General features: G+C 45.0%; 1 protein-coding gene across 20 annotated transcripts; it reads right to left on the minus strand.

Moving 5' to 3' along the window:
- Positions 1-20,257: 20,257 nt before the first annotated feature.
- Positions 20,258-70,694, minus strand: PAX6 (paired box 6). Of its 20 annotated transcripts, none has more exons than XM_069223497.1 (14): positions 70,553-70,694; positions 60,734-60,840; positions 58,168-58,273; positions 57,644-57,720; positions 57,280-57,334; positions 49,403-49,533; positions 48,440-48,655; positions 46,648-46,813; positions 36,557-36,715; positions 34,942-35,024; positions 33,791-33,941; positions 33,424-33,536; positions 23,709-23,859; positions 20,258-21,392 (listed from the first exon to the last, which is right to left on the minus strand). In XM_069223497.1, the coding sequence occupies exons 5-14, from the start codon at positions 57,287-57,289 to the stop codon at positions 21,307-21,309; spliced, it is 1,266 nt and encodes a 421-aa protein (XP_069079598.1). In that variant the 5' UTR covers positions 57,290-57,334; positions 57,644-57,720; positions 58,168-58,273; positions 60,734-60,840; positions 70,553-70,694; the 3' UTR covers positions 20,258-21,306. The 20 variants fall into 20 exon arrangements, with proteins under 20 accessions (XP_069079598.1, XP_069079596.1, XP_069079593.1 ...); XM_069223495.1 differs by lacking the exon at positions 70,553-70,694 and adding an exon at positions 64,629-65,111; XM_069223492.1 differs by lacking the exon at positions 70,553-70,694 and adding an exon at positions 48,748-48,789 and having other exon boundaries at positions 60,734-61,335.
- Positions 70,695-144,179: the final 73,485 nt, after the last annotated feature.

The following is a 144,179-nucleotide window of genomic DNA, read 5'->3' on the forward strand; positions in this document are numbered from 1 at the left end:
CGATGGTTCCCGCCCTGGAACTGACGGCAGTCTAGTGCTTCATTATTTGATGCTCGGTAGGGCCTTTACGTCGGCCTGTGGGCTGGCTCTGCCGTCGCTGTCGCCACTCCTCTGCTGGGGTGAGTGGTTTTCAGGATGTCTGTGTTTCAGGTGGTTCTTTATTTGGCAGTCCGGAACCGCACGTCTGTTGGCGGTTTTGACCGTCGCCGCCTGCGGTGTGGTGTTTACCGCTGTGTTCATAATGAGGGCCTAGGTCTCTAGATAAAACTTAAATTTGATAATAATATGTTATGTTGTTTGTGAGTTGTGAACTCTCTAGCATACTCTGGAGTAAGCCTTCTCTTATTGCTATGGCTATATTCAGCAAGTAAAGAAAGGAAGTAACTTGATTATTGAATTGGAAAGTAATAGAACTATAGGCTTCACAATTTCCCCATACCTTCAGTCTCTTATCTGCAGGCATTAGGAGTGCTTGGAAACACACTGAATTAAGGTAGCAAGCGCTATCAAAAATTGTTCCCACCCGTCCCCCCCCGCCAGCAAGCTCTGCAATTTGCTGAGGAGGGCAGACACAAACACCCAACCTGGTACAGTGGTACAGTGAGAAAGTTTTAGTCATTGCAGTGGGAGACTTCATGTTTAATCCTGACTTTACTATATTAACAAAATATGCTGGTTATGGACTTTACCTGAAAAGTCTAGACAGATTCCACAACACAGTATCATTTCTTTGGTGACAGTAGTCCCTGAGTCTCACAATTGGAACCATGTACATTTCAGTTTTTGTGTAGTGAGTGAGATGGAAACTATGGAACCAGAAGGCATGTTTTTATGAACCCCAACTTGTAAGAAATTGGGTTAGTGAAGGTGGAGAGAACCCACTAAAAGAAATAATCAAAATCCTTGTCAGGGTGAACAACAAACGTCACTAAATAAAAGTCTGTTAAACCCTCTAGTAGCTTGTCACAAAGCAGTGAAGCTTAAATTAGAGGCAATGTTTAAAGTACTTTTGTGACACTCAAACAGTAATAAAATGCTACACAACACAAGTACATTCCCAAACCAATTTAGAAAAATAGGGATTATTTAAATATAGAAAACGACAACACAACAAGAGATACCCAATCAGCAGAACCAGAGTTATGAGGGTTTAAAGTTATAAGCTGAGAATAGCGCCAAGAAGTGCGAAGTGCAAACTGCGAGTATCTGGTCATACTGGATGATGGCAAAGTCACAAGTTCAGGCTGGCCACAATGGAGCGAAGGACGGATACAGGACTACATTTGTCCCACTTGGGATTTGGCCTTCTGACTTTGGTGCAGGGTCTGTGCAGGGTTGCTTTGTAAAGCTCTGCATCTGCATCACTCGGCAATGGCTTCAGTGAAACTTTCAGTCAGAAGGTGTGTGGCATGGTTCTACCTCATTTGGTGTTGGCTTGATGAAGCCTTCGGGTTGGAGCAGCACAGCTCTGCAAGGCTCTGCATCAAAGACAGTGACATTTTCAGTTAGTCAGGGAGACATACACTGACTCCAGCTAATGGTCCAGGAACTTGAGTACAGAAACCAGGGGGCAGGACACACTTCCACAGAGGCCTGCAGCAGAGAACAGGTCAGGCCCAGTTGTTAATGGTCAGCAGGAAATGCCTCTTGAAGCTATTTGTAGCTCAAACTGGCCCTTGGAGTCACAGCTGGGGTCCTGGGTTTAAGGCAAGTAGGTCCAGTCTTTCTTGTTCTGACAGCAGGACTGTCCTTCTTTCAAATCTTCTTGGGTCCAGGAGTGTTCTGATTTCATTTTCTGAGGACGTCATTTTATACCCAGTGCCAGCCTGTGGTGGGGGACAATCCTTTGTCTACCCTTAAGGTTAGCTCTAGTCAGGTCTCCCCTCTTCGCTGGATTTGGCTCCAGTCTGGCTAGTGAAACAAAAGTGAGGGGCAGGCTAGGAGTCAGGTTCCTCTGAGTGTGGTGAGGCAGATCACTTTGAAGTATTATCAGGGCAGGGCACAGCTCCTTTACAACCATCTTGTAAGGAAGACCCATTCCCCTATGCACCCAGGCCCCTTTTCCACTGTCTCTGACACTTCAAAGAAGAAGAGCCATGAACAGGCCAGAGATGCAGAACACTCATAATATGGCAAAAAAACTTTAGGCAGGGAAATTCCAACTTTCTAAAAGTGGTATTTCCAAAACAGTAATTTAAAATCTGACTTTATCATTAAAGAGGGCTTTAAATTACAATTACAATGGGAATAAGTTTGTTTCTAACTGTTCCTAAACTGAATTTAGCACTTATTAAATGCAATGAGGTAAACCAATGTTAGTCTACTGGATGTCAGTCTTTTCAGAAACAGCTTGGGAATATTTTCACTGCCAGGACATGTAAAACATTAAATATACATGCCCTACTTTTTGAATACCGTGCACCCTGCCCTGTGAGCACTTAGGGCCTGCTTTAGGGGTGACCTAAAGGTATTTAACAAGGAAAGTTAAGGCCTGGCAAAAGGTTTACTTTGTAGGTTGAAATTACAGTTTTACACTGCTCTACAGGCTGCAATAGCTGGCCTGAGACATGTTTTCAAGCTACTTTAGTTGGTTGCACAATGAATACTGCAGCATGCATGTTGTGTTTAATTTACAGGCCTTAGGTACATTGAGTACCATATACCAGAGACTAATAAGAAAACTAAATGGGCCAATTAGCTGCATGTCAATTTTGCCATGTTGAAAAGGGAGAGCACAAACACTTTACTACTGGTCAGTAGTGGTAAAGTGCACAGAGTTCTAAGGCCAACAGAAACAGGTTTAGCAAAAAGAATGCAAAAGTCTGGAGTGACCCTGCAGAAAGGCCAATGTCCAACAAAGCTTCTACTCATCACAAATTAGGTGCTAGTGGAAAATCACCTTTTGAGTGTATTTCGCTGCTCCTTTTTTACTGCAATAGGAAGAACTTAAATCAAGCTAAATATTTCTGGTACCTACATAATAGGAAAACAGGGCTACAACCCAGGAATCATTTATTTGTATTCATGGGTGAGAGAACACCCTGTGTCATAGGCCACTCACTAAAATGTAGTGTAGTGAGAAAGTTATGGACTTTGGAACAAGGAGCCCTGTATTGCATTGTCCAATGCTTCACCTAATTGTTTGGTTGTGTTAAAATCATAGTGTTCTTCTGCCTTTGTCCTCCTAGTTGCCTTTAGTTGATGGAAGTGGGCGAGTGGCTGAAAGCTCGAACCAAGCTCGAGTCCTGTCCCAGGCTTAGCTCCAGGTTCTCTTGAATCCTCAACCCTGACATGATCTGAGCCTTGACATGACTTCTGTCTGCTACCCAAGCTCCCTCCTCATGCTCCAAGAATTAAAGACAAATGCAAGGAAATGGCTCCCTGTTGCAGTTACCCCCCACTTTATGCCTGATACTGATGCTGAATTGACTGAGAAGTGTGCTGGGACCCTGCTAACCAGGCCCCAGCACCAGTGTTCTTTCAGCTAAAATGTACCATTGTTTCCACAATTGGTACACCCCTGGCACACAGATAAGTCCCTTGTAAAAGGTACCAATGGTACCAAGGGCCCTGTGACCAGGAAAGGTCCCTAAGGGCTGCAGCATATGTTGTGCCACCCTAAGGGACCCCTCACCTAACACATGCACACTGCCATTGCAGATTGTGTGTGTTGGTGGGGAGAAAAAGGCAAAGTCAACATGGCATCCCTCTCAGGATGCCATGCACACAAAATACTGCCTGTGGCATAGGTAAGTCACCCCTCTAGAAGGCCTTACAGCCCTAAGGCAGGGTGCACTATACCACAGGTGAGGGCGTAGCTGCATGAGCAATATGCCCCTACAGTGTCTAAGTCTATTCTTAGACATTGTAAGTACAGTTGTGGCCATATTAAGTATATGGTCAGGGAGTTTGTCAAAAACGAACTCCACAGGTCCATAATGGCTACACTGAATACTGGGAAGTTTGGTATCAAACTTCTCAGAATAATAAACCAACACTGATGCCAGTGTTGGATTTATTAAAAAATGCACACAGAGGGCATCTTAGAGATGCCCCCTGTATTTTACCCAATCCCTCAGTGCAGGACTGACTGGTCTGTGACAGCCTGCTGCTGAGAGACGAGTTTCTGACTCCCTGGGGTGAGGGCCTTTGTGCTCTCTGAGGCCAGAAACAAAGCCTGCTCTGGGTGGATATGCTTCACACCTCCCCCCTGTAGGAACTGTAACACCTAGCAGTGAGCCTTAAAGACTCAGGATTCGTGTTACAATGCCCCAGGGCATTCCAGCTAGTGGAGATGCCTGCCCCCTGGACACAGCCCCTACTTTTGGCGGCAAGTCCAGGGGAGATAATGAGAAAAACAAGGAGGAGTCACCCACAAGTCAGGACAGCCCCTAAGGTGTCCTGAGCTGAGGTGACCCCTGCCTTTAGAAATCCTCCATCTTGGTTTGGATGGAGGTGGATGGTACAGACACAGATTACCCTGCATGCCAACAACTAGCATCCTTAGTATCTTTTTATGTGCTCTATAGGGAACTTAGGACAGCCTTCCCTAGCATGTTTACCTTGGTTACAAAGGTAGATATGCTCACTCAGTTTGAGAAATCCAGGCCCGAGGCATCCTCTGGCACCCCGCAAGGTACATTCACAAACTGGAAAAAGCTGGATTTAGCACAAATGTGCTAAAGGGGCATGAAAGACATGGCTTCCTGAACCCCATGTGGCTCTCATGAGAGCCGTTAGTAAAGATTCACTTGGCATGTGTTCAGTATCACTCAGAATGTCTAGGGAGGCAGACAGGTGATGAAGTAAAAACTTAGTCCATGTGTCCCTTAATTTGTGATGTTGTGAAACTTGTTGAGGCACCAACCAACACATGTCTGTCCATATGAGTGTAGAGGTTTTCTTGTGGTGTGTTTGTATGCAAGTTGGTTAATGATTTGGTGAGAGGTAGTTTGATTTGTGATTCTTTCCTGTGATGTATGAATGTGATGAGCCCTTGAATGAAGGTGGTATGTTGATGTGAGTGTACTGCTATGTTGGATTGGGCCTGTGGCTGGTGGTATGAAAGTCCTTCTGTCTGGTGCCTGAAAGCCAAGTGAAAAGTGGTGGTGCCTTGGTGTGGGTTTACTATTCATCTTCGGTAGTCTTGAGTTCAATATTCTTATACTATTATTAGTTAAAAGCTATCTCCACTGAAGGGGCCAAAACCAACCTGTGTAAGGGGTGGTTTCACTGTGAAAAAACATTAACAACCCCTCACATGTTTGAGATCTGAACACCAGAAGGTGTCTATGGAGGAGCACAAGGGTTCTCTATTCACAGGCACTTGTAAACCTGAACCCTTCTTTAAAAAAAACATTTTTCTTACATTTCGGTGAGATAATGTTCTGGAATCTGTGGGGAGCAACAAATTTCCTACTACCCAGCATTTTCTGAAATCTCCCGATAACTATGGTACCATACATATGTGGGTGGGCCAAGAGACTGCAACACAAAAGGCCCTAAAACAATATAGAGAGATCGGCAATAGGGGTAGCTATGGCACTTGGGGCAGTGGTTGGCCACCACCCATGGAAACCTACCAACAATAGACATTTTTGAAAATTAGGCATCCAGGGGATTCCTTACAGCTTTGCGATTGAAACATCCTGATCCAGCACAAATCCACAAAATTCCTGCTACCCAGCGTTACCCAACTCGCCCCGATAAATACGCCCCACTTGTGTAGCTTTGCCTAGTGTGACAGGTACAATCAAACCAATGTCATTGAGTCTAAGTATGCTCACCCAGACATTCCTGCTTTTACTAGTTCCAAATTTTTTAAAGCAGATGCGCACACATTTTCGAAAACTGGTGGAATTTGTTTTTGTCTGTATTCAACCACCTGGCAGTTTATTCTAAGTCAGAAACTCCTGTACTAGTCCTGTTTAACTTTTATCACATTGCTACTTCCAAAGACATTAAAACAAATAGAAGGGGAGATGTTTAATTTAGGTTACAACATAGTGTTGTGGTATATTAAATATGACTTAGAGGTGTCACCCAAACTTTCTGATATGTAGATGGGATGAGTGTTTTATAGGGATACTGTGTAATATTTGCAATGGTTATATTGAGGCACATTTAGAAATGATGTTAAATGCCTATTTTTCCTTTAATGACCTGTGAGAAACGATATATTCCATATCGGTGGTTTAACTGACAGCCATTTTACTAGTCTAGGCGTGTTTGTTGTTGATTGGAGACAGACGACATAGCAAAGAAACCGGCACATAACTTCGCTGTAAAATATGATATGATAAACAAAAAATATGAAAGTATACTTCAACAGGAACCTGTTATGTCCTTGACAACATAATACAGAGGGAACGGTGGATGGGTGAAGACCAAAGGCTGTGACACAATCGTAAATTGTCTGAATTGCCCACCACGATGGATTTGCCGGCAGTTTAACCTCAACATAGTGCCAGTATTTTGAAATTGGAAAGGAGATTGTGAAAGGGACTGTGTTTCCCCCATTGACGAGGAGGCAATTTTATGTGGGGGGGGGGGCTACTAAAATGGAGACATTTTCTTAACAGTACGGACGTTTCCCGCTTGGAGCGGGTCCGGAGGCAGGTATGCTTCTACTGCAACTAGTAGCTGAAGGTTACGCGCAGACCAGCGCAGCTGTGATGGCTGCAGGTGCCGCACTGGAAGTGCCACAAGCTCGAGGCTAAACTTGGGGGCAAGAGCCCATTAATGTCCTTTTCGTGTGAGCAGGCCTGGTTCCAGGGGAGGGCCAGGTGGGCCGGGCCCTCACAAGGCCTATTTAAATTAGAAAAACAGCGTTTGTGCTTTTTCTCAGAGTCACCTGGGGAGTCTGGAGCCTCACTTTCTTAGTTTAATTGTTTAACTTTCACCAGTAGCACCACTGCCCTGAGAAACCTGAACAGCAAGGGAACCTGTGACCCCTGTTATTCACACATGCACGATAACAGCCATTGGCACACAATTGCCATAACATCGTGGTTAACCTTCAGCGCATATTTAAAAAAAAAAAGCTGCCAATGTCACACGTTTTGATTTTCCTGTTGTGAAAAGACTTTAGCCAGGCTTCTCTGACATTGAACTGAAGTGGTGGCTCGCTTGTGGCCAGACTGGAAACATGTGCTGCTGTTGTCCTGCCTACTCCCAATATCCTTGGCCTGCTAATATTATCAAAAGAAACTTAAGACCCATATAGCACACTTGTGACTGTACATTTATTCACTCCCAAAACATTCTCTTTTGGCTGTATCAGTGGCTGGAAATGGATCATAGCACTGCTGTAACAGGTCCTAAACTGATAAGATAATTTAGGGGGCTAATGCACTTGCTACGGAGATGTGCCTATAATCTGTGGATTCACAAGTTTAAATATTGCTACTCAATAGTGGAAAAGTAAGCACTGTAAATAACATTTATATCCAGTCAACGATAAAAGAAATCTGAGCTGCCAGGTGTCCCTGAACTCGATAAACACAATTATTTGTGCTTCACTTAATAGTGATGTTTTGGGACATATTGAAAAGTAGAGTGCATACTTTACTTAGATCTTTAAATGTTATTAGCTGTTGAGTAACTAGCAGCTCTGGAAGTGGCAGTGCCCATTCATTAGACGTTTTGAAAAACACAGGGACACAGTTTTCACAGCTGAGATGCTAAAGGGTTGAGAGCATGATCAAATGATAAAGAATCTGATCAAAAGGAAAAGGTGAAGGGGCACAGAGATGAGAGAGGGGGCGGGAGGGGTGTGATTAGAGGGGGAGCCGGAAGATAGAAAAGACTAGAGTAAGGGAAAGGTAGTATATGAGACAAAGGAATGGCAAGGAAAGAGCTGGGTGAAATAAAAGGAAAAGAGTAAGTAGAAGGGAGGAGAAAAAATATTATTGTGACAGAGAAGAGTGCTTAATTTGTGCTGGTGTTTGCCATTGCTCGGCATTGGCACTTATTTATGTAGTCGACTGCGTGGTGGTTCTGTCAGCACAGGAGCTGACTGTTTAACAACCCAATATTTGTAATAATAACACGAGGGTGCACAGGCCATGTTTATACCTTTAGGTCACCTGGTAAAGCCCAAATTGTCACATTTGTAGGATGGTAAGTGGGTGACATTAGTTTTGATATTTGGCAGCTTTGGAAGGGCCTATATGTGGTGCAAGCTGCAGTGGCCTCTTAAGTAATAGTTTGGGATGTGGCACTCGTCTTTTGATAAATTAAGCACCAACAGGTTTGATTAGAGAAGCAAAGGTGATACAGATGCTGTGAGAGGTTGTTGAAGGAGGATGGAAGAGGTGTCTGATGAAGTAGGGTGAAGGAGTGGGGCAAGACGGAGCAGGAGAATGATGAGCAAAGTGTTTGATGGGAATTTGGCAATGGGTATGCATTTACTGAGAGGGGACCAATAAGAGGTGAGTAGAGGGAGAGCAGGATGAAGGAGTGAAAGCAAGAGATGACACTGTTGAAGGATGAGTATGACGAGAAAGAAATGTGGTCAGAAAGAAGGATGATGAGTAAATGATCAGTGGTGAGGGAGGGACCTGAAAAGGAGGATTAAGAGACTAGAAGAGATAGAACAAAAGGGGCAAGTGGGAAGAGTGATGGAGAAAGAAAGAGAGGATAGTGAGACTAGTGGGAAAGAGGAAAAGAACATGAAAGAGGCAGCAACTTGCAGGTCACAATTTATGAGAAACAGTTAAGATTTGAGGCAATCACATTACCTGTAATTTCCTCCTAGCTCCCCTTAATATATGTTTTTCCCCCGAAGAAACTGACAACCGAATTTTCTTTGAGAAAATAGCCACTCAATGTGAAGTCCAGTACTCTACCTCAGAAGCTCTATTCGGTGGGTAGCTAAGGGTAGAAACAGGCACACATTTGATGTGTGGTTGTTTCTCCTCAGGTTGCTAACTTTGTCTGGTCTTCCAATTATTATCACAACTTTTTGAGTAAATGTGCAGCAGTAGCCACTATCCAGGACTTTAAAAGTTGCACTTCTCCTTACTATCATTTTGAAATGTAAATGGCACCCAGATCTTTGTAGATCTTGTGCATGCTTATGAGAATGACTGATATAATACATGCCTCGCTGCTGCTACTGTTCAAATGTTGAGAGCTACCAGTGAAAGCACATCCAGGGAAGCAGGAGAGTAAGGTCTGATTACGCTCACCTGCACACCAACACATGTACAGTCACACATGCTTGTACAGTAGTAGATAAAGCTCCCTTCCTTTCAATTTTTACCCCATATGGAGCAACAGTGAAGTGATGCTGACAGAAGACAGTGAAGTGAAGGGAGAGGACTGTGAGGTGGAGGGACGGAAAGGTGAAGCAAAGTAAGGAAAGGCTGATGAGTAGGAGTTAGGGGGATAGAGAGGTGTGTGAGTCAGAGGAAGGATATTGAGGAGGGGGGGGGGAAGATGGTGGTTTGGAAAGATAGAGGAGGATGGGGCAGAGATTGGGAGGAGGGGAGGCCAAGCGAGAAAGGTAAGCTAGATAGAGAATGGTGAGGTGGAGAAAGAGGAGGTTGATGTGCAGTAAGAGGATGGAAAGATGGAGTGAAAGCGGAAGGTTAGGTGGAAAGAGAAGGGCGAGGTGGAGGGAGGGTAAGGCAGACAGAAAGGATTCCATGGCAAGGAGAAAGGAGGATGCGGTGGGGAGAAAGGGTGAGGCAGAGAAAGAGGAGGAAGTGATGGGAGGAAATAGAGGATGAGATGGGCTAGAAAGCATGGGCTGCAAGACAAAGGGGGCAGAAGATCACATAGGTACAAAGCCTCAGAAATACAGAATAAAATTAGTTGGCACAACCAGTACAGTAGGTACCGTATGTTCCTCATCCCCCTACAAAACTACCCTGCATGTCCACAGCGAGCAAGCAAACACCTGTTAAATGCTAGGTAACCCTATTCATCTTCCTGCCCTACCCATGCTTCTTCAGGGCCCTCTCAGATCCTGAATCATGGAACCGGGCCTGCTTGTGAGTCTCCTTTGAGACACATTCGGCTGCTGCTGGTACAATAGGGCTAGGTTTTCCAAGTTGGGACTATGTCAGACCACGAAACTCCATGTAGGCTGTCATTTTGTGGGCAAAAACAACTTTTTAGTCTGCCTTGTGTGTGTGTTTTTAAAAAAATGAAAAGTGCTAATGTGGTTTAGCTGTGTGGTGCTTAAATCTGCACTTGAAAGATCACCTACATCCTCTCCTCTCCTGATTGCTTAATTTTTGATTGCTTCCTTCAAAAAAAGACAGAAATTCAGAAGTGCAATTTTATTTTGCTTCTTACAAGATTGGCAAATGGCTCATCTAATGCCTTCAGGCAGGACTGGCTTTTCAGCCTAGTTAATAGTGAATTCTAGCGCTTGCAGTTTGAGTTTGAAAAGTGTTGATTAAAAGCATAAAAAGATAAACATGACACCTACATAACATATCAATCAACAGAAAGAAAACGCAGAAAATTAACACATGATGTGTTCCCCAGAAAAAGCACCTCTGTTTATTACCTTGTTGATTTGAACACTCAAGATAAAGAGTAAAATAACGTGTGCAATGTACAGTGCATGTAGAGCCCAAGGGTGGAGGAACTAGGTAAAGTACATCAGTCCACAAGGATAAACACTTCTTTAAAAACTCTTTTGGGATCTTGCGGTCTACTGTCCCCAGCCTATGCACTTCAGGGGAGATTCCCAACTAAGTGGATAGACGTGACAAATACTGCATTCTGTACCGCACCCTATAGTAGCCGAACTAATTGCCCACAATTGTGTCAGTCATCTGTAATTAGAATTTAGACTAATGTACTATAAAAAGCTTAACAATAGCCCAAGCCCCCTCCGCCTGTGTGAAAATAGGTTTTTTTCCCCGATGTTACATCTTAAGCTTAGGAGGATGGCAGAATGTTGCAGTTATCCCCAGAGAACTAAATCATATTCATGTGGTCTCTCTTTCTACTCATTGTTTCTATACTTATGCCAATGAACAGCAAAAAAGTACCCAAATTACCACTTCCATTTTAATTGCCTTGCTCAGAACACTGTCCAAGACCTCCACTGAGTCCAGAAGCATCATCAACATGCCACCCCTGTCAAATTAAGTGTCCATCTTACTTGCAGATAGTCCATAGGCCTGCCAGCCCAGAGGATCTGCAAATTCCCCTTCTTCAGGGTCCAGTGAATGTAGCACAGGCTTCAAACCTTCCCAAACCCTGTTTAGATAGGCAGGCAAAATGAACTCGCAGCGCAATTACTTGAAGACCTCTATGTGAATTGTCCAACACCTCAACATGAGCGCCTAGGTCCACAATAGCCTCAACTTCTCACTTTTTAAACTCTCCCATTGCCTCAGGGGTAACATCTTTGCTAGCCCTTTGACTTTCAAAAGCTTGGAGACTCACTTTGCTGTGGCCAAGCTTTTGTTCCATAATAGCTATTTTTCTGACAAGCTCTCCAGTTTCCCCTACACTGCTTTGACCGCTGTGGTAGTGCTCCTTACTGTGTGCTGAGATATTCATGAATGGTCTGCATAGATTTAAAAAGGGCCTTCTTATCCCCTGTAAGCACAACTTCCTTCACAGGTTCAACTGCAGCCCCTCTTTAATTCCTTTTTATGAGGCATGGTGCTAGGGTCCTTGAAGAATTCTTATCCAGGCTCTCTTCTTTTCCACCATAAGGACAGACTGCAGCTCAAGATGGCCAACTCCTTTAACTCAGTGCAATGCAGGCTTAAAAGGGCTATACAGTCATTGTGGCTCTGTGTGGCTTTCATCACTGCATCCATTGTCTTCTATTTCTCCGCATGTGATGTGGGAGTGTCAGCAATACGAGGGGGCGCAAAAATCATCGCCTGCCCCTCTGTATGGCTTCCAGTTATTGCCATAGTTGCCTTTTAAAGCTCACCAGATTTTCGGACTAAACTCAGGTATTTTAAAAGAAAACAGTAGTTTCCACTGGTATCATTAAGTGCTAATTTTGGATGGACAGTGACGTCACTGTACACATTCAATGCATATACAACTAGTGCAACATGCAACCAACACATTTCCTCAGAAGAGATGTTAAGCAAAATTCATCAAGTAAGTACTGTTCTCCAAAACATAAAAGTACATGCATGCAATGTGTCCCCAATGCAAGACAACCACAAAGAACCAGAAGTGAGAACCATAAGTGCCAACAAGCAACTCTATGCAGTATGAACAGTTCCAATTGACAAATTATAGTTTGTTGTTTGGTAGTCAATGACATTTTGACTCTCAACTGGGTAAAGGGGTCTCATCAGCACAGTTACAGCATAGGTACGAGGCACAAGTCCTAAAAAAGAAGTGGGAAGGCTAACCAAATGAGACAGTATGCAAGTGATATTATGGTGTGTGACATCACAGTGTGTCACATCACGAGACGTGACATCGCATTTGACATCACAGGAAGAGGCAGTACAACCCATGACCTCACAGGAAGTGACAGCACAAGAAGTGACATCAGATCTTAAGATCTCACACATCTGTTTAGCAGGTCTATAATGAGCAGATTACGAGATTTAACAAATAAGATTTTGCATTGGGTGCCAAAAAGGGACGCAACCCTGACTCAAAGTCTGGGACTCAATTTATACATTTTTTTAAACTCTGCTGCAAAGAAATTGGCAACAAGGAGCAACATTGCAGTAAATCTATTTTTTTAATGGCCTGTTTGGCTTATCACCCAATACAACGTATGTTTTCAAAAATGAATGTATAAGTTTGGATATTAAAAATATTGTTTTGAATTGCATCATTGATTTGTCATTAAAACTGAATAATTGGGTCTCCAAAGAGACCTCTGTTGTTTTTATAATAACACTAAGACCAGGGGCCATATGTACAAACACATTTTCCCATAGACACAAAATGGGTAAAACCCCTTGCTACATCTGGCCCCTGGTCCCTTTGAAACCCAGGGTTCCCCATGTCCCTTAAAACACTATTTCCACACACTCAGCACATATACATTTAAGGCAGCGGTTCCCAACCTGTGGTCCGCGGACCTCCAGGGGTCGTGACACATTCCCAGGGGTCCGCAGGCATGGACTGGGAGGAAGGCACTTGTCCAGCAAGGACCTCTGACAAACATGTATGTTTTTATATTTATTACTTCCATTGTACAGCAGTTTTAAAAGCACTGCAAAGTTCCTTGTACATCCAGCAGCTTTCGGGCAAAAATAAAAGCATCAAGGTATCTCTAGTGATTAATACACTTGCTGGAGAGAGATGGGAGTTTTGTCTAATGGCAGTTTTGACTCAAAGGTAGCCCAGATGGTTAATATGTCTGCTTCAAAGAATTTGTATCATGCAAAGAACAGTATTTTATGTGCATTGCACAGTGGGTTACTGCTTTTGTCAAAGAGATTCTTCTGTTGCTGTGCAGTTCATAAGTTACAGTCGTAATCTAGCACAGTTAGCTATGACCTGCCATTAAACAGCTGCATGCAAACTGCATGGCATAAAATAGAAAGTTGTTTTTCCCCAGTCTTTCATTTTCCCCTATGCTGCTAAAAAAGGTTTGCTTGCTTAGAAATTCATTCTTATTATTAAAGTCACTGCTAACCACTGTGTTGTGTCCTGAATTCTGAGTTTGTGCTTCTCCAGACCAAGCACTCTAGAAAATGCCTACCAATGTAGATGACATGTGAATCCTACACCTTGGAGTCCCCTGTAAAGTGCTCTGACATCCTACACTAAGAGGTGCTACAAAACAAATTAATTACATGTGGCAGAGAGGCTATGGAGAGATGAGAGGCCCTTATGGTATTACTTCCTTTCCCTTTCTCAGATCTTATGTACCTAAAATATAAAACCAGAAATTGCTTGGGAAAGTTATAATCTGACCTGAGGATTCAACTTTTTTAAATAAAACCAAACATTAAAAAGTTAGCCGCGGAGATGCAGCACCAACCTTCCCATTAAATTGTTTTGCTTTTGCATATTTTTGCAATATAAATTAATTATATCTTTAGTAATTCGAGTAGTTGTTTGGTGTGTACTTGATTGTGTATTTTTGTGAATTACTGTTTGGGGGTCCCCGGCTTCCAGTAATGATTCATTGGGGGTCCTCAGGAGTCAAAAGGTTGGGAACCACTCATCTAAGGTATAAGTGACATAAATTACATACAGATCTCTAGAGAAGGTGAGTTATCTACTGAGATGACTGGGAATGTGTGTGGGTGAGGGAGTAATAAGTAATATGCTAGTACTGCCACCGCTCAGTCTGTTGTCACTCGCTGTCATCACATTTGCTGTTGATTTGTTCACATCTCCTTCAATCATTCATGATGATGTTTGTGATGTTCTGTTATGTCTTGAAAGGCTTGCTGTGGTCCCTCTGAGTCCTGCTATCACTCGGGTAACTCCTGCTTTGTCCTATCCTGTGTTCTTGCTGCAGTCACTCAGCCCTGCTGTCAGTGCTTGTAACAAACACACAAAAGGTGATTGGAGGGATGCCTGGAGCTCCTGTTGCTGTCATTTCTGCCAGCCCTGCTACTATCACTTCTTTCTCTCACAAGCCCCTCTTACTTGCCCTTCTCTGTAGCCCACTTCCTCTCTCCTCACATACCTCAACCAGTCTTCCTTCTCTCTGCCACACTCGGAGACTTTCTAAGGCGTGGACAACGTGACCAATTGCCCAGGGTCCCCACCTTCCGAGGGGGCCCTGTGAAAGTAAACTTTCTCTCTAGTTCACTTCAGTGTATTTTTGTATCTTAATCTTTAACCTATAAATCACTGTTGTTGACCAACAAAGGGTGTGAATTAGCATAAAAAGGGTAATAAAGTCCAAATTTGTTTCAAATGGGCCTCCCCGAAATATTTGTTGCTCAGGCACTCCAAAATCCTTAAGATGTCACCGGTCACACTCCTGTCTTTAACACATGCTGTTTCTCGCATGCACTTTCACATTTGTGCTGTTTCTAACTCGCACAGAAACACACACGTCAAAGATGATTGTGCTTGATTTCTCTATATCCAGTGCAAGCGCTTTATTGTGTTAAGATTATTTGTCTAATTACATGACATGTATATACTGTCTCTTCAGAAACATAGAACGGTGGAGTGGTGCGTTCCACATGAATCATTCGTTTTGAAAAAGAAGCAAGTTAACGTTTGGGGAACTGCTGGGCCTTCTGTTGATTCTTTGGCTTTTAGTGACAGTGGTGTCGATGTAAGGGATGTGTGGTTTGGAGCGGCCCGGCCACCCCCTACGTAATCCCCTCACGCCACCGACGCACCTGCTACTGCGTCCTGGACGCAGAGCTCCACCTGTCCAGATTATTGAGGGACGCAACTGCCCAGTGTCTTCAGGGAGATGGGACATTACACAAACTCCGGGACGTATAGTTAGGCAAGAAGGACACTTTAAAAATCTTTTTTTCGGTGTAGCCAGTCCATTCATCAAAAGTCTGACAAAAAGGGGGCAGCACAATGAGACACTGACATAGTTTATGAGAGTGAGTGTGAATGTGGCGTGGGTACTCACTGGTGATTCTCATGGGCTACATGCAATCGGGCTTTCACCACGTACACAAATAATAGGCGTACATTGAGTCCAACGTAATTTTAATTGGTGGGATCGTGGCAGTCTCCAAGTGGTGCTCCAATAGAAATTAATTGAAACGTCTAATGAACTTAGTGTTTGTCATTTGAAAGATGATGGGAATATAGTATACCTTAAAGCACAAGCTTAGCTGGAAGAGAAAACGGAAGAAAAGTGCATGTTTTCCTTGAAGTTACTAAATCAAGTTATGCATACTTGTACCAGTGGCATACTTGTACCAGTGACTGAAGGGTTCTATCCATTTTCTGAGTATGCTTAACTATCTATGTCTTTAGAATTAGTAGGTTCGTGTATTTTTCTGCCTAGGATGTCATCTTTCGCACATAGGCACATTTTGTATGCTTAAAAAGTCAGCATTTCTAAAATGGATGATCACAAGAAAATGGCCTATTGGGATAATAGACGTGGGATGGGAGCTGGGGGCACCCAAAGAAAAGTTCTTCCTTTGTGCGGTTAAATTCGAAACAAGGTTTATTTTTCTTAACTTTTAATTGTTTTTGTCACAAATTTGGTTTGAGGGTTACTCTTTTTTTGTTTGTGATTTTATGATAGATTGGACACCAATCTTAGTTCCTAGTAGTGATGCTGAACTTCTCAGTTCGGGGGCAGGGCGGCTGGTGAAAGGCATCTGGTATGTCTGTCAGCACTGCCAGTGTTCTCCTGGTCCAAGGAGGAGAGGAAACCTGAGAACTGGTCCGGGCAGTAACACACCATAGTGACTGGCCGTCCAGGTGCACCTGGCATGAGGCTTGGGAACTCATTATCGAATTCAGATAGGACATTTTCAATTGGATGCATGCTAAATATATATATGAGCAAGGTTGTTGGTAAACAGTTTTACTTTGTTTTAATTATGCAGTTGTACCTTTGTGTTTAAGGACTGATGCATATCTGTTTTCTACATTTCCCAGACATTGAGTGGGAGTTGCTGCAGGTGGACCTTTACCTATGAGTTGGACAATATGTTAATATTCGCATTCAAATATATATTGCTTAGCACTTCAACTAACATGAAAAATCAATGCATGTGCAATATTTGAATAATTAGGTAAAATTATTCAGGGACTAATGCAAGTAGCTCATTAAAGCGGTTTCCACTAAAACACACATTTTCCAGTTTTAGGTATCACATAGATATATCTAAGTATCACCAACATTTAAGCTTTTAGAATTTTCTTTGGTTGCTGACAACTAGTTAGTTGTCAGACTGATAATGGCATCATTCATTAGATGGCCCATTTATGTATGCAGTATTAAAGTTGAATAATGAATTTAATAACCATATTATATATTAACTTTTTAAGACACATAACCCTTCACCCAAAATGGTGTCTTTTCCAATTTAACTGCCTGTGCATCATTTACTGCATGATATTCAATTTGTGTGATCCACTTTTCTTCTTAGTATAACAGTATTTCTTAGCTGTTGGAAATGATGCTTCTTTCAACAAGACCAAAGGAAAGCAAAAAAAGGTCAATTATTTTTTTATATGAAAGAAATAGAGTGTGGATTTCTATTTTGCAGGCCTCAAACCCATGCATGTCAGTTTCAGGGGTGACTTGAGAATTGCCTCATTTCAGATTTGTTAGTTTCTCAAAATGTAAAACAGAAAAAAAAAACATTGTTAAAATTAACAAGAGCACCTCTGCTTCTTGACTTCATTAAGGATGCAAGGTTTAATTGGCCCCTTTTTAATTCGAGTTAAAGATGTGGGAATTTTCTACGCTTCCCCTTTCGCCTCTGCCTCTGTTAGATTTCACTTCTGCATCTGTTAAATATTTTCATCGCTAATCCAATTGGCTTCCATTTGTGTTTATTGCCCATTGATAGAACTACCTCAATAAAAATTTGATAGAACTAATTCAATAAAAAATATATACACACATGCTGGAGAAAATTCCACTTTTTTTCCAGTGACAGAGTATAGTTTTTTGGACATTGTAATATATTAGTTTTTTTCTGAAAATCGAAAAAAATGTTAGTTCCATAGAAATGCCAACTGACATCAATATATACTGTTAGATAACAAAAACACAGTTTCAAGATGCAGCTGCCAGCATTAGATACCACAAAATCATAGTGCACCGAGGACACCCGCTGTTAAGTGGTCAGCTGGAGTTTGAAGAAGGGAAGTTACCAACGGCGAGTATTTCTTTGAAGAAAATTACCTTTAGTTGAATATGTAAATTTATGATTTTATAAACGTTTGCGATTGACTCAAAAGTTAACTAAGATACTTAGGAGAATTTTCTAGGGGGTTACTTCTTTAAAGCTGAGTAATATATGACAGCACAGTATAAAAAAGATTCCTTGGGATAGCCTACACACTCCTCACAGCTTTGATTGTTGGATTCCATCCCCAAATTAAAGCAGACATAAAAGTGGCAAGTATGTATATTCTCATTGGGAAACACCCACTTTGCTACTGTGCGGGCTCCATTTGACAGTGTTAGAGGACGGGGCCCTTAAGGACTGCATGCATGAAGGTAAATGAGAATAATCAGAACGCTGGTTACAGGAAGCGCAAACTCCCTCTGCTGCTGCCTCATCGGGTGAAAAGTTGTCTGATTGTTGGGCAACATATGTCTTAGCAATTATTTGTGAGTCCCTCTTTCACATGCACCCTGCCATATGATTTCATATTTGTGGCATACTGGTATAGTACTACAGAGAAAGATGGGCCCTACTATTTACATCCTCCAAAGATAAAAGTAGTGTGTGGAAACACATATTGAAAAAAATAGGCAACAAAAAAAGCTAACATAATATTTACTTACAAAACATGGACATGCACCTTATCCCATTCTCAAGTTAGGAAGAAGTTAGAACAGCGAATTAACCACAATCGGTCTCAAGTGACTTTGGCCACATTTAGGAATTTGAAACAGATCAAACTTTTGTAGCAGTGTTTATGAAATTACCACGATTTTGGGGATTATTGTTTTTGAATTGACGATTTGCATTTTTTTAGGTCTTATTTTAGATGTCTGTTTTCACATGGTTCGAAGGCAAAGCACCACCTGTTTGTGTGTGTACATATATATATATATATATATATCGTATATAATATATATATGATTATATTGCACCTGATATATATAAAATAAAAACACAAGTATATATTTTCAGGGAGCTGTCAGACACTCTATTTTGCTTTTTGGATCTAAACCCTCCACGTTAGTTAGCAGATCATGTGGGACGTCGGGTATATGTTCTACCCACAGCCTTGCACAATACTACTTCGGCCATTCCACCCACTTTGTGTGTATTTTTCATGACCGTTTTGTTTTGTTGAATAATGAGTTGCGCTTTTTCTTGGCCAGTTTTGTTGCTTGGGTCCAATACTGTGTCAATACTTGGTGTCTAACGATTTGCCCATGCTCCATTCTTTCTTGACTCACTACAACCACTCCACATACCAACACAATACAAATAATAATATAAGTTTATCAGATGTCCACGGTCAGCTAGGCATACCTACAGATATACAAAATACTTAAGCTCTCATAACTAGTTGGCTTTTATCGGATGTGATTATTATCGCGTCCGATTAAAACTGACACCTAGGTGTTAGAATTTCCTGGGTGCAATAATTAGATCCTATGAGTTTTTGGGGGGGGGGTGGGGAATAACATGGAGATTTTCCTAAAAAATATGCATGTTGCAGTAAATACCGGCACATGTGGCCTGCTGATATTTCTCACAAAACTCTTAAATCAGATATGTGCAGTAACAGGATTTAGCAGACGTGCGCATACCGGCCCAGTCATAGAAGGGACTTTGAGCACATGGTTATCAAAGTGGTACGGTTATATTTCTCCGTTAACAAATAGGGGTTAAATCATAATTCATAAAAAGCTATGATTCAAACTATCAGTTACCTGAAAAATAATGAGAAGGTACCCCAGCGAAGAAGTATAGGGGTGCAAGTGCTTATTGGAAGTTGGGACCACTCTATAAATGTACCCTTAGTTATGTTTCTGTGACTGTTGTGCTAATAGTGCATGCTGGCTATATATTGTGCATGCAATGAGTTGGGAAAATTGTCTAAATGTGTGCATATTTATTTGAATTAATTCTCATGTCATTGAGTTATGTTATATCTACATAACACAATTTCCTACATATATGAAGAAAACATAGTTCAGGTCTGTCCTTTTGCGCACCTCAAGGGATTGAAAAAAATGGATGTAAGTTAGATACTCAGATAATTGTGGGAAATACATCCCTGCGTGGTCCCGGATACCCACATATTTTTACTTCAATGGGCTAATTTAATTTACGGTGCATTATTTTTTCTCTTTTCCTTGACAGACTCACTTTTCCAAATCAAACTTGCACACGTAAGTTCCACTTAGGTCCATAAAAAAGCTCTTCCATATTGCAAAACATGCATAATGTAGTAAAGCGTAGATTACAACTCCTTCTAGACAAGACTCTACTTTGTGCTTTGAAAATATCTGTCAGCTGGTCTCAAAATGTCTTGATATACTGTGTACTCCAATCAAACTAACATTTGGTACCTAAAAGCCCGGTAGAAGATATTGAAATCGATATGTCTATTGAAGCATTGTTTCACCATATTCGAAATTATATGGAGAAGAGAGCAGTGTCTAATGGCCATCGAACGTAGTAACAAAAGGTTCACGACCACACTATGAGGTTAAAAAGAAAATAGTATAATAAAGGAAATACAAAGGCTTTGGCATGGTTTTTACAATCAACAATGGTTACGTTTGATATGTCGCTGTGAACAACTTCAAAACACTTAAATTGAAAACTCTTGCAAGCACTTTTAATTGATTAGGAATGAGTTCTAGATGCACAAAGATGATCTGACTTGTGAACATGTAGTACAGCTACAGGTAGGAACAATAAACTCTTCGCTGAACTCCCCCTCCCCCCCAAAAGAAAGAAACGCAAGATGCATGGAAAATGTGTATAAAACATCTATAGAATATTCTTGTCAAATATAAATGAAATTAACTTTATTATAGAAATCATTCCGGGAGATTTCTAGGGAAGACAAATACTTACATTTCGACATAAAACAAATCGGATTATATCGAAGACACAATCTACCTTATTTTTTAAATGTTATCTACCAAACTTGTTTCTTCCTTCTCGAAGTTTTCTCTTTACCCGGTCTGTAGACATAAACATCATCTGGATTGCTTTTCGCCTTTGGAATTTCCATTGGCTTCATTGTCTTTACCTACACCTTCCAGTTTCAGTTTATATGCAGTGGAATGATAGAAAAAAACATGGAACGCCAGTCTGCTTATGCACAACGCGGTAGACCTGTCCGGTATTTGTCGACGAAAACTCTGGAAATCGTGGCAAAGGCTGGTCCATCATGGCTTCCATTTTTTTTTTTGTTAAAAAAAAAACGTAATGATCAGCTTAGGCCAAATACCGTCCGTCCAGTCAGTTTGGGTTGTTCTTGTCTTATAACATACAAATGCCCATTTACAAGTAGCACACAAAATGAGTAAAGGGTTGTATACCAAAATGAAGATTTGTTCCAACTGATATAACGCCTTCAAATTGTGCAAAGGTCCCTTGAAAAAGTCTTTCCGAAGCCTCCCAACTCAGGGCAGAGTTGCAGCGGAGGGATACTTTTTTGCCAGCCGTGTCCCTCCTCTATAGAATACTGCTGAACATCCAACTGTTCTCCACAAAGTCATTGGCTATGTTAGCCCGGTTTTTACTGTAATCTTGGCCAGTATTGAGACAGGTCAGGTTCACTGCCGGGAACTTGTACTGGGACTGACACTCCAGGGGAAATGAGACCTGAATTAGAAAAAAAAAGAATAGGTTGTAAGTTCAAGGAATTTGATAGATTGTGTTGTACAACGACATAACATTTATTTTTCCAGGAATTTAGTTGGGTCGTTTAACACGTGTTTTGAAACTTCATCAGTAAACCTGCAAGACCCCTCCACCCTCCACAAAAATAAACAAAATAATAATAGTTGTAGCCTGTGCCTTACTTTTTCTCCCCACTCATTCTCTGTTTAATCTAAAGTTGGGCTATTTCATGTACAATCCTAGTCACTGATCTATTGAATCATTGTTTTTATTGGTGGTAAGTGATCTGCGGTTTATTTTGTAATTAAATAATGTGTCTTTTATTCTGGTCATAGCTGTTCCATTTAGATAGTGATTGTGCTGAGGTGTTTTTAAATTGATGGTTTTACTGATAAGCAACCTCAGCTTTTGTGCTTTTCAAGGAAAAGTAGTTGTAGGCTAGGTACTTTTGGAACCAATTAAAGCTATTATATAATAATTAGGACAAAATAAATATGGCCAACTTTTCAGCTTTGGGGGACAGCACTGATAGTACTGCTGGTTTAATTCACAAGGGGGGTTGTTTTGAGCTTTAACTGATCTTAAAGTGTAATGATTATTCCGTGGAGAGAGACTGAATGGAAGGTGATCTTCCATCTCACCTTTGGGAATGTTTTTGACTTACATCGATTTATTTGTGTTAAACGATCATTTTTAGCCATATTGCCCTGGGTGTTAGTATCACGTTGTTAGCAACACTTACAAATGTTACAATTGTACTGTTATCCTCTTTAAGCTCTCTTTGGGTGGTATTACTCATATGCACAGGACATGAAGCTGTGTAACCGCACCACTATTTTGAACATCCAGGCAACTTTTTTTTTTTTTATCTTCGCCATTACTTCAGGTTCCTCCCTACTTGTCTCTCTTTTCATCTGCATCATTCTCCTGACTCTTTTTTTCCTTTCACTCTTCAGCTCTTTCTCTCTCTTTCACCTTTCCCCCATCACCTCCAGTCTTCTATCTCTTCTACACCTCATAATTCATTTTTAGTCTAAGAAGACTTAACTGTTCACTTGCTAGGCTTTTGTTTCTTATATTTCTCTGTCACTCAACCTCTCTCTTGCTCATCAATTTCTCCCTTTAACAGTCTGCTTTTTGTGCCCCCTGCATCTTCCTTCTTGACTTTACAAGCCTTTCTGTAGGAAGCATAGCCTCACGTGATCTGCCCCTTTCAATGCAAACTTCTCTCTTCGTTAGCTCATGGAAGAGGGGCCTCTTTTGTGTGTGCCAGTGGGAGGGCATGGCTCTACCTTCACTTGGTGCAGTTGCAAGGATAAGGTGCTGTGAATTGGTTGAGCAGTAGCAATGGAACAATTTTTAGAGCGCAGGTGTTGACCGGTAACTTCACCTCATTAAGGCAAACGGGACATGTGGCAGTCTGTCTTTGAAAAACAACGTTTGCCACCAAAAGACAGCCATTTCAATGGCCCCATTATTGATCATTCTGCATCTAAACAATTTTAAGTTTTATGTGGGTGCTGCAGCACCTCTTGCAGCCTAGTTTCAGGACCTCTGTGTGGTGAAGGGCGGTGTTGTGGCAGGCCCTTCTCATGTGGGCATTTTGGGGGACCAACTTCTGTTTGTGTCTGTCGGTGTTTTTTGGGGTGCATGTGGCCGATTGTGTTTTTGGGAAGGTGGAGATGACACATTCCAGAGTTTGGTATTGTACCCAAAATAGTAGTCCACCACAGGCTTTTTCCAGTGCCTCCGAGATTGTTGTATAATAAATCCCCCAATGCCATCTTTAAACATTCACTTACCAACTACCCTCCCTCTGTTCCTCTTGGGCTTCATGATGGTCCCTACTTTCAATGACACAGGGGGCACCAATTCATTGTGTTGGCCAAGCTTAGAAAGCAAACAGAGCAGGCAGCAGAATCATCTACCCACAATGTTTCCTCCTAACCAGGGCAGCTACTGTTGCACACAGCAGTCAACAAGCAATCAAGAGTGGCTGTGATTTGATATAGAAGCCAATAGACAATAGTCTGCTGCCAGGCCCAAGTAAACTATTTGGTCCTTCAGTGCTTTTCACATTTTACCAGTCCTCCTCTGCAGTAATTTGGTGGACATTTGTTTGTGACAATCCGCAAGAATTCAAAATGTTATAAGAGAACTGAGCATTGTCAATTGGGTAGTAGAGGAGTGGGATGCTTCCTGCACCATATATTGAGGATGTGTGGTATGAGATCGATGAAATCAAAGATTAACACTTCCATGAGGTTTACCAGGGTGGAAAAATGAATGGACGCCTACCTGTCGAAGTGGCGCCAGCTGTGCCCATGGACTGGCTGTTCATGTGTGCCTGCATGTGAGGAGGTGTGTATGTATCATAGCTCCGCCCATTCACTGACGGACTAGAGGGCAGCATGCAAGAGTAGGAGGAGGCCTGGCTGGGAACTGGGGGCTGTAAGAAGAAAGAAAAGTAATGTTACTAACAAGTGGAATGCACAGATTTGTGATATTAAACACAAACACTGTACTTCCTAATTTCCACTTCCTGTCTAGACAGATAGATAAACAAAGGGGGAACAGAAGAGAGGTTGGGAAGGACAGTGAGAGAGAGAGCAGAGAGATTTACCTATAACACCAGTAATGTGTGTGTGTATACAATGCCACAACTTGTGGTCAATTGCCCCCTGTCTTGAAGGGCACCTCAACCAGTCCAGGCTTTTTAATCAGCAGCTCTTTACAAGATTGTATGTATGAAGAAAAAAGCAAGCCTGTAGGTCCCATGATACCAAGTGCTCAGTTGGCTAGGAATCCAGGACTGGGTCAAGATGTTCTTCATGTGATGGGGACAATTGTCAGCAGTGGATGTAGGTATGTTTATTTATGTGTGTACTGATGACAAATATATTTCCAGATAAGCTGAAAGGGTGCCCGGTTAGAAGTTCTAAAGGTTTGCCATGATACTATCTCAAAAACCTCACTGCAGCTTTTATGCATATTTAGTAATTTGACAACTAGCGGCTGCTTTAGCATTGCTTCTTCTTCAGTTAGCATATGATCTATATCGACAGAAGAGCAGGGTACTGAGACAGATGAACTATACAAAAGGATAGATTGATGAATGAATGGGTGGAGGGATGGATGGATGAATGAATAGACAGTTTGATTCGAAAACAAATGAGTGGATTGAAGGAAGGTTGAGTGGATGAATGACTGAGTGAGGAGGGCTGTTCCGCAAACAGATATGATCTCATGCTGTAACTTTTTACCAGGTGTATCAATCAAGAGACAACTGACTTGTGATCCATGAACAAAATCAACAACGTAGCTCCAGACCTGGGTAGAGTGGCTTGTTTCTTGCATTGATTATTACTAATGAATATGGCTTTTGATCTTTTCCAGTGTCGGCCCAGACCTTTGGGGCCAAGGACAATGACTTTAGCCTAGTTGAGACTAGGGGCTGTTGCCGTGCCAGTCCCCAGCATCCTTTAATCACTGGAGTTAGCCTTTTGCGAGGCCTGCGAGCCTTCCTGCCATGAAGGAACTCTAGCAGGCCTTCCTTCATGGCATCCTGCTGTCAGCTGCTCTTGAGTTACTGTCCGACCAGAGGAGTGGGTGTCTCCACCCCTCAAAGTGTCAGGCACTGCAGGTTGAGGTCACACATGTACAAGGAAGGATAAGAGTCACTACAATATCTCTCCCAGCTGCCTGCCCAAGAATACCCTGTGTGTGGGGTTCCCACAGCCCGTTGCCCCTACAGTCCCAGGCCATAGCTGCAGAAGCATGAACTTGGGCCGCCATCTGGGCATCAAGCTATGTTCTGGAAGGTAAGGGGGCAGCAGCAAGCGGCTGACAAAGGGAGATTGGACAGGTGATATTCCAAATTTGATCATTAACAGTGCTGTTGAATAACTGACTATGCACTTAGGGTTACTGACTGATGGTGCAGTTATAAGCTGACATGCACTAATGAGTGAATTATAGTGTGCATTCAGGCAGTGAATGAATGTGCAAATCTGGACATGCACTGAAGATTATTGATGGATGATGTAAATCAGAAGTAATCATTTTTGATAATTTGAAGGCAATTAAACAATTTATTAGCATTAACATTCATTTGGAAAAAAAGTTTTAAAATGTTATATTTTGGGTATTTTACTAGGTGCAAGTGCTATTAAAATGTCGCTTTGGCCTTTGCTTATCAAATGTTCTGGTGCCTCTAGAGCAGACCTCCCGGTAGAGCTGGTTCTAAAAATGTGCATATTATGACATTAAAAAAAGACCAAAGAGCTTTAAACTTGAAGTCTGTACAGGGGCGGCTCCTCCATAAGGGTGAAGGAGCTTTGCCCCCATCCCCGCCATCAGCAACCGCTGCAATCCTTTCACAAGGACGGGTTAATAAACGGTGTTTATTAACCCTTCCTTGTGGAAGGGGCGGGGCATTGGGGGTGACGAGCAGAGGGGAGTGAACTGTGCACTCCCCCTAGAGCGCATGTATGTTTGGCCAGCCGTCTCAGACCGGCCAAACACACATGCGCACAGGGCTCTCTCCAGCCCAGCAACTCAGTTGCTGGGCTGGAGAGAGCCTGCACAGGCTCCCAGTCTGCCTGGGAGCACCCTGCATGGGGGCTCCCAACCAATCCTGATGCTGCTTTGACCAGCATCAGTGTTGGCTGCTGGGCAGGCTGGGAGCCTGTGCCTGCGTGCAGCAGAGGAGTGAGGAGTGACGCGAGAGGAGATACGTTTTTTTTCATTTTATTTTTTTAAATGGTAATTATTACCCCCCACACACGCGCCACCCCACCCCCAGGAATCCCCCCGAGCCGCGACTGAGACTGTACCCCATTCAAGAAAGGACTGGCAACAAACCTCATTCCCCTCCTAACTAACACTGAGATCTGACTACTGAGTGCTGAATAATCCCAGAAATGCCATAAAATGAACATTATTTATTTAACCCTCTTTCCAAAAAAGTTTCACACAGTGAGAAACTCAAAGTGAGGGAGAGTCAGACGCTATGTTGTTTTTTAGGGGTGGGGGGCATCAGCGATAGGGAAGGGTTAGAGAAACTGCGGAGCAGCAGTTCCCTAGGATCGACTGTGGTATCACAAGTGCATTTAATCACTATCACAGGCACCACAAGGGGCGCAGCTGAACAGCCTCAGAGTTACAAATGAGCATCAAGCAGGCACAACCGAACAGCATCACAGGAACCACTCAACGAGCCAACCTAGTAAATTAAAGAAACTCCCCAAAAGCAACTGAACTGCTCCAAATTTATTGCTGAAATATTAATGTAAAAAGTTGCAAACTATGTTAACTGACAACTTCCCAACCTTCGAAAGTGCAAAGCTTAAAGAAACAGAGAGGCAGCTCCAGCAGCCCTCTGAGGCAGTGGAAAGAGGTGGGTTGGTTCTACTTGGCAGTTGTGCCCATTTCTGGTCCCAGCCCCGTCATGATTCTCGACAAACTAGCTCTCCCCACTCTGTGCCCATCAAGGCCCCTGTGGGCCAACCTGTGTGGACCAAACTGAAGTTCAAGCACTCACACACCACTTGCATTATCCCAAAGTTTTCATCCCCTGCCAGTCCCCATCCTGTCTCTGGCCTCAGTGTATGATCCACAACAAATTTTCATGTGCAGAGAGTCCCATTCTTTATAGGCAAAAACCTCATGAAAATGAAAAACAACTCACGCCGCATGAAGACAAAAATCAAAGATATTTGTATACGTTTGTTGAAATGGAAGCAATATTAATGACTTTAAGGTTATTTCACAATGGTATAAATTATGACTAATTAAGGTATTGATGGAATATCACAAACGTCTTTTCAGACAGAGCAATTAAAGATGTTTCATATGGCATTACCACTCGCATAATGAATGCTACAAATCGATATCTGGTAATAACCCAGCTCATTTCATATAAATTAAATATTTAATGTTCATAAATGTATGTAAAAAGATAAGACATAGCTTTTATTTTGACTCACTCTTTCAAATCCTAATGGAAATGGTGTTAGTATAAGATATTGTCAAATAGAATGAGTGTAATTCCTTGCAGATTGTTCTGTTTGTGAAATAGAGATCTAAAATCTAATGTAGGGCTCGGATTTTGTCAAATCAGCCTTAATCATTTGGAGATTTGAATGCTGGAAAAATTTGTTAGGCATCATGAGTGTATTAAATTCAAATATATATATTTAAAAAATAAACTGCATAGCCATCGCAATTCCTCCATTTTGACATGGATTTTGGTTTACTAGCAACGCCTTTAGCAGGCCTATAACATGTGAATTTTGTTTGTGTCAACAGAAACTCGGGTCATGTCTTTTCAGTTCCCAAAACGGATTTAGTATTAGAGATCCAACTTAGAAACAAACTCAAAATTTGTTTGAGATTTGGAACAGGGAGAGATATCTATCAAAAATACGCATTTTCCAGAAACTTGTTAATTTGCGATCATTTGAAGTCATTCCCATTGCAAGATAAGGAATTAGCTCCAAATTGGCAAAATCTGCACTAACGTACTTGAAATTTGCAGTTTGCTTTTTTATCACCAGTAATAAGTATGTTAAATTTATAAATATGATCTAACATCAGTCAAAGTTATAGACCATATAAATATTATTGTGTACCTCAACGTATGCCAGTAAAAATATAGTTACTAATTTCCTATCAACACCATTGTTAAATTTGTGAGATCATCTTCGAATATTCCTTTGTACTATTAAGCAACTCCACCCGTGTGTTTTGAAATGTAAGACTTTGTACTCATATTGCTACAAAAACATGAGAGAGGTGCGCATAATTCTTAATCAGCCTTCAATGAGCCGTATAACATTACTTGTACTGCATAAATGGGCAACATGAGGGCACCTTGCATTTTAACATTTTATATGATATTTCAGCAATTAACATGTATTCCAAATTTGAAATGGATTAGTTTAATTCGAACAAGCTGCAAGTTGTGTATATGAATTATAAGTGCAATTATAACCAAATGGTGATTTTATATCAATATATGTTGGCTCCTTATACAAGTTTGGGTAAAAAGACTAAATTAAAAGAAGGAGTATTCATTGTGAGACACAAGAAATAGAAGTTAAAGCAAATGTAGACAAATTCATTTCCAACAATGGTGTAAAACTAACATCCACAAAAGTGGTCCAGAATGCGCACCTGACTGTGCTCATAAACAGTGAATCCTTTGTTGCCCTCTGAGTGGTGCCTATGCACTCACAGCGCTTAAAGCATCTTTTAACCCCAGGGCAAGTGTGTGGGTCTAATGTAAAACCAAAACTTAGAGCCTGATTAACAAACTGCAGAAAGTAGTACTACAGCATTACTACTCATGTACTACAAAGTGCAATTCATAAACCTGTGGCTGGAACCTCTGCCTCTCCTATCTTGTCTGGCGGTGGAGATCTCCGTATACACACGTATATGATTTTGTATTAATTATGGGACAGACCGGGGGGGTGGTGGGATAATGGGGAATAGTTACTATTAAATTGGAGGGATTTAGGGAAATTTAAAAGATGTTTGGGAGAGACATGTTAACACAAAACACACCTACAAAAGATTATGAAAATACTAGTTCATAGCATACACTTCTAAAATTACTACAGCTCTAGGGTGTCAAAATAAGCTCAAATGTACTACAGTCGAGCCTTGGAATAAGTCAAGCACCACACATGGCCAAGAACTGGTACTGCACACAATCCTATCTAAATATAACACTCCATGGGAACTAAAGTTACATACTTTAAATTAGTTCAACATTTAAAATTATATGAACAGATATTAAAGTGATAAAATGTACATTTATGTATTTGTAGAGTTATTAAATGAAACCTTCAAACTTTTTGTTTTACTTCTTTATCAAATACTAAATTAAAATAAAATGTTAGTGCAGATGTGTATTTGTATTATTGATTCGCAAATAATATTTATACATATTTTGTATTATTTAATACACATTCAAGTAATGAGTTAATGGGCTGTAAGCATTTACTTTATTATTTAAGGTTAAAAACAAATACTCCAAGTTAATCTACATTGTTACTATGCATTTAAACATTTATTTTTATATATATTATTTAAATTACGCTCTATCACATTTCTGACAGAATGATCTCTACCAAACTGTGAAATGTTCCTAGTCATAATTTTATACTCGTAAATATTTCTGTTTGTTTTGCACAAAGTATAACACTGTAGTTTATGTAGCTTCCTGCTTTGGCAGAACTGGCTGGACAGTCTTATTTGCATTTCACTGTACTCCAAATAATATGTGGCCCAATCCAATTTTCGAATTGATTCATGCATATATATATATACAAGCGCCAAGCCAGGGAAGTCCGCACTTGTTTTTTAAAAAAACAAAATTGCCGGGAATATCGGGAACTCGTGGACAAATTTTTTTTTTTTTTAATGTTTTTTGATTTGGGGTGTCCCTCTGGGACGTCCCCACCAGTGGTAAGGGGTCAGGGTATCCCTACCCTGGACCCTTTTATTTTATTTGTACTGTTTTTTCTGGGACTGGCTGAAGCTGAGTCCCCAGATGGCTGCCAACACTTCCTGGTTTGAAGTGTTGACAGCCAATGAGAGCTATGCATTTCCCTGCATGAGCTCATCTTTGTTTGCAAATACTTTGCGGACAGAGATATACAAATTTCAATTTCCCTAAATTTCTCAAAAACTACAGAACTGTTCACACCAAATTAGCGAAAGCATAATCTGTGGACTGACAGCTAACTTTCTGCCAAATTTGGTGTAATTCTGTCCAGTGGTTCAGCCTGTAGTCATGTCCAAAGAGTCCTATGGAAATTAACATGGGAAACTGGACCTTTTTTTTAGCCCCCTTTTTCTCTGCCCTTGCTTGACGGATCACCCCGAAACCTTCCATGTGCAACACGAATCACCGTGACACTTTTTGGGGGGAAATGTTGTGAAGATTTGTCAAACGGTGCCAAAGATATAGGCAAGTCAAAAAACGATTTTCCTATGGAAACATGGTCCTAACTCTAACTACCTACTGGCGACCACCAGTAGGTTATATATAAATATATATCTCATAAATGAAGTACCATCCACCATGTCTGTAATAAAGGTAGGGCTGGCTTATAGCAGAGGAGAGGTGTGAGATGACATGAGACTTTGTCATGTGCTCACAGCGAGTAGTCTGAAAATTACATCCTAAGTGGGAGGATTTTACTATTTTTCTTTACAATTCTGTTGACGAACTGAAGTAATATAAGTTACAAAGGAAAAAGCATAGTGAGGCTGTCTGTACTATGGCCCTTGCTGCTGTACCATCTCAGCATATAAATGAACAGGAACACTCTTTGAAAATATATGACCAGGACCACATGTAAATATAGATAGTTACGCGCAATCTCAAAAATGTTGTTCAGGTGAGGGGGCTGGTAATTTCATAGTTTATTGCCAGACACTTTTTATGCACTATGGTCCTGAGCATTTATAAGGCTATCTCTCTCTCTCTCGTCTCACACACACACACACACACACATATATATATTTCTATGTATCTCTATATATATATATATATATATAAATATATATATATATATATATATATATATCCCAACAACGTGTGTTACTTACAGCAGCCACACAACCAATTAAAGCATGGTTATTATTTAGCATTCTGTCTTTTATTAAGAACACTTGGACATTCAGCTCCCTACTCCCTCTCTGGTCCTCACCTGGCATGGAGAGCTGGCAATGCTACAAGCCAATGTTGGGCACAAGAATGAATGTGGGAAACACTCTCCTGACTCCAGCCTAACATACTACCGCCTGCACCCAGATTAACACTCAACTCCACCTGAAACCACAGTGGTAACTGATGGCCGCTGTGCCAGATATTGCAGTTAGTTAATCAAGACAAAAGGGAGGGAGGTGGCTATAAGGAGCTGTGCCATTTAGGTGTGTTTGAGAATGGCTTTTGGGCTTTTTCTTAGACCTCTAGATAGGTAGAAATGTTCTAACAGTGAGAAAATCTGTATTAATTCTGTCTCTTCTGAGACGATTGGTAGATGGTGGTCTTGGAACCCCCTTTGTGCTTGCTCCCAGTTATATTCTCGTTGCAGAACCCAGATTTGTTTGGTTCTAACAGTAAATATTGCAGAATGCTGTGTACGCTACTTATTGTCCAATTTTTTTTTTGTCAACCATCATGTGGACTGTGATCACCAAATCCCAAGATGCACATCGCCTGATGAAAGGGTTTTTGATTTGACTGCTCACATCTGGCGGAAGGTGTATCATACAGGAGTGTATTTGTTTACTTGTGAGCGGGTGAGTGAATAACAAAGGGAGTAAGCGAAAGGTGAATGAGGAAGGGAGTGACTGCAATAGAGGCACTGCATGAGGATTTCTCCATGACTGCACCATGGCGACCCTTCTGAGCCCCAAAACAACGAGAATCCTATTTACCAGGTGATGGGTCAGACCATTTGAGCCTGATTAAGCTGTGTTGCTTTCTCACACAAATGTTGGGCAAAGTGTCTGTTTTCGAAAGATGCTTTAAGGTTCAATGTCAAGACCAGGTGCAAATGGAATGGTATTCCTATTTCTGTCAGCGAACAAAAAACAAATGGTTTCAAAACAACAGGAGTCACTTTTCCCTTTCCAAGTTAACAGGGGCATCGAAAACGGATCCGACTTCCCCCAGCCTCCGCTCATGCACACCGGTAACTCATCCCCAAGGCACACCCGTGAAACAAAGCAGCAGCAAACCATCTTTTTCTTCCTTGTACAGCATGCTTACGCCTATTTATTTACCCCTGTAGCACTCAAGGGCCTTTTTAATGTGGTAAGTACATAGGACATCTTATTTTTGCTAACTTGACCCCTTCGAGATTGTCAGTGCATACAGTCTATTAGTCCAGTTTGTATTTTATACAACTCTTGGTGTTAAAAAAAATGCAACTTTAGTAACACTAAGCCATATACCTGCAGCTGTGCTGTGCAAATCCTGTTGGTGACTCTTACGTCTTTCTGAGGCATCTTAATGCCATTAAAGTGCTTCTTAGCAAACGACTGAACTGAACCGCAAAGTTCTAGTTCTTGCTAAACACCCAATATTTTTGCGAAGTCCTTGGTGACTCATGTAAACGCCCCGCTGAACCACTGATATTGGTCTTCCAGATCGATTGACAGATGTGCTTGAGCCGAAAGTAGTTACCAAATGTAAAAACTAAAATATATCTTCTGTACCATGGCATAAGGCCCAAAGCAGCTTAGATTTCGGACCAAATCACACCCCTCTTTATTCACCCTATTTGAATGTAATGCGCTCTTTTCTCCAATCCAAAGGACGTTGCTTTTGTGTCTTGCCCCATCGCTGGCGCTCTGGCTACAGAGCTACTGAGAAAACACTACCATGAAAAGGCTAACAACATTGACTAAGAGTGTCCCAAAATAAGGGATCGACCTAAAACTCCAATGACAAGGTGACACCAAGGTTGCCTAAAAAAAAATCAAAGATGACTAAATATGGCCGGTCGAGGTCACAACAAGCTGCTGCCTTGCCAAGGAGGTGTGGTATGTGGATAAATATAGTTTGTTTACTAAGATGCCCCCTCACTCACAACTTCTCCAAAGCTGCCTAAAACCTTGTACATCTCTGTTGTTTCATAGGTTACCGCTCTGCAGTCATCTACTCTCTGTCTGATGCACATCTAATCCTTAAACAGTGTGGCAGTGTGCATGTGATCCGACGTTGTGCCTTTAATTAAGGGCATGTGTTGTATGGAAGAATTGCCTTGGGGCTCTGCCTGTCTCCTCTCATCCATCATGTATAGTCCTAAATATGTCATTGGACATTCATTCCCCCTGACAGTCCCATCATCGCCCTATTCATTAGATGCCCTCGCTATTTGTAACCACCATGAGGTGCGCATTGGGCCCTGTGCGCCAGATACACAAGTACACACACAAGTCAACACTTCTCAATATGGCTGCCGTGGTTAACATTGCTGTTACTCACTTGCATAGGCAGGTTGTTGCCCATTGTGAAGCTGGGCATGGGTGGTAGGCCGCCGTATGTGTTTGTCAGGGATGTGTCTGTTCTGCCCAACATGGACCCGGATGTAAATGAAACTACAAAGTCAATGACATAAGAAAACATGTTAGATGTTGGTTGTTGTCAGCAGCACACACACTTTAACAGGTAGAGGTCTTAAATTGTTTCATGTCGGGGTGAATGCTTCATCTAGTCCCCATTTTTTGCTTACATTCTGGTGAGTGTGCTCTGCACAGATCACTGTAACTAAAGGACATGAGACAAGCCGAGAGCTCTGTTGATGCTGGATTTCAGAAAAAGGCTCTGCGTTTGTGCTCTTGCACTACTTTACCGGGTGTTGTGGGCTGGGGGATGGGCTGGTACACACTAGTGCTGAAGCTGCTGCTGATGGGGATATGGCTGGGAGTGTTGCTTGCTTGCCTCCTCTGGTTCCGCAGTTTCTCTTCCCTTCGCCACTTTGCCCTCCTGTTTGAAAACCAGACCTAAAACCAGCACCAATTAACACAAGTCAGTCTTCTCAAAATGGTGGCAGAAATAGAAAAGGCACAAAATGGCACTCTCAGCTACTCCCTCTTCTGGGACAGTGCTCCTATAAGCTGGTGTGGGTGCAGTCCACACTGTCCCCAAGGCCTTTAGAACAGTCACCAAAATGGACGCGCTGGATGTGGTATGTGGACATGGACGTCAATTAGAGGTCACCAGGGGTCAGAGCTGCGACCCCCAGCTTGCGCCTTGAGGCTCCTGGCACTGCCTCTGCGACCCATGGCCTCAGAGGTCGCAAAATCAGTGCCTGGAACACAGGGGCAGCGCGTCCTTATGGGTGTTGGTTGGAGCCCCACTTCCTTGCTTTCAATCAGTTTTTTTATCACAGTAATAGTGAATAATATATTATTATGTATTAGTGTAATAAAAAATTGAATAAAGTTCGGTGGAATATGAACCTCCTTGGTAGCTGAGGTAAGTAAAAAACACTTAAATTTATGTTGTGTGCGTGCTTATAGCTGAGAGTGTGTTTATGTGAGAGTGTGTATGAGTGAATATGGGTCTGTATGTGTAAGCATGTGTGTGTGAGTGAAAGTAAAGATGGAATGTGTGATGTCACTTTCGCTACCCCTGGCATTTTGGTGAACTGACGCCCATGTATGTGAACATGTGTATAAAAAGATTAAAGATATCCAGTGGAACAAAGGGAATAAACATGGCAATTAAAATGACAAAGATGAAACTGAAGTCAATTAACATTAGCAGCAAGGATAGAAAAGCTAAGAAATAAAAGAAATGAATAAAATAAAATGTTGCAATTTCACATGGAATTAAATAATCTGGAGCACAAAAACGCTTTAAGACTAGTTGAAAAAGCTGCCCCTTTCTGCTTCCCAGGATCCGCGTCTGCCCACATGCCTGACAGTAATTAGTATGTTAGTGGCTCAAACAGCTCGACATCCAAGACACAAGACATTTAATTACACAAGCGCTAGGTACCTGTATTCGTGCTTCAGGTAGGTCTATTTTGGCAGCTAGTCTCTCTCTTGCAAACACGTCAGGGTAATGTGTTCGTTCAAACTCTGCAAGAATAAATGTTATTACCACGTTAGTTCAGAGGAGATCAGCGTCAGCTAATAGCACTGGCGAGGGAACCATAAAACCAAGCCCCCTCAGGGGACACAGTCTCACCTCGTCCTAATAATGCTAGGCGCTGTTTTTATCAGAGTGGAGGTAAATGGGAATATGAGTACCAACTGGCACCCTTGGATAGATGGCTAATGATGTGTTTATCTTCTGACCTTTGGGTGGTAAAGAAACATCCTCTCAAGGGGTTTTATCTCCAGAAAAGCATCAGAGAATCAACCTTAAGCCTCCTGTCCCTGGTGGAAATGACATTTGCTCAACCCTGAAAGGTTTCTGCCATATCCAGTCCCTGGTACATGGATTATGGCCATCTTCTGGACTACAGTGGGCAAAATTCCAGTTGATTCAAGTATTTTGTGACTTTAGCCTATATGTTTCAGTTATTATTCTTTGAATTTTGAATGCCCCTTGTTTGGTTTTGTACCATAAATTGTCCTGTGCCCAAGAACCCCAGGTAACAATCATGGCATTCCCGCCAAGATCAACCCTGGCAGCAATGGCTTGCACTTTAAACATCACCAACGCTCCTTCCAATGCCCTCTGGTGTGTTCTTATGATGTCTAAGCACTCCCAGTAGTACAGATCCCTTCCTATACCCGGCTCCCCACTAACAACTCCCAAAAGGCAACACATCCTGACACATTCCAACAAACACATAAGGTACTTTGTTAGTGATGGCGGATGCTTGTGGTGGGTATCTGCTCTTATTTTTGGGGGCCTAGGGCTCATTTTTCATCACCAGACTTCAAACCATAGAACAAGGGAGAAAGGCAAATGGGGAGAAAGAAGGGGGAAGAGAATGATAGGACAACAGTGGCAAAAAAACAGGGATGAGAAAGAAATTGTAAGAGTGAGATCAAGAAACAAGAAGGAATGAAAGAGGCAAGAGATGGAATCAAGACTATTCCGCCTTGGGGTTTGGCAAAGGGCAGCAGTTTGCATCCCTGCACACGTATTTATTTATTACAAATTAAGCACGGGCCACATACCATAAGTATGGCCCCCTTGCCCGTAAAATTAGGGGACTAACAGCTATGGTAATAGTTATGGAGATGTGTTTACATAAAGCAGCTGTTATCCCTCATGGAAGCTCTGATTGCCTCAGCTATAAATAGTTTCCATTGGAACAAATTGCTCATTTTCACGTTCACACATTGGACTGTATATGGGCAGTGAACAACCATTGGCAAAATCTATTGTTTAACTGAAACTAGTTTCATCACTAACCACCAAAAAACAGTTCCAGAGAGTACAAGAAACAATTGTTTTCAGAGCCAATCTACAGATGTCAAGAAGTCTACATGCCAGCCAGTGGATCCAACAGGAACCCTTTGTTACCACTCACCTAGAAATTCCGCAAGAGTACGTGCTTGAACCCACCCCCGGAGTACCTGCACCGTTCAATGCGAAGCATGCACATTGGGCTCTTTGCGCAGGATTAAGGCAGGGACCTGGATTCTGGTTTTACCTTTCTCCAGAGCCTCGATCTGCTCCTGAGTGAAAGACGTCCTGTTCCTTTGCAGTTTGCGTTTCAGCTGCAGCCTCATCTGGGCCTCGTCGGAGTCTTCTCCGTTCGAGCTGATGGAGTTGGTGTTCTCGCCTCCCCCTTCCTGTTGTTGGCAGCCATCTTGGATGGGATGGAGATAACAAGGTAAAAGGTCAACAAAAGTTCTCCACGTTCCCCAGAGAGGTGCGAAGGCGCTGCTAGGCTTGAGCAGTAACTAGGGGTGAAACATTGGTCCCATGATATATTTGGTGTCAAATGTAAATGTTTAATTACTGTGACAGCAGCACCTGTTAGCTAAATGTTAAAGCCTGTAATAAAATGCTGCAGCTACTGGTAACATCGCTGAACAGGTAAGAATGCAAATAGACAAAAATAGCGTTGTGTACTTCATAAGAAGGGCCAGGAAGCGTCTTTCAGTGACAAATGTAGTTACCTATTCTATTTTAATGCCGATTTCCTTAAATTCACATTATCTGTAATAAGGGATTCCCATATGATCAAATTAGATCTTGAAAGGTTTGCAGTACATTTTATTAGGAAACTAAACCAAGCTTGTAATCTTTTAAAGAAATATTGATGCCTTTTTTATTTGAATTCTGCACAGTCAATTTCATTTTAAAGGTTGTGAATTTGGAAGGGGCGCCATTGTTCTGCAGTTTTATTCAACTATTGTATGAGTGTGCATTGCCTGACACCTATTACTGAGCACAGCTGTAATTATAGCATCACCAGGAGCAGCCTATAATTGCTGAAAATGGAATTTTATATTTAGATAAAGGGACTGTCCATTCTTTGTAATGCAAGGCACTCGAGAAAAGTAAGATTTTTTTTCTATAAAATTTTAACATGTAATTTGAAAAGAAATGGGAGCGAGTTCACTAAACTAGCTAAATATGCCGCTCTGCAGCTGAACACTTGGCATGTCGTTTAAAGAGTACATTTTTAATTAGTGGATTTAGCAGACTTTTTGTTAATTTCTATCATTAAGCAGGGTAAAGTTTGCTTTGGGTTTGGCGTTTTGCTGGGGGTCTCCGGCGCGTCTGGCAGCGCTGGTTTCGTTGTACAACCTGAGAAGGCCCTTAATTCTGAGTTTTTCTTTTTAAATATAGGTAATAAAGGCTGTTTGCAGGTCTCGCTCCCTTTCAGCTGTTTTACAATCGGTGCATTAATGCGTCCTGTTGCGTTGCTGCTGGTGGCGCCGGCGCCTGCGTGGCTTATGTGACAACATTTCAAGTACCTTTATTCCACGCGTGGGACACACGCATGACAATTACCCATAATGCCTCAGCTGTGGAACCACGTTTCATACAACCTCAAACACTACAGTTCAAAAAACGCACGAGCATAGTTTATAAGGCAAGAACATTTAACAGGCAGTGCATTTAAAGTCGAGTGTATGAAGAGCTTTGAAAGGACTCCCAGTATGCACTTTAAATATTGTGGGAATCCACTTTACAATTTCCTTTTATGGCGATGTGGACAATAGCCAAAGCCCTCAAAGGGTTAAAGAGAAACGAGGCAGGGACCTGGTGGCATCTTTTCTAAACGCCTGAAATGTGCAGAAACCCCCTACACTTTCTCTGCCCCCCTCCTTCGCCCTTTAAAAGAGGTGGATTCATCTGCCGCGACCACCATATGGGCGCTCGCAGGCCCATTGACGTGGCCCCGGGACCTGAATGGGGAAGGGCCCGCTTTTCAGGCGCACACAATGCCCGCTGAGTTGGGGGAACTATTAAACTCTCGGGCGCAGGAGGGTTGGCAAACTTTTTTTGGTGGGCAGAGTTTACGAGGACACAATCGGGGGAGGGGACAAAGGGGGTCTTCTGGAGGCGTGCAGCGGGCGCATTGTGCCCCGGCCCCAGTCAACAGAGCTTTCAGGGCGGTGTGTTAACCTTTCCAGGGAGCTATCATTAATCACTGTCCCCCGGCCGGCCGCTCAATACTGTTCAGGATCGCATTTGGGGGGAGGCCTGCCCGAGGCCGGTGAATGAGGGCATCCCTGGGCCTGTTTACTCAGCCCCAGAGGGAGCAAGTGCTCCTCGGCGCGATTAAAGCGGCCACAGGGCCCAGATTCCAGCACAAGGGTCTGTTTTTTTGTTTACTAACCGGCGCTCCTGGTTGACTTCTTGAGTGTTGACAGAGGCAAGACTCGAGTGTGTGTTTTTGTGCACTTGCTGTTTTTGTTTATCTTGGGCGTGCGCGCAAGGCGCGCCTGAAGCGCCTAGGTCTGTTGGATGCTCCACCTGTTGCTTGTGAGAAACGGCGCGTCTCAGAGGCGGTATACCTAGTGAAAGGGCTGCACAGGGGCTTGGCGCTATCATGACATAACCACGTTTGATTTTTATTTCTGGTGCGCCTATCACACCAGCGAATATCATAGGCCCGGGTTGAAAGACTTAGAAAAAAAGGCACTCCAGCGACACACTTCCAACTTATCGACCTTACATAAACTCCTCCTCACATGAGTGTGGACCTTTAATGCCTAAATCCAGTCGACTTAATGCCTAAAAATCTTAGGACTTGTTAATATACTAATCTAATTCCATGTTAATCTTATTTGGGTAGTTGTGGCTGATGGTGAGACTCATCGATTTTTTTTTATGTGAGAACTGATGTAAGGTACACATTTTGGCACAGGCTTCTCCAACACCTAGTTCGTGAGCTACTGGTAGCTCTCCAGCCACCTGTAAGTAGCACTCCTGAGACCAGCCCAGCCTACTAAATTAGAAGCTTTCCTTGGTTGAATAAGTATTCCTGGACTACAGACAAAAAAGTGGGTATGTCAGGACCCATTAGCTAATTTTGGAGAATATTGTCTGAGTATTAAAAATAGTTTTAAAGCTGATATTTCAGCTACAAATAATGAGGGGTGACCTTACTTATATTATTATCTTAGTACAGGGGCATTGTAGCTATGGCTGTTAAGCAGGACCAACAAAGAGGCATTTCACATTAACAAAGTATTTTTTACATTCTTTTTTGGACCGTTGATGTCTGATGTTGTACCTATTACAACGGTAATAATATTAGTAACTCGGAATTATTTCCTTTGATTGTAAGTAGCTCTTATTACCGAAAAGGTTGAAGACCCCTGTTTCAGCTGTTTTTTCTCCCGAGGCAACTAAATGGTTTTGTTCCCCCAAACACACACTTTATGTGCCCGATGCAGCTCTGTAGTGTGTTGTAGTAATATCACCAAGCGCACTTCCTGCCACCGGCCGCGAAGCCCTTGAACCGAAAACTTTATTTTTTGTATCTGTTTGAGATACTTGCTGGCGCGTGATCTGCCCCGGGAGCGCTGAGTGCGCCTCGGAGCACATTTTGTCGGCATGAGGAGAGCTCGGGCCCTGTGTGCAGGCCCTGGCCACTGAAGCCACAATGTTGGGGCAGAGGGGGCGGTGAGGTGGCGCTAGGATGGCATGCGCTCGTGTCCTCTTAGCAGTGCTCTGGGCGGGTTGTTTTTACATATTAGTAATATTTCAGCAGGTCTAATCTACTGCTACAGTGTTACTTTTTTTTATTTTTTATTTTTTAGAAATGTTGTATCCAGATTTACGCTACTTTTATGGTCAACTGCAGACGCCAGGCCTAGAGATCAGGGGCTCAGTTCTGAATCAGAAGTTTAGCCACTAGCCCCCCCGCCCATTCTAAGTATGTAAAAAATTCCGATAAATTATTGTTACCGTCATCAACATTTCATGCTGTTCATTCTCAAAATAGTTTGCATTTGATCATTAATTTCTCATTCCCACCTTTAAAAGGGCTATTAAAAAAAAAATGATATGTACTTTTTTGCCTTTCTACTTTGGGTACTGTTGAAGTAGAAGATTCCTTTGATTTTTTTAAAGCGCCCAATGCTGACGCAATCCCCTCTAGGCCCTCGTGCTAGACGTCTCACGCTCCAGAGAGGTAGAATATAACGGTTGCTCGCCCTCGACCACCCCCTCCATACAGCCTGGACTCTGGTACTTGTGAACCATGCGGGTAGTGATGAAATGCCATATCCGAATGAATGGTCCCAGTAAAACGCGGGCTATTTTGCCTTCATCCCTCTGCGCAATAAAGCAAAAGTGCGCAACTACGGTACTAGGTTCACAAATGCTCAGCAGCGGGAGAGTAAATTCAAAAGCCACTTTTTCGTCAGTCCTTGTGGCTGCTCGGTTGCATACTTTTTTAACATTCGCCGTTTGCAGATAGATTAAACTTCAGCGTGAGCCCTGAAAACACCTCCCCCCCAAAAAAAAGTTCGATATAGAGTTTCAGATATGACGAGAGGCAATTAAGACATCTCCCTTCGAGGCCGCCACAGAAGCCGTGGGAGGGGTTCTGCTCAATGGCTAGTCCCACCTTCCAGTCCTAATCCTCATAAAGCGCCCTGAATGTGCTCCCCTTTATCCGCAGGCGCCCATCTGACGCCGGCCGAGGGATTTGTGTCCGGGAGAAGGGCGCTGGGGAATCCAGCCATTCGGGGCTGTCTGAACCGGTGAGGCGGAAAACAAGCACAAAATATAGCCGTGCCACCGCGGCACCTTTCAGAGACAGGGCTGGGATGAAAACATTGTAGCATCTGCTGAAAGGGAAAGTGTCTAAATCCCAGAGAAGCTTTAGCCTTAAAAAGAAGTGGGGGTGTAAGCCTCTGTGCTTCTTAAACCGCCCTAAATCGCCAGAGAATGTCTCCCGGATAGAGATGTCTCTTTGTCCTGACAGGCCCCATGCGCCCATTATTGTGTGGCGCTTCTCAGATGGGTACCATATTTGCCCCCCTCCGGGACCTAACCTCGCCTTATGCTTCTGCGGTAATGGACTCTTAAGATCCAGGGGATGCTCGGGAATGGGAGTAGTGAACAAAGAGCGAACATTACGCTGGAAACCCAGGCCTCCCGGGCTTCATTTGGCGATATAACCCCAAAACTAGCGCAATTTCCACCCCTGAGCCCAAGTGGGGTTTCTCGGGTTGGTGGTGGAAGTTGTTCTTTGGATGATACCATTATTATGGGATGGGGGTGCTGAACTGCACGCGGAGTTATCGGTTAAGTGGACTGTCTGGGACGACTGCCGGCCTCGGTGGTAGGAGCATTCCCCGGCCCTCTTCACAAGACGCGAGAATAAAAACGAATAATTCCGCAAGTACACGTCTAATCGCCGGTGCCATCAGCGAATCGAATAACGGGGGCGCCAGTCAGACTGGGGGTATTCGGGTCCTATACACCTCAGTGTTGTGGGCAAAAATGTCTCATTGGGCTGACCGGATGAGTGCAAAGTGGGGTCGCTAAAAAGGGGTTGATCCTTTTGAATAAGAACGCTCGGAATTAAGGATGTTTGTTTCAGTAAATCACTCGCCGCCTGGAGGTGTTTAATCTCTGTCAAGGTTGGCCTGGGGTTGCAACTGGAAGATGTGTGCTCAGGGCGTTGATCCGGAAGCACAAGTCTGGCGCAGGCCTGTGCAGAGGCCACGGGAGACACGCCCCCTGAAAGCGTATCTGAACCGACAGCTTGTTTTTATTTCGTACTTGAGCGGCTTCGATGATGTAAAAAAAGCATCCCCTCGTACATCAAGTGGGTTATTTTTTCGTGAAGCAACTTGTGATGTCATGGAGTGACGCGCTCACCCCAGGTGCTAATGTCATACTGCCGCGTTATTACGCAAAGAAGTGATGTCAGAGGGTGTGGATAAACCAGCTGCTGATGCCAATACCTAGTAAGGACGCACTGGCTGCTGCCGCCCTATTGTACGCTAGGGACACACCACCGTTTTAAGGGAGCGCGGATAGACGTTTTACCGTGGCCACAGTATTACAAGCATACGCAACTAGTGAGGTCATAGGGCGTGACTAAGTGTACCACTGCTTAGTTTGGATACACCCGGTGCTGATGTCATAGCGGGGCCTAGGCATAGAAGCCGCCGATTCCACAGAATGTTGGGGTACACCAGCTCCTAAAGTCACCGTCTGGTGAGCTACACCAAACGTTGGTCCTTTTGAGCTGTAGATGTTAGAATGTGGTTCGGATACACAATTGATGATGTCATAAGGTGTTATGCCTGTACTAGCTGCCAAGGCCACCCCATGGCGCCGTCCCTCCAGCTGATGGACATGGTGTCCTGCAGATATCCATCTGCTGATCTGACCTGTTGGTGCAGTCACCTGAGCTGACGTCCTCATGGTGTGCAGCATAGCTGATAATGTCCCAGTGGATACATCCAAGTATCACATCGATACAGCAAATGGATGATGTCAAAAGATAAACCTGCTGCAGACGTCATAGAACGGTGCGGATATTATGGCTGGTGATGAACTAGTGTGCTGATAGTAAATCTGGAAATGTTACGGTGTGTGTGGGATGCGGTTGATGAAGTCATCCTGTACTGTGGGGACCACCGCTTGTGAGGTCATACTCTGCTATGACTTCCACACCTGGTGTGTGATAGTGTGGGGCGGATACTCCTGCTCGTGACGCATGCTGTGATAACATACATAACTGATGACGTCATACTAAGATGCGGCTAGCTCACCTGGTAATGTGAAAGTCTGGTGCACAGTACCATAAAATGTCATGCAGAGATAGCAAACTCCTGCTGATGACGTCATACTAAGATGCGGGCACCCTACTGGTGAAATCACAGGGCAATGTGAACTCTAACTAGTAATGTGCTACTATGATGCAGATATCTCATGTGGTGTGGGGGCCACGGGGTATCCGCATCACATTGCGGACACAATGGAGCCTGGAAAACGACCCCCGGACTTCAGCTGCTGGGAGACAGAAGGGTCTGTTTATGTGGCTGTATGTTGCAAGGGTGTATCAGCAATGTTTTTAAATTAACTGTTCTACACAACAGTAGAATTACTATTTGATGACTACAGAGCGCCAGCTATTAATCGAATATACAATAATTCGCTTAAAAAGGTCTCGACCGTGAAATGCCCTTCTGAGTCCAGTGCCCTCAGGCCATACACACCAGGAATCACGCTTAACTTGGACTATTTAGTGCAACTTTCTTCCACCCACAAAATGCAGGCACGTTCTTTGAAAAGACACCCATCCTCAGGCGACCTCCTCTCCCAAAATCACTCCGGAGCACCCCCAATCTAATGTCAAAGGTGGACAACCTGGTCATCTGAAGCGACACCCCATGGGGGATGTACACTTGTGGTCAAACTGCAACACCCCGCGCCCCCAGTTCGCCACACTCGTAGATCCTGGACAAACGCCCGCACCCCTGATTCCTCAACTGCAAAACATCTCAAATGCGAAAGTCAATACTAAACGCCTTTGTATGAAAAAAAAACTAGGTGGCCGTTTATTACACAAGTTAACTCCCAAACCAATTTATAATTAAAATGCGGAGCCCCTTTTCTATTTTTTAAACAATGGTAAGGGGTCGGAGGTGTAATTAAAAATAAACGAAACCTTCTTTCCTGCTTTCTACACTATCACAAAACAGCGAACAGGTAAGTTTAACCGTTAAGGGGCGGCCCCGAGGCCTGCGCCCTTCCGAGCTCTGCACAGTGCGTGAGAGTCGGGCGCAGAGAAGCCCCCTGGAGCTGTTCCACTAAGGGGGGTGGTGAGGGCACCGCGCAGCTTCATTACTCGGACCAATAACAGAGAAATACACAATAGGCTTGACGATGGACTTCTTCTACGGTTCCCCTCGCTCTAAACAAACGCCATGTCTAATTGGCAAGCGGAGCCATCTCGTGTCCGGGACTCTCCGGCGGAACCTTCTACAGATGTCTCGTTCAGCTAGACGCTTATTCACGGCGCCCTAATGAGCAACAAAGCGTTCTCTAATGAGCAATTACACAGCGACAGGACTGTTCCCATAACAAATTCTTGCGTGTGACAGAAACATGCTTTGTACCAGATATTCTGCATACTGTTACGGATTTTTCCGCTGGACAGGGGAGGGGGCATGACAAAGAATATATTTTTTTTTTAGCTGAGCACCACTTTCAAAAACTGACCGTTGCTAAGACAAAGTCTGGTCCAAGGCCGGTGACATTGCCAACATGCATTAAATCCACGCTCTTGTATATTTCAACCAGCAACCCTTCTCTCTGGTTTAATCTTTATTCCAGCTCTCTGTAGCCCGCTTATAGCTTGCACAGACTCTGCCCTGGAGTGTTTTCGCATTTTATTTCAAACCTCCTGTAACCTTTCAACATTTGCAATATTCAGGGCACCAAATGTGCGTTAATAGGCAAAGGCCCGTTGTCCCAGTGCCCTGCCAATCTACAGTATGTGTACTACAAGGGGACATGCCACTTTATTCACAGTATACACGCCACCCTTCCCTAATCCTAGACTTATTGGCCTGCGGAAAAGCGACGCCCGGGGCCGTCTGGATCTGGAAAACATGAAATACGCCAGTTCCAGGAAAACACCAGAGTCAGAAAAAGAATCTGCCAATGCGTTAAGCTTCAGTACCTCACAGGCGCGCCGGGCCTTTCTGTGACTCGCCTCGCAGGCGGATAATTCCCCACTTGTAGTGAACAGGCGTATGATACAATGGTGTTTACCCAGCAATCTGTCAGCTTCCTAACCTGTCACACACCCCTCCGAGAAGGTGTCCCTGCGCGCATTAATGCGCGCCCGCGCGCCACGACTGCGCGCTCCTTTATTTAAAGAAGAGAATGCGCCGTCGCACCTTGGTGACTCCCCCCAGCACCCTAGACTCAAACATGGCATACTCCAAAGGTATGTGTATATATATATATATAATCATACTAAACAGGTTCAACAAAAACACAGTTTTATAACATATTAGCATATTTAACATATTATCATAACGCCCCACAAGGGGTAGTAAGCGCTCTATGAATGCAACTTAATAGCCATATGGCTACGTACAGCCGACTGATCGCGCGCGGACTCGTACAAACCAGGGGCTGCCATTGTGGAAGTAAAGGGGAGGCCTTTAGATCACGGCCTGCTGGTATGTGGGGTGTGTGAGAACACTGCTCTTCCTATGTGCGCTCATGTGCCGGAGGTGCTGTGCATGTGCAGCCGTGTGTTACTGCAGGTGCAGTGCCCGCTCGGACTGTCGCGCTGCTACATTTTATAACAGCCGGAAAGCCAACCTGTCATCTCCAGCTGATCCCCCGGTATGGGGTCGCAGTCGCGTGTGTTCGTACTCAGGAGAGGATCTCAAATCACACGCTGAGTGTGCGGCGTGCGAGCAGCGCCGAGAATGTGACCAGCAGCCATGCTGGCAGCGGCGCTGACAAGGGTAACGAGGATGGATTTAGGAGGGGACCCGAGAGTCAGCCCCGCGGTGCTCGGAGAAGAGACGCCCCGTGGAGGTGGCGCCGGCGGAAGTAACACGGAGAGGCCACAGACACGGTTGTATGTTGTGTCATCTGGTCTCATAAACTGCATCATCTCGTCACAATCCTTTCTACATACAGTAAACACGTGTGTCACACTCAATGAACATGCTGCGTCTGCGTGTACAGGGCCGGAGCCCAGCGCGACGGGAGCTCCCCTGGTCCTGATGCGGCATTCATGACCGTCCCTCCTAGTGACCGCTCGTACTCTTGGCATAACCAATACTGGCTGTACCGCTGCTATCCTCGGCGTCCCATCCTCATTACTCTAATGTAGCGCCACCAAATGACAATCCTTCTTAGCGTTCCTACCACTGCCGTGTCTGCTGCCGCTGCGATCACTCCCACCTTATGCCTGTAGTTTGGAATTACACTAGTATTGTTGGTGCTATTGTTAATTCTACTACTACTATTAATTGCTATTATTATTTGGTATCTTTGTGGTTATTAATAGTGATAGCATCACTGGCATCACTAATGCCACTGCTATCAGAATTATTATTATTATTTCTGTGGTTACTGCTCGCCCTGGGCTCCCTGTTACACCAGCCCCGCCCCTCACCGTGTGTGACCCCCTGTGGTGTTGTGACCCTGGTGAGTATCACTACTGCTCTCAGTATTGTTACAGTTGTGGTGTTTTCTGTGGTTACTGTCACCCCGCGCTCACTGCTCTCCACCCCTCGCGCGCCCATCCCGCGAGTCTCGCGCCCCCGGCCGGGGCCTTACCTGGTGTGGGCTGCCCCGGCACCGAGGTCCCCGGGTACCAGCCCGGCCGCGTGCCCCAGGTGCCCGTCTGTCCGTTCAGCATCCGCAGCTTGTCGTACATTCCGTCTGCGCCCATTTGTTGCTTTTCGCTAGCCAGGTTGCGGAGCACTCGGTTTATCGATGACACCTGCAAGAGAGGGCGGATTAGAGGGGGCACGGATCAGCGACAGGTGACGGGGTAGGGCAGGCCCGAGGCCTGGGGCACGTCTGCCACCAGAGTGTCACACATTCAAACATACAAGTGCAGGTCACGAGACTCCGCGACGTGCGTCGGCCTCCGCGAAGCCACCCCTATAGGTCTGAGCCAGAGGGACAGATGCCACCGTGACTGGATGGCCTCATTCCACAACAGTGCCCTTTTATAGGGTGAATGTAGCCAGTTCAAACACGCCGAGCCACGGGGCTCTTCAAACGCCTTCCTTCGTAAAAATCTAAATAGCAGACTTATTGCCTATGTATATCTGTCTGCAAGTCAAGTCACACACGCTTATTTAAACATAAAGAAATGCAGGAAATGTGCGACACCAGCTATTCAAACACCAGCATCGGATATATATATATATATATATATATATATATATATATATATATATATATATATATATATATATATAATATCGTAAATGCGCATGCATACACATCCATATATACGTACATATATATACCAATCAATATATATTATGAAAACAGTACAACTAAAATGATATAAGAATGGCAGACTTACTACCTCGTAGATAGTATGCGTCAAGTGAAAATCAGCAGATAGCTTATAGCTGTATACATATAACTGTGTGCGATTTATTACAATTATTGAACGAGGGGAGGGGCCATGACGTTAGTAAATTGAAGCATTAGGTGGGCCATGACGACTCTTCTCCTCCGCGAAAAATGTAATAAATAGGATATAACACTAGGCACATCTATAGAAATGGCGCACCTATGCTAGATTTGTTTGTGAAATTGGAAAGCTATATAACGAAAATGAGGATGTAGTGGGTTGAGTTGTTAACTACCTGTAACATAAAAAATAAACTCCATGAGGGAGTAAAAAGTACTTATTGTTAATATCACTCCACTCTCCTTAAAAGATGGAACTGACCTTTGCTCTGTAGCAGTAAAGTAATATGTTTTGGAATGCTGGATATATATTTAGATAGATATATAAATATATCTATATATATATATACATATATTTATAGATATATATATAATTTTCAGAACATCACAACCTAATGAATACGAGAATAACACTCATAGATTGCATGTTACATTGGCTTCACAAAGTGGAACAGACCACTGCCAATGTGATTTTTAGAGAGTGCACACATTTAACCCTTGCGTTATGCTTTTGGTTAAATGCATTTATTAAATCACATGGTTGAACCATATATGCAGATGCACAGTAGTATCCTTCTCGGTACTAATATTGAGGGAAAGAAGGAATCATGACGCACTCAAGGCTGTGACTCTTCTGAGACATTGCCCACAGTCAACAATGGTAAATATATATATATATATATATATATGCACATACACAGGCATTTGTCTACAGAAAAACAACCCTCATCGGCCTATGGAATCGATAAATTGGAGGCTCTCTCTGCTTCGGAAGCCAGGTCAGGGGCCGCGCGCATTTTCTCTATTTTTACATAAACGAGGATACACTCTGGGCCAGTTCGAGTGGCTGACGAAGTGAGAGGCTCTTCGCTGTCCCACACACACACACACGGAGACACACAAACGCCGGACTCACGCTGGGGATGTTGTCGTTGGTGCAGACCCCCTCAGACAGCAGCCGGTCGCGGATCTCCCAGGCGAAGATGGACGGGCACTCCCGCTTGTACTGCGCGATCTTGCTGACCACCTCGGGGGTCGCCACCCTGGGCTTGCTGCCTCCGATGGCGCGCGGCCGGATGGAACCCGTCTCGTAATACCTGCCCAGAATCTTACTCACACAACCATTGGACACCTGATCAGGGGAAGGGACAGAAAATCACATTATTAATAATTTCAAGACAATGGTAAAATGTTTTAAGTAGGCATAAACAATGACAGGCTTACGTTTTGACTGTCCAGCACTTGGACTTTTGCATCTGCATGGGTCTATAATACAAAAATATACCTTAAATGGTATGAGAACTTACTTAAAAGTTTTCTTAAATGTACATTTGTGGCCCTACAGCTATGTATAGATATAGATATGTGTGATGCGTTAAACACATTACAGGGCGCTACTCTGTCAATATTATTGTAGCATTATACCTGTACAGTAAATATGCAAAACTAGACATATATTTGGTTTTGCCATATAAAAATACTGAAATACTAAATGTAGAAAACAGCTCTAAAATAAGCCAAAATGTTTAAATTTACAATATGTCCCTACAAATAAAATCGGCTTAAAAAACAGCTGGACTTAAGTGTGCATAAATCATAGGCGAGACTGCCATTTCTACTTGACAGGCCATGACAATTAATGTGTATACAATATATATTTACATAGTATATGTTTAAATAACTAAAAAAAGTGATTTTTTAAAATAAACTACAAGCATAACAAGCACAAAGCCGCAAGCAGATGAAATTGGCCTTTAAATTAAGCAGGTGAAATGCGTCTTTAAAGGAGCTGGACCGAGCGGTGCGCGAGTTCGTGTGCTAAAGTGCATCACCGCGGGAGCGCTCCGGGAGCGGCCGGGAGGCTGGCCCGCCTGTTCACCTGCAGGATGCGGGAGATGTCGCAGGGCCGGGCTCCGCTGTGGGCGAGCTCCACGATCTTCTGGCGGGTGGAGTCGGGCAGGGGTCTGCCGTTCACGAACACTCCCCCGAGCTGGTTGACTCCGCTATGACCTGCAGGAGGGGCGAGAAACAGACAGACAGACAGACTCAGTTACACCTCCCATGTGAGGGCACCACACGACGGCCGCAGCGGACACCCATGTGCGACAGCGCTGCAGCGAATAATGAACACGTCCGATTTAAAATAAATACTGGCCAGCAGAGTATCAGCATTTTACCCTGCGACGGCTTGTCGAAATATATAGAAAAGTGATATTAAATTATAAAGAAATATTCCTTCCTTAGCAAACAGAATTATCCCACACTAAACAACAGAGAAAAGATGCAACGAATTATCCAACACAAATCAAACATAGCAAGCTATTACATTTAAATACGTCCTCACTTTCTAAAAAATAAAGGCAAATAAAGTAAACTCATGTAAACCCGAAATAAGCCATTTTCCAAATTAAATACACGAAATAAAAGTACCGTCCGGATGTAGTTCTTCTGCGCGCATCACCCATAAAACACACCAAAACGCACGCAATATTTTAGCAAAAGAAAAGTACAGAAAGCAGGACTAAGGTATATTCAGTCTCCCCCAGAGGTGGGTCCCTGCTGTAGAGGGGGATCGCCTGCCTGATGGCTAAAGTCCGGGTACAGAAGTGAAAGTGAGGCAGCTGCCCGCGCGCGCCCTCAGAGGGGGCCCCGGCCGCCCCACTGCTCCCCAGTCGCGCCGCAGCCACTGCCCCCAACCTGCGCCCGTCCGCCTCTCGCCGCAGAGCCCTGCTGCCTCCTCCGGAGCCCGCTGACAAATTGACTCCTGGAGCCCGGGCTCTCTTGCAATAAATAAGCGCCAAATATAGAAGAGGGGGAAAATATGATGAGCCTGCCTGACATTTGTCTTTAAAATAAAGCTCGCTGCACGTCAACTTTGAGGCTAATTTCTGGGAATGGGCGGAAGTCGCCCCGGATCATGCATGGGAGGCTAATTGAGGCGATCAGCCGGAGCACTTGTGGCAGGCTTGTCACTTTCTGACACTGCTCCGCTTTCGGAAAGCGCATCGTCAGGACAAATGGGAGCCGGCTCGGAACGAGCCCTTCCGTCCGCATCGGGGTATCACTCAGGCGAGACGGGCCCTGCGCTGCCCTCCGAGGGGCGGCTTTTCGGGTAGCCCCGGGCGCTGCGCGGACACGTCCGAGGGCTGCGCGCTGGCGCAAGCGATGCGAACTGACAGCGCCTCTTTTTTTTTTTTTTAACTAATTTATCGTCGAGGCGCGCAGGGGCTGCGTAATAATGTCTGCTCGGGATGCGCGCCGCTCCCCGTCCGCGCAGGCAGCATCCCCAGCAGCGCGCTCCGAGTCTGTGCTGCTGATAATGAGCTAGAAAAGGGGCCGCTCCGCGCACCTAGAACTGTGCTGCATGGAATCATGTTCCCCTCTCAGCGCCTCTCCCCGGCGCCCTCTCGCTTTTGTGTCAGTCTCTCCCTCCCTCCCTTTCTGCTACTTCCTCTCCCAGGCTCTGCCTCTTCTCCCTCGCCCTCCATCTCTCTCCTACTTTCTCTCTCTCTCTCTTCTCCCTCAGTCTCTTCCTCTGTGTTTCCCCTCTCAGCGCGGTCCTTCTCTCACCTTAATCCTCACACGCCCCCTCCTCACGGGCCTCTCCTCATTTCTCTGTTTACCTCCCTCGTCCTTGCCAGGTGTCTCACCTTCACTCCACAGTTTTCATTCTTCCCCACCCTCTTGTTTCTCCCTCTCCCCCCCCCCCCCCCCCCAACTCTATTTTTTTTTTTTTGGCTCTCGTCATTTTCTCTGCATTTGTAGCTCTCTCCATATCTTTCGCACCCTCTTCCTTAATCCCTCCTTCCACGTTATCTTTCTTGCTGTTACCTTCCCCGCCTCTTTCTGTCCTGCACCCCCTCTTGTTTTCTTTAACTCTTCCACTTTCTCTCCCTTCTGTGCTCCCCTAGTCTTTTGCCCCTCCACACTTTGTTTTACATTCTCCGTGTATCTCGCCACCTGCAGCCCTCCACCCGAGGCCTGCTCCCCCCTCTCAGTCCCTTCCTCCTCCACATATTTACACAACCTCTGTTTTCAAATGTTTGCCCAAAGTTAAGCCCCCCTCTTGCGCCCACCTCTCCCCTTTCCCTTCCCGCTACATTTCATCGCCTGTTCTGATTATCTACCTGAATCTTTTTTGCTTCCCTTCTCCACACGTGCTCCCTCCCCCCCCCCGCATACCGTACACCCCCTCCCCTCCCTCCATCTAACCCTGACAGCCCCTTCTCTGAGCCCATTTACCTCTATTGCCCCCATGAAGGTACCCTCTCCACCCCGGCCCCTCCCCAATCCTCGACCACCCCCCATTTACCCCGTGAATCGCTCTTTCCGCTTCCTTCTCTCTCCCTGTTCACCAATTACCCCTGCATACCTATAGAGCGCAGAGAGGCGGCCTCGCTTTACAGGCACATTTGTCAACATGAAAGCGACAGGCCGGGCACCGCCTGGAAGTTTCACTTAGGAGGTTAAGCCTCAATCATGGCCGCGGTCCCCGGAGAGGGCCCGGCTCCGTCCGCGGCGGTGATTATGCCTCGTGTGCTCTGTTGCTCGCTCTCTAATAGGACAACATATGGTGTCAATTTGGACGCCCTGCACCATATACACTCAGGAGTTATTAGCGCGAAGCCTTCAGAGCCGGCAGCGGCCCCGGAGCCACCCGGGCTGCACCCTCAAGAGGTGTGCGCCGCAGACTCGGAGGCTTGAGGGGCCCTGTGCAGGAATTCACGTGTGCACATGGTTCGCCCAGGCCGTGTGCAGAAACACACGTGTGCATGAGGCGCACGCCTCATCCGGACCGTGGAAAGGAGCACAGATGTATTTACGTGTGTGTGTGCAAAGTCACTCCGGTCCCCTGCACGGGCATAGATGTCCAGATGACAGAGGGGGTTTTCGGATCATGTGCACGTGATACAGAGGGGTCGCTGTGTATGAAATAGACACGCACACATTCCACGTTATTACCTGCGCCGTGCGCATCAATTCACCTGCACGCAGCGTAGTGGGTCAACAAACAGTGTGCAGGAATACACATACACAAATTGCAAAAGGATCACATGAACATTGTGTACACGGTGCCATTCTAGAAATCACATGCATGTACAGAGGGGTAACTCGACATGTGATCAGGAATTCAAGCGCACACATCGCACAAAGTGATGAGCAAGGCCTGTATGTGATTGGACGAGTGCATTTTGGACAGAGCTGCTTATAAAGACATTCTCGTTTACAGCAACTAGTGGGGCTGCACATGCATGATGCACAGGGGGATCCAAGGCATCTGTGCTTGAACTTGCATGGGGACATAAACATAGTAGAAGGAGCTCAGAAACCACCCTGTGCGCTAGGCAGGTATGTAGGCAACAGAGGCACGCCAGGCCGCCGCCTGCAGAAGGAACTTTAGCAGGCACACACGGGGGAAACAGCACACTGGACGGGTAACACGGCGCCCGGCCTGCAGTCTCCTCTCTCTCACATACGTACATGAACCCACAGTGTAACCTCACATGCCCGAGTACATGCTATGAAAGCGGGAAAAGAACAAGTTCACCTGGCGGCCGACCTAGAGTCTGTTCTCTTTTACATACATGAACTCACAGTTCAACTTTATATGTCCGCCTACATACAAGGAAAGCGAGACACGACCATCTCCAGAATGCGCCCGGCCTTTATTCGTTTCATTATCCTTTAACACAAACGTCCTTACATGTGTAAGTTTCATATGCGTGCCTACATACAGGTAACACCACGAAGGACCGCGTTCACACAGGAACGGCCTTTATTCTGTTTTTCTTTAACATGCAACTATTCACATGTGTGATGCATACAAAAACACTAGGAGCTACTGAACCACTGAAGCTGCGTGTTCGCCTAAAGTGCTCTCTCTCTCTCTCTCTCTCTCTATATATATATATATAGCTCTATCTTTCTAGCTATCTATAGAGGGAGAGAGACATAGAGAGAGAGAGAGTTAGCCCAAACTTCTCTCTCTCTCTATATATATATATGTATATATATATATATAAATATATATATAGAGAGAGAGAGAGAGCGAGAGAGTTAGGCTAACACAAACACCAGTAGCTCCTTGAGTTTTTGTATATATATATATATATATATATATATATATATATATATATACACACACACACACACACACACACGCGCACACACACAAATAATGTATGAATGTGTGTATACACAAAAACACGGGAATATGAGTCGTCGCCATGAGTTAATAGCATGTGTTAGAAGTAAAAGAACTCCTTGACACCGGGACCAGGCTGATACACCTTCGTGTCGGCAGCTCGCGTTCTGTTTTCATTTTCTATCTGACTTCGTTAGTCTGGGCATATATATTTATACAATTTTATACTAACATATACGGCAGGATACACCAAGCTACTTCAATCAACTCACACACATCTGATAAGGGATGTTATTTTGTGAGTAGTTTATATATTTCCCAATACAGAGATAACCTATTTTGGCCTCAAACAAATGTATGTACCTCTCTCTGTCTTTCTGCGTAAATAACTCACTGTCGACCTGCTTTAAGAGCTATCTGTCTATATAAATTATGAAAATGCCGTCATTTTATGTACGCTATAATGGACTTAATTATGGACATATTCAAGATATAAATACAGGTATATGTGCACATCCATGTGTACTATGCACTCATGCACATCTATAAAGGTATACACGCACACCCGTGTATTTTTCTACAATTGTATACACACACAAACACACACACATTGTTAACTGCGTAAAGTGGTCATCATTTTCATAAATTCACTGGAGGCGAAGCTTAGAGTGGATTACGAAGGCTGACACCTGCCCCCAAAAATGATAATAAAAACTATATATACATAATTTACACACCTGTATATAAAGTTCATGCTATTATATTTTTTCATGTGCGCATTTGTTTTAACAAACGGTATTTAAACAGGATGCATATAATACTGTATTCTGTGGTTCTGTATAAATGGTTCATGACTTAGTATTTTTTTTAATGTTTTAACAAAAGGTATTTAGCAAATACGAGGATGCAAGGGGTTGAAGTATCAATAGAGTGGTTTACCTGTATAAAGTTAGTCTTATATGCAATCTATGAATCAGTAAAACGTGCATCCTTCTCAGTGTTGCTGTGGTACTAAACTCATCTTGACCATTGCTCTGTAGAAATAAATGTTTATTAGTACCTGCTCTAAATGAAGTGTGGGCCACATTTATTTTCACTGCCACGCTGGTGTGTGTGCCTTTGTGTGTGTATATATGTCTATATCTATAAATATCTATCTATAGCTATATATATATATATATCTGTGTGTGTGTACGTATATATATATATATATATATATATATATATATATATATATATACTGACCAAGACATTCATTCGGAAACTCGGTACATGTGTGAATACCCCAGGAAGCATCCATAAGAGCATGTGCTGAGATATGATTGGTCTCTATCACATCAGCGTGCAACATTCTGCTTCTGTTTTTAATTAATTCGTGTTACAGACGCAATGTCGTTGTCAAAAGACAGCCCGCTCACAACTGCGAGGGTGTTCTAAGGCACACAAGACGCACTATCGAGACAACACAGCCTTAGGGACCAGACTCCTTTCTGCCCGGGTCTGCGGGTCCTCGGTGCTGTCATTTTGTGCGCATGATGTCATGCACTCTAAGCCCCTGTGCACACTGGGCGTAAACAGAGAGGACGGACTACAGCTGCCTCTCACACACACAGTAACCTTCCTTACAACTCCTGCTGCTGGGGTCGTAGTTCCAGTGCTTAATTTGAGCTGGGGGGCAACAAATAGTCATTTCTGGGGACCAGCACTTGTTTTTCCTCATCTGACTTGAGCCAAAGCAAGAAAGAGACAGACACAAAAGGAGGAACGGAAGCGAAAGACAGCCGAGAAACAGTGGCAAATAAAGTGAGAATGTAAGAGAGCTTCAAAGAGTGAGATAAAGAGGCTGGGGGTCTAATGATGAATGCAGGGGACGTGAGGTGCAATCAAGACCACACTGCCTTGGTATTCGCACCCCGACATTGGGGCCCGTGAGCAAAACTTTGGCACTGACACTTATTATTTTACAAGTTAGGCACCGCAAGTCCTCTGCCTCGTGTTCTGGCGGACCGGGCCTAGGTGCACAGGAAGTGTGCACACAGAGAGGGCCACCGTGCTGCTCCGCACACCTGCAGGCCCCGGCAGCGCCCCCTGTAAGGAGATCCCCCGCCCAGTTATTTTGTTTGCTTCAGCTCTGCAACGCGATATCCTTATTTTTTACCGTGCAGAGCGCAGTCCGCCAAGGAAGGGGCCCTTGAAACCCCACACGAAGTGACGCCCGGAGCAGCAGGCAGCGCAGGGAGGCAGGAAAGCCCTTGTCTGACCTTTACAGCGTCCCTCGACCCACATAACACAGTGTCAACTTGTGCACACACAAACGGCCAGCAATTGTACGTAGTCAGGGCAGCACATTTTATTGTTCACGTCAGCTTTATTTTTGAAAATGCATTTTAAAAGTCCCTTTCTTGGAGGCTAAAACACTACTTGAGCGAAAAGGATCGCAGGTTCGAGTCCTGTGTGTGTGTGGGGTGCCATGTTGCTACTATTTCACCACACAAGCAGTACTTCCACTTGTAGTGAGGAGGCGCCCTTCTAATAACTCCGTAGTGTGTATTTCTCCAGTTCAAACTATACTTAATTACAAGACATCTCACAGATGCAGATTTCACAGTGCCACAGAATCTCGTCCTGGGCGTTCCCACCGCCATGCGGCCCCAGACCGACTTTGCCACGGAAAGATGAGGCAATAAACATGGATTCTGAAGCAGGGACATTTTTGAGGCACAAAAACTTTTAGGCCAGTAAACATTTCCGCCGGTACACCTCGAGCCCAGTAAACATTAAAGCCAGAAAAGGTTAACACCAGCAAAATTAGAGGCCTCTAATCATTGTAGTCAGTATACATTCAGGTCAGTAAACTTTGCAGAACGTTAACCTTCAGGTTTGTAAACTTTGAGGGATATAAACATTCAGGTCTGTAAACATTGAGGCCTACAAACTCTGACTTTCCAGTACGGTAGAATTCGAGTTAGGGGGAGGCCTCTCCACCCCTGCAGCACCCACTCTGTTGTTGGATACTTATATAACCTTGTTTACAACTCTGCACTGCCAAAATCAATTCACGCAGCGCCCCTCCACCCCCAAAGGCCGCCGCCTCAGCCCTGTGAGACATGCGCTCTCTGCAGAGCAAGCCGCACGCCATACCGGGCTCGTGAACTTTTCACCTCACAACACTTTGAAGGGAAAAAAAAACACAACCGCCCAAACAAAGACAACCTGTGCTGGGAACATAGCTAGGCCACTGAGTCAGGCATAATTGCAACGACTTCAGATTAGGGAGCGCCCTCTTGCAAATCGTCTACGCACCTCCACGTGTAAACCTCAAAATGCCCGGAAGACAACACGCCAAGAGCCTCAATTAAACAACATGTAGGGCAAAACGTCACTCCGCGGCTACGTCTGTTTTTATTCTGTTTGCACAGACATATCTGTCCATATTAGACAGCATTGCAAGTCAACTGGAAAATCCTTAAACACACACGCCCTTCCCGAAATACTCAATGCATTTTGTGAAAAGTAATTCAACAAAATACTTTTAGCCAAGGATGAATGCTTTGTTTTAGACATTTTAACTTTTTGATAACTCATCATGAAATACAAAATGGATAACTTACTGTTCTGCATGTTGAACTGCTCCAGCGCAATCCCTTGTGTCTCCCTTATGTAGTCCTATCAGTGAGAAAATTAACATTTTTTAATTTTGGTAAATGCCATGTTCCAGCTACAAAGCGCATCTCAAGTGTGAGCATTTGATTTATTTTTCAAACTAATATTATTTTTCGTGTAGGCAGTCGTTGTTCATCTAGGGTTAATAAAATTGTATCTTTAGTGTTTTAAAGACAGTTGAGCTTGCAGCGCTTAGCAGGTGCAGTTCAGTCTCCAGGCCCAGTTTGCGCCCTCGCTTCCCTTCCCATGGCCTGATTGTACGAGTAGCTGAAACAACAAGGTAGCGCAGCGATGCTTTCCTTTTGCACTTGCCTGAAATGTGGGGTGGCTGTCTTGTCATGCAATTAAAGGGCTCACACATCTGCTTGCCTCTACTTAAAGTCTTCCCTCTAGGACAAAACAAAAAAAATGGTATTAAAATAAAAATACCTTCCCTCTGGGCCAAATTAAAAAAAAAAATCACGCAGCGTAAAGTCCTGGAACTTCGGAGAGCGCGCTACAATGGGAGCGGGACGAGGCTGGGCATCTTTAAAAAGTTACTTAAATTGATTTAGAGAAAAATACCTATATGTGTGAAAGGGCCTTGGTGGAAAACTCGTGAGGTTCTCATTTATTTTAACCACGGTGAGGCTTGACTCGAAGGGTAGGGAGTGTGTTTGGGGCGGTGGGGGTCTCGCGCGCGTGTGTGGGGTTCACTGGTGCTGACGGTGCAGTGCTGCCCACTCTGTGGGGTGGGCACTGCAGAGCAGCGGGCTGGCGCAGGCTGTCTCGTGCACGGCCGCCCAGCTCCTGGCCCTTCATGCATGCCTCAAGGCGCCCCCTCCTTCCCTCCTCACCCTCATGGCTGCCGGTCTGCGGTGCTCAGATTCGGCCCCCTCTCCGCTGCCGGTCGTTAGCTCCTCGCTGTGCAATGACACACGCTGGCTACCTCGCCTCAGTGCTCTAAAAAGTAGAAACAGGAGGGGGTGAGAACCGCCCCACAAAGGCGACAGAAAGCGAACAATAGCCCCCTTTCTGCCTCCCCTGCCCAGACCCCAGAGAGCACCAACCCCGTCTCCCCGACCAGCAACACGGCCCCCAAAAAGCGCCCGGGACCGGGCCCCCCTCCTCAGGCCACAAAGAGGGCCCTGCCCGGGCCCACAGAGCCTCAGGTTACCCCACCCTCCCCCCATTTCTCGCAGATAGAAAAGTAATTTCTCGTTATAAATATCTGGGGGTAATTGTGTTACTGGTGCGCGTTGTTAGGGGTTGTAAAAAAGATACAACAGCCCAGCGGGGCGCTCAATTGGGAAGAGACAATCGCAAGAAAGGGGCCCATTCAGACGGGTTGCGGAGAAGAAGGGGAGGCGGTGAAGTCATGGTATCGTCCCAGCCTTCATTTTCTCCTCTCTTTTAGAGAGAGGAATAGGAGAATACCCCTTCCCGTTTCCTTTGCGCTCTATAATGAATATTAATTTTTTTTGCTTTCTGCTTTCTGACGGGCCTGGCGGCTAACACATTCAGCCGCATGCAACCTTTGTGCCGCAAGTAGTTTGTAGCCGTCTGAAGACGAAATAAACATCAGGCGGCGCTTCCTTCCCTGCCCGCCGAGTGACAAACATTTACAGCTCTGACAGCCACCTGAATATCAACAGAGCTGTGCCTGGCAAATCTGCCCCTCTAAAGTCAAGCCCAGCTCCTCTCGCGGTTTAATATACCAGCCACGTCCTGGGAAGATGCACACACCCCGAGAGCCCGTCCAGCCGCGCCAAGAGCGTTTCCATGCTTTGTCTCCCACCACAAACGAAAAGTTTTAATACAGCCACATAACTTTGCCAAACTCTCCCCCACCGGCACATGGTTTCTTTGGAATATGAGGATGTCATTTACTTTATCTGGACCACTCTCGTTTTTCAAGCCTGGAGTTTTGCTTTCTGTTGTGAAACTTTTCTAGTAAAACTTTCCCGGGGAACTGAAAGGGCAAAGAAACACGCGAGGGGACCACCGTTGAAGTCAGGGAAACCCGCAAATGTTTCCGCACAATGGCTCCAGACACCGCCTGCGGGTTTCTGCGCCGTGTTCTATTTTGTTTGTGCCCGGTGAACACTTCTCCGAGTTTTCGTCTAGCCGCGAACAAGCAAAGTGTGTGTGAACTCAAACGCCGTTGGCAAGGCAAAATCACGTATTTCTTTGGCGAATCGAAGCAATTCTTGCTATTATTCTGGCAATTAACTGGAATTTCGCTTTCTTCATCTTTACAGTGAAGGGCGAAGGCAATGTTTTTTTTTTATGTGACATTTAATATCTGACTAAACGAGTTCTTTAGTGTCTCAAGAAACATGGGAGCTGACCAGCAATTTATTTATCTCTCAATCTGAAATGGTAGATAAACATTTTTGAACATATTGTTATATTTAAATACACTGCCCGCTTGCCTTGTTTTCTAAATCTGAATTTTGAGTTTTCAATGGCTGGAAAGAGAGTAATTAAGGAAAGTAAACCCCCCCTTCCTTTGAGTGTGTTAGTAAAAGCTGGTTCTCATAATATTAGCTGCTGCTCGTGGGAGAAAGCTGCCCACCAACCTGTTATCAGTGAGCCTTGAGGCATAGACTCGGGCACAAAATAACACTCACGCTGTGACCAAATGCACTTCCATGGTGAATACACCACAGGAAATTCATCAGAAGCGTCAGCGACAAAAGTGCACGGGGCCTTGTTTTTAATTACCTTCAGCACTTTTCTAGAACGGAAAATTATAGACTGGAAATATTGATATTAAAATGTCCAGAGGAGAACGAGGTCAGTTTTTCTCCCAAGTGCACATTGAGACAGTTTGACCCACACTTTCTGCAAGTGTATTTGTTTTTGATTTTTTTTTAATCGAGAAGGTCTTGTTCGTGTGTTGACAGGTTCAGCTAGATTGTCAGTTTCACCCCCCCCTTCCCCCCCCCACGCAGACCCCCTCTCCACCCGACAGGCCACAATCTACAGCCCATCCCGCAGACCACCCTCGTGGCCTAACAAGATTCTTCCCACCTCTGCAGTTTTGTGGACACAGGTAAGTGATGAGTGACACCTGCGCGTGACACCCTTCTACAGCAGACTGTGCCCGGGGGCCACTTTCACTCCACAAGCCAACACATCAACTCGATCATAAGAAAGGTACCGAACATGAAAAAGAGGGGGGGGGGGGTGACAACTAAAGCCAGGCCGCTGACCAACATGTAACGCCGTCTGCGCCCCCTTCCCGGAGACCTTTCTACCACGTTCACCCCAATAGCCTGGTCTGCCGCCAACCCCTGCGTGGCCACCTGTCTCCGTGGAGGGGCCAGCGGAGTAGCTAAGATTGGGAACCTCTGAGCCACCCTTCCCTCCCCAAGGCCCTCAGTACACATTGCAGAGTGTGCACGGAGACGCACTCACCTTTACGAGGCATGCTGTCCCGGGCTGCACTGGCAGCTGGGCACGGGAGGCTGGTGCCCGCCGGTGGGTACAAGAGGCTGTGCTGGGGCGCAGAGGAGGCTGGGTTCCTGGGAAGGAGACAGAGATTGACAGTGAAGAGTGCGGGGGTGCGGTGTGTGTGCTGTGCGCGCACCTTTGCTGACGGCCGATGGCTCCAGTGCCTCAGTGGCTGGGCGCCCCCGCTCGCCTCCCCCCGCGCCTCCCCCTGCGCTTCCAGCGGCCCATCAGCCTCTGCCACCGTCCGCAGGAGCGCACTTCCTCCTGCGCCTCAGCCGGAGCGGGAGAGGGCCGGCCCGGGGCTCGCTGTTCAAACCCGCTAATCACTCCACACATGCAAATCCTCTGCTCCAGCTCACACACGAAATAGTGCTTTATGCAAAGCGCTGCCAGCGCTTCCTGGGCGCCCATTGGCCGCCCGGCTCCTCCGCCTGCCTCAATTGGCTCCTCCGCCTGAATGTGGCTACGGTTCGACCTGTCCCCCCCTCGGTAGTCGCCGAGCTGCACGGCCCCGTGCCTTGTACAACAGAGTGCCGCGGCGCGACCCTCAAGGGTAGGGCCACCCCAGAGTGTTTTTTTTTTTTTTTTTTATAAACGCACCAGCTTCCCACAAGCTGCCAAAGCTTCGTCTGGTTATCCAAACGCCATCCGCTGTTTTGTAAGAAAAATGTTATCTTAATACTGCTTAAAAAGGGCTCTGGTGGGTAATAAAGTCCCCCACCACAGTATGCATGTGGCTGTGTTGCTGCTGTAGGGAAAGTTTGTGTGGGGGCGATGGATTTGCATTCAAACAGCAAGCCCCCTGGCCCTGACAATAGAGATAAACAAAACAACATTCACATGTAAAAGGCGTAAATATGTGTAAGACAGGCGCTTTGTAAACTGTGAATCGCCCTCAGCCATCCAAGCATGGCGTGTAACCCCCTCCGCTGCCCATGGGGGGAGAGAGGCGGGGCTTGAGGGGGGGAGATGGTGGTGGTGGTTGGGGGGGCGGGGGCGGGAGCGCAGCCACTAGAAAGTGCAAAGTAAATACACACTCCACTCTGTGTATTGAGAGCTCTTGCCGGGGCTCTGGAGTGTCCTTGAAAACTTTCCCACAAACTTTCCCCACGTGCCGTTTGTTGACCAAGAGCTTGTCTACCCTCTTCACAGCTTCCATGTTCTGCAAACGATGACTTTCTCTATTTAGGCGCGAGGAGCCACGATTTTGTTTTTTGTTTTCATAAAGGGAGCCTGACTCCGACTCAAGTGAGCGGGCACGCACAGTCCGCCTCCTGCTCTGCTGGTCCCCCACATTTTACCACCACGGGTAACGGGGAGCCGCGGACGCCCAGGGGTGTCTGGGCCCTCGGCCCGCCTGCTTTGTTGCTGGTCTCCTGAGCCAGGGCCGCCGAGGACCCGTGGAAAGTTAGTCAATGACTCTCTTGTGCTGACCACACACCACAGCGTCATTTGTTGAATGGCCGACTATTAGGGCACACCTCAGTGCACCCCAAAGCCTCCCCTCGGCTCACGCACTCTGGGTTACACAGGGAGCACCAGGCCGAGCTGAGGGTGTCCCATTCGCCGCTTCCCAAAGGCTGCCCGCGGGGTGCTCGGAGGCGAACCCGGACAGGCGTGCGGACAGACAGCCAGAAGCGGACTTTGAAGGCGGAGAGGGTAGAATGGAGCCGTTGGAGGATACACTTGACTTCTCGTGACATGTGAAAAGTGCTAAAAGTCAGAGCTCATCAATAAAGTATCCTGGGGGTGAATGAGGGGCCCTGACAGGCGTTGCATTCTGCAGCTCACTACAATGAGGAGACAAACGACTCTGCCAGGCAGCGTGGCCGCCACTGAAAGGGCCTCTCAATGGGAGACGGATAATGAGCCCCGGGACCGTCACGCGCTGTCATCCCGGCACTGGAGAGGGCTGGAGCGGCGGCCCCCACCAGGATCACCGGGAGATGCCGCTGCCCCCCCTCCCCAGAAACACAATGAGACCGCCAGAGCTCCCCCTAATAACACTCGCGAGATGGCCCTCATAGCCCCCCCCCACCAAAACCCCCATCCTGAAATGATGCTCCAGAGACGGACTAATGCCATGTGGGAGATGCCCCCCAGGCCCCCCTACATAACACCAAGATGCCCCCAATAACACCAAGGTGCCCACAGAGCGCCCTTTCATAACAATCGCGAGATGACCCTCATACCCCCTCCCAACAACACCACAAGAACCCCCATCCTGAAATGATGCTCCAGAGACGGAGTAATACCATCTGGGAGATGCCCCCCCCCCCCGAAATTCCTCCCCCGCAAACCCTCAAGGTGCCCCCAATAGCATCTACATGCCCCCCAACGCTTCCTCTAGTAACACTTGCGAGATGCCCCTCAGTAACACAGGAACCCCATCCTGACCAATATGCCCCCAGAGACGGGCCATTGACACAGGGGAGATGCCCCCAAGGTCCCCCTACACCCCTAAATAACAAGATGACCGCACAAATCCCTCTAAAAACACCCGCGAGATGCCCCTCACAGCGCCCCAATACGCACCAATAACCCCCACCCAGAAGAACTCCGGGAGCTCCAGTGACGACTCCCTCCAGTAGGAGCGGGACATGCCCCTCAGAGCGTCCTCCCACAACACACTGCAGCTCCCCCATACCCTCCTGGGGTTGCCCGGGTCATCCCCTTTGGGTGGTGTATTTGGTGTTTGTCAGTACATTTAGAAAGCTGGTAGGGCTGGGTACCAGCCAGCCAAATATGACCGACTCTTCCCCAGCCCCCGCGGCTCTGTAGAAGCCCCTGCCTAGCGCCTTCCGGCTCTCTCCGCTCCCAGACATCACCGACAACCTGGATGTTGTAAAACTAGCTCTGTGCGGCAGAGGGTAGGAATACTCGGGTCCTGGTAATGCAGTGTGGGACACCGGCTAGAGCGAGGTACCCACAAAAGTACTCTCACTCCAAGAACTACCAGATATCCTCCAAAAATATTCACTCATCCGAAACATTCTCCAGTATTCAGCCCCCCCGCAACACCGACCAGAAGCTCACCCCAGCTCACTGCACCCACTCACACAGCGTTAACCCATACTCTTTCACACACTCAGCCAGAAACCACCTACCCGTACGTAGTCACTTTACACACTCACACACACTGTTTGGTCATACTCCTTCACACACTCAATCAGAAATCACCCACCGGTGTGTACTCACTTTACCCACTCACACCCCGTTTACCCATACTCTTTCACACACTCAGCCAGAAGCCACCCATCCTTATGAACTCACTTTACCCACAAACATCGTTTACTCCTTCACACTCTCCATGAGAAGCCACCCACCTACATGTACTCGCTTTACCCCCTACACACACCGTTTACCTATACTCCTACACACGCTTCCCCAGAACTAATTAGTGTGGTTCACATGAAACCCGAGTGACGCCGAAACATGCCACCCTGCTCCCCACGCCGTGGTGCGGCCCAGTGCGCCCACATGCGCTCAGGGGGCCCGGCCCGGCCTCTCGCTCCCTCGCCGCTCCCTCTAGTCATTTGAATGCAGGCTCAGGGGCCAGGCCTCGGCCATTAGCATTTGTGAAATGCAGGCGCATCAATCACATCCCCAAAAGAAATAAAAACCCTCTTTGCAGGTTGTTAAAAGACACGGAAAAAGTGCCGTTTGCAAGAAACAGCCGCAAACCTCCACTGAAATAAACCCAAACCAGAGGCAGCCTCGCTGAGGTCTGTCACAGTCAGTGAAACGCGAGCCTTAAACACTTTGCTTTTCGAAGTCACAGAGCGAGAGAGTATTGAGTGCCAACACTAAGCGCACCGCCAGCAGCAGCTGCAACCAACCACGCACACAAAACACCAACCTGTGCCCTCCGCGCTCCAAGCGACAGGCGCCTTCTTCCCCAAAACAGCTCCACAACTTTTCACGAAAAAACCCAACGCCGCCTGGTTCCTTGTTTTTTTTAAATGATAAAAAGGCCAAAATAATCTCCGTGTATTTGAAGAAAGTTCCTTGAGTACAGAAGCAATTTTGCAGGAGACGGAATACATTCAACGATGGTCCCTTTCAGCAGGAAAAAAAGCCAAGTCCTTTGCAACATGGAAATCAAAAGGAGCTTTTTTTACACCCGTCCGCTTATAGAAGAGCAAAAGAAAAGGTGGGAAAAAAACTTTGATATGTTCTCCGGGCAAAGGAGAAGAAATCTCATATATTATTTCTACAAGCGCTCAATTAGCCGCCGCTGGGATTAGCAGTGTCTAATGCCTCGGCTCCGAAAGGGACACTAATCAGGGAGCTATTTCGCCTCGGGGCACAGTGGGCTTTGTGTCCCCTCCCCAAAAAGTTTTATCTAAAAAAATGATAAAGAGGAGGGGAGGGTGAATGCCTCTGACGTCATCCCAAAGGAAGGGGCGGTCTGAGGAGTGGGGGTGTGTGGGAGGGGGTTTGTAAGCAGAAAGCAACCACAAAAGGAGGCTGGCTGCATGGCCTGCTACTGATTTATCAAGACGAACGGGAGCTTCAGATTTAGAAGCCAAGAAAAAAAACGAAAAGAAAAAAGAGAAGAGTTGAAATAAAAGCGAGTGAAAGGCCGTTTTACAGCGCCCCAAGAATGTGCCAGTGGGGGCCCGCGAAGTGGCAGCGGCCTGTGAGTCTGGCTGCAGTGATCTAGTCGCTGTGTGAAATGTACCTGCCCAGGCCGGAGACGCAGGAGCCATTGCAAACTCCCGGCAGCCTCTGCGCGGGCCGCCATTTTGAAGGGAGCCCTTCGCAGGGGCGTCTTTGGTCACCAGTGTGCCCTCTCCAGAAAGGCTGGACACCACAGCATCACTTACAGGCATCTTTCAGAACCTCCTTGTACTTACCTCCCCTCCTCCCACCGAACAGCTGCTTGGGTGCTAAGCAATGTAGACTAAATAATAACAAACAGTATATTAAAGCTTGAGGTCCTGTTGAAGGGTGTGGGCGAGAATATTCTGAATTATGATTTGAATTATGTGAGTATACTTCTATTTGCTCTTCTACACTATATCTTAAGCCACTGCTGAAATATTTCAAATTTGTCTACATTTATGTGGGAATAATGAAATGTTGCGGTCTTGTGCTGGGAATAGAATTTGCGCTTACAATTTGATTCTTGGCAGACTGGCTCAAGTGAAACATCGTGACTGAGTTTGTTGTGCTAAACGTGTTGTACACGCAGCACTGAGTGTCCCAACCTTACACACGCGCGCGCGTGGCTCTTGGGCAGGTTGACTGGGCACCGAGCCCCTATGCTTCAGTGCACAGAAATGCAATTCTAGTTAAAAGCAAATAAAGACCACGCGACGTGCAGGCTGGCCTCGTGCCTCTTTGTAGAAACCAATATCTGCTGTACAAGATTTAATTTGTATAAATTCTGTCACGAGTAAAAATACTACCAACAGCCTTTTGTACTCTGCCATTTTGCGAGTTGCCCGGCTCAGTAATATGTTTGTTTTTCTTGTTTCTTCACAAATACTGTTCTTCCAGTGCTCCCTACACATTCTGGTATTTCTCTGCAAACAAGATGAATTGTTAATTCTCAGTGCTCAACAATCCGGATCGTCTTTCCCCTAAATTAAAAGTGGACTCTCTCACAACAGGTGACGCTTTATTTGTGTGGTGCTTTGTGCATGTACTTTGCACTCACGGAGGCTGCGGGAGAGGCATTCCCCGGTGCGCTTCTGTGCGCTTGTGTGTGCGTGTGCAATGTGGAGATCCTCCTCTACAGGAGGTGGGCTGCCGGTGCCCCCGGCCCGTCTCTTTACATTAACATCCGCTCTGCCAGCCACCTTTTTTAATATCCAGAAAAACGCTTTAAGTCGCCTTGTCCAGTCGGGTCTGAGCGAGCAGACACACGCGGCTCCTGACGTGTGCGCCCACGGTGCGTGTGCCTGCGGGACACGGGATGCCTGCTCGTGTGCCGGGAACACTCTCTGAGACCTCGAATGCAGCGGACACCGAGTGAATTCCAGTTTACCAACAATCTGGGGAAACTTCGGGCGCCCTTTAACCCTTCTGTGGCGGCGCTGGCCTGGCACCAACAAGCGCCATGCCTTTCCTCCGTGTGGGGTTGTGGTCCCCGCTGCCGGGGCCCCGGCGTTTTGTGTGCCTTTATTTCGCAGTGGTTTGCAGGAGGGCGGCGTGGGCTGCTGGGAAGAGGGCCGAGTGCCTGCACAGACGTGAACGGGCGTTGGATTGGCTTCGTGGGAAGAATGAGAGGGTATCCCCGACAGGCGTCTTACAAGCTATTGATTGGGCAAGCTGTTGCAAACCCCCTGGAACCGCTAATCTGCCTGCTTATAAAGGCGCTAAGGAGCTCAAGGCGAGTTTTATTAGCGCCTGGAGAACACCGGCAGCAGAGGGGGATGAAAGGCCTGGACCCCTGATATCTGTGAGAACAGCCCGCAGAAATATATTTTCAATTACAGCGCCTGGCGCTGTCAGGTCAGAGGCACTGGCCGTGCCACGGCACACAGCAGCGTAACACAGCGTCCGAAGCAGCCTGGCAGTGTGGGCGCCAGAGATGTATGAAATAAACCCCATCACATGGCTCTTAAACGCCACCGAAAGCCAAGCTAACAGCAGAATTCTTATATCTTATCTCAGAGCGTTTAATCCCAGCCAATGGTCGGACACCGGTTCTAAAACGCCCACACTATGTACCTGCAATTACCCCAATACCAGGGCGCTTAACCCGTATCCAGAATGTCCCTCCTTTATCCCTTTATTTACCCTAAATACAACGGTCTGAAACCGTGTCTACACTTCCCAGACTGTACACCTACATGTACCCAACACACATTCACCTTAAATCGCTGCCAGAGTGGTTAAACCGCATCTAGAATGCCCAAACTGTATGCCTACATTTACCCCAAACTCAGAAGTCTTAAACCGCTCCCAGAGTGCTTAAACCGCATTTAGAATGCTATAACTGCAGGCCTACATTCAGCTCAAATTCAGAGATGTTAAACCACGCCCAGAGTGCTTAAACTGCACGCCTTAGGTTTGAGCAGCACCAGAGAGCTGAAACAGCACCCAGGATGCTTAAAGCAGGAATCAGCTAGACTGCTCGAGGTGCCTACCTTCGTTTTGTCCCAGAATTTTTAAGCCGCGCGCTCCTAATATGCTTAAACCTTATGTCACACTTTTTAACCGACCCAGAGTTGATAAACCGCATCTAGAGAGCACACGCCTTCGTTTTTAACCAAGTCCCATCCTATCTAGGAAGCGTAAAGATATACATTAGTTTTAGCCCAACCATAACGAGTTTATACAACATCCTGGTTACTTCTGCCCTACACCATACATTTAATCCCGGGGCCCGACAATGTTTACGCCGCAATCCATAGATTTTAACCCAACTTTAGGGGTTTTAAAACCGTTTAGTAGGCTTATACATGCTCCTCGAGGTTTATATCAATCATGGAGTTCTGAGCCCCTATAAAGGAATTATTCAGTCTTACACAATATATTTTAACCTAACCGCAGAGATGTTACAGTACATCCAAAAAGTATACTTATCTCAACATTTTTAACCGGCCCCGGGCGCTCCTAGAATTCACTAACTATATGCCACAGTTTCTAACGAACCACGCAGCCTTCAGAAGGCTTTCTTTTAAAAGCTTACATCTAGTTCCCGGGTTTATTTACACACTACCGGGGTACTTAACCCGTCCGTAGACTGCCTATACCTAGTCCCGCACTCTTTAACCTGCGCACTGGAGACCTTAAACACTGTTGGTGAACGGGAAATCCACACGCCGGTGATTTTAAACCCTAGTTTAGAGTTCTTAAAACGAATTCATATTTCTTAACCAAATCGCATAATTTCTAGGCCCGTTCCGTAGATCGTAAGCACCTCGGAGGATTTACGCCTCATCACCGTGGGCTCCGGTCATTTCATAAACCTTTAACACCGTCCTAATGTACCAGGTCCTCGAAGCACAGGTAAGGTGCTTGAAGCCTTCCATGGAAAGGGGAACCCCGTCTCAGTGACTCCAAACCCCGTCTCAGACAACCCCCCTCGTAGAGTGTCTTATCCCAGACCCAAGTGCTCACCCCCGTAGGGCCCCGTTTCCCTTCACGGTGACAGGCACCTAGGAATACAGGAAGGGTCGCTGCACACGCTTGGTTGGAAGAGGGGAGATGCCGGCGCCCACCTCCCTCCATGCGGCACTGCCCCTCTCCCGGTCCGGAGCCCGGCAGGTGACGAGGCCGGGGACAGAGGCATTAGCGGGGATGCGCCTTATCGCCCTCGGTGTAAACTGCTGGCAATCTCCGGCTCGGAGGACTGTCTGGTCCGAGGTAATTATGTCACAGCTTTCCCTCGGCCTGACAGCTGGATACACACAATCTCCCATGAACGCTTCTAATGAGGGAGGAGGGTCCGGGACTGTCGGGGAGCTATCAGGAGCCTGTGCTTCTCCGGTGCATCTGTGCTCCGCAGGCAAGGCGGGCAGGGTACCTCTGGGTACCGGTGTGAGCGCTTTATAGCGCCCCGGCACACGCCGGAGGTGGCACCTCAGCCAGGGTGTCCCCAGGTAGCACACCTGCACAGTTCCGTCCTCTGCGCGCACAGAATGCCAGGCGGCGCCGGGACTTGAAAGAACAAAAACATGAGATTCAGTACTACGTTAGTACGTTTTAACATCACAATGATGCGCGGCTGAAATTCTCTTTTATTTCTGCACAAAACAACATTCTTTCTGCAAAGGCGGGCTCGGGCACTGTAAACAAGTGATGCTGTTACTAAACTTCTTTCTGTGTGGTAGCGCCTTGACGCTGTTAAATTATTACGCACCTCCGTGGCGCTAGTAAGCGGTGAAGTCAACGCTAAACCTGTTCCGAGCGGTAAATGATCCCTGAATCTAAAAAAAACCTGGGATTTGGCAAAGCAGGCAGGCGGTCATTTGGGGCCGCCGAGTCTTTTGTTACTTAAACCGGTTTGTGCAACACATTCCTGCCAAGACAGCACTCGGTTCGTGTTTAAGTAAATTGGTGGGGTTCGAATTGCAAATATGTGGTCAGTGTCACACACAGGGACACACACAAACACTTCTATCAGCCTTATCATTCATAGCACCGGTTCTCGTCCAGTACACGTATACCCTACTTGAAACACGTAGATACACCCACAAGTATACACCTCTAGGGTGTAGTGGTGGCGAGTGACTCTGCTCCGGCTCCCAGCAGGGCACCTTGCCCATCTTGCATCTCCATGGCCTCTCAGCCTCCTGTAACCCGACCCCCGTGTCCTACCTCACTGAAAATCGGTAATTATCAGGTCTCGCTAAGGAAGTGCTCAAATCACACGGTCCTGAGGTTTAAATCGCTGCCCAACTATGTGGCCCGCATTCTTTCATCCCATCCTGTGCCCGGCAGTGCATACAATATTGATACGTTTTTGGAGTTGACATGCACACGGAAACTTGTGCATACTCTGCCCTGCAGCCAGTCTGATAAAAGCAGGGAAAACTGAAACAACAGTCCAGTGACATGAGTAAACCATTCCAAAAACTCCAAAGTGCAGGCCACAGACAGGACTGGGCCACAAAGACCTCTGCTCAAAGAGCAGCCGACACTGCGGGCGCATCCTCGCACGCCCGGGGACAACATTCACCTGAGGAAAGCTAAACAGGAGCTTGCCCCCAAAGAGCACAGAGTAAAACAGACACAGCAAACAGCAAAGTAAACTCTCGGCTCGCCAGGTGACAATAGCATCCCTCCGCTGCAAGAATATGAAAAACATCGCGCTCTGAAGGTTACCTGCGACAAGCGGCGCGGACACGGCGAGGGAGCACGCTCTGCTGACTCCAACACTTTTCATTTGCCGATCGCCTTTAACTGGCAGGTTTGATCTCCACTTTCTACCCCCGAATCCGCCGCCCAGTTGAAATGTCAGTGACAGGAAAAAGGAGGGTGCCTGGCGGTGCCCTAACTTTCCCTTAATACCCGGGCCAGAGCCGCCCTGATTGGCCCGCACGCCCCGGTGACGTCATAATGGCCAGGAGTTGGAGCTCCGCTGGAAGAGGTTGCAGAAGCGAGCGGGAGCGCCGGGCACCAGCAGCCCGGGGTCCCTCCCAGGGAGCGGGAGCTGGGGGGCTGAGGAGGGATCGGCCGCCCGCAAGTGCCTCTCCGCCCGGCCCCGGAGCGCAGCCCGGAGGACGCATCCGGACGGGCACAGATGGCGGGACTGTTCAGGAACCACGGCCGTGCCTTCGTCTGACTCCTAAGAATAGCATAAAAGTGCGCAGTTCATATAACGTACGGTACCGGGGAGTAACTTCTTTCATCCCGATACTCACACATCCCACTGTACTCGCTCTTACCCACTATTCAGATGGGGTTCATCCCACCATACTCTGTTCACCCTTCCCTGAAGCCTCAACCTGCTTCACTTGTTTGTTTATGTACATATGTTGGAGTTTTGGATGGCGCGCTAAAGTAAACTGAATCCCTTCTAGGCGCTTTGCTAGGATACCCTGGTTCTACCTTCCAGTCCAACAGTATACCCTATTTCGCTTCGATATTGCTCACCAAAAGGCACATATTTAAACACAACTGAACGCTTAAGTCAAAGGCGAGCCGGGAGTGAAGTCACCAGATATATTAGTAATGCTGTTAGGACATTGTTTTGTACAGTGCTTCAAGCAGACGTCTTGCTGTTTCCAAGCGCTACAAGTGACGTGCTATAATTAAATAAACAAGGTCGCACACGGAACCACCTTCAGGTAATGAGTACAGGTGGTAGTTAGTTAAGATTTAAGATAGATGAAAAGATTATAAATGTTCCCAACCTTCGGGTACACTCAGATCTCTGCCGGGTACACACAGAGCTTTCATTTAGTTCCATTGCTTTCACCTTAGTAGAAGTCGTGGCCCGGTACACTAGCTGCGCAGATACTGTACGTACAGTTTTGCGAGGGACGCATTACCTTCACGACACGCATTACCCGCACGGTACATGCAACTTTTCATTGCACGCATTACATTCACAGTAGGCGCAGCTGTGCAAAGATGCGTTAACTTCACGGTACACAGAGCTTTATGTGATATTCATTCATTCCCTTCACTTTACACACACGGTACTTCAGGCGTTGCGTTATCTTCGTGGTACGCACACGGGCACTACCTTCACGCTACACACAACTTTGCAGAAGGTACATCACCTTCTGGCACACACCTCTGCATAAGTTGCATTACTTTAAAGGTACACACAACTTCGCAGACGACACTTTACATTCATGGCACACATATCTACACCTCTACAGAAGCTGCATTACTTTAAAGGTACACACAGCTTTGCAGAAGATGCATTGCATTTGTTTTAATTCCAGCGTTGCACTATGTGCGTTAGCCCTCTGAGCTATTTTGCTAACAACTTAAGTGAACAGCACGTGTGGCTTTTTTACGGTCCTCCGGGGAGTGGGGCTACAACACCACAGGGGTTCCTCTCTTTCTGTCTCTTTGTTGCTGAAACATCTCGAGTGCAGCGCCGTGGTTACATTTTGTAGTTCGGGCATCATGGCGAAGACTGGACAGTTGTATGGGCGCTGTCCAACCAGGAAGGTCTCACCTGCCAATGGCAAGGGAATACCAGCGCCAGCTTTGAATTGGTTGTCAGCTGCTAGAAGCGCGCAAGTTCCTAGAGTTACACAAACAGCAGGTACCGTCGCCTTTCTCACCACGCTTCCTTTATCGACCTCGGCAAGAGGCAAGGCTGACTCTGCCCCTCCAAATATGATCCTATGGTGACTAGCAGGGAGCACGCGGACAGCTGACAACGGGATTGAGGGTATAAATTAATACTCTTATTGCAAGCAATATTACTTTCATTGTTAAATAGGCGGACAATTCAGGAAATTTGCCAAAAAAAGGCGGGAAAGCAGAGGTTCTCTCAGAAATCACGGTAACGGGCGTAGTTCTAAAAAGTGCCCTAGTCTTTATACAAAACCTGCCTGGGCGTTCAGTTCCTTTTTCCATTAGTTGTCCTGTAACTCCAGCTATAGGCCATAGGCAGTGGGCCTGGTGAGTCTTTCAACCCACACCCTGTCTGACGAATACACATAGAACCTAGGTTTGGACATGCACAGGGTAGCATTTATTACAGATGAGAACGCTGGAATGTTGAAGCCTCCAAAACAATGGAGTGGCAGGGCCTGTGATAGCCGGAACAGGAGGTCTGCTACAGCATGACATTGTTTGTCCGTCTGTTTCTTTCATTTTCATTTAGAACTTTCAACCTTCAGTGAGGTATAGTATTATAGGCCTTTGCCGGTTGTTAAAGGCTCTCTTTCTTGTGATAGGCCCCCACTTGCAGATTGGGAACAGAATGTAAGTTCAGTGTCTTTAACAACTATTATGGCCCACAACAACGGGATTTACAATATATTTCACAGAAATTCACAAGTTCAAAAGTAAAGGTTAGCACTAATAGTTACCAGAACATGACATAATATGCTAGATATTAGATGCTAGACACCCCTACCCAGTAACAGTGACGGCAACAATTGCATCATACTGTTTGTGCTCATGATGGCCACCCTCTGCATCCATCTGGGAGGCGGCCCTGGACAATCAGTGCAGGGACTTTTGTAGGGTGCACCTCTCTCCTCTTCAAGGTACCGGAACATCTGCTTTAAGGCCTCTGGAAAACTCCGGGGCCGGGAATGAACCACCAGCCACCATGGCCCAAACTGCATTATCTCTGGGGAGTAGGCGGGTCTGCTGCTTGGCCACTGCCTAATTGTGGAGCTCCTGATTGCTAGGCAACAGACCTGGCAACTATTCCTACTCTCTACTTGCCTCAAGAATGCACTTACAACTCGTAAGTGTGTGTGTGTGTGTGTATATATATATATATATATATATATATATATATATATATATATATATATATATATATATGCTTTTATTACACAATATATTGAACAATAATTTTAAAAGTGAAATATCTCTCTCTCCCTCTATCTATCTATCTATCTATCTATCTATCTATCTATCTATCTATCTATCTATCTATCTATCATAACAGTGAAAATAACAGTGGCCCCATAGCAAGTTATTTAGAGCCACTGTACTATTGGACATGCATTTAGCACTACAGTGCAAAGTCATTCTTCGAATTTATTACCACGGAACAGGAAAATTGAGATGAAAAAACACTTTGTATTGCTTCACAGATTGCATCTAGCAATTACTCTACATAGGTTAACAACTTTCCCCATAGTCACAGTATCTCTTGAGTGAGATTTTACCTTGCTGGACAAACATAAACCATTGTATCCTGGGTTTGGTTAAATACATTTGTTAAATAAATACTTATTAAAATGTCGTATGCAAAAACTATGAATGGAGATGTGCAGTACAAAATATGCTATTTATTACCATGGCTGAAAGAGGTGAAAGACTTCGCCTCTCGTCATTCATTGGTGCTCTACTTGCACAACAATCTTTAAAAAATGCATAATACATTTTACACATTATGCATTTAAGCCATACCCTTAACACATTGGCCACACCTAATTTGGAGACCCCCCAGTTTCATCCCCTGTAAGGCACAGCATGGAACTCCCCTCATTGCTCAAAAAGTTCTGGGTGCCACGGGTGGGACTGCTACACCAATACAAAAAAACATAATGAGAACAAATAACAACTGAGTGGCCAGAGCCCTTCTTTTATTATTCACTGCTGCTGGAAGGGAGTGCCCCATGGACTAACTCACACATATTTAGGTTCATGGTGGTGCCCCATAGTAGCCAGGAGCGCCACCAGCATGTTATTTCAGTGTTCTGGGGGACTGCAGGGAATGAAGAATTCCAAAGATAAAATATTCAAAAATTAACTCTATGTTTCCTGGGGTATATATAGAAAGACCCAGGAAAAGTTTAACATATTTTTAAGCATTCCCAGAGCTGGAGCTTTTGCTCTTCAGCTTGGGAATGCAGGCCCCCTCTGTAGTAGGATTTATGATTGCATTATGTGGCTTAAGGCATGTAAACGAAAGACTCCAACACATGCTTAATGTTTTTTTTTTTTTACCACAAGTGTTTTACTAAATGTGTATTGACAGACACTGTTATGATGACCTGACTCCCTGACAAAGCCAATAGGCTTGTCTTCCACATTAAAGTAGTAATTCCATGGCAAAGCCACTGGTCCTGCTTTTTATATGTTGAGGTGGATTTTACATTAAAAAAACACTAGAAGTTCACATAAAATAAAGTTTACAGTGTAAGTTATAGTTAAAACAAAAACCTTAAAAAGTCACTGAAATAAACAAAATGATGTTGTAGTTAAGTGAAAAAGTCCCTTAAAACATGACATTGTGAACTAAAAAAACACTGAAATTCACCAGCTATAGTTAACTGAAGTAACTATAACTTGCCCCATGGAATAGCTATAATTCGATCCCTCGCCATGCACTGCTTATAACCTTGCATTTTATACCGGTCAGAGCATGTTCATTGACAGCATTGAAAAGATCACAGGTTTCATATGAATTTCCATAATATATAACAAAACTGCATAGCAGAGATGTTTTGCATGTATATATGTCAAAACAAAACCCTTTCAGGGTCACAGTGACGCAAAAATTATACAAAAAAGGAGAGGGAACTCTGGGTAGTTCTCAAGTTTAGGTGGAGACCAGCTCCATTTGGGAGCACACTGCTACACTAGCAACACTAGATTTGCTTAACTCAAATGTCTGTTTTTCTAGCAAAGTTTTTAGGCCTCAGATTAGCACAGTTCCAACCACGCTGAGCCAGAAAGGGGCAAAGTCTTTTGCCATTTGTACAGCAAAATCTTTAGGCATAGGATTGATAAATTGCTTTTCTAGCAAAGTTTTCAAGCTAAACTTATATGTTATATGTATATTCACTTAAAAAACCAAAGGTTACAGGGATGTTATAGTTAGGTTCTGAATTTACTTGCACAAAACCAGAGAATTTCAGCAGTTGTAGTTAGAGTTATTTGAAGTAACTATAACTCGTGCCCCATGGCGCCCCCGCAATCTATTGAATTTAAGCCCATGGGAGGTGGCCGTCCCCAAGGCATGAGGGTGGGGGTCTGCAGTACCCCCTTTATATAAATAAGGCATTTTGCCCAGGGGAGGTGGTGGTCCCTGGAGTGCAGGGGGTGAGGCGTGCAGACCCCCACAATCTATGTAAATTAAGACCTGGGAAGGTGGCAGTATTTTTTATCTTTTTTCTGGGACTCAGCTGAAGCCACGTCCAAAGATGGCTGCCAACACTTCCAGCTTGAAGTTTTGGTAACCAATCAGATTTCAGCACAAGATCAGAAGGGTTCACAGAGCATTCAGGCCCATATATATATATATATATATATATGTGTGTATATATATATATATATATATATATATACACATTTGTTTTTTCTTGAATATTTTAAAAGCTACTAAACAGATTTACACCAAATAACAAAAAGGGCTATTTCTAGACCAAGGGCTAGTGTTCTGCTAAAGTTGGTGTAATTCCGTCCAGCGGTTCGGCCTCTATTCCTTTTCAAAATCAATATGAAAATTATAATGGAGAAAACGTGTTTTGGGACCCTCCCTTTTTCTTGGCTCCCGCTTGATGGATCACCCCGAAACTATCCAGACAGCAGCAGCAGTGAGTGTTGTATTTTTTTGGAAAATGTTATGAAGGTTCATTAGCCAACGCGAAAGATATAGGCAAGTAAAAATGCTTTTTCTATAGAAAGTAGATCATCACTATAACTACCTAGTGGCATTCACAATATATATATATATATACATATATATATATATATATATATATTCACTCCAAAATTAAAGGTTACAGGGATGTTTTATATATATATTTATGATCTACTTTCTATAGAAAAAGCATTTTTTTACTTGCCAATATAAAGTTTCTGTCCACAACTGCTCTCCACTCACGCCTCTGGTGCCTGGTGGCAGATCCTGGTATTTCTTTGTCCACTAAATTCTCACACTACTGCTGCGTGAAAAAAGGATACTGCACTCCATCATATTTACTGCACCTGTTTATTGTGACCAAGTCCACCTTTCTCAAATTCAGTGTGCCCCACCAACAAATGGCAATATATAGAACATAAATTCATGAATAGTGAAACCACTCTCATGATACAAGTTTCTCTTTCACTTACAGTTGTAAATAATATCTGTTGTGATAAATTATTGTAATATACATAATCCATCTTGGTACTTGTTATGTTTGATAAAAGTTGAAATACATAGCAGATTATGGGGGTCATTCCGACCCCGGCGGTCATTGACCGCCGGGGCGGGGTCGGCGGGAGCACTGCCAACAGGCTGGCGGTGCCCCGCAGGGCATTCTGACCGCGGCGGTTTGGCCGCGGTCAGAACAGGAAAACCGGCGGTCTCCCGCCGGTTTTCCGCTGCCCTGAGGAATCCCTCACCGCCATCCTGTTTCTGGCGGTTCCGACCGCCAGGAACAGGATGGCGGTGAGGGGTGTCGTGGGGCCCCTGGGGGCCCCTGCAGTGCCCATGCCAATGGCATGGACACTGCAGGGGCCCCCGTAAGCGGGCCCCACTTTGAATTTCAGTGTCTGCATAGCAGACACTGAAATTCGCGACGGGTGCTACTGCACCCGTCGCACCCTTCCCACTCCGCCGGCTCCATTCGGAGCCGGCTTCCTCGTGGGAAGGGGTTTCCCGCTGGGCTGGCGGGCGGCCTTCTGGCGGTCGCCCGCCAGCCCAGCGGGAAACACAAAATGGCCGCCGCGGTCTTTAGACCGCGGTGCGGTCATTCGGCGGTTCCCACCAGGCGGGCGGCTCCCGCCGCCCGCCGGGGTCTAAATGACCCCCTATATATTTTCCAATGCATATGTTTAAACTAATTTGCTTGCTAATAAACAATTAAATCAACGTATTCAGCATATATCATTCACTACACACGTGTCATTGGGACCTCTACAATAGTAGCCCAAAACACTGGAGTATCATCATAATTGGCTGACTAAAAAACAATAAGTGCCTGTTTTGCAATAAGTTCCCTGGTACATTAACTACCAAAATTCATCCATTCAATAAATCATCTTCCCAGTGCGTCCCACCTGTGCTTCCAAAGAAGATAAATGCTTAGCTAACATATAATATAATATAACATATTATAATATAATATAATATAATATACATCTATATCAATGACTCCCTCACATCTCTGGTGGGCCTACCTTCAAGAAGGAATAAATCAACAATAGCTACAGAAACAAAGACCATAAGAAAAGGAAAGAAACCACAAAGCCAAAAGGGGTGATGAGTTCAACTTCAACTAACAGGAGACAACAGACAAATGCATATTGCTTCTTTTGAAGGTCATCTAAAAAAAGACATGTCTCTTAAAGATAGGTTGTGCCAAATTCAGCATATCTGTACTGTTAATCATCCCGCTATGGAACACAGGTTATTGTCATAACTAATAAGCCTACAATATGACTTATCTTAATCCTTCAGATAGGCACTACATTCCTCATCCTTGTTCAATTCATATTTTCCTTTGTGTCCAGTAGGAAAGATTCCACTTTGCAAAGGACCTTCACTCTATCTCCTCCCCTTCTGTTGGCAGTCATCCTGTCAATTCCTTAAAAATGAATAGATAAGGGTCCGTATTATGCCTTTTGCTGTTTTACATCCTAAGAGCTTGGAGTTCTGTGTTGGAGAACATGCCGGCTAACTCCCAGGGACCCAGATTCACAAGAAACAAGGTCACCATTAGTAATCAGCCTACCTCCAGACTCTTCAATGTTTGATTGAGTCTCAGTGTGATTGCTCACATACAGATCATCAATGGTTTGTGACACAGGGGACTGGTAGTTTGGTGTACGGATTTCTTCAATGACAGAGGTGACAGAGTTTATAACCATGGACGAATGGCAGAGACGCACAGCTAAAGCCAAATCATTATTTAAGGATCTGGATGACACAGAGACAGCATCTGTGGTAGGCTTGTCTACTAAGAGCACAAGTCTGAAAAAAGTCAACACCACTGGGAGCTTGCCAAAAGAGAAATAAGCAAATTGTGGGAAATAAGTAAAATTGAGAAATATACAGGTGAATTGAGTCACAAGAGGCCTGAGAATTATGGTGGCACCAACCTACGAGAATGTACATCCACAGTGATTGGAAGAGTTAGTAGATTTAATGCTGTCCACTTCTAAAAAATGGGACTATTAATAAAATATGCAACGTTTGATTTGGACAATATAGGATGTGATTTGAAAAAAATGCAGGATGAATTGAAATCTTTGGTTGGGAAAGAACAATTCCAATCCATTATGACTAAAATGAGTGAGTTCCTACAGATATAAGAGGGGGACATAAAACAGTAAAAAAAAGAGAATTTTCATTAGAGGTAAGGATGATTATGCACAGGGACGAGTTCTGACATATGCAAGGTAACGTGATGCACTGAGACAGATTACCAAAACCACACAGGCATGGGTACAATAGGAGCAAGTAAAGGGTTGACCTCATCCTATACATACACAAATTGAAACTGTTGAAGGCCCACAAATTCAGAAATTGTAGGATTTTGGGAAACCCACAGATCTCGGTGAAATGACCAGAAACTGACCTTTGCATCGGTGACTATTGATGGTTTAATCACTCTATGCTCTATGGATGATGATGAACGTAGAATAATGATTGAACATGAGACCTTAACCTCTATGGTTCTGGAGCTAAGTTCCATCAGCAATAGTGGTTTTAAACTGAAATGCAAGTACATGCCCACATTACTGCACGATGGCTTAAATATTTTTTAAATCATCTAATAACACACATCACAAACACGAGAGAAAAAATCTCACAAGGCACAGAAGTAGACCATTAAAACAATAGAGAGGGGCAGTAGAATGGTTCACTAGGATAAACAGGGGAAATGTGATTTTGTGGGATGTGGAGGAATACGGAGAATAATGGTTCACTTTCAATTGCATGGGTCAGGATACTATGAAACCATTACCAGGGAGATCTACAAACAGAATGTTGAAACATGTCACAATATGTTGCATGAATGGAAAGATTAAGAATTGTTGGAGTTTGATAAATATAATTGTCCAAAAACTGACAAACTGATTATACCTTTTTTGTTTTCTCCCCAAAGTTTATGAAAACATAATCTGACCATGGGGCAGACCAGTAGTTTCATTCAGTAGAAGTCAATTGGAAAGTATAGTGGCTATATAGTTAAACAATGTCCTGTTGCCACATGTTTTAGGATTGAGCTCCTATTGTAGGAAAAGTAGTGATTTCATTTTAGAAAAATTGAGGGAATACATCAAGACACCTGCTTCACCCCCAGCTATGCAAATGTATTCATGGGCTGGTGTGAGGAGCAGGTGCTATGGCCAAACACGTATGAGGAACCTATCACACACCTTACTTTATGGATCCATTACATTGACAATCTCTTTGTAATTTGGGATCGGGATTGCCAGTTGGCTGCAAGAATATTTTAAAAGATTCAGGACAATGATTTTGATTTGACATTTACAGCTAGCATCAGTGCTAAACAGATAGAGAGAGTTCCTTGATCTGTGTGTCATGATTGAGGAAGGAAGGATACGAACAAAACTCTTCTGCAAAGCCACGTCTGGCAATTGTCCGTTGCACACAAAGAGTCATCCCCCCACCCACCTCAAATGGAACATTCCATATGGGGAGTTTATTAGAGCAAGAAGAAAGTGTTCTACATTTAAATCATACAAAGACACAGAAAGAGAGATACTTCAGGGATTCTTCCAGAGGAAGTATTCAAGGAGGATACGTAGTAGGCACCTGCAGCAGACAGTGCAGCATTATTATATTCCTCACAGCAAGGGAGCCAACCTCACCTACAGTAAGATTAGTTACTACCAACGGTAGAGAGTCTTCAAAGGTACAAAATATTATGGCCAACCATTGGAAAATACACACATCTGATAAGATCATTGGTGAGAATGTAACATAACATGCTAGTGCAACCTACAGAAAGTGAAAATCCCTGTGAGATATGTTGTTACAGAGCGACAAGAATAAGATCCAAACTGATTTAAATGTGAGATAACCACAAGGTTAGTTACCTATGGTATGTATAAGGCATGTTGATGATGTAATAAGAAAAAAGAATATCAAACCAGGTTTGGTGAAAAGCATAATTCTTGAAACACATAAAATGTCTTTCTGATTACTGTATCTATATTCTCTTATGTCTTTGTGGGTTAAATATGTTGGCACCACTTTTTTCCTCTAAATAATAGGATATTCGGACATAGGAGGGCTATTAAAAACAGTTGTAACTTATCCTGTGGTAAGACATTTTGCTAAAAGGCATACAAAGGACAGTAATCTACCATTCTTTGACACTGACAGGGTGACTGCCAACAGAAGTGGAGGAGACAGAGTGAAGTCCCTTTGCAAAGTGGAATCTTGTTATATCATTCTTTTGGGTGCCATATAACCATATGGATTGAACAAGGATAAAGAACTTGCTGCCCATTTGGAGGACTATCATAAGGCATATTATTGGTTATGATGTTAACCTGTTTTTCATAGTTGGATGATTAACGGTATGGATATGGTGACTTTGGCACAACTCATCTTTAAGAGATAGGTCTTTTTTGTTTAGATGGCCTTCCGAAGAAGCAATATACATTTGACTGCCACCTCCTGTTATTTGAATTTGAACGTATCACCCCCTTTTGCCTTGTGTTTTCCTCTCCTTTTCTTGTGGTATATGTGCCTGTACCTACCATTGATTTATTTATCTTTAAATGTAGGCCCACTGGGAATGTGAGAAACTCATTGATATACGTGAACTATATTTTTGTATTATTAGGTACACATTTTTCTCCTATGGAGGCACAGGAGGAATCCACTGGAGTGAAGACTGATTGAGTGGATACTTTTTTCAGTTAATGTGCAAGTTAATTTTTATAAAGAAAACAGGGACTTAGTGCTTTAAAGTCAGCCAATTATGTTGATATGCCAATGTTTTGTGCTATCGTTGTAGAATTCCCAAGGATGCACGTAAAATGAATGATATATGATGAATAAGTTGATTCAATTGTTTCTTATCAAGCAAATGAGTTTAAACATATGCATTGGAAAATATATAATCTGCTATGTAAAAAACCTTCTCTTAAGCATATCTAGTACCAGAATGGATTATGTATACTACAGTAATTGATCACCACAGATATTATTTACAGCGGAAGGTCAAGGGGCAACTCATATCACGAGTATATTAAGGGTGTCAGTATGAGTTTGGCGGATATAAAAGGCCATCCGCCAAACCCCCGTGGACAGGTATGAGTTTCCCACTGGGTCAGCTCATAATTGAGCCGGTGGCAATACTGTGGTGAGTAGGGTGCACCTGTTGTGCTTTGGGGCTGGCCATGGGGGCCATGCCAAGTGCATGGGCAGTGCAGGGGCCCCCATGGGGGCCCCTGCACCCCGTCTCCCCAACCTTTACATGGAGGGGCAGCGCTGCTTTGAGCTCTGCCCTGGTGGATTAGGACCACCAGCACAGCTAGACCGATGAAAAATCAAGATTTGGCAGTGCTGGGGGTCCAACCGTGGCACGACCACCACAGTCGTAATGGGGCTGCCGGACTGCCACATTGGCGGCGGTCCAAATGCCACCGTGACCCTGGTGGTCTCAAGACTGCCAGGGTCGTCATGACGCTCTAAGTCTGCTTTCACTATTCATTAATTTATGTATATATTGTTGTTAGTTGGTGGGGCATAATGAGTTTGAGAAATGTGGAAGTCTGGCAAAACTCATCATTGTTCACAATAAACACAGACACACACACACACACACACACACACACAAACACACACATACACGTCTGCAAACCCTGTATTAAAGCCTGTCTCTAATTCTCTTATTAAAGGTGACTTGTGACATCTCTAGTTGTCTGTAATAAATTATAACACACAACACACACACACACACACACACACACACACACGCCAGAGTTGATTACACTATTTATTACCATTGCTGTGAACAGGGCCTTGGCCCTTGACCTTGTTACTCTTCCTCTTCCCACGCTTTCAGCAGTGAATAGCATCTCACACTCAACAGATTTACATCTATGGTTTATTTTATGCTCTTTTTTTCTCATGGCCTGTGCCTAATAGTAGTGAAGATCCTGGGCCTTATTCACAAAGATAACCTTACACTTTGTTTGCTTTTCACAAAGGGATTTGGGAGTAGTATCTATACCAGTACGGAGTGTTCACACATAAAAACATAGGTGTGGAGACCCCCCCAACTGGTAAAGACATCACTCCTAAATGCCTTTGTGAATAGCAAACAATGGTAAACTCGCACAAATATGAAAGTTGACCTTTGTGAATCAGGCCCCATGACTGATGTTTTAGGATCAATCCCGCACTGTGGTAAGAACATGAGATCTGACCTTTGCACTGTAGTAATAATTGTCTGGATTCGCTTTTGCTCACACGCAGGCACGTGCGCGCACTCACACTCCTGACCTTCCTACTATTTCCTAAAACTGCTCATCTGCTTGCGGTTTGGATGCAGTGCACCAGTGACACACAATGTGACGTTTAGACAGTGGCACATTAAACCTTTCTTGACCTACTTGAGTGCAGCCTCTATGTTGAGCCAACGCAAAGCGCCGTGTTTGCTGACATTAGGCGGTAGACGTGCAACAGGGCGCAGGCCGGTTTCTCGGGAAGCGAGTGGCTAATGTTTTATCGGGTTAAAAGGCGCGCCTGGGACGGGGCTGCAGAAAGGTGTTTGGCTCATTTATTCGGAACGGCTGCCATTAAGGGGCCTGGGATCCCTGCAACGCAGCAGGGTGCTCGAGGGCTACGCTGGAAACGCCGCGCCCCCCGCCCGCTTATCTGGCTGTCAATAGAGCGGGATGGCTGGCAGCGCAGGCCAGGTGCGGCCTCCCCGCTCAGAGCGGCGCGGCTCTCCAAGAGCCGCTCAAGCGTGAAGAGAAGCCTGCCGACCAGACCTGGCTCTGCACACAGAGTGCGCGCCTGCCCCAGCCCCAACTGGGGCCAGCAGAGCCCTTTCTCCTCCACTGGGAGGCCGGGCTTGGCTGTGGGGGAACTGGGCCAGGTGCCCGTAGGGCTGCGAACTACAGGAGGCAGGGGTCAGTGTGGGAGCGGCGAGGCTTTATGGTAATGGTAAGCGCGTGCAGCCAAGGAAGAGCACCGCGAGGCGTGTGTGCACCTAGGGACAATGACGTCTTCCCATGCTTTCTCCCGAACCACACTAATCTGTCAGTGGAACCGCCTGTCTGTCCATCTGTTCTTTGTCTGTCTGTTGGTCGTCCATCCACATCCTTTGCCTACTCTCTTCAAATTAGTAGCAGTTAAAGTTCCAGTGTCCAGTTACTTCAGCCATCGCTCCGTGTTTGTTTACAGAGGATTCCAGTCACAGTTCAGGCGAGACCAATAACAGCGCTAAGTAGGCGCCAAGTGCAGTGCTCCAAAAGGGGGCCTAGTCACAAAGGACCTGAGATGCCCATACCCAAATATACCCACCGGCAGTGCTGCATAATGGCAGGTACTGTCCCTTAGTACCCGCGCTTCTTTAATTTGAAAGGGAGAGTACCTCCACATCTCAGCACTGATACACTACATTTAACGGGAGAGTACAGGCACTTCTCAGGAGCAAACGGGTATTCTATAGCGTGAATACCTGCCCCTCTATATTCCCATTTAAAGCACAACCCACGGTTAACATCTGGGAAACCCTGGGGCTCAGAGTTAATATCTTACCGTCTCTTCAAATAGTGATAGTTACAGAATCCTATGTCACAGATGGATGGGTCAAATGGTTTTGAATCATGGCAGTATGTCTCAACCAGTGAATCTATGATAAAATGGTGGCACAAGAAAGCCTTTATGCCCCTTGGGATCCAGGCCCATTCAACTTTTTTGGGGGTGGGTTTTAGGGGAAGCAAAGCTTACAACCAGGTGAAGCTTTCCAATATCCTGGCAGGTCCACCACCCTCAAATATAGCAGATCATGACTAATGCTCTTAGGTTCAGATCAGGGTAGCTGGGCTGCACATGCAGGACACACTATCCCGATTGATTCACCTTCACTCAGGATTCAGTAATCTGGGACTTGCTCTGGTGATGGGGTCACATCCACAGGGCACTATTGTTCCCATATTCCAGAAGAGCTCTGAAGCAGGGTTTCTCTAGCTCATAGGCTAGTTCCAAGCAATAGGGGTAGGGAGGGGGAGCATGGAGCCATGGTCAGTTGTACATTTGTGCTAGTGGTAAAGAGATGCCACAAATCACATTTATTTAATTTAGGGTGGTATTGGTATGCAGCCATGATCAGCATCCACAACTCCAACCAGAGCACAGTCCTTCTCCAAAGGCTGCTATGCACAGAAGGGAGCACAATATGGCTAAAGTGATGGGAATTCCAGAAGGCACTGGACACCCTTCCTAACTAAGGAAAGAACAAAGGAGGGGCTGGATATTTATTAGACAAGGAGCAGTGTGAATCTCTGACACAGTGGTAGATTATCGCATGTAATATGTGGAGAGTGATCTGCCCATGCAATCAATACATTTGTGGCCAGATCTTTGTTCTCTAGCTGATATCTAATGGCAAGCTGTGAACGTAAATCTACCCGTATCTCTAAATTTTTTATTCTGACTAAAACCTAGGTGACTGTTGCAAAGAATTTTGAAATCAGTTTTGAGAGGAGGACCTCTACCACTGTTTTTGATTTATCTTTGGAAGTGGTATATATCTTTTACCATTACAAGTCCTGATTTTAGAGTGTGCGCCCAGCACTATTGCAGTGTTTGTCTCTTAAACAATCTCCCCCTTACCTGGAAAGTAGACTCTGCTAGCTTGGAAGTGTGGATTCAGCCTGTCTGTATCCAAGGAGATACTGAATAGAGCAGCAGTTGCCTTTCCCCCTGCCCACAGGGACTGGACTTAGCTGATTGGCTCCCTGAGTCTCTGCTGCACCTGAGACCCGCCCCCCCCCACCTGCTCTGGCTCCTTAAGTTTGTGGAGGGAAGGCCAAAGACAGGCACCTCCATTTTGTGTTCCTCTGTGCATCTTCCCCGTGTCCTGATACAGCCCAGTGTTCAAGGATTGCAAAAAGACCTAGGTCAGGAGCCCAAAGATATTTCTGGCTAAATAGTATTATTTGTTCAAAAGGTGTTTGTTTTACTGTGGACTCTCTGTGTTTTCAGGCAGCCTGGCCTCTTTTAAAGTGGTGTTTTTATAAAAATCGTTTTTGCCGTGACTGTGTGAATTCCCTTGCTAGTTTGTGGCACCCCCCCTCCCCCCATCTACCCCCCCATCCCCCTCCCCTATTCTGAGTAAAAAGGCTACATACATCTTTCAGAGTGTGGTTTTAGGAGACTGTTTTAATCTGTTTGTGTGATTTAAATTGTGCTTAAAAACTGTCTGCCCCCCCTGTATTTTTGCCTTTAAAAAAGCCCGATTTTAGAGTGTGCGCCCAGCACTATTGCAGTGTTTGTCTCTTAAACAATCACCCCCTTACCTGGAAAGTAGACTCTGCTAGCTTGGAAGTGTGGATTCAGCCTGTCTGTATCCAAGGAGATACTGAATAGAGCAGCAGTTGCCTTTCCCCCTGCCCACAGGGACTGGAGTTTAGTTAACTTGCTCCTTATATAAGTTCCTTGTGGTTGTTGCATATGCTGTTGTGATAGGTTGTTGGGAGATGGTGTTTCATTGGTTGATAGAGCTAGGATTCTGATTGGCTGTTGGTTCTAGGGCTGTGATTGGTTGATAGGGCTAGGATTCTGATTGGCTGCTGGTTCTAGGGCTGTAATTGGTTAATAGGGCTGGGTTTCTGATTGGCTGTTGGTTCTAGGGCTGGGGCTGTGATTGGTCTCAGGAATAGGGCTGTGACTGGTGATTAGGGCTGGGTCTCCCATTAGTTGGCTAAATCAGGGTTTAAAATCGGATTGGCTAGGGTAAAGACCAGCTTCTTATTGGCCAGTAGGGCTATAAAAGGCCAGGATTCAGGGCGTCTGAGCCCGGGCGTCGAGGCAAAGGGCGGAGAGGACAAGGGCAGGTGTCTGTTTGGGCCTGTTCAGAACAGGTAGGGACTAGGGACTAGGACCAGAAATGCTGCCCAATTCACATATGACCAGGAATAGTGTCAACCCCCACACATCCCTCAACATGCAAACACATTATCTGCACAGATATCCAACTCATGCATCACAAACTGACCACAGACAGATTGCATTGCCCCACCAACCAACACAATACCCTACATACAACACATATACACATACCCCCCACAACTACTTCAGTCAAACACCTTCATTCTCACAGCAAACACTACTCTGTCCCCTCCCACTAACACTACCTGCCACCACCCACACAATACAAAACTACAATATACATTTCTCCCAGTTTCAGTTTCCCAGATACATACTCTCTGCTGATACTAACCAACAACACTATCCGCTGTTCGCTCCCCACAGACCACCTGACATCATAACAATGCCCAAACCCTGCATTCAAACACATCATCTACAAACACTCTTCCCCTCTCCTCACCAATTACACACAACCATACAATCCCCACATTTCACTCCACCACACATATTACCTCTTCCGGTCATCTCAACTAATACTTACTTCCCTGACACATACCCATCACCTCTTACACAGCTCATACATTCATCTCCAAAACACAGCAACACCCCATCTAACACTCAAATTCCACTTACCAGCACTAACTCACATACAAATCCCTCACCAAAAACAACTACACCAATATCTCCTCTCATTATTCCACAAAAACAATACCGACCACAAACATCAACACATCAAAGCAACACAAACTTACATTACACTCATCGTCATACCCACTCCCACCCCCAGGACTACACAAAGGATACAAATTCCATCCTATCTCCACCCCAAACCCCCCACTCTTCACAAACACCTACCACAAGCACCCCATCCTAGCAACATTCATTCACTCGCCTCTCCTTCATTGCACAATTTAGAGCCTTAATGCATGATCCACATGCTCCTCCACCACCCCTAACCCATACTCCATCCACACTAAACAAACGCAAACAAAATAAAAAACATGCCACTCATAGCAACCTCGCATCCCCTTGTCTGTTACATAATAAAACTACACTACACTCCTCACGGCTCTCTCAGCCAACAAGTCCACCACCACACACACAGACCCAACAAAATGCCTCCTTAACCTGCTGGAAGAGGAACACTATATTGAAAAGCAAGACTATTGTGAGCCTCAAACAGTTATCAGAACTAGCAACACTCCTGCTTCAATCTCACATTACAATACTTACCCTTCTACTAAACAAAACAACACTACCACTAACACACCTTATCTAAACTGCCAGCTCATAAATGCTCGATCACTCTAAAAAAACAAGCACCACATCTACGACCTGCTCACAGACACACAACCTGACTTACTATTCATTACGGAATCCTGGTTGGGAGATGACATGGCACCAGTGTTGCACGAAGCCCTTCCTCCGGGCTATCAAACCATCACACAAAACCGTATAGGCAAGAGAGGAGGTGGACTAGCTATTATATTCAAACAGGCAATAAACCTCAATAAAACAGACAACATCTCCATACAAGGTTGTGAAGCCCTCCTTACCAGATGCCACCCTACTCCAACTTCCTCCTGTAACTTTCTCCTCCTTTACAGGCCTCCACCTAACAACTCCACTTTCCCAGATGCTTTTCTTGACACAGTCTCAAACCTTATTACACTATACTCCAATCTATGCATTCTTGGGGATCTAAACATTTGGTTTGACAAACCCAATATGCCCCATCCAAAAGCTATCACCACTGGCCTACTCGCATTGAACCTACATCAGATTGTACACAATCCCACACACATCGCTGGTCACATCCTAGATGTCATTTTTGCTAAGCCTGAACTCGTTACTATTCATAGCATCACACCAACCACCTGGTCAGACCACCATCTGATAACTTTCCAACAGACAACTCCACAAATCAACACACCCCACAACCACTTACATACATCCACCTATCGACCATGAAGCAAACTCAATTTGGATCACTTAGAAACACAACTAACAGCAAACACAGATCTAGATACAATTAATTATGTACCAAAACTTTATGAGTGGCTACAGGAAGCTTTTGATGTCCTAATACCACTCAGAAAAACTAAACACGACAAAAGAAAACCAACACCTTGGAGAAACACGGAACTTAAAAAGATAAAGCAACAAATCAGAAAGTTGCAGCAGACCTGGCTCAAAACAAACAACAGTCAAGACAAACTGCAGCTACACAAACTTAACAGGATATACAAATCATCAATCAAAAAAGCTAAAAAAAGATACTACTCAGACAGAATTCTAAATGCTCAATCTACAACCAAGGAATTTTATAAAATTCTCAATGAATTTCGAAAACCTACATGCATGGAAGGAAGTCATCCCACCACTCAAGATTTCACAAACAAATTGGCAACTCACTACACAACCAAGGCAGACACATTGGACTCCTATTTAAAACAGAAGAAAACCATCAGCACCAACCCCTTTACTAAAATACCCTTTAAGAATAAACCATCCCAACCTCTACAGTCCTTCAAACAAATATCCCAGGATGAATTTATGGATTTGGTCAAAGCAAGCAGACCTTCTGACCTTCTGACCCTTGCCCACCACAAATCTTCAAGAACATCCTGCTGTCTACTTCTGCTGCCACACCTGTAAGAAGAATCATCAACAACTCTTTAACTTCAGGAACTTTTCCTGCAGACCTGAAAAAGGCATACATACGACCATTATTAAAGAAAACAAACCTAGACCCGCAAGACCCCAACAACTACAGACCAATCACAAATGGACCTTTCCTGGGCAAATTGATAGAAAGAGCAGCATTCGCCCAGATGTCACAATTCATTGAAGACAATTCTATACTTTCAGACTTCCAAACTGGATTCCGCCCAGGAAGAAGCACTGAATCGGCACTCATGGCAATCTGGGACGATCTTAAAAACACAGTCGACCGAAATGGAGTTGCTGCACTACTTCTCTTGGAGCTCTCAGCTGCCTTTGATACGGTTGACCATGACATCCTAACTCAAAGACTCCACGAAGCCGGCATACAAGGGATTGCTCTCGACTGGATTACTTCCTATCTCCAAAAAAGAGCAAATATCATCCTGGGGTGAAAGCCTGTGCTCTCTGGGTCCAGAGAACAAAGCCCTTCCTGGGCAGAGGTGTTGCACCTCCTCCCCCAGGAATGTGCACAGCCCTGCTTATGAGCTTCAGCTGGCTTACCACCCTTAAAACTTGACCCCCTAAACCTGCTGCTAGCAGCAGATGGCTGCCCCCATTGTAGATCCCTACTTTTGACGGGAGCAACGGCGGGAAAATGTACAAAGGACAAGAGAAGTGGGCACTCCCAGCTTGCACCACCCCTAAGGTGTTGTATGCAAGATGACCCCTCCATTTAATTTTCCTCAATCTTGCATGGTAAGAAATAGCCGATCAGGGCTAGGGAAGTGACCCCTGCCCACAGGAAGTGGTCACATAGTGGGGGTAACCACCCTAAGGTAGATGACCCATTGATCACTACTAGGTACTTTCCTAAATGCCCACTAAATGCAGTATTTTGTGGGCACCCCTAGACCTGCAGATCAGATTCCAAGGACACTAGAAGGCCTGCAACAAAGAAGACCCAAGGCTCGAAAACTGTATTCCTGCTGCGCAAAGAAAAGGCACCAAACCCTGCATGCTGCTCCCAGGTCTCCACAATCGCCAATGAGGGGTTAAGTGGACATCAGACGGCTCTACAAAACCTCAAAGGACCTCCATCCTTCTGAACATCACCAAAGATCTCCCTCCACAGTGGAGGCATCCCTCCTTGCAACAAAAGACCCAGGGAGCAGTGAACTCTAGTTCACTGACTGGCTGTTTACCAAGGAACTGGACAGCAAAGCCATACCAAATTTCACTTGACAGACTTGGAGGACAGTTCCTGCAGGTATGCCAAGTTTAGTGGCACTGGGACCTCCAGTGGCCGAACCATGCCATATACCAGGGTAGGGGTCAGTCAACGTCGGACAAAAGTGCACTCCGGACTCCAAAAGGACCAGGATCAAGCCCCAGTCAAAGGACTTCGGGAGTCATAAGAACCATTTCCCAGAGTGGCTCTGCTGACCGGCAAACCTTCCTCAAAGTGATCTGCCTCCTTCATCCAAGGGCACCTTTGCGCACAGCTCCTGGCTCATCTATCTGCTCTGTACCTGGCCTCCCTAGGCCCTGCCCCAGCTGTGCTCCAAAGGTCCCCCACCCCTTGTGACCTCTACACTCCAAGGGGACCCACCGAACTCACCTTGAATTCAACCTGTGCACTGCTTTTCCAAGTGGTCCACGCAGTGGTCCTTCACCAGCTCCAAGGACTTTTCAGCAGCTCTTCCCACCAAAACCGGGAACCACCTAAACTCCTCAAGCTGGCCCACAGGACTTCTTCATGACCTCGACCTAAAAACAAAAGGACACACTGGTAAATTAATTGCATGATTTTATATGCACTTTTAATATTTTCTCCTATTGATTCCTATGGCGCATAGTTGCGCTCAAAAGACTATTTTTGCTACCCTTTGAAAAATCATAACTTAAAAAGTAATTATCTGATTTTGATAATCTTGGCCTTAAAAATGTTATAAAGATCTGACGTATTTTTGTAAATTGGTCTCGAGTTATTCCTTTAAGCGTGTGTCCATATTTATTGATACTGTGAACACAACAAATGCTTTGCACTTCTTCAAGATTGGCCTAACTGCTTGAATAAGCTACCATAAAAATTAGAGCATTAGGTGGTCTAGTTTTTACCTTTGTAAACCAACGTGTGGTTCCCCGGACTCTCTGAACAGTGTGCCTGGTTATGCACACTACATAGAGAGTCCACATCAATAGGGCAAAGTATACATGGAGTACCAAAACAGTGAAAAAGTCAAAATGCTAAACAAAAGCAATCCCAAAACCAAATTATAAAAATAGAGTAACTTTTAATTCACCAAATTATACCAAAATGACAAAAATCCAAGAAGGAGAACAGAGATATGAATTTCTAACAATGTTGAGTAGGAATAAGGCACCAAGTGATAATGATTGCCATTGCGTGCGGTAGAGCAGGATCTGGGCACTATTTGACACTGACTGTGATGGAGCATGGGGTGGATTAACTAACCAGGTTCATCCTGGTCAAAGATTTTACCTTCTGATGTATTCCTTTAAGTCCAAATCCACTACAGGAGTATACTTCTAAATCTCTCCAGGATGTCAGTAGCAGCACTTAGGCCCATATATATATACTTTTTTAGTGCCGCATTTGCGTCATTTTCTGATGCAAAATGGCACAAACTTCCAAAATATAATTGTATTTTGTTAGTTTGTGCTGCTTTCGCGTCAAAAATGTATAAATATGTGCCTTAGAGACTCACTTAGAGGCTCACAGTCTAATCCAGTTCCAGTTGCCGCAGGTCAGGTAGGCAGTTGTGGTAATGTCTTTTGTACCTTGGACTCCATTTCTTTGTCCTACGAGCATGAGGGTGCAGTTCAACTCCTCTTCTGTTCTTCCTCAGGTCTAGGAGTGTTCTGAAGTGGGTTACTGAAGATGCCACATTTATGCATGGCATGAGCTAGTAGGTGGTAATGACTCTCAGGCACCACCTCAACAATGGGGAAATGGTGGTGGGCCAACCCTTCTCACTTTGGGCATTTTTTCAAGATGATGAAAGTATTCGGCCACACTCAGCTTGGGCTATGAAGACTGTGAGTGTATGGGTAATCCTACTGTCCTCCCACATCTAACACAAAAATCCAGTTTGAGGTAGCCACTGTAACCCAGAGAGAGACATCTGTTAGAACAAAGGTAGTGTTTCCAACCAGATATAGTTCAGTAAGCTAACTGTAACTTGCGTCCTCACCATGCACTGCTTATAACCTCACATAGTACATCTCTCATGCCATGTTCAATGACATCATCAATGGCATTACTGCTGATATCCTAAATGACATAATTGATGATATCACTAATGAGGGCAAAGGCTGTGCATGGTAGGGGCTTTGACCCATGATGGGGCTCGAGTATCTGGAGGGAGTGAGTCTCTGAAAAGTTGTACACAGGTCAAAGGCTGTGTGTTGTAGGGGCTTGATGTGGCCTCTTTGTGAAGAGCTGTATACAGAGCGTAACACAGTGACTGACATTGTCACATAACTATAACGTCCATTTAATCTCACCATGCACGGTCTTGTTATCAGTCATGTAATTTCAGATGTCATAAGGGATGCTATTCATGCAGTCATTGTACATGCCTGAGTTATATAATATTTGGGGGTACAAGCATTGCATATCAATAGTGCAAGTCACAGTACTTTAGGGCACAAGTTATAGTTACTTTATCGAACTATAGGCAGTGAATTTCAGTGGTTTTGTTAGTTTAAAATGTTATGTTTAACTGACATTTTCACCTAACTATAAAGTCCCTTTAACCTTTTTTCAGTGAATTTCTAAGTTTTTAAAATGTCAAGTAAGATATTACAACACTTCAGAACTATAACATCACTTTAACCTTGGGCCTTTTTTGAGATTTTTTTTTAAATGTAATGTAACTTGTCCATCGCCTCCGGCCAGGCCATGTGCCCAACCCCTCCTGGATAGGCTACCCCCGCCTCACACGGCCTCTGGCTGTGTTGGCCATGCAGTTGAGTCATACAGCAAAAACAGATGAACAGAATTACATCACATTTGGCAGAAAGCTAAATTGTGATCTAGAAACATGTTTTTGTAATTTAGTGAAAATTTGTTAATTAGATATTGAGAAATTAAGCCTCGAAATGTATGTATTTATAGCACCAATGAACCTATGCAGTACGTCCGTGGAGTACAGCAGTTCTGGGAGCTCAAAATATGCAAACTAATTGACTGACGCTGTACTATCTCCGTACTGCCACTGTACCATGAGGTTCAAACACGTGCTCTGATTGACTGGCTGCAAAATGAAAGGAAAATTGGGGGTCACCATTTTATGACTCATGACTTGTCCCGGTGTCATGAAAAACACATAAATACAAGGAATAAGTCGGCAGGGTAAGGCATGCCTAACCCCATGGCTCTGGTGGGAAGGACCCAGAAGGACACCCCAGGATCAACATATTTTTTTGTGGTATCACAGTACCTTGGGACAACTATAACAGTAAGTGTGACATCAGTGTAATTTATTGGTGCTATGGTGCTATGAAAAAAGATGTCTTGGCTGCCTGTTTGGAGTTGGGTGCTGGGCCTAGCCACAGGCCCACCTCACATTGCACATGGTGGAAAGCCATGCATGGCTGAGGGTCGGCCATTCGGGGAGAGGTTGTGTGCAGGGGTTGGCCGCAGGCTAGGCCCCAATGCCAACCACATGCAGCGTATGGCTGAAGGCCATGTGAGGCATGGGGTTGGGCACCAGCAGAGGGGTGGACACATGGCCAGGCTGAAACAAGCCCTAGATATTCATTGAAATAACTAAAGGTTAAAGTGATGTCATAGTTAGATATAATTAGAATAACTTACTTTACATTAAAATAAAATCTAGCATGGTGGGAGTGCAAGTTATAGTTACTTCAGTTGACTATAACTGGTGAATTTCAGTGATATGAGTTAAAATATTACATTTCAACTGACGTTTTCATCTCACATGATCATCACTTTCACCTTTGGTTTATTCCGTAAGTTTCGAGGGTTTTTAAAATGTGAATTAAGATATTAAAACCATACCTAACTATAACATCACTTTCATCTTTGTTAGTGTTTATGTTAACAACAGCCATTTTTCCCCTTGTGAGTCAGCTGAATTGAGCCCACAAGGAGTTTTGGGGTGACTTCCTTCTGCATGTTGGCACTGCTTTGCCACAAGCAGAAAACCTTTTTGTGTTTAAAACCTCAGTTATAGATCACCATTTAAATACACTAAGTATCATTTAAGCTTGTTTTGCATATTTTGCCATTTCTGTAAATTACCAAGTAATTATTATGTTGTGTTGATTTTATTCTAGATAATTGCATATATGTTTTTCCCTATCCAAGTTGATTGAACCACCTCAGAATGATGTAACATTATACTTAGTTCTATAAACAGGAAGTTGAGTCAAGTCCAGTTGAATTGCAATTCTTTCTGCTAGATTGCTCGCTCACTGGAGTCCGTGGATTCTCTGCATTCTCTAGCTCCTACCTATTCCTTGCTTTTTGGTTTGTTGCTTACCCTGGACAGTTAGAATGTTGTTCTGCTAGCCACTTTTCCCCTTTTTGCTGGATATTATTTTCTGGAGCGCTACTAGTCTTCCAGTTACAACTGGGTATCTGGCACTGCCTCTGGAAATAATATGCTGTTAATACGAATGAAGAATACTTTGTAAGTGTCTGCAAGGAGACCAGCACTTGACAGTTTGCAATGCCAACGGATTCCAAAAATGGATCAGGTCCAGGAATTACTGACAACAATAAACAATTTGTTGTTGCAGGTCCAAAATCTGACTACTGAAAATGCCACCTTGTCTCAGTCCCTCGCTGTTCTGCAGCAAGGCTCTTTTCATCCTACCCTGGCTGGCTTGGCTGAGTTGAAGTTTGCATGGACCCAAGGAAACTGCAAAATGTTTTGGATACTGATTAGGTCCATTTAAGTTTTAAGTCCCACATTTATGATCCCAGTAGGCTTTATTATCAGCAATACCATTGGAAATGCCTTGGCTTGAGCTTCACCTTTAGTTTCAGGTGCCAGTCCACGTCTGCAAAATCTTTTAGCCTTTTGCACAAACTTTAAAAAGATGTTCAACCATCAAGACCTTAAGTTCTCTCCTGAAGGTGAAATTTCAGAGCTCAAACAAGATTCCATGGATCTTTATACCTATGGTTTAAAATTTGAAGAAGTAGCTAGGGAAATTAACCAGGCTGACTCTACCCTCTTCACCTTATTTTGAAAGGGATTAAAAGATTAACTGAAGGACAAACTTGGAAGAGTTGCTGTATCAGCTTCTCTTCAAGATCTTATTCAGCTGAATATTTTGACAAACATTTGTCTTCAAGGAAGAGGAATGGAACTGCAAAAACAATCCTTGTCAAGAGCCACCATTAGACCATCACTCAAGTTTCCATCAAGGCCTTCCAGTCCAGAAGATGTACGATTGAATGTAGGTTTCACTTATGGTCCTTTAACTGAAGAAAAAATGATAGCTAAGCATAAGCAAGGGTTGCACCTATACTGTGATAAGAAAGGTTGTCTTCTAAGTTCTTGACCGTACACCTAGATCACCTTCCTGGGAAGTCAGAAAACTAAGAAGCGTGCTCCTAGTGCAGGGAATAGAGGCAAGTTAATCAATCTTGCCTGCCTTCACCTCGTAAATCTTCCATTTTCATTCTCCTGCTAAGGGAATTTTCGAACCATCCTGAGCATTGCTTGGTACCCGTTCTTATTAACTGTGGAACCTCTATTGTTTATATGGACATTCTGCGGGCCTCAGAGCATCAAATCTCATCTGTAGGAAAGAAGTTCCAGTGGCTGTAGAAGAGTGATTGGAATTCTAAAGGCCTCTGACTTAGTTGTAGAAGAAACCCAGCCCTTATCCCTCAGGATAGCTGCCTGTTATGAGAAACTCCCTTAATTTAGTTATCAGCTGGTTAGCTAGACACAATCCTTATGTTCACTGGTATGCAAAAACCTTGTTCCTGGGTTCTGATATTTGTGCCTCACACTGTACAGCTGACCAGTCTTTCAATGAAAGTTCTGAAGTGCTTCATCTTCATAACAGCTCTTCTCGTTCAATCGCACAACTGTCTTAAATCCCTGACATCTGTTTTGAATACCTTGATGTGTTCAAAGAGTCAACTACCTCATCACCGCTTTGATTGTGCCATTGACATCCTTCGTGACGCAACTGTTTATTATGGGTGTTGCTTTTCCTTATCGCCCCTGGAACAGAAAACTCTTAGAGAATAATTTGATGCTAACTTAACTAAAGGCCTGATTGTTCTATTAAAGTCACTGCCACAAGGCCTCTTTGTTTTTGTACCTAAAAAAAGAAATTCTGAACACAGCCTTACATAGATTACAGGGGCTAAATCGAGAGACTGAAGAACTTCTTTTATCAGACATACTGAAAGCTGTTCCAGTGGTGAAGATCTTCGGCATCTAAATTTATGAGGAACCTATCCTGTGATCTGGATCCGATCTAGTAATGCCTTTTTTTCAGAGTTTTATGAATGCTACCTTCTGTGATCAGATTCTCCCGACAATAGTTGTCTACTTAGACAACATCATGTTTTTGTCTAAGGATCCTGCATATCATTCATTACATGTCAAGCAAGTTTTGAACTGCTTAAGGGAGAACAAATTACTGGCCAAAACTGAAAAGTGTATGGAAGAGATTCCAGGGATTATTTGGTCTATATAAGTTCCTCAAAGGAAATACCCGAGGGTATCTCAAGGGTCTTCCAGAGCACGGGGACCTTTGAATAAATAATTTCGGTTCACTGTATCAACCTTACCTACTCATCTGAAAACACTCTCCCAACTGTACCCAATGTGATTAACCTTGGAAGCAATTAATCATGAGCTGCAATCAGAACAATCTGTTGTAATCATAAATCATTTATATTTTCATGGGAGTCAATGAGGAGATTTTAGTGTGAGTTTCAAAGCTTTATTAAATCTTTTAGTAATTATTTCTTTATTGAAATGTCATCAATAGTGATCCCTATTCCAAGTTATGGAGAGTGAGAGAAAAGCATCAAATAGAAACCATGAAAAACTCTAAATTCTAGATGTGAAAGCATAAAGCTTTTAGCATAAATCTGAAATCATAAGTAGAAGTTCCTATAAAGAGAGGTTAAAAAAACTCAGTAGAGTCTCAGAGCATAATTGATTCAGGTAAAGAAAATAAAGGGTCTCCCAGAATGAATCTGAGAAGCATCAGCAGAGATCAGGGTCTGTAGAGAAGTCAAAGGAGGATCACTCTTGTCTACTCAAGGAAAACACATTTAAAATACAATCCATGTAATATGTTTACTTCAGTTTGTTGGTTTCTCTCTGCAGCTTGTCCAATCAGGCAGCGGGGCCATTGTCTAAGCAGTCTAAACCAAAGAGCTTCTACACATAAGATACAAATATGCTACACATTGTAATGCAACTATTAATTCCGGCTCAGTTCCCACCACCTCTTACTACAAGACAAGAACAGTCCATGGTTAAAAGACGACATTACTATATGAATTCATTCTCTCTCCCATACACTTCTGTTGACAAAACCTATTAAAAAAGAAACATTCTACGGAAATAGCACTAAACATTTTAATACATGATTATATTTTATGAGAACTAAGTCTATGAGAAAGATTAAATATAACACTTCATCTATTCACTCCATTGTATGAGTACATTTGAGTCTTTGAAGGTTTATATCTTACATTCCTGATCTAGGTCATAGTAAAAGGAAAGAAAGAAAAATACATTTGAAAGTGGTTTTAGCTAAATACATATAGTTATGGAAGCTTACTGCTCATGTTTGCGTCTAAAATACTGCTTTCCGTTTAAGGCCTAAATACTTATTCTACATGTTAATTGCATTAATTTTCATTTCGTTAAAACCGTCCCACAGCCTCCCACATCTGATGGTTTCTAACATCATAAAATTTCATTCACAGATGATTTCAAAGATCACCTTCATCTTCAGTTGAGTCTTTCCCCTTTCTTTCTAAGTTTTCCCTTTCTTTTAGTTTTTGATATGGTGCATTATTATGATCATTTAATTCTCAATCATTCTACATTCGTTCATTAATTTCTCAGTTTGTCTTCATTTATAATAATGTTTTGATATCTATATATACTCCTACTGTAGACAGGGAAGCGACAACTACAAATAATACTGGCATTAATATACCTTTAAGGATTCCTCCTCCTGCTGCTTTAATCCAATTGCCTACTGTAGAAACTCCCATTGTGAAGTTTTTCACTATGCTAGCAGTTTCTAAAGGTTCTAAGTCAAGCTTTAGGTCAGAAATGTTCTTTGCGTATTCTACAATTTTCTTACTCTCATTAGGATTATATGTGCAACAATTTTAATTTTCCAGCATCTTGCAGACTCAGCCTTTTTCTGCAAGTAAAATGTTTAAAGCATATTTATGTAGCAAAGCCATTAATCTAACTGCTACTAGGTCCATGTTTTCAACTAATAAAGCTCCAGATGTGCTAGTTGGTAGTTTGTCCACTACTGTTGAAAGTTTTCTAATCTTTTCATCATTTAGTAGCACTCCTACTACTAGTATAATAGTTCAAAATATGTCTTCAACTAATTGCTTTCCTTCTTTAATGCTACATGTATATCCGAGTGCAGGTATCTAACGGTGCATTTTCCAAAAAAATCAAACCTAAGTAGCAAATACCCTCCCAATCAACAGGTAGTCTAAAATATACATTCTGACACATACAAAATACATTCCAGGTATAGTTGTATCGTCTCCCTGTAAAATCTGCTGTGTTCCTCCCAGCAATTCAAATGTATGCTCACAATTACTATTCCCTAAAGGCCTCTTTCTCCCTTGAATTCTTCTTTTGAAAACACACACCTTCCCCTTATGCCTTTTCTCTAACTGTGGTCTTGGATAAGACATTTTCTTTCTATAGGCATCTTCTTCCAAGCATTCTTTAAAACATCTTCATTCTTGTTAGTGCCATGTGCAAAGTGTGTTCTTCTCTCTTCTAACAAATGACGAAAGTTTTCTCTAATGGATTCATTAAGCAGGTTTGATTATTCGTGTATGCTTTAACAGTGTCTATTGGAAGAAAATGTATAAAATAATGCCAAGTTGTTTCTATTTCTTTTGTAAGTTCGTGCTTTTTAGTAAAGGCACTTTTAAAGGAATCATGTCAAAGTTAAAGTAAAATGTCATTGCCTATGGACTAAACTAAGTATAATACTGGATGATGTAACATGTGAAAGAGGAAAGAGGAAGGCCTAAAGCACCAGGCCTTTTCAGTGAAGTGGATGCACAGAAGTTTGCCAATCGGGACTTGATTGTACCATTGAGTTGCTCCAAAGTGCCAGGAGCTTCAGGATGATAGCTGCAATGCAACTTCTTTTCCACCTGTAATGCTGTATACAACTTCCTAATATCTCACTGTTAAACAGTGTTCCTTGATCTGACTCTAGAGAAACCAGTCTCCATACTGCGGTATCAGTTCCCTTAACAGCATTTTCGCTGTAGTGAGATTGTCATTTCAATCATCTGGAGAAAATGCAGACTGTAACTAGGAACCATCTCAACCCATTGTAAACAGGCATTTCAATGAAGTCCATCAGCATCCGATTGAAGAGACCACCTGATCTTCCTACATGACTCAGTGTAATTGGTGTTCTCCACCCTAAATTCATCTGTTAGAATGTTACACAGTGGTGACAGAATTAATCTGCATGAGCCCGAAATCTGGGGTTAAAGCAACTCTGTCTGAAGGATAGAACCATTGCATCCCTACCTAAATGTGTGGGGCGATGGAAATGTAATTTCATGCGTAATAATAAACTGTCTATACTGGTCTCCCATCTGCTGAAACCCAAATGTAATTTGCATTTTCTTCCATATCCTGCTGTGACCTAACCCTCTTGGTCTGCTTCTGTAACATTTTCCTGCAACATTTTCCTGCAAAAGGTTTAATTCTTCCCATGTATAAGCTATAGACTTCAACATTGAAAAGACAGTGTCTTCTTGAGATTCATCTCTGAATGTTCCATTGAATGTACAGACCACAATTACACATTAGCTTGCCTCTTCATTTGTATGTCTGTTGCCGATTGTGACATAATCATTGTCGCTCATGTGTGCTGCACATCTTGCAACAGCAATTTTAGTGCAATGCTTCTGAAATGCTCACCATTTTGAATTGGAGAGCCCTATGAGGATATGAAACTTCTTTGTGACCATAACTCTCTCCAAAATCATGGACCACACCAAAGCAACACTATCAGTAAAATTAGTCACTCTCATTTGGGTAGTTAAGCTACAAGCTCTGGTAAGAGCAAATAATTCTGCAACTTGTGCTGAAGTAACTCATTGAAGCCAGGAGGCTGCTACAATCTCTTGTATTGTACAGACAACTCAGGCTGTTCTCAGGGAATTATCATGTGTTCTTGAAAATGAGCCACCAATAAAAAGCACATAATCAGGACTAGGTAAAGGCTCATATCTTGTGTTTGGTCTTGCTTTGGTGCATGTATCCATGGCATTAAGACAGTCATGTTCATATTTATCAGAAACGTTACTTTCCGGTAACGGCAGTAGTGTACTTGGGTTCAAATCTTGACAGTGCTTTAGCTCAATATTTTCTGAGGCAATAATTTGCTGCTCATACTTGGTCAGTCTAGAGATAGTCATATATTGGGTTTTGGTTTGAGCAAGCAAAACCTCAACCGAGTGAGGGACTATAATGGTTAAAGGACACTTTGCTTTCGGATCTTTCTAAGCTTGCTCTCACAGAATGCATAGGGTTAAACTAAAAGGAACAAAAACAATCCAAGAAATACAAATGTCCACTCTGGGTTTAAACAGTTAGGGTGGCACAGTTTGGTTTGGTTTCACTGTGTGTGTGAAAAACACTTCAAAAAGCAAATTACCCAAACCTAAAACACAAACAGAAATGACACAATTTAAATCCAAGAGTTATGCTATTAGAGAAAGAAAAGTCATGTAAATGCTCTTTTAAAATTGCACTGTCACTTTTTGTAGTGCTTGAGCTCAAGCAGATTTCCTGAAGCACATTTAGGCAAGTAACTACAATAATAATGTAGAATGTTCAGAAATGCATTTGTCTGTTCTCTGCCAAAATACGAGGTCTGAAATACACTAGTTGTTCTAGGAAAGTGCAGCACTCAAAGAACAAACTCCCTGGAGAATAGTAGTCACTTAGCTGCAGTCTTTTCCGGAGTGCTGGAGGAATGCCTGGTGTCAGCTGGTACAGGAACGAAGAAAAGAATTGCCTCAAAAGTCCTGAATACAAGGATGACAGCAGGGGATGGACTGCCAAGTCAGATGCTGAGATCAGGAAGCAAAACAAAGCCAAGCAGGGAGGCATGCTTCACCCTGCTATTCACAGCCAATCAGGAAAGCAGTTGAGTCTCCACATGTAGATGAGTCACCACACCCAACCAGAAGCACATGCCCACACCACACCCAACCAGAAGCACATGTCCACACCTGCTTACACCAGCAAACTAGCATTGGCAAAATAAGCATTGATAAAACCAATTGTGTGACACAGCGCATTATGTTTACTCAGAACATGAAGGTTTAACAAAGAACAGAGATATGATTTAACCCTAATCCCTGGGGATGCTGACAGATAACGCAGGAGGCACCTTGGGGATTCCTGACAACACATCATCAATATCAATACTTGAGCCAAACCCCAATAATCAATAATTAGTTTTGATGTATAACCCTAGTGACATTCACACCTCCAAATTTGCAACACCTGCAACTGTTTCAGAAAACCGCACTCTGTCAGTCTTCAAGCGTGGGCTCTGGGCATTGGGGATTGGGATATAGGTATTTATCGATCTTGAGGCAATATTTAATTTTTGCAGCTCCTCTTTCTTATTACATAAACTGTTCTACGCTACTGACTTTTGTCAGTTCACGGGGATCCTTTGAATAAATAATTTTGGTTTACGGTATCAACCTTACCAGCTCTTTAGAAAACACATATTTCCCACTCTCCCAACTGGACTCAAAGTGACGAACCTTGGAGGCAATTAGGAATTAATTAGGAGCTGCAATCAGAACAATCTGTTGTAATAATAAATCATTTACATTTTCATGGGAGTCAATGATGAGATTTTGGTGTGAGTTTCAAAGCTTTATTAAATTGTTTATAAATTCTATTGTCATTGAAAAGTCATCAATATTAGTCAATGAAATTATCAATACAATGCAGAATAAAGCATAAAGTTTGTTCCATATACATTTATCCACATTCTAAGCTATGGAGAGTGAGAGAAAAGCATCAAATAGAACACATGAAGAGCTTGAAATTCAAGATGTGAAAGAATGAAGCTTTTATTATAAATTTCAAATCACAAGCAGAACTTCCTGTAAAGAGAGCTCCAAGAAACCTGGTAGAGTCTCAGAGCATCATAGATTCTGGTAAGGAAAATAAAGGGTCTCTCAGAGAGAATCTGGAAGGTATCATGCAAAGAGTCTGGGTCCGTAGAGAAGTCAAAGGAGGATCTCTCTCGTCTACTCTAGGAGTATGCATTTATAATATAATTCATATCATTTGTTCACTACAGTTTGTTGCTGTCTCTCTGCAGCTTGTCCAATCAGGCAGTGATGTCATCGTGGGAACAGGACAGCTTCCATTGTCTAAGCAATCTAAACAAAGAGCTTTTAAACATAAGATACATATGTGCTACAAATTGTAATGAGACTTTCACTTCAGACTTGGTTCCCAGTCCCTCTTACTACAAGACGAAAACAGTTCATGGCTAGGACACTAAATTACTATAGGAAGTCAGTCCCTTTCACATATGCTTCTATTGACAAAACATATTCATATAGATACATTCTGAGTAAATCTACTAAACATTTTAATACAATATTGTATGATATATAAACTAAACCTATGAGAACGTTGAAGTATAATACTTCATCTATTCACTCCATTGTCTCAATCCTGCTTCAACACCATCCGGAAGCTCCGAAAGATCTAGAAATGGATACCCACCAAAACCAGAATAACAGTCACCCAAGCCCTCGTAAGCAGCAAGCTGGACTACGGCAATGCCCTCAAAGCAGGAACCATGGCCAAACTCCAGAAGAGGCTGCAACGCATCCAGAAAGCCTACGCATGCCTCATCCTGGACATCTCCCACCACTGCCATATCACAGTCCACCTGAAAGACCTGCACTGGCTCCCAGTCAACAAGAGAATCACCTTCAAACTCCTCACCCACGCTCACAAAGTACTGCACAACACCGGACCAGAATACCTCAACAGACGACTCTCCTTTTACACCCCGACCCGGCATCTCCGCTCTGCCGCCCTCGCAACTGTCCCACGCATCCGCAGAACTACTACAGGTGTTAGATCATTGTTGCACCTAGCCGTCATTAATTGCATTCATGTTCATTCATTTAAAACACTCCCACATTTACTTGGAAAGTCCAAGCCATTCTAGATTGGCCCATTCCTCCTTTTGGTAAAAAAGGCACAAAGTGTTCTAGGACTTAGAAATTACTATTGCAAATTCATCAAGGGTTTCTCTATGCTTGCCTTGCCAATTACTGATCCACTAAAAAAGAACTTGACTTTTCATTGGAGTAACAGTGCTATCCTAGACACTGAAAGGCTTATGTCAGAGTTAATTCGATCTCCTATTTTCAACAACTTGATGGCTCTAAGCCCTTCATTCTTGAGACTGATGCCTCAGACCTAGCTACGGGGGCAGTCAAAATTAAGAAGAGCACTCCATTGCCTTTGTCTCCATGGAACCCAAGATTGAGTATTCATAATGACCACAGAAACCTTCAAGTACTCCAACAGGCTGAATTTGGGATGAGAAGACTGAAAATGTCATTGTAGACACATTATCCAGGCTACACCCTGAATCTGAGGACTCCAGGACAATTAAGAAAGCCATTGCTCCTCAAACTATTTTTACAATGGCACTCACATTTTATGTCAGTTCATCAAGAAACCAAATGATTATTCTCCAGAAAAACATTTACCTAATTTCCAGATAATACAAATGGTCTACATTGTGTTCCAAATAAACTTTTTATTCCATTGAAATATTCACAAGGGCTCACCTTCAATGAAGCATGATTCATGAATGTCACCACCCTTAAGCTAATGGAAAGATTGAAAGGTTAAATGACTCCTGAAAAGTTCTTGAGGTGTTACATTTCTGCCACCCAAGACCACTGGAAATCTATTTTACCAGCAGCTGAATTTGCCTACAATAACTCCTTATACACACCTACCGGATTGTCCCACTTCTTTGTCCTAACTGAATTTCATCTGTGGCTTTTCCAGACTCTTAAGAGACAGAAGATCCTGTTCCTGCAGTTCAGAATGAATTGGAAAGGTTGAAAAAAGGTCTGAAAGAAGCTACTCCAGAATTTTCAGATTGCTAAATCTAGATAGGCCAACTGACATAGGTGACCAGCTCCTACTTGTAAAATTGCAGACAGGATATGGTTATCCAACATCAATTTGCTTCATGCTATCAAACTTTTGTCCTAGACAGTACAACCCTTTTGATATTTTTAAGATTATTAATCCTGTCATGGTACAACTTAATTACCCCCTTTCATAGAGGGTCCATCCTTCCTTTCATGTTTCTCTTTTATAACCTTATTCCCATCATAGAGGCCCTAAAGCTAAACAGAGTTATGCTCCCACAACTGTAGATGGGCAACCTGAGTATGAATCTCAGGAAATCTGTAACTCCCAGTACATTCAAGGAAAACATCAATACCATATCAATTGGAAGGGCTGTTTCACCTGTGATCAGTCATTGGAACCAGCAAATCAAGCTCATGGTCCAATTTGGGTAAGCACTTCTATGTCAAATTCCCCATAAATTCAGAGCTTCTAAGAAGAGGCTGAGTGTAAGGGTTTTCCTCCTATCTCATCGAGAAGCGCTCAAGTGCAGAGCTGCAGCTCCTTCCTTTTATGGGTCGGGTTTGGACACACTCACTGTGGTTCTTATTTTTTGCGGTATACTGCTTGCATTTCAGCCTCCTTATTTCAGGACAAACTGCAATTTTTTCTCTTTCTTGTGACTTGGCTCACTCAAGCCCTCATGGAATTCTGGGACAACTTCCTCCTGCATGCTGGTGCTACCACGTTGCATGCAGGAAGTCTTTTTTCATCTAAAACCATTGCTATAGATCGCTGTTTAAATGTACCTAGTACTATATAAACTTGTTTTGTGTATTTGGCTACTCCTGTAAATTACTAAGTGATGATAATGTTGGGTTGATTGTATTCTAGATATACACATATTCTTTGCTCAAACCAAAATGGTAGAAGCACCTCAGAATGATGTCGTGTCCTACTTAACACTATAAAAGGGAGTCCATTTGAGACCAGTTCCATTGCTGTTTCTGCTAGATTCCTCACTCATTTGACACTATGGATTCTCTGCAATCTCGAAAATGCATTGCAAGACAAATTACAACCCAGTTCATAAAACTGCAAAATAATCTAGTGACCAAAATTGCACCAAAACAAATAAAATACACTAAGGGGAATCAGAGATATGAATTTATAAACTTTTAAATAGAAGGACTATTATCATCACGATGATAAGGTTACCTCCTGATGTTGACAGCCTTCATTGAAAACAGGCAGCCAGTTGGTGTTGAGAGAACAGGGCTTGATGTCAACGGATTCTGCTCTCATGATAGAGCCTGAATGAACCATTGATTAAGACAGGAAAAGCTTTAGTGGGAGAAGTTCAGGTTTCACACCCAGGAGTTCTCGGATGTTGATTGGATCTTCTTCAATGGTGGCTAAAATGAGACTGCAGTCAGGAACCAAGGAGAGCTCAACATTGAGGGATTCTGAAGTTAAGAGAAGAACTTAGTGGAAACTATGGCCAAGTCATGCCCAGCAGTCATGCACAGTCAGTGGATCAGCTAGCAAGCTGGTCACAGTCCCTCAATGGTTCTCTAGGCTAAAAGTTAGATTTTTAGATTTAGGCTTTTACATTTAGGCAGGTTTTTAGATTCAGGCAGAAGAAGTACACTCCGACACCAGCCATGGGTTCCAGGACCACAGAAGCAGCACTTTGGGTCAGGACTCAATTCAACAGAAGCCATCAACAGGTCGAGGGGGAGCCCAGTTGAAACTGGTCAGACGGGCTCTTCTAGGGAAATGGGCTTTTTGCAGCTCTTAGAAGCCTGTAGATTAACAGGAGGTCAGTAAGCTGACCCTTGATCTTCTTCTTTGTCCTGCATCAGGTGCGAGCAGGTCCAGCTCTTAGAAATCTCCTCACAGGTCCCAACAACAGATGCAGTCCTTCTTCTGTTTTCTTCCATTTTCCACAGGTTCAATAGTGTTCTGAAGAGGGGTGCCACATTTATGCCTAGCCCCAGCCTGTGGGTGGGGTGACTCCTGGCCCCACGCTAAACAATAATGAAAATGTTCACAGGGGTAACCCTCCCCACTTTAGAAGCAGGTCCTGTGTGTTCTACTACAAACAGTCTCACAGTGCACATCTCTTCTAAAAACAAAACAAGGCAGAACCATTCTTCCCCTATCTGGAGCTCCTGTGCCTACCTCAGAGGCATGGACAAGGAAATTGGCAACCCCTCCTCTAAAGTCACTGAAAACTGGTTTTGAGGGCATCTTCTCTCCCACAGGGATTGGTGCCTGAGTGACTAGTGGGGCACAGGGGGCAAGCCCAGGTCGCAGCTACATCTGCCTAGAGAGACAGAGTAAACCTCTTTGAAGTTAATTAAGTTCCTCAGCACAGTCAAGATGGTCAATCTGTCAGAGAAATGGAACACTTTCCCACATCCAAGACCTTTGTCTTATTAGGAACAAGTTCACACCTCATCAAGGAGCTATTCAGCTCCTGCGTGACAGTTGTAAGCTCATGCAAATGGGCTTATAGAGGCTTTGGGCAGTTAAGTGACTTTTTCAAAGTGCCTTTTGTAAAATATCTACTACTAATTTGATGTTATGAGTGATTCGGGCTTGTAATAAATATTTTAAAAACTCCAAGAATTAAATTTGTAGCTAGTTCCTAGGTTGAGATCATTATTAACTGTTATATTGCCTCCAGAGGTGTGGCTAGCTGCAGATGCGGTGAGACATGAATTCACTGGCTCCCGCCCGGTGATCCCCCATCCATGGGCATCCTGACCTTTAAACAGCCCCAACTGGTGACACTGAACCCCCACTAAAAACCTTTCCTGACTGTGAGCATCCCTGCTGGAAGTCCCCGAGTGCTAAGCGGGGTAAAAACTGTCAATTTGGACATTTGGGATGGGCCAGGAGGAGAGGCTCAAGATGGTGGTGCCCAGCACTGTAGACTGCATGGAGCCCCAGGCACGCAACTTTTACAGCCATGAAGGAGCAAGTTAGGTAGGTAAGCCGAAGCCACTAGGACCCGGGAGTCTAGAGTCTCTGGGGGTGATTTTAACCTTGGCGGACGGCGGAGGCCGTCCGCCAAGGTACCGCCGTGAAATGACCGCACCGCGGTCAAAAGACCGCGGCGGCCATTTAGACATTTCCACTAGCCGGCGGGCGCTCTCCGAAAGAGCGCCCGCCGGCCCAGCGGAAATGCCCCTGCAACGAGGACGCCGGCTCAGAATTGAGCCGGCGTAGTTGCAGGGGTGCGACGGGTGCAGTTGCACCCGTCGCGTATTTCAGTGTCTGCTTTGCAGACACTGAAATACTTTGCGGGCCCTCTTACGGGGGCCCCTGCAGTGCCCATGCCATGGGCATGGGCACTGCAGGGGCCCCCAGGGGCCCCGCGGCACCCCCTACCGCCATCCTGTTCCTGGCGGGAGACCCGCCAGGAACAGGATGGCGGTAGGGGGTGTCTGAATCCCATGGCTGCGGAGCGCGCTCCGCAGCCATGGAGGATTCTGTAGGGCAGTGGTAAACCGGCGGGAGACCGCCGGTTTACCCTTTCTGACCGCGGCTGAACCGCCGCGGTCAGAATGCCCTCAGGAGCACCGCCAGCCTGTTGGCGGTGCTCCCGTGGTCGGTGACCCTGGCGGTCACCGGCCGCCAGGGTCAGAATGACCCCCTCTGTCTCTTACGGAGAACCCTGCGACCCAGCTTCCAGGTGGAACGAAGGGCCGATGACGGCCCGCAAGCATGACCGAGCGGTATCCCTGGGGTCTAGCTGTGTGGAATCTCACCATGGAATGCGGGGCTGAGTGGTGAAGACCAAAGAGCCTGCATTGTCTCTGTGCTACATGGTGCAAAAGAGATGAATGGATCGGCTGAGGCTTCGCGACCTGGGATGTATGCTGCTACCTGAATGCTGAGGTGACAAGGAAGAGGAGGAAATGCGGCCTGCATCTTGGCAAAGAGTAAAATATTAATTGGTGTATGTGGCCCTCATTGATGACCCCTCTCTTCATTGTGCTACAAAGCCCCTGCATTGACTAGGAAGCCGGGAACATAGCTTGGCCGGCGTTTCCAACATAGGCGCTTCAGCCTCAAAGACACTGCCAAGCAAATTACCGCCAGGGTGTCGGTCGCTGGAGGGAGGAGGGAATCACCTCTGCCGCTGCGAGGGGCAACGAGGCCCACCCACCCTTAGTCTCTGCTGTCCTCCTTGGGTTTGACAAGTCTTGGTTGGCCACTAGAAAGACTACTGCACCTGGAGATCTGAAGCTTACTCCAGGTGGCCTGTGCTGAGGCCTAGTGACAATATGGTGTGGGACCACCTGCCCCAGCTATTGAAAGCATGGTGCTGTGCTGTGGATCATTTAGCTCCCACTGACTGGCACTGGACATTGCTGTACACCAAGGGAGACCCCTGCAAACAAAGAAGAGGACTCGCAGGTGCGGCAGCAACAACGATTAAAACAGTGAGACATTATGGGTGACCCACCACTGATCTTAAGAGAAGCCTCGGGGTTCCCCAGAGACATTGAATAGCCTGACATCATCGACCCTGATGTACCCAGGAGTCCTCTGCTGGGCACTTGCTGATGACCTTGGGGAATGGAGGCAGAGAAAGCCCTGAAAAATACAGGGATCTAACAGTAAGTTGCCTGAACCTGACGACTCTCATTTCCTAACAATAGGCAAGCTAGCAAGAAAGTATGATTTGGACGTGGGTAGCCTGACCCAAAGGAGCAAAGGGGGACCACCACAGAAACACTGCTGCTACCTTTGGTGGTGGGCTACCACAGGGCCCACCCTCCATGACATCCTCCAAACTCTAACTGCCTCTAGGGAAGCCCTTGAAACTAAAATAGATACATTGGGAGCAGTCCTAAGCATTTTGAAGGATGACCACAGATGATTTGCTTGAGAGAGTCACCACAATGGACCATACTGTGACAGAGCTCCACCAAGACATCACCATTATGTGAGACAGAATCACCATGATGGAGAACAAAGTGCGTACTTTGGAGTTCTGGGCAGAGGACAGTGAAAATAGATTGCGGAGGAACAATATCCATAAGATAGTTGGTCTTCCGGAATGTAGGAATGGGAAGAATGCCCTGGCCTTCCTGGGGAGAGATGGCTGTGAGAGGAGGTGGTCGCAGAGGGCCTTTCCCCCTTATATGTGCTGGAGTGAGCCCACAGGGGACCCAGCCGAACGCCCCCTTCAGGGTGTCCACCACGTCCAATGGTGGCTAGACTTCTCTATTACAGGGACTAAAACCATATACCTGCCTGAGCTAGAGTTAAAGGAGACATTCGAATAGACAACTACACAGTAATGATTTTTCTGGACTTTACTAAAGCCACTCAAAAACAGTGTGCAATGTTCACGGTTGCTGAACGTTGGCTCCATCAATTGGACCTGCAATATGCCATGTTACTCCCTGATCACTTGTGGGTGACGAACCCGGAGGGTGTACAATTTTTTCAGCTACCCCAGGAAGTGTAGGACTGGATAGATGTGCTGCCTGACGCTGGCCCCAGCTGGGAGTCCCTCCAGGGGGTTCGGCCACAGGAAAGGAAGAGGAAGCAACGCAAACCAGACCCTCGTGCTAATTCCCCATCGTATCAGCAACGAGCAATGGCGGCTCTAGCACTCATGAGCATGAGAGTACGCCTTGTTCCCTAGAGGCTGATGATGTCCTAGATTCGGCCCCCCAAAGTAAAGCTAGCTTATCTGGTCTATCGGAAGACAAACTACCTGAAATCACACCACGTATGGCAGATGATTTGTTATAAATGATATGACATGTCCTAGTTTTGATCTGTATTCACTGAAGAATTGAAGGAAGGGACTTCTATACTTGATGTTTCAACTTTTATCTGATTAATAATGATGGTACACCTGTTACTGATACTGGGGTTATATACTTACCTTTCACTGCTGCCAATGGGTGGGGGTTAAATGGGCGGGACAGGGCTTATTGACCCCTGACTCTCTTAACTAGTCATTTTGTGTGTACTCCCATACTTGTTTGGTGTATGGATGTTTGGATGAGGGGGATATCCTGGTTATTGTTCTTCTTTTGCATGTTGAGGTTAATGTGTGTCCTACATAGCTGCTTTTCATCGAATTGGGAGAAACTAGAACCTGATGTGAGTGTGCCTGCCTTATAGGAGGGTCCTTGTCTTCATCACACAACCACACCACAGCAGCCCCCATGACATATAAAATCCTTACTTGAGACATCTGGGGATGCACTCCATGGTTAAGAGATACAAAGTCTTCTCATACCTGCAGCACCGGGGGTACAGATCGCACTCCTTCAAGAAACAAACTTACTAGCCAAGTGGAGGGGATAGGACTATTACACGACATATTAAACCTACGTGAGGGGTGGGTTAATTTGGATTTGTGAGGGAGTTCCCTTCCAACACACTGGTTACTTGAATGACCCAGTTGGTCGCTATGTGGTGGTAACAGGCACCTCAAAGGCAGAGGCATTGGCATGGGTAGCATTTATGGTCCCAATGTGGATCAAGAGCATTTCTTTGAGGAATTATCCAACTTTCTGGTCCCTCATTTGGTGGGGTCTGTCATTTTGGGTGGTGATTACAACTGTGTGGTAGATCTGGACTTAGATCACTTTCATCCACCCCTTCGAGACTCACCAACTTCGTGCATAGCTAGGATCTTCGATGGCTTGATAGAAGAATGGAGGGTGGTAGACTCCTAGTGGCTCCACCACCCACTAGACTGCGATTACTCCTTCTTTTCCAGCCTGCACGATCTCCATGTGCGACTGGATGCTCTACTCTGTATGCCAGATATCCATGCACAGATTCATACATCTCCCGCACTATCTCTGATCATAACTCCCCTATTGCTTGGCCTAAAGTGGGAGAGGATGCGCTCCTGTATACCGACTTGGTGATTACACTTGGAGACCATGGAGGATCCTGTCTTCCTTGACACAATTGGCACATTCATTACTCAATTCTTTGAGGACAATACCGGAACTAGTGAGTCCCCTCTAGTGGAGTGGGAAGCATTCAAAATGGTTCTTAGGGGCAGGTGCCTTTCGGAGGCAGTGGGGATACGGGGGACCCTGCTGTGGAAAAGTTTGGTTGTAGAGGAAATACAAAGAACATATGAGAGGTGCTGCCCGGACCACCTGGAGTTGCAGCTTGACCTTCTTGATGCGAAAGAAAAAGCAGCCGAAACAGTAGAATGGTTTTGCTGCTGTGATTACCGAAACTACATGATGCAGGCTCATGCAGAGAGGGACAATACTGGACCCCTGCTTGCATGGCTGGCGAATCTGGCCAAAGCGAGGATCAGTGATTGTGGAGATTGTCGCAGATGACGGCTCCAGGGTATACCTTCAGGAAGACATTAATAGTGAATTTTATAAATATTAGGCTCAACTTTGCAGCAGTAACATGGAGTACTCTTTGGCATACATTGAAGCCGTCCTGACTCCATTCCACCTCCTGAGAATTCCTCAAGAGAGCATTGAGGTCCTCGGGGGAAATATTACCCATCCACGAGGTCTGTGACGTTATTTAGGTCATGGCACGGAACAAGACACCTGGAATTGACAGGTTTCCTGCATAATTCTACACTACATATGCTGAGACTTTAGCCCCCAAATTAGTCGACATGTATAACACTACCAAAACAACAGGGCTACTACCACAGTCAACATGTTATGATATGATACTGCCCCTATTAAAACCGGGGAAAGAGCTATTTGATTATGGGCCTATTGGCTGCTGTCACTGTTCAACACTCACTACACAATATTGAGCAGAATCCTGGCCACCTGCCTTTTACCGTGTCTGTCCACCCTTATCCATAAGGGCCAAGCGGGCTTCATACCAGGACGTAATACAGCTCATAATAGCCATCGACTATGCTCGATAATAAGGGCTAACACGATAAAATGAGCACAGCAAAACTAGCGGAAGACATTGAGAAAGCCTTTCATAGCTTGCAATGGCCCTTCCTCTATAGCATTACAGTGCAATTTGGGATGGGATGGGATTTAGTTCCTTGGACCCCGTTGCACTACACGGCTCCTAGCATGCTTCACCAGGATAGATGCTGTGTACCAAGGTCTTGAGACAGAGATTCACGTGGACTATATCGCCTTATATGCAGATGACTTACTGCTATTTCTAAGCAACGACCAGACTGACATAAGAGATGCCCATACTTTGTTGGAACGATTTGGACTCCTATCTGGACTCCGAGTTAAAAGGCACAAATCATGCTTGTTTCCTGCGCAGGCTTCCAGGGATCCTCCGGAGGGACTGGGGAACCACCTCTGGGAACCCAGATGCCTCTTACACCTAGGGGTTCACATATACCCTGATCCTGAAGACCTGCTTGAGGGTGTCGTAGTTGGACTATTGCTCTTAGGCGAGACTGCTGGTTTAGAGATGACAGCACTTTTGTTTGTAGGCGACTAGACCAATCCTACAACAAGTCGCAACTGTTGGCCCAGCCTTACTGAATCACAAGCAGTACTTTACCAAAAATCTAAACAGTAAAAAGGTGATTTCTGGCAGCCTTTACGCCTGGACTCTGGAGTGCGACATCTCAGGGGAGTTGTGGTTAAACGGACAGTACACTTTTTTCACATGGACAATAAGTCTCAGTCACAAACAGGCAATGAAGGAGATGCATTAAAGTTTTCAAAAGGTTTTATTAACAAGACTGCAATCTACTGTAAAATGCCTGAGCTGCAATGAGTAGGATAATGAACAATGCAAGAAGCAAAAGTGTAAAAACAAGAGTCGTGAATACAAAGACCCCCACCTTCTTGCAATAACATAAGAGGTGGAATAGTCCCTAATACCTTAGCATGGAGAACCTAATCTCTAACCTAAAGAGAGATAGGTGTGATAAACTAATCTGCCAATACCAGGTCCATTAGAAGTGCCCTCCAACCATCATTACCTTGGAATGAGGTCTCTAGATCAGACTCCTCTGTGGGGACACGAAGGATGGGTCTGCATCAAGGCGACCTGTAGTATAGATAGGGTTGATGGCATCTGGTAGGAATCCCTCTGATACCCTTGTCTGTGTGAGATGTATTTATACAGATTTTGTAGGACCCCTGATGCAGTTATGTTCCCAAACAATAGATAAGAAGGCATGCTTGGGGCGACAATTACATAAACAATTCCCTCCAAAGGTACAATATATTCCTGGGAAAGGGACATGATGTGAATACCTACGTATATCACTTGTCTTTGACGCTGATAGTGAAGCCTTCACAAAGTGGCACTGATAACGTGAAATCAAAACATCTTCCTAACTATAAACATAGCAGCTAAAACAGAGCAGGCTAAGTAGGTTAAAAGTCACTAGGTGGCAGGGGCACAGGTCTGCAAGCCAGATGTTGATTTCCAATAAGACTAAATGTGATCAACTACAAAGGGAATATAGGAAGAGCTATTAGGCCCTTCGGGCTAGTGCTGCCTTCTGGAGGACACTGATGCTTTCCGCAGCAGGCAGAACAGCATTACTGAAGATGAATGCTCTCCCATGACTACTGTACTTCCTTGTGATGCTCCTGGTCTGAATCCCTGAATCGTAATTCTGAGACATTGACAAGATAATCACAAGTTTCCTTTGGGGTTTGGGTCAGAGAAGGGTTTCCTTAGCTACACTCCTAAGAATGACAACTGAGGGAAGCCTAGCGGTTCCTGACTTTGAAACCTACTAATTAGTGGCACAGATCCAGTGGCTCAAGGAGTGGGTGGCAAGCAGGCTTACGCCAGGCAGGGATATTCCCCTCTCCACCCTGATGTCTCTAGGCTGGCTAGGGCTCTTCTCAGACTTCGCAGCCCTGGAATTGGTGACACTGCTGCATTTCAAGTTCTGCAACACTGTTGAGTGCAGAGCATCCAGAAGGCGTGAATATGGCCCCCATACTTCCCTGATATACCAATGGGGTTTCTTGAGGAGCTCCCACATATCGGGAACTGGGACAGATTGATGGCATTGAGGAAAGCAGGGTTGACTACAATTGGGGCACTTTTCGAGGACGGGGTCCTCCTACCTTTTAAGGAGCTTCACTTAAGATACAACCTACCTCAGAGCCACTTCCTTTTACATGGGGCACTCACTGCTGTAATTCAAACACACTGGAAATATCGTAAGACGGAGTCACAGCAGGCAGCATGCTGCCAATATGTGTTGACTGCCTTGGGAACATATAGGGCGGTCACCTGTATATACAGATTACTGTGAGGAGACATTAACATACCACTGGCTGCACTGAAAGAACGCTGGGAGACAGACCTTGACATGGTCATAGGGAATCAAGACTGGAAAGACATGCCGTACAACATGACTAAGGCATCTAGGAATGCCAGATTCAAGCTTATCAATTTTTATGTGTCACATAGTGCATGCCTCAGACCTGGAAGGGTAAACAGGTACTATGCTTTGGCAGACATGAAGTGTCTCGGGTGGGGTAGGGGCACAGGTTTAACCTATGTTTTGTGGTTGCCCTGAGCTATTCACCTTCTGGGATGGTGTCAAGGGGACTCTGACCGCTGTTACTGAGAAGGAGGTTCGGTGTACGTTCAAGTGCTGCCTGTTGGGCTGGTTCCCTCACACTGCTAGGAATAATGTTACAAATCACTTTCAGGACTTGGCCTTTGTTCTCGCCAAGAAGGAGATCGTCCGAAACTGGAAATGCCCGAGGGGCCCTCGCACAGCCATGTGGAGGAGAGAGCTCATTATGTGGGCTGGTTATGAAGCAGAGGTAAGGCTCTGGGAGGCTAAGAGGAGACAGGGCTCTATTGAGGTAGCTAGGCCTTGGGAAGCCCTGAAAGGCTCTCTGAGGGGCCCCAACGATTTGGCACCTAATGGCAGCTAATGTGTCTCCTGTTCATTCATTCCCTTTAGTAAGGGCTGCCTATTCCCATGGATGATCTATGTGGGTGCGACTTTGGAGGTAGGTACACTGAGGACCACACATCACCCCACACATTGCTGAGTGGATCCTCTCCAGAATGACAGTAATGCGGAAATGCGCATACTACTCTAACAGCAGATTCTCCATACAACACATAAAACAGGGGGAGAGGGGAGTTTGTAGGGAATGTTTGTTGTCTTATTCAGCACCATCGGTACATGATTCTTATGTCAGTAACCTACAACTGACCATCTGCAGGTAACCCCACTGTTACCGTTCATCCTGCTAATTGTTGTTTGTTACCGTAAATTGTGGTAATGTTTATACAAAAACTACAGAGACATTCCGATGGGGCATGCACCTTGTATTATTAAAAATGCAATAAAATCTGTTTAAAAAAAACAAGCTGTTGTTAGAAATGGCGTTTCTGGTTGGCTAGGGTATGCACCTGAGCCAGACAGAACCCACCACTCTTGTCACGGTAAGGGAGCTACACATCCAAGATAACCAGGGGTGGCTCCTCTGCTATGATGGAGGAGCATTGCCCCCCCACAAGCAGCTGCAAAACTTTTAAAACAAAATTATAATAAACTATGTTTATTATGGTTTTGTTGTAAAAGAGGTGGGGCTACGGGTGTGGGAGTGCATGTATGTTTGGCCGGCCGTCTCGGGACAGCCAAACACACATGCGCACTAGACTCTCTCCAACCCGACACTGTGTTGCCGGGTTGGAGACACCAGGCAGACACTTCTAATTTGCCTTGGAGCACCCTGACTGGGTGCTCCGTCCACTCGTAACGCTGCTTTCATGCTACCAGCAGCATGAAAGTAGCATTAGGACTGGCCACAGGGCAGGCTGGGAGGCTGTATCAGCAACTTCTGGCAGCCAGAAGAGTAGAGCGGAAAGGCGTGGTGAGAAAAGTACGTTTAAAAAAGATATATATATTTATTTTTTTCATTTCCTGCCTCGCCCTGCCATGCGCTGTGCTACCCTGTCCCGCCCCTTTTACCTCCCCCGAGCTGTGACTGAAGGTAACCCCTGCTTATCCCCTTGGTAGCTTGGCCAGAGCAGTCAGGCTTATCCCAGAGGTAATGTGTAAACCGTTTGCACAACACACACACATGTGACACAATAAATACACGGCAAAAGAGACTCCACTCCAAATTATATGAAAATAAACTGTATTGCATATAAAACATAGACCAATAATTACTTTGCCAATTAGGCAATTGTCAAACCATCATAATGCAAAAAAAAAACAATCTTTCCACATTGCACGTCATGAAAACACCATTACTGTGCACATTATACACTTACCTGAAATAGTATTCATTATCCTGTCAGTAGCAGGCAAAAACACAAAATATCAATCTCAAAACATGATTTGCCAGGCGTAATGGACAAGGTACGGAACTCACCCATTACCACCCAATTCTTTCATCAAGTGACCAAGATTGGGCCTCTGTTTTCGTATCAGATGTCATGTGATAAGCTGTTCTAAGCAGGAACGGGGAACCATTGAGGTTTCCATCCGATCCTATGAACTAATTAGCAATGCCCCCAAAGGAATGTGAAAGCAAAGGACGGCACACACACCACCCTCATCAGAGGGGAGACCTCACCAGGTCCCCCGCAGGTGGATTAACCACGGGCATCTGCCCTCAAACACTAAGGTGCAGCCACCAAAACTCTGCCCCGCTGGACAGGGAATGCAGGGCAGGGAAGAGAACATCACCTGAGACTACGTGTCTCATGCCTGGCATCAGGGGAGTGTCATAGCAGTCACCATCAGGGGCCCCACTGAGGAGGTTCCTGAGGAGATGCCCTTCGTACCGGCCTTTGGATTCCCCAGGCAAGTAGCAGGCACCATGGAGCAACACCTTGCCCTTTAGGCATTGGACCTTGCAGCCCCACTCGACTAGGGGGACCGTCCTGAACACAGGCTTCTGCGGAAGGCCCAGTGCTCCAAGCACACACTACACGCTTAAAGAGATAACTGGGGCAGTGCTCCCTACTTTGTCCTTAAAACGTGTCCCCATTGTCAGTACCACGTCAAAGGACCCGTTCAGCCCCCATTCCTCCTAGCACAGCACCCACCATGTGCTGAGTGTAGAACTCATTTGCAAACTCAGTTTTCGCTTCTCATCCTTCCCCTCAGAGAGCCGCACAGACTGGTTGCCAGGGAACTGGTACAGTCCCCCAGCTCTCTTCATCAAGCTCCACAAAAAAAGGGGTAAGGAGGGTCCAGATAGCTGACACCTAAGTCCCTCACACAGAAAGGGGAAAAGGAGGCAAGCCAACAAGCCCCTGGAGAGCACTAGGGGGCACCAAGGCAGGAAAACAAGCAGCATGCCAGCACATAAGGCAGAAGGGCAAAGTGGCAGTCCCTTCTGCAGCCCATCAGTTATCAGGCAGCAGACCAGGTCCACAGGTCCAGCAGTCCAGATGGTGGTTCTTTCCTGGCAGGATAACAGTCCCTGTCAAGGTGCCGCATGTAGAGCCAGCAGTATGGTTACAAGTCCCACGCAGTGTCTAAAAACATGGGACTACAGCCCCTGCACTTATACTCAAAATGTCTTTGATCTAGGGGGCACTTCAAAGGAACTTTAGAAGTGCACAACATCCCCTTTCATTCCCAGCCATGCTCCAGACATCAGTGGGGGTAAACAAGCCCTTTGTATGAGGGAAGGACACAGCCTAAACAAATGTATGTGCACCCCGCCTCCCGCTCTCCCATCCCAGGAAGACCACTCAGTATGTAGATGTAATCCTGTTAGAACTTCACCCTCCCTGTGTGATGGCTGTCTGGAAAGTATGAACAAAGCACTGCTGTCACTCTACCCCAGATGTGGATTGGAGTCAGGCTGCAAAGCACAAGACTCATAAGCACAGTGAAGCTCACTTTCTAAAAGTGGCATTTCCATAATAGTAATAAAAATTTCTCCTACACCAACAAGCAGGAGTTTTTCACTATCATTCCTAACATACCAAACACGCCCACGTTACTCCTCATAGATCAGCGATGTATGAGGAAATTCATAAAGCGAACCTATGAGAGTAGCAACACTCACAGCAGTGAGAAACCAAATAGGCTGTTTATCACTACCAGGACATGCCACAAAACGAAGTCACAGGTCCTACCTTTTAACTACATAGCACCCTGCTCTTAGGGCTACCTAGGGCCTACCTTAGGGGTGACCCATATGTAGTAAAAGGGGAGTTCCAGGCTTGCGAGTAACTTTAGATGCCAAGTCAATGTAGCAGTACACTGCACATGCATGCCTTGCAGTGGCAGGCCTGAGACTGGTTTGAAAGGCTACGTCTGTTGGTGCCACAAACTGCGCTGCTGGCCCACTAGTGGTATTTAATTTACAGGCCCAGGGTATATGGGATACCACTGTACAAGGGACTTATAGGTAAATTAAATGTTCCAAATAGGTGTAAGACAATCATACCAAGTTTAAAAGGGAGAGCACATGTACTTTAGCACTGATCAGCAGTGATAAAGTGCCCAGAGTTCTAAAGCGAACAAAGAGGGTTGATAAACTAGGAGGAAGGCAAAATGTTTGGGGATGTGCCTGCAAAAAGGGCCTGGTCCAACAAATGTTATGTTGTCTCCCAATGCTGTCGCATGGAACAGCTAACCCTGCTACAGTGAAAATATGTTTCAGAGCTTTGTCACTGTAAGCATATGATTGATGTTAAGCTTGTACATGCCCTACTTTTAATTGCCATGCAACTTGCCTCGTTGGAATTTAAAGCCTACTTAGGGGTGACTTAATAATATTTAAATCGAGGGGTTAGTCCTGTCAAAGGGGTAACTTTAGCAGGTCGAATTTGCAGTTTTAAAACTACACAGACAGGCTATAGTGGTAGGTCTGCAGGCATGTTTTGCCCAGTTGCTCTGATGTTACAACGTGTGCTACGGTCCCTGAGTGACATTTAGTTTACAGGCACAAGGTACAATTTATACCATACACTAGGGACATATGGGTAAGCTAAATATGCTAATTAGGAGTATAGGCAATTTTAAAATATTTTAGGGGTCAGAGAACATGTACTGGGCCTGGTTAGCTCAGTCCCAGTGTTACTAAACAGAGTCAGAAATCCATCAGCATCATTCCAAAACAATGTAGGCGATCATGCAAAAAAGAGGCATTTTCCTACAATAGTCATAATGGAAATAATAGCCCCGTACTATACACAGCCATTTTTTGGTTAACATGTCATTCATGCCAACAAGTTTCCCCTTAAATATGTTCAACAGCAAGAATATATTGTTCTGCTATGCAAGCTTGAATAGTAAATGGTGGCAAAGAGGAATATGCACCAAAACTTTAAACTACTGGCTGCACAACATGTACCAGAAATAGAATAGTGGTACTCCATTGTAACCTGACACAAGAGAAAATTTACATACATTATTTTAAAACAGACCAGTAAATTATCGGAGACTGTGGTAAAGTTTTTAAAAAAAGTATCTGGAAAATAAAGCATATATTTAGATATACAGGAAATGTAGAAAATATCTCCAGCATGAATCAACTCAAATTGTCACTGTGAAACAAATATGAGAGAATAGGACGTATATATACTATGTAACCTACACATAATACCTTAATGATATGAAGTCATTTAACCAAATCGAGCTGATAATCCATTAGTACATTAAAAACAATGATAGTGATGGGTTTATTTGAAAATAATTACATTTCACAACATTATGTAATGGATTGTGTACAGACATCATGGACAGGCAGGACTCCCTATCCTGGTGCTGTATGGCAACAAGATACCATTTACATTTGTGCTCCAATAGTCTTTGGGTAATTAAAAAAAATATATATATTACGCTAATAAACATGGCTCCAGAATTATGCTGTTAGAAAACAGCAAATGGTATAGAGTCATAATGGCAGTGGTGGCCGGCAGCTTTAGGAGGGAGGGGGCGGGAAGCACACACATGCTCATTCTTTCACACACACACGCACGCACATCCATTAACAACACTCATAACATTCAAACACGCCCGCCCGCACCAAACATTCATTTTAAAAGATCACACACACACACGCACTCATTCTTTCACACACACATGTACTCACATCCATTAACAACACTCATAACATTCAAACATACATGCACGCACCAAACATTCATTTTAAAAGATCACACACACACACTCATTCTTTCACACACACGCACGCACGCACGTTCATTAACAACACTCATAACATTCAAGCATGCATGCATGCTGCAAACATTCATTTTAAAAGATCACACACACTCATTCTTTCACACACACACGCACGCACCCACATCCATTAACAACACTCATAACATTCAAACATGCACACACGCACCAAACATTCATTTTAAAAGATCACACACACACACACTTACCTTCAGCCTCAGAGGTTCCAGGAGGGTTGTGACTGCTGCCTTCCATCACTGGCTGACTAGGTCACCATCCTGGGTGAACAAAATGCCTACTACAAATGAGTTGCATGCTTTTAACTCTTTGCTGCACATGCACACCATTAACAAATGCATCTATACTCTTTCCCATGAATTTTAGGCATCATTCTCTTGTGCCTACAGGGAATTAATTGTCATGATTCCAACCTGGAACCACTGGCATCATAATGCATGTTCCAAATAGTAGGTACAATAGCTTTATACAACCATCACCAATATGGTGCAATGGGTTATAATACTGATATCCATTATTTATGCATGATAGTGAACATAATCAGAATGACATATACGCTACGACTGAATGTTGTTATGCTTTGTTAATGATATATGCATGGATGTATTATATCCAAAGGATAATGATATAATGATATGAAATAAAAGGGTCTTAATAACAAGAATGGCTATAGAATCAATATTATCCTACTGCTAATTTCCACGTCATTGATATTATTTATTCTACTCATAGTATTGTTTAGGCTATCTATCCATTTGCATTCCTTCCAATCCAGAAGTGCCGAGATGTTTCGCCCTCTGCTGTCCAGGATAATGACCTCTATTATCTGCCAGTAGATTTGATCTTTGGTGTGTCCACAGTCCTCAAAATGTCATACGAAAGGGGCTCTGTCTACTCTGCATTTGATCCAGCATCTGTGCTGGGCTATATGCTGTCTCACCATTTGTGTTGTCTGTCCCACATACATCTTCAAACAGGGGCATATAAAGACATATAGAGCATTACAGCATTGCAGTTTAAAATGCACCGTAAATTGACAACTCAATTATTAATTGCCAGAGTTTTAGTATCATAAGTAATTTTGCAGGTAGAAAATCCACCACATCTGTAGTACCCTAGGACATCAGGTAAGCCCCATAGTGCTCTAATGTCACTACTGATGATAGGTTCTCTATGGACCCTTACAACATAGTCCCTAACATGTTTCTTCTGCTTAAAGGCAAACAAGGAAGGTTCTTCACATGTTTCTTTAATTAAAGGCCAATGTTCCCTAATGATCTTCTGGATTTCATTACTGATGGGACAGAATGTGCCCATCTTTTGATGGGTTCCTCTCTCTCTCTCTCTCTCTAGGGATCAATAAACTTTTCTAAGGGACAAAACCAAGCCCTCCTCATGGCCCTGGAAATGCTTTTCCTCAAAAAACCCTGTTCTATAAGTTTTGATGTAAGTACTCCTGCCTCCTTGAAGAATTCTTCCTTGAGATGAGAACTACAGCATAGGCAGAAGAATTGGTTATCTGGTAAATTGTCTCTCAAGGCATGGGGATAATGACTTTTATATCTCAACAAGGAATTCATGTCCATCGGCTATCTGTATAGAGTAGTGTACAGAATACCATTTCTCTGTCTTACCATAAGATCCAAATAGTTAACTTTTATAGTGTTGTAGTTTGCAGTGAAATATAAATCATGACTTTGGTTATTTAACTAAGTAATAGAATTATTCAGGTCAGTCACTCTTCCATGCCAGAAGAAGAAGACATTGTCAATGTAGAAGTTCAAGATGTTAATACAAGTCAAGTAGGGATTGTCAATGTTACTGATTACCTTATTCTCACATTCTCCTGCATACAAACTAGCCACATTGGAGCACAATAAGCCCCATTGGCCACTTCTTTGAGTTCTAAGTAGTATTCTTTTTCAAACTTAAAGTAATTCCTTTTGAGGGCCACCCAGCTAGATCAGTAATTAGCTCACAAAATGAGTTGTCTATTTACATTTGGGATACAATTCACCTGATCACACTAATGGCCTCATCTAGGGAATGTTGATATACAATGATTCCACATCTAGAGTAATCAAAATGTCCTTACTTTCCTCCAAGCACTGACCCGCAGTATCATTAATGAATTGTATACTGTCTCTGATCTATGATTGTAATTTGAGAACGGCATCTCTGATATATCGGTCAATGAATCTGAAATTGAGTTGTAGAACTGAATCCCATTCAGATACGAAGGGGCAGCCTGGAGGATTGGTCAAACTCTTGTGTATTATGGGTAGGGTATTAAACATTGGTGTCCCAAGGTGGGGTTTGTTAAGGAAGGCAAATTCTGTTTCATTAATCATGTCTTCCTCCAGTGCTTTGGCTCTAATACCCCGGATCTCTTCATGAATTCTCTTGAGTGGGTTTAGGGTGAGTCTTAGGTAATGGCTAGGGTCTGAAAGTTATCTGCATATCTGTTTTTCATAATTCTGAGTGTTTTGAATGAAGATAGCACCACCTTAGTCGGCTGGTTCCATGTTTATGGTAGGTTTATGTGGTAAACTATTGAGAACTTCCATTTCACATCTAGAGATATTGTATGGAATAAACCTTTTCTGTTTTTCCAGTTTCTTCACCTGTTTCAAGACACAGTTTCACATACTCAAGACAGGATTTCCATACTCAAGAGATGCCTGGGGGTTAAATTGGGTTGGCAGAGTCAACCCTGAACCACTTACTAGCTTGGTATCTAGTTTGCCCTTGAAAACGTGTTTTAAACTGATGGTTCTAAAAACTTGATATAGTTCACCCCTCAATTTAAAGAAATCTGGTTTGTCTTTTAGCAGAAAGCCTAGACCCTTGCTCAGAAAAATGGTCTCCTCATGGTTAAGAACATAACTAGAGACACTGAAAATGAAAATAGGAGATCTATTAGTCTCAGCAATATTTATCAGCTGTAGTGTTGATTGTGGGTTTGTCGTTCCCCTGGTTTGTAGTTGTTGTCCTGCCATGATCTTCCACTAGCTCTGACTCTGCCCCCTGGCCTCCCCCTCCTTTGTTGTGGGCCCAATTCTAAAACAAAGGCAAGAGGTACTGATCTGTGTGGGATTGTAATCTCTATTACTAGGGCCGGGTAGTTTTTGGTCATCTGAACTGACAAAGAGATGAGAGAATGCCACTTGTTTTGGAGCTTATTGAGTGCTAGTGGAAGTGTAGAAACCTGGTCCCAGATATGGCTATACTTGTTCTATGTTAAATGTAGCCTTGTCTTTCTGCACCGTATCAATCTTTTTGCCTAATTGGATCAAATGTAACTCTTGTATTGTTGTCTGTAAATTGTCCAACACTGCTTTCACATTTTCTACAGCACTGTTGGTTTTTATGTTCTCTTCCAAATCACTGATCTAGCATTTCAAAATATTTGGTTCTTCCAATTCTGTACGTATCCCAGTATTATCCAATGAGGGGAGCAACTGTTCCCAATGTAACTAAAGTTATTTTTGCATTTCTCTTTGTGGGTAAAAATGATTGGAATATTCCTGACATGCAACCCCAGCAGAATTACATCTCCTTTTAAACATTCTGTGAGTAGTCTACCAAGTAGTGCTTTTTTTACTGCCTTCTTCTTCAATTTCTCTGGTTCATCCGCTTCTGCTTGATAACTCTTGCAAGGGGCTGTGGTTGCACTTAACAAAGAGGTGCCCCTTACATTTTGTGAATATATTCATCTAACAAGATGTACGTACCAAACCAACTCGCAGTTACCATCCATTTGAAGTGGGTGGTAACGCATTCGCAAACGGGAAGGGGTCCCCATGGGACCCCTTCCCCTTTGAGAATGTCGCTGAAAATATTTTTTCAGAGCAGGCAGTGGTCCAATGGACCACTGCCTATTCTGAAAAAATTAAACCAAATGGTTTCATTATTTTTTTGAATTGCAACTCGTTTTCCTTTAAGGAAAACGGGCTGCAATTTAAAAAAAAAAATAACTGCTTTATTAAAAAAAGCAGTCACAGACATGGAGGTCTGCTGTCTCCAGCAGGCCACCATCCCTGTGAGTGCAGGGACTCGCTATGGGGTCACAATTTGCGACCCACCGCATTAATATTCATGAGGTGGGTCTTTGCGACCCCGTAGCGAGTCGCAGAAGGTGTCTGAGACACCTTTCTGCATAATATTTTGCGAGTTGCAAATTGCGAGTCACTATGACTCGCAATTTGCAATTCGAAAAATATTTGTTTGCTACATCTGGCCCTTAGTTACAGAACCTTGCAGGTAATTGTCTGTGCTAACCAGTGTTACATAACAAGGACAACCCTATCCGCCTACGTTGACCAGAGTAGGTATGTATTTCGAAAACAGTTGTTCTGTGGACTCATTTAAAAGTGGTAGCTTCTTATGTGTCTGAGAAGGAACCCAGAGTTACTCAGGCTTATTCATCGGACCAACATTAGTTACAAAGAAGACAAAACATAGGACTGATATAGTTTGCATCTTGTAATGATTAGACTCCAAAGTAAGTGCAACAATCAACAAAATAAGTGATTATAGTGCAGACGACGCAGTACTCCGATTGTGATTATTTACACACATAACATAGATTAAAGACACTGTACAATTCCTAATGGTTGTATGCACTGACTGATAAAATTCATAAAAGGGTTTGCATATGTCATTGTAGAATCCCTTGAAGTTACACTACGGATAACAACCAAGAGGGAGGGGTTGTCAACGTTTCAACCCTGTATGACTGTTAGGGTCTCCTCAGGACGTAGTCATCTGACTATGATGCCTATACATAACAGAAATAGAAATAAAAACAACATTTCAAAGTCCTGTGCTTTTACTGACTTAACTTACATTAAATAGTTAATGAGTATCCTACCACCTAATAGTGAGTTCATTTGTTTAACAGGACGAAGTACCAGGTATTCAACCTATGTATAATAAAAGGCAATGGAAATAATGATCCAAGTTCATCACAACTCAGTGCCCTTATAGATGTTGGTGTTTTATGAGCACAAGAAAAGACTGTGCACCAACAGTGTGCATACAAGGTGACTCAATCAGAAAGGGTGAGACAGTAGGACCCAGAGTTATGAAGGTGCAGCACATTGCAGGAATACATAGTGAAATATGCCAAGTGTGAATACCATTACTCCTACCACTGGTGAGAGGTTAAACACAACTCATTATACGTTCATACACCAGCTATACAAGAGCACAACAACCAATGAGACATCATCTGTGTGCCTACTCAATAAATCACATCTGGTATAATAAACTGTGGGGGTTGATAAGACGGTAAGACCTAGGTGGTCATTATGAACATGCCGGTAAATACCACACCGCTGGCGGTGACAGTAACTACTGCCAACAGGCTGGCGGTCTGGACCGCCAAATAATGAAGCACATGAGAAACAGGCAGCGGGCCATCCACACTCCACCATTTTTGTAGCCCCACTGACGACAGGGGAGGCCATCTCCAGCCCGGCGGAAAGGCCCAACCCAACCACCAAATAATGAACCACCACACCACCATCAGTTCCGGGGCGGGAACCACTGCCACGCAAAGCTTGGTGGAAATGACCCATGTAAAGTGAAACACTCACCGGAGGCATACAGAACATGCCGATGCTGACATGGAGCAAGAGTTGGAAATAATACCAGTGCTTCTCATTGCCATATTTCTCCAGGGCCGTGACCGACAACAAAGATGACGACGGTAAGTACCGCAGCCTAGTACACATGGAAGGAAAGGGCACAGTTACACACCCATCCACACCACAATGCATTCCCAACCCCTCCCACCATCCCAAACTATACATACCATAACAAGATGTACATACCAGACCCAAGCCAACAAGTACCTTCACCAATGCACACACCTGTGCACACCACCCCCCTATAGTGAAACCCTGCACAATGGGTCAATATTGTGCCAACAGGACTGCTGGCCACTAAAATTTACTACAACTTGATTAAAAACAAATGTGCAAACAAGGCCATAGCCCAGTCCATATGTACAAGTCCTGGTAGGGCAAAATAGGCTACACTTGACTCCTACAATGGCAAAGGAAACTCAACTGAGAAGGGGCATCTATAAGGCAGCAAGGCACCTCAAGGATCAGGGGCAGGGGTGGCAGGGATGGTGAGTCATGTTTGGAAGGGGGGGTCTTGGGCTTAGGTTTAGGAGGTGGAGAGGGTTTGGGTTTGCCCTTGGAAAGAGGGGGAGTGGGCCTGGCCTAGGGGGTGGCAGAGGGACCTGGGACAGCAGGGGGCTTCTTCCCCCCTGAGGAAGGTGCACAGGAATGGGAAGTGTGGACTGTTGAGGTCTTTGCAGAGGAAGGAGTGGACTGGGTGAGGGCCTGGGAACATTTAGGGACAAGACAGGGTGGGCCAGTGGGTTCAAACAGGTCAACACAGGAGAGGAAAAGCTTCTTAAGTTCAGTTGGAGGGGTTTTGAGCCAGGTCTGGGAGTGGAGGTTGAGGAAGTGGTAGTACGAGGTGTAGGTGTGCGGGACGTGGATGCAGGTGCCTGTTTAGTCTGCTTATGTGTGGTGGATGTGTGTGGTGTCGATGAGTGTGAGCATTTGAGTGTTTTGGGAGGAGAGGGGGTGGACACAGTGGGACAAGACATGCTGCAAGTGTATATGGATGTTGTGTGAGTGTCTGCAGGTCTGGCAAGTGTGCTGCAAGTGTCTGTGAATGTAGACATGGTGAGTGCAGGTGTGGTGCCTGGGGTGCATGACTGGATGTCAGCTGTTGGTGACTGCAAGAATGTGGGCAGCAGCAGTGACTGAAGATGCAGTGCATGTGGGTGTGCATGGTGAGGTGCCAGAGAGGGAGGCGGGGGAGGTTGACACAGTGGGGGAGGTGGATGTTGTTGTGTGTGCTTTGGTATGTTGGGTGTGTGCCTGCTTGTGGTGGGAAGTGTACTTCTTGTGTGTTGATCTGCGTGCATGGCTGTCTGTATGTGTGCTTGGGATGGGTGAAGGGAGTGGGGTGCTGGAAGGGGTAGAGGTGGTGGGAGGGGTTATGGAAAGACCAGGGACACCGGCTGTCGTCACAGAGGAGGCCAGAGCCTGAAAAGATCTCGATAGGCCAGACATGGCACCGTGAATGCCTTCCAGGTATGCATTGCATTGCTGCATCTGGGATGCTAGCCCCTGGATGACATTCACGATGGTTGTCTGCCCCACAGAGATGGTTCTCAGGAGGTCAATAGCTTCCTCCATGAGGGCAGCAGGGCTAACTGGGGCAGGAGATGAGGTGCCTGGGGTGAAGGAGGCGCCCACCCTCCTGGGTGAGCAGGCATGGGCAACTCTTTGGGGAGCTACTGGGAGTAGGTGCTCTGCTAGTTGGAGACCCCCAGGGTCTGAACTTCCGTGATGGCTTGTCACATTCCCCTCTTCTGATGGGTGCTGACCTGCATGTGACACACAGAGGAGAGAAAAAGACGTCAGTGTCGGTGCCCCATACACAAATACCATGCCCGTTCAACTTGACATGGCCCATGGAGACATACATATGGACAATATCTAAGACAAAAACTGCCAGGCACTACGGGTGAGCATTTACACAGCCAACAATAACGCATACAGTCATCTGCCACATTCACACACATCTAAGGAGGACAAATAGCAACTCACCTGCTCCTCTGGTCGTCCATACAGTTTGGCATACAGGGGTAGGATCCCTTCCACCAGCTTCTCCAGCTCTTCTGCGGTGAAGGCCAGGGCCCATTCCCCTGTAAACGTGCCATCTCAGGGACCCAAGTCAGGACACAGCAGCACATGCTCTGGAGTGCTTCCCTTCTCGTAGTGCAGGAGTCAAGTGTCAAGGGCATGTCAAAATGGCAGTAGATACTGTGGCGGTGTGCACCGTCGCCGCCGGCAGAGATCATGCTTCCCCATTGACAACCATGTCATCCAATGATCAGGTGCACGGCGGTGAACACCGCTTACCACCATGACGAGTAACGCCAGCGGAATGAAATAATTTCCACACTACACTACCTGTATGGCAGGAGGCTGCCATTTTGCATCTGCCACACCTCCATAGCTTGGTCATCATGTGATGGAAGTGTATGTCTCAACTCAATGTGTCTTCCTTCCTTCCTCCCCCATAGGTACAGACCCTTGTGGCGAGGTAGATCCCCATCTGTTAAAGACCCCTGGTAGATCTGGCTCCATGGAGGAACGTCACATCATCATAACCTACGGCCTGAATCGAGCTACAATCCTGGAACTCTGTGCAGAAATGGAGCCTGTTCTGAAGCCAGCTAATAGGAATCACCATGCCATACCTACAGCTGTGCAGGTACTATCTGTACTCCATGTTTTGGCCACAGGCTCATTCCAAGTGACAGTGGACATGGCTGCCGGGGTATCTCAGCCAATGTTCAGACACATCCTGTTCAATTTCCTGAATGCATTTGTGCAACACCTGCAAAGATATGTTCAGTTTCCCCAAAGGGCTGATCTCAGCACCATAAAATCTGGATTCTATGCTTTTGCAAATATCCCCCATGTGATAGGTGCCATTGATGGTACCCACATAGCCCTCATACGCCCAAGAATAAATGAACAGGTGTTTCGGAATCGTAAAAACTATCACCCCATGAATGTCCAATTGGTGTGTACTGCTGATCAGTACATTTCACATGTCAATGCAAGGTTCCCAGGATCAGTCCATGATTCATTTGTCCTAAGAAACAGCAGTGTGCCACACATGATGGAACAAGTACAGGGGGACAAAGCTTGGCTCATAGGTGAGTGTATATGACACTGGATCAGTTACATAGCTGACAGGCAGGCTGTATGCAAGTAGACAGTGTGTGTTTCAACCCTCTTTTGCCCACGTTTGCAGGGGATTCTGGCTACCCAAACATGCAATGGCTCCTGACACCTGTGAGAAATCCCAGGACAGATGCAGAAAGGCGTTATAATGAGGCACATGGTCGAACTAGGAGGGTGATTGAGAGGACCATAGGACTCCTGAGGCAAGATTTTGTTGCCAGCATATCTGTGGAGGATCCCTGTGCTATGTCCCTGAGAAGGTGTGTAAGATAGTGGTAGCCTGCTGCATGCTGCACAACTTGGCTATGAGGAAAGCTATCTCACTTTTGGAAGAGGAGGATGCTTTACCAACCAGCCCTGCCACCTCAGAGGAGGGATGAGAGTGATGGTGAAGAAGAAGAAAGACATCAACTCCAGGACCCAGCTAATCCAGCTATACTTCCAGTGACTCTCAGGTACATTTCCTATGATGCTGATGGCTTCACTGCATTGTTTCAGGGTGACCCATGTAGTAAATGCTGTGGTGTCCCTTACCAGTGATGTAGCAAATTCATGACTGAAATGGTAGACGTGAATTAACGCAATGGAATGTACAGGTTGACATACTTCAGACACTACAGTCTGTTAGACCCCCTCCTGCAATGCAAGCGGCATCATGATGGTAACTGGCTTTTGCACACACAATCATATTTGATTGCTCATAATAAATAAGGACAGAGATTTAGGATGCACAAGTGTATTTATTCCAAGTCAAAACATCCATGAGTGATGGGACAGTGGAAGGGGGTGGGCACATGGTAAACAACATTCTCAGGTACATTTGCTCAGCTGTTGGTAGCACAGGGGCACAGTCCATAGGGCTGTTGGAAGATGGTGAAGTGACAGTGGCATGTCAACAAGGTAGCACAGTGTCAGCCAAGGCAGACAGTTCAGGGCAGGGTCACTTCCTGGTGCAGGTCTTGGTCTTGGCTGGTGTTTCAGTGGGTTGTCTGGGTTTGAGGCCACGTTTGTGAGGGTGAATCTGGGCTGCAGTGGAAGGGATGCTGGTGTCCTGTGAGTCCTCTGGCAGTGCAGTAGCGGCTGCATATGTAGATGGCAGGGAAGTGTCCTGGCTAGTGGAAGGGGCCTGCAGGTGGGTGGAGGACTCAGGCTGGATGTTTGCGTGGCACTGCAGCACCCCTGCAATGGTGGCCATGGTAGCATTGAGCTGTTTCCATTGCTCCATGGCCTCCTGGTGGTGTGCTACCTGCAGCCTCTGATTCTCCTCCAAGGTGGCAAGGATCTGGACCATCCTATCCTAGGAATGGTGATATGCTCCCAGTACCTCAGCAATGGCCTCCTGGACAGCAGCGTCTCTCCTTGGGACAATCCCCTGAGCCACTGATATCCTCCCACTGGCCCTAGCCCCCTGTGCCTGTGTCCCCTGCACAGGTCCGGCAGTCCCACTTGAAATGGGCCCTTTATCATCCTGCGTGGTGGTGGGTGGGGACTCGGGCCTCTGTACATGTGGGCAGCCAGTCTGTGGCCTGGAGACACTGGTATGGGGGCATTGGACCAGAGCTGATGGTGGTGGCTGCTTGGTAGGGGTGTCAGTGGGGTCCTGGGTGGGGTTTCTGGAGGGTGATTGTCCAGGGGTGTGGGATGGGCCAGGGATTTCCTTTGTGTCCAGACATCCATCTGCACTCTCCTGAGTGGACCTTTCATCTTCAGGTGAAGGACTGGCACTCCTTAACATCTCCATCCAGGTGGCATGGGTGGTGGTGCCTGTGTGTGAGAGAATTGAGATGTGGGTGTCTTGCACCATCATTTGCAGCACTGGTCAGCAGTAATTGGTGGTTGGATTTCCATGTAGGGGCATACGGGGTCCCTCCGTGCTAGAATGAGGATCTCATCGAGGGATATCTGTCGCATTATTAGTTTGCACAGCAAGTTTGAACGGCACCATTGGATGATTTGTGCCTGTATTTCTTCATGCTGGTTGAGACCTATGCATGTTCTGGCAAGTTTTCACAGTCTGGCATAGAACATGTCAACCGACTCCGTCTCCGTCTGCTGGGCCTGGCGCAGTTTAAATCGTTCGTAATCGGGGTTAAGTTGCGGGTCAAAGTGTTTGTTCTGTGCCGCCACCGCAGCATCGAATTCTGTTGGGTCCCCCGTGTTGGGTAGTGAGTCGAACAGCTCATGAAGTTCGTCACCTCCCATGTGCAGCAACAGTGACTGGCGACATGTTTTACTTTGACAAATGTTGGAAAAGGAAAAGTTTTGATTGGATGAACTCCATCAACTTCGCAATGGTGTTCTTCATTTTGAAAGTTACAGCAACTTTAGTAATAGTGACTAAGGCATTACCTCCACAATGCAGAACATCAGATTGCACACTTATTACAGTGCTTTCCACCAAAGGAAGAAGTTGGTTCCATCTCCTTCCACGGATACCAATCTATGTCACATCAGCATTTGACATTCCAATGCCTCCCTTAACTTCTTCACACTATGCTACCGAGCGAACATAGAAGTGTCCCATCACTCATACAATGAAACATGCCCTTGGACTCCACGTCTATGGGAATCTGCTGCAGAATTTGAAGATTTCACATTAAAGCAGTGATCACAACTTAACAAACTGCGATGTGCGAAGTCTTATGTGAATGATTGTTTTGTGTGAAGAAGAACAAAAAGCTAGGGTTTAAGTAAAGCTGCAGTTATAAGTAACCATCAGAGTGAGTTTCACTTCTTTAAAAAAAAGATGAAACTTTACATTTTCATGTTTGCTACACAAACATTTTATAGTTGTTTCAACTTATCATTTGCACTTTCATACTGTATATACAATTGTTCCTACAGCTAGTGGCTGAAACGTATGTGCTGATATTAAGGTGTGCCTATGAATTTAAATGAATGTGTGGAAAAGCAGACTATGCTAAATTAACCTTATCCTTACTAGAACAAAATCATGCAGTTATCAGTCACCTTGGATACTGTTGTACATAAGAAAGTGACCTTCTATTGGAGAGTGACTTTCAGGTTTTGCCATATTCAAACAATCTCTTTGCTCATAACAGCTTTTTAGAAAAAGCATGTCTCTTTAAATACAACCTGAAACCTATCACTGAGTTCATCTCGGGGAAAGGTGAAGGAGAAAACTGCTGCTGGTTGTGCTTCTTGAGATTTACATGTGATTATTACAAACAATTATTACAAAGGGAAAGAATATGTGTAGTTCTTGCACTACATTTAAATACTGTGTGACTGACTGTGTTTTCTTGCATGTTTGTGGGTGTTTCTGGGTTATATGTAGTGGTGTGTAGTGCTACAATTAACTATAAAAATCCTGCTGAAAGTACACTGCTGCTGCTACTGTAATAAAAAAAACAGTGTCAGGCAAACATCCCTTAATTTCAGATTGAATTTGTTCAAAGCAAAATAAATTGAGGTATATAAGGTAGCCTTATATATCTAACATGTTTGTATGTGTTCCACACTTGTGGAGAATGATTGGCCTCACACAAAGCAGATGCTGGTGGGCTATGACTCCCTCTGTACCAGACAATTATTTCAGAAAGTGGATGATTTTTTCCTATTAGAACATTATGGCCCGCGTTATGAACTTGGCACAAATCACCGCCGACCGCCGTGCTGACGGTGAACAAAAGATCGCCAGTGGCGATGAACTGCACACTGCCGTAAAATGATGCCAAAAATACAAACCTCAAAAAATCTTGCAACCTCTGCCAACCGCCATGGCCAACGACGGCAGGAAGGCAGTACAACTCACCCCGTCACCACCATGCAGACAAATCCCCCTCCCACCAAATAATGATGCACAAATCAGCGCGGCGGACAGTGAATGTCGAACGACCAGTGGCGGTACGGACCACCACGGCCAGTAATGGGACCCGCAAACAACAAATGCACACATTGGCAAGTTCGAAAAGCACACACCTGACACACATCCACAACACTTTAAAATACACACATACACACCCCCAATCCTTTGCAATGCCAATAGCACGACAGATATTGACACCACAACACACATACACTGAACTAACCATCACACCTGTCACACACACAAAAACACCACCAAAACTCATACATTGCACACCCACCATCACAAGCCACACACCTAACCACACAACAGCACCCTCACTAACACACCTAAAATACACCACCCACAACACACACCATGGCACCCTCTAAACACCCCCACTTCACCGACAGGGAGTTGAGGACAATGGTGGATGAAATACTCAAGGTCGAGCCATACCTATTAGGGGCACAGGTGCATCAGGCACCCTTGGCGAAGAAGATAGAGCTATGGCAGAGGATAGTTAACAAGGTCAATGCAGTGGAAAACCATCCATGCACAAGGAACAACATCAGGAAGAGATGGAATGAACTGCGGGGAAGGTGCGTTTCATGGCATCCAGGCACAGCATCACCGTACAGAAGACTGGTGGTGGTCCCCACTTCCTCCACCTGAATACACCGACTGGGAGGAGAAGGTCTTGGCTATTCTGCACCCTGAGGGCCTCACTGGACTCACTGGAGGACTGGACTCTGGTAAGTCAACTACCCTAACAGTCACCATACTTGTAATGCATGTATCACCTCATCCCTCTCACTACCACCATGCGTCCATTCCATGCGTCCAGTTCGCATGAACTTTCTGCAGTTTGGTGGATGCAATGGCGGCGGTAAGGAGACAAACCATGTCAGTGGCACCAGCTCCAAGACAACTCGCCCTAAAAGAAGAACAAGTGGGCATCGTCCATACCCCCAAGGCATGGGGCGGCAGCCGAGTACCTCAAAACAAGGAGAAGGAGCATGTGGCAGCTGCGGGTATGAACACAAGTCAATGGGCGGATGCCCTGTGAGGGGCAAAGTGTGTAACAAGTGCGGCTAGGGAAACCATTTCACCAAAATGTGCTGGATGGGGAGAGGCAGACCACAGGATTACAAAGGGAAGACAGCCACAGTCAAGAACATCGAAAGAGAAGAACATACTCCCCGAACATAAGGGGAAACAAACATGCCAATGTATAATGAGGAAGAGGAAATTTTTGTCATTTCCTTCACAGGAATGAGGCAACACAAACGGCGACCACCCCCCATGAGCACCATCAGGATCAACAACACCCTTGCCACCGTGCTCATTGACACTGGCGCTTCGGTCAATGTGATGGACGATACACTGTACCAACAATTGTCTCCTACGCCACTTCTGTCGCCCAGCAATACCAAAATCTACACATACGGAGGACGCGATCCTCTTCCGCTGCAGGGTACGATGGAGGTATCCATTACCAACGATGAACACAACACCCAGGCCAGATTCTATATTGTCAAAGGAGACCGTGGCACTTTGCTAGGATGTCACACTGTGGAGGACCTGGAGCTTGTCTTCTTTGTAGGAGTCGCACACGGAGTCCCTTCTCAGGGAGTTTCCCCAGCTGTTCACAGGACTAGGAAAGCTCAAAGACAAGCAAGTCAAATTACACATCGACACAGAGGTGACACCAGTGGCGCTGAGGCACCGGAGAGTGCCCTTTCATCTGCGACCGGCAGTTGAGAGAGAACTGCAGATGTTGGAGAGCCAAGGGGTTATTGAGAAAGTAGACTGACCCACCCCCTGGGTCTTGCCACTGGTGATCGCCCCTAAGCCCAAACAACCGGGGGTCATACGCTTTGTGTGGACAATAGCCTACCCAATCGGGCGATCAAAAGAGAGCGACACATTACACCAACAATGGACGATATCATCGCAAACCTGAATGGAACGCAGTGGTTCTCAAAGCTGGATTTAAATTCCGGCTATCACCAGCTGGAATTGGACCCTGACAGTTGGAACATCACCGCATTCTCTACCCACGTGGGGCTGAGACAGTTCCGAAGGCTGAGTTCTGGCTTATCATCGGCGGCAGAGGTGTTCCAGAACGCTATTAGGGAACCGCTGTCAGGCCTGGCTGACGTGATCAACCTCAGCGATGATATCTTGATATTCTCAGATCCTCGTGAGGAACCTCATCACCGTCTACGGGCAACTCTGCAGAGGCTGTCTGATGCAGGCCTCACCCTTCATAAGAACAAGTGTGCATTCTACCGGTCTTCAATTGACTTCTTCAGGTACATCTTTTCGAAGGCTGGGTTGCAGGTTGACGGCAAGAAATTGGAAACCATTTGACAGGCGCTGACCCCTCAAACCGCCACGGAAGTGAGGAGTTTCCTGGGCATGGCAACATACTGTGGCCAGTTCATTCCCCAACTAGCTACGATGGCAGAACCACTCAGTCAGCTCACTAAAATCAACGGCAATTGGGAGTGGAGTTCGGAAGCAGACAAAGCTTTCCAGGAAATAAAAGGGGCCCTGCTGGACAAGGTGACTATAGCGTACTTTCACCCAGAGAAGCGGACGAAGTGGTGGTGGATGCCAGCCCCGTGGGGCTGGGAGCGGTGCTGATGCAGGAGCAACGACATCAGGAATGGGCCTCGGTAGCGTATGTAAGCAGGGCTCTGCAAACACTTCCATCTGTACCTCTATGGCCAGGAGTTTCAAGCTGTTACAGACCATAAGCCGCTGGTATCACTATTCACCGGGTCCATAAGGCCTCGCTCCCCCGAGAATTGAGAGGTGGGCTGTCCTACTCCAATCGTATTTCTTTAAAGCCATATACCGCCCAGGTGCGAGCAACCCGGCTAATTACCTATCAAGGCATCCCCGACAACACTGGTGAACACATCTGAGGACGATGAAGAGGGGAATGTGGAGAGCTTTGTCAATATGGTTACACAGGTGGCTTGCCCCGTGGCCCTCACTGTGTTGGAGCTAGCAGAGACATCGGGAAAGGACACTGTTATCAACCGAGTGAAAGACGCTCTGACCCGGTGCCGGTGGAAACATTTCTTAGAGGTGGTCAAGTCCCTAGATACCGAGGAGAAGTTAGCCATGCAAGGCATGTGGAAAGTGAAGGAGGAGCTGTCAGTGGGAGGGGACGGTATCCTTCTCAGGGGACAAAAAATAGTTATCCCCCGCAGCCTTTGGGATCGAGTGGTGGAGTTGGCCCATCAGGGCCATCAAGGAGTGGCCAAGACAAAGGCACGCCTACTTGACAAGGTGTGGTTTCTAGCCATGGATACTAAGGTGGACACCTTTGTAAGGAACTGCCACTTCTGCATTGTCACATCCCTTGACCTGCCTGCAAATCCTGTGATCACTGAACCTCCCAGCTGCCACCCATGGTCGAAATTAAGCATGGACTTCAGGAGTTTCCCCGATGGGAAGCTAACCGCGGTTATAATCGACTCATACACAAAATTTCCTGTGGTGGAAACAGTGATCTCCACCTCTTTTGCGAGCATTAGACCAGTGCTTGAGAGGACTTTTGCGACTTTAGGCTTTCCGGACGAGATCAGGACAGATAATGGTCCCCCATTCTAGGGGCAGGACTTCAAGACCTTTTTGGATGGACTTGCCATACACCACTGCAAAATCATGCCATACTGGCCACAGGCAAATGGCGATGTAGAAAGATATATGCGCACCCTGAACCGAGCACTGAGAATAGCTGTACAAAGGGGCGAAGATGTGGAGAGTAGTATGCAACAATTCTTGCGAGCCTATCGACAAACTCCTCACAACACAACAGGGTGTGCCCCAGCCACTCTGATGTTTAAAGTAGCTCCACATGACTGCATCCCAGCTGGCTCTCAGTGGGAACCTCCTGAACTAGATATAGAAGCCACGCAGCAATGAAGGATGCAGACCAATGATAAGGCCACTGCCAAAAGACGGACGCCATGCTGGAACTTTCAAATAGGCGATAGGGTAGTTGTGAGAAGTAGGCGTATGGGAGGAAATGTTCTGACCCCGTTCGGACCTGAGGTATGGAAAGTGGTGAGAACCAGGGGGTCCATGGTAACAGCATGCCGTGGAGAACAACAGGTCACAAGGAACATTTCGCAGTTCAAACGGGCGGGAGTGTCTGAGGAGGCCCGAGAGGGAGAAGGGGAAGATGAAGAAATTGGAGGAGGGGAAGAGCGTGGGACGGAAGAAAGATCGGAGAGTCAAGAGGCCCCAAGTCCCACTGTGAATCAGCCCATGGATGAATGCCTTGATATAATGCCAAGTGGTCGGAGTGAGAGGTATCATCTCCGGCCCAATCCCGCTCCCAGTCAAAGACTGCTAACTGAGGATAATAAACCAGCAATCTGTCTAAAGAAGGGGGCACGGCGGAAGGGCGGATGGCTCAGTCACCCGGGGGAGCACCCACATGTTGAAGTTGTTAGCTGTAACTACCAGATCATTTTAGCGATCCGGTGTTGTCGATTGTTTCTATCTCTCTCTCTCCATCTGTATCTTTCTCTCTCTCCCTCTGCATCTCTCTCTCCCGCTACATCTCTCTCTACATCTCTCTCTCTCTCTCTGTCTCCCTCAATATCCTTCTCATTTCCTCTGTCATGGTATCCCAGTGTTTACGGGTGCCATGTTCTGTTTTATTTGACTATTTGAATAAAGTCCTGGAGGGATGTAGCGAGTCATGCGGGCTCTACAATACTTTGTTGCCCCATGAGGTCGCAAGGGCAGGCGTTCGCCCAAGTTATTAAATAAAGGTTGGAACTACCGGCTAGGCAGTTCCAGAGCAACCATCCAGTGTCGAGTCCCTCTGTGCCTCTGCGTGCAAACTTACACAGACTTCTCATGCCAGGCTTCCTTCTCAAAACAATATTGCTATTTTGGCTTCCTTAGTCTAATTTTTACCCCCTCTTCCTTTAGCATTTCGAATGCCTCCCCGTGGTTATGAAAATACTTTAAATCAAAATGCACCAATAATATTCCCTCTGTAGCTTTCCATCCATGTGCACATCCTCCTCTAAATGAAATTGGACACCTACATCGCATTCACCCACAAAACAGAGGGTTTCATGCCTTAATTCTCCATGTGTTCTGCAAGACATTCATGCACATGTCTACTAGGCTTAGATGGCCAAGCTGCCACCTAAGCAAACGCTAGTCTTTAGGAGAGAAAAATCGCTGTGAAAAATTTCTGCTTGAGCTAAAGATGAAGTTTAGTTTGGACTGAGTTTGAGTGTTTGACTGTAATCTGCAAGTGAAGAATGACTTGTAGGTACTAAAATGGTGGCAGACTTTTTAGGTTGAGCATAGCAGCGCGCACACAGTGCTTTTCCAATGTGTTGGTATCTATGTGGTTTTTTAACCACGCTCACCTCATGCCCATCACTATCAATCGTTTGTGGGCTTGGCTTTCAAAAATCCTTTGTTATCATTGGTAAATGCTTTACGTTTGTGCCTCCTGGGGGCAGTTTTGTTACTGCCATGGCCATCGACCCTGTTACATGGATAATTAAACTTTTGCCAATGAGTTTGACTGCGAGCAAACTTCTTTTTCCTTTTGTGTCTCTCTTTCGCGTTCACGCTCATGGCAGCCATGGTGCTTTGAATAGGCCTGCTTATTACATTTTCAATTTATATAACAAGAAAAGTCCAGTTAGGAATTTACACGCCAGTAGCTCTAATTTGAGCAAAAGCGAGACCCATTACACAGCAAATGCTTGTCTTTTGTTAGCTGGCAGGAACGGCGTGGGGTTATATTTAGCCCACAAAGTGCTTTTAAAGAACTCTGTGCCAAAACAACGTGTCCATCTTGAGTCACATAATATACTCACGTACGTTTCTATAGTGTTTTCGGATGTTTAAAACTCTTCCTTTTCTATCAAGTACACAAGTTGCATTGGCTCATGATTTGTAGAAGGCACTTTGGAGTTTGGGCTGGGACACTCATATATTCAGCAATCCATGAAAGAAAGACAGAGGATCTGCCAGATACTTTAATGTGCCTGTATTTGTTCTTCAAGACTGATCATTTAGCAGCCTCTTTCTTGCTGGGGTACAGAAGATGTTTCTTTAAGTGAAATATTTCTTATGTGGTAGAAAAACGACCTCGGCAGCCAGAAAGGCACCTGTGGTGAGCACATGGCCAATGGGCAGACCTTGTTGTAGGGAAGCCGCTTCGGAGGGTGCCGATGTATCTGTGCACGGCATTGGCATCGTACTGCGGAGGTGCTAGGGGTCTGCAGGTGCATGGAGAGTTCGTGGGACCAAAGGCGCAGAGAGCATGACAAAGTGTAAGCACGAGGTCGGGGCAAGACCCATGGAAAAAACACAACGGAACCTGAGTGCCAACAACTTTGGTATTAGTGATCGGAAGAAAAAGAGAGTGATTCTCGGGGTGGAGGGGTGGAAGAAAAGCCCCCCCACCAACAAAAAATAACAAAAAAATAAAATCGCAGCACTTTCAACAGGCACGCATAAAAGCAAATCTTAATTCCAACCTACCCAGGCCCTCCTGAACAGGTGATCCGAAGAAATAAGAAAAAATAAGCATGGGAGCAAGCCAAAGAGGTATAGAAACACACCTGTGAGTCTGTGGCTGGCTGAAGCCCTGTACCGGAAGCTGGCTCCGTTATTAAATGAATCACAAGTGCATAATGTAAATACCCGCAAAATGCCACGATCCAAAACACAAACAGCACTTCAAATGAGCAGCGATGGAAGACTAGCTGACCCACGATGGGCTCTCATTGTATTTGTTAACAGCATAAGGTCTAGGCTATGCCAGACCTAATTAATTTAATACAAACTAAACAAGAAGCATTTAATTTACAAACATAGGCAAAAACAGGTAAAACAGATAAGGAACTTCTCCGAATAAAGTTAAACGTACCTTCTGTTTAAAATAATTGCAGATACCTTCTGTCAGTGTGAAAATAACTATACCACACCAATGTATCTTGGTCAAACAACATTAGGCAGCCTCATTTAAAATGGGCACACATTACCATTAACAGATTTTTTTTAAATCTTAGCAATAGAAATAATGTTTATACACAACATACAAACACTGACAAGGATAGTAGGTCTTGATTATGAGTGAAACTGCCTCTTCAGTCACTGGTAAGTGGCAGCGCTCAATACCTTATTGTGCATGCACTCTGTCACTCATCATTGCTCTTGTATATTCTTTCATTCACCCACTAATTCATTCTTGCATCACCCACTCACCCAACCATAATCAAATATGTAGTAGATCCTATTTAGTTTTATTGGGACTTAGGAGGTTAGCTTAGTTTTTTGGCCTGCAGGCCTGTGCCCCCGTCATCTAGTGACTTTTAACCGACTTAGCTTGCTCTGTTTTAGCCCATTTATTTTATTGTTTCTTTAAAGATGGCTGCCATTGTTTAAGTTAGAGACATTTTTGATTTGTGTTATCAGTGCCACTCTGTCAAGGCATCACTATCAGCATCATAATCAAGTGATGTACATAGGTATTCACATCATGTCTCCTTCTCACTTATGGGTGACCGGAACATAATGTACCCTTTGGGATTGTTTACATAATTGCCGCCACAAGTATGCCTTCTTATGTATTGTTTGGAAACATACCTGCGTCAGGGGTCCTACATGGTCTGTATAAATACACCTCACACAGACAAGGTTATCAGAGGGATTCCTACCAGATGCCATCGACGCCATCTATGCTGCAACTCACCGCGCAGTAGAACTCAACCTTCATGTCACCACAGAGTCTGACCTAGAGACCTCATTCCAAGGTAACAAAGGTTTGGGGCACTTCTTATGGGTATAGCACTGGCAGATTAGGTTTATCACACCTAGCTCTCATTAGGTTAGAGATTAGGTTCTCCATGGTGTTTTTTTTTACATCACATGTTTATTGCAAGATGGTGGGGGTCTTTGTATTCACGACTCTCATCTTTACAATTATGCTTCTGTTATTATTTGTTATCCCAATCATTGCAGCTCATGCATTTTACCATAGAGTGCAGTCTTTTCTATAAATATATTGAAAACTTTCCTGCATCTCCTTAATTGCCTGTGTGTGACTGAGACTTGTTGCTAACGAGAGAAAAGTGTAATCTCCTTTCCGCCATGACTCTCCTGAGATGTAGCAATCTAGAGTCCAGGCGTAAGACTGACAAAAAACACTTTTTACCATTAGGGTTTTTAGTGAGGTACTGCTTGTGAGCCGGGAGGGTTGGCCCGACAGCTGCAACTTGTTGTAGAATTGGCTTAGTAGCCTACAAACAAAAGTGCTGTCAGCCGTAAACCAGCAGTCTCGCCTAGGAGTGAGTCCAACTACGACATGGCACCACCAACGATTGTGTTTTTTGCTCTCATTTATGGATATCCTGAGTATCTCTATATCACAAACAACAGATAACCTATGTACCATTACACGGAGATGGTCTTGGGGATAATCTTCCTCAGCTGAACAGGGAGCACCTAACTAGGCTGTAGGTTGTTCAAGTTTGAACTCTTAAAAGGACTTTTCTCCCCATTTGGTGCTCCTTCTCTGTTCCCTTTACTCAACATGGCTAACACCATAGACATTTCAGAAAAGGTCAGACACGCATTAACACAACACTTAGAAGCCCATGACTTAACAGATGAGGGTCGGGATGTCACATTTATCGTGGAAGCTCATGAAGCTTACCAAACAGAAATGTTCTATTCTTGGGTCACCTTTCCTGAGAAAAATGACAATGATAGAACACATACATTCCACACATATAAAGTAGCAAACGTACCGCAGCTGTACCAAGCTTACCTGGATTTAGACATACCACTTTCCTACCAAGAACATCAAAACTGGTTCAATGGCGGCCTACCACATGTAATACAACAAATGAGATTAGGGGCCAGATGTAAGTAGGAAAAAAATAGCGAGTCGGAAATTGCGATTCAATGCGAATCGCAATTTCCGACTCGCAAAATGGGATCTAAGAAAAAAGTGCAAAACCAATTTGCGACTCACAAATGATGTTGCACCGCATTTTGCCAGTTCGCTTCTAGCGAGGTCGTAATTTGCAAGTAGGGTGTCGCAAATTGCGACAGGCCCGCAAATTGCCTGCAGGTGCAGCATAACAGTTTGGAAATTCACTTCCTGGCTCTGGGTGATGATATCAGAACCAGGAAGTCATCAAATACACCTGGGAGGAGGGAGGACCACACCCTTTCCAAACTGCTGTGCAACACCCAGGAGAGAGGACCTGCTGCTACTATGGAGGAAACAGGCAGTGCTGGGAGAAGACAAAGGACTGGAGGTGCTCACAGAGGAATGCTGCCAGCACCATGACAAACTGTTTGGGAAGGCAGCCCTGAGAGTCCCAGACACAGCAAAAAAAAGATTTGGCTGCAAATCCAGGACCGGATTAATGCCTTAGGGGTGAGCCACCGTACCCTGGTGGAAATAAAGAAAAGGTGGTATGACCTGCGCTCAAGAACAAAGGAGAGGGTAGCAGAGCGGCTCAGAGAAATGAGGGGCACCGGAGGAGGCTGGTCCACCGTCCCACCACCCACAGAAATGGTGCAGCAGACCCTGGAGCCTGAGGCTGTACTAGGAATGGGAGAAGTGGACAGTTCTGTGCCAGGGACATCCAAAAGTGAGTACCATGAGAAATGCATTCACACCTACAAATGCAGTATCCACATTCTCCCAGTACACAGCAGCAGGCACCACCAGAGTAGCTCCATACCAGTCTAGCAACCACTAGAATAGTGCATTATGGGCAATGTAGTACAGTAGACAGCATATAGGCAATTGTTTATTATGAGGCATAAAACAGAAGTGAGAGACTGACAGTGTATTCCCTATGTCCCACAGGTCTCCCACAAGACACCACCAGCAGCGACAACATGCAGGGAGGAGACAACAGGCCAGAGACAGTGCAGGAGGCTGCAGCAGAAATACCTGGGCCCAGCAGGACACCACCACAGTCCCCTCAGGAACAAGAGCAGGAAATGGGGGAATCTCACACGACCCCTGGCCCCAGCCCCACAGCAAGTCGTCCAGAGCCAGCAGCACGACAAAGGCGCAGACACATACACCGAGTTCAGGCGGTGCCCCAGGAGGAGATAGGGGAGGCAGCAATGTCAGGAATAGAGGCATCCCTCCTTAACGGTCCGCGCCTGCAAAACAGACAATTACGGTCAATATCAAGTACATTGCACAGAATGGAGAGCAACATGACCACTGGCCTGGCTGAAGTGAACACGCAGTTCACTAGACTGAATGAAAATGTGGGGGATCTCACCCAGGCCATCCGCCAACTTGTGACGGAACTGGTGGCAGACAGACACAGCGCAAGGCGCAGGGAGCGCCACACAGTGGCACGCTTCGACCGCATGGCAGCTTCAATTGGGCGTCTTGCAACAAACACTACTGGCCTGTCTAGACGGACA

The sequence above is a fragment of the Pleurodeles waltl genome, chromosome 3_1, assembly GCF_031143425.1.
Source record: "Pleurodeles waltl isolate 20211129_DDA chromosome 3_1, aPleWal1.hap1.20221129, whole genome shotgun sequence".
Taxonomy (NCBI): Eukaryota; Metazoa; Chordata; class Amphibia; order Caudata; family Salamandridae; genus Pleurodeles; species Pleurodeles waltl.

Coding starts and splice junctions, on each gene's coding strand:
- PAX6 (XM_069223485.1), bottom strand. CDS start 64,815: ATGTATTCCGTCTCCTGCAAAATTGCTTCTGTACTCAAGGAACTTTCT. Junction 57,335..60,733: donor GGACAGCATGCCTCGTAAAG/GTGAGTGCGTCT, acceptor TCTCACTGATAG/GACTACATAAGGGAGACACA. Junction 33,537..33,790: donor CCCCCAGCCCACAACACCCG/GTAAAGTAGTGC, acceptor TTGACTTTGTAG/TTTCATTTACATCCGGGTCC.